The sequence below is a fragment of the Silene latifolia genome, chromosome 10 (assembly GCF_048544455.1).
Source record: "Silene latifolia isolate original U9 population chromosome 10, ASM4854445v1, whole genome shotgun sequence".
Classification (NCBI taxonomy): Eukaryota; Viridiplantae; Streptophyta; class Magnoliopsida; order Caryophyllales; family Caryophyllaceae; genus Silene; species Silene latifolia.
In genome coordinates, this window is record NC_133535.1 from 146,376,576 (window position 1) to 146,520,754 (window position 144,179).

The following is a 144,179-nucleotide window of genomic DNA, read 5'->3' on the forward strand; positions in this document are numbered from 1 at the left end:
GATTAGCACCCCTTATATAGGAAATAAGGGAGTAAACTTTGTAGAGGAATCCCAAAATGGCATCCTAAGCACACTCTTAATTTTCCTTCAATTCTTGAGTAATTGCCAAAAGGAATCCCATACAAATTCTTAATGTCTCTTTAATCACATGGTTAAATGTGATATTAGCATCCAAAGCTTCTTAGCATCCAATATTTTCCACCATAATTTGGACTTTGAATTTGGGCTTGACTTGCATATTGACTTTGCTTGCATTTTTATTTTGATCCAACACTTTCTTCATGCAAAATCCATGCACTTCCAACACTTAGTCCAATCTTGCTCTCATACTTAGCCTTGCTTCTAGTGTTGGCACATTTTATAGTACTTTAGCTCATTTAGCTCATTTTCCTACAAAACACACTTGAGCACACAATTGCACTAGAAACACAATATTAGCTTAAAAACACTTTGATAAGTGCTAAATGATATGTAAAATCAAACTAATATAAGGGGTTAAAATGTATAAAATATGCACTTATCACAAATTAACTCTTGTTTTAACTTTTTCTCCCTCTAAAACTATCTAATTGCTCCAATGACTTCGATATTAGATCCTAATAATGCATTAATTAATGAAGTAATTTTCTTGTTTATCAATTATTACCAAAATTATTTGTTGAATTTTTATTAATTTATCAATGTTTATTTGTTTGTTACATGAGTAAAATTAAATTAGGGTTTATACAGTTAAAATCTTCAATTCAAAACTTTTTAACGTAGTCCCTGCTTCATTCTGGACAAGTCACGAAATCACGGCAGCCTAAGAAATTTAATTTTTGATAAGCGTCATCAAGCATTTCATTTTGTAATTTGAAAAATTGTTGGTTGTGCCGACTTGTGGATACCAGTTGTCACCCTTGCAGGCAATTGATTTGGTCGGCCGGAGCAAGGTCAGTACTATGTCGTAGGGATGACCGTCGGTGGTGAAAGGTGAAGGGAAAGGGTGGGTAAAATCAATTGAGTGAGGGAGATGAAAAAAATAACAAGGATAAATACGTAAAAAGTAAATGTGAAAGAGGGGAAAAAAAAGTTAAAATAAGAGTTAATTTGTGAAGTTTAGGTAAGAAGGATATTAGATGAAAAATTAATGAAAAAGTGTATGTAAAAAAATTAAAAACTCGTATGTGAAAAAGTAATTCCGTAAATATAATGATCTCCTTATAATCATAAGATGAAAATAAATCATATGTATATAATGTCCAAAAGGGAGAAATCAATCAATCAATACATATATATAAAGCAAGAACTTTTCGAGCGATATTAGAAAGTCCAACTTTTTTAGAATTCCTATATATAAATTAATTTTTATATAAAATTATTATCATTATCCTAATAAGTGTAGATCTAGCTTTTTCCTTTTAATAAATTATGAGAAAATTATCCTAATCGAAGTATATCTAATAATTTATGAGAAAATAATCTTAATAGAAGTAGATATAATAATTTATGAGAAAAATAATTCTAGTAGAAATGGATCTAAAAATTTATCGATTATTCGTTACTAAAACAATAATAGAAAAATAACTTTATAGTGAATATTCATCTTAGAAATATCTATAACGCAAAAAAAGTCATATAATAAACGTATAAAAGTGTTAAAATTGTATATTTTATACATACAATTACTCTTTGTGAGAAAAAAATGAAAATAGATTCTACCTTATTACAAATATAGTGAAACTCTTGTAGTAACAAAGATAGTTTTATTTTAAAACCTTTTTGAATATTTAGAAGATTTAAAAACAAAAGATTCGAGTTGTTAATTATAACCAAACCCGTAATTATCTTACAAAATCTTAGGAAAAAGCCGATTTATTATTTAAAAAAAATACTTCAAAAATAAAATAAAATTAACATGTCATAATAGGAAAAAGAAGCGCGAAGTAAATCATGACATTTACTTAGCATTTAGCTCTTACAATGGCAGTAGAAGGTGAAAACTTTCTACAATGACAATAATAGAAATAAACAACTTCAACGATGACATGAAATAGTTTTAACTCTGACTTTCTATAACGTATCAAATGTGTATGATCGAGTTACCAATAAAATAAATAAAAAGTCTAACTATGTTAAAAATTGGAACAATCAAAACTTTGGAGTTGATTTAAGAGTAGTAGCCTACCATCCTATCTCTTAGAAATAAAATATTTTTTTAGCTATAATTCAAGAATAAACATACAGCTATTTACATACTTTAAATAAAGTTTTAATGAGCCATATGGTTATATATAGTCTATCAGATATCTTTGTATTACCTTTGTTAAAAGAAGTCTCTCATTAGTTTTACATAGATGCGTAATATTACTCCGTATTAGTTTAATCTTGTTCTTCAGGTGGCTGGAGCAGATTCTTGGGATGCATCTATTAGCTTAATTATTCAAGAAAATAAGTCTATAGTGTCTATTTTTTATTGTTGTTCTCTTAGTAATGTCGTAAGGTATTCTATTTAATTTGTTGCTGTCAAAAAAAAAAATAGTTACCATTATAAATTACTATTGAAGTAAACTTAACTTGATCAATACATATGCCAAACATGGCACAATTCAAACTGACATAAACAAAGGCACACGCCACACACAACACAAGGATGGATTACACACACAAACAAGCTAAAGGTCAATAATTAAGATGAGATTCATAAGAAATAGTAGGAATAGCAAGCAAGGGATTCTTCCTCTTCATAGTCAACCCAAATGACTCATCCATATCCAGTTCTTCTGGGACCATCCCATGGGGTAACTTCCAGTCGAAGTGGTAGAGTAACATCGCCAATGGTAGCTCAACATTGGCAATACCTAATGATATGCCAGGGCACTTTCTCCTCCCTGCACCAAAAGGGAGAAGCTCAAAGTGACTTCCTTTGAAATCAATTGACGAATCTTGGAATCTCTCTGGGTTAAATACTTCCGGCTCCTCCCAATATTTTGGGTCTCGACCAGTAGCCCACGCGTTGATAATGACACGGGTTTTGTTGGGAATGTCGTAAGGTGGGATTTTGCAACTTTCCATTGATTCTCTAGGAGCCAAGAGAGGTACAGGTGGATGAAGCCTTAATGTTTCTTTTATTACAAGTTTTAAGCACTTGAGATCATTGAATCTTGTCTCATTGACCTCTCCGTTTAACTCCTTGTATATTTCCCTTACTTCGGCTTGGGCCTTCTTCATTTTTGTCGGGTTCTTTAGCAATTCCGACATTGCCCATTCTACTACCGATGATGAATTCTCACTTCCTCCTCCTAGAAGCTCCTACAAGAAGAATACACCATGACATCACACACATTATTACTACATTTTTTTCAAAATACTTATTAGAATAATCACAATGTAACTTTTAAGCAAAAGTTAGGGGATGAATAATGGCTAACACTCTTTGTAATTGTAGGTTTGTGGCTTGTCCCATGATAACAATGAATCTTAATTAGATTCTACATCTAAAGTTGGAATGAACTATTTAACCAATTTAGTAGTATGGAAGAAAGAGCTTGTGAGTATGCTGATGACAGGAGCCTACACTGAAGACTTGCTTACATTCGTCCTGATCTAGAAGCTTCTTTGTACAGTCAACATTGTAGATTGACAGCTGGCACAGTTGACCACTGTAACTAACTATTGACCAAGTTTGTTAGAGAAGTAGTTAGAGTTAGTTTGTATATAAATCAGTCCTTGTAACAGATTCATTAAGTTAATGCATTTACAGATTTTATTTACTCTTCTCTCTACATTCTTTCTCTCACTAAACCGTTAGAGATATTTTGTTTCACCAAGCTTTAAGCTCATCATCAATGGCGTCCTTAAGCTCCATTAATGGAGGTTTCTTAGCTCATATTGCACATTTTCACATGGTATCAGAGCAGAAATAGCCTGTCTATGCATATCTTTAGTTTTTCTTTTCAATTCTTTCCATTTCATCTTCATTTTAAGCTTTTAGTGCGTTTTTCTTCGATTTACGCTTCCGGTTTCTCTAAATCACATCAATTACTTCATCAATTCTTCGTTTTTCTTTACTCAAATTTCTTCAAATTTCAAGATGACAACTGCTACAATTGCTACTGATGCTTCATACAGTAATCCTTACGACGATCCTACTTTCTTAGCGAATTCTGATTCGCCTGCAATGGAGCTTGGAAATACAAAGTTTTCTGGTAAAAACTTCATGTCCTGGAGCAGGTGTGTGATCATGGCGTTAGAGATGAAGAATAAGCAAGGATTCTTGACTGGAGCTGTGGCCATGCCTGCTTTGACTTCTCCAAAGTATTCTCAGTGGATACGCAGTGATTATATGGTGCGTTGCTGGTTGTTGAATTCTATTGTTCCTGATCTCAAGGAGAATTTTATTACTTGCAAATCTGCTAAAGCTCTCTGGACAGATCTATGTGAAAGGTACGGCAATCAAAAGCGCCTTTATTGTTTCAATTGAAGAAGGAATTAAGGAATATTTCTCAAGGAAATGACACTGTTGTTGAATATTTCACAAAATTAAAGCGTAATTGGGATGATATTGATGAATTAGAGGTCATACCTGAATGTGAGTGCGGTGATGTGGATAAATGTACATGTAATTTGTACTGAAAAATGCTTGATATGTCTTTAAGGGAAAAGGTTCTCAATTTTCTTATGGGATTGAGTGATGTGTATGAGCATCCTGGGTCAAATATATTAGCCATGGATCCTCTACCTCCTCTTAATAAGGTCTATTCTATCATTCAACAAATAGAGAGTCAGAAGATGATCTCTAGCATAGTCAGTCCTTCACAAGATGTCAGTGCAATGAATGCATCTAAGCAAGGTACTGGTAAAGGTCCCTGGAATGTGTGGAAGAGGGAGGATAAGAAGGAAGAAAAGAAGTCCAAAGTTGATGATAGGTGGTGTTATCACTGCAACAAGAGAGGACATCTTCCTGAAGCATGTTTTATCAAATTTCCTGAGCTAAAGGCAAAGTTTCTGGCTAGGTTTTCTGGTAATGCTGCTGCTGGTACTTCTATGAATGGACAGCAGAATCAGGATTTCCAGTATAATACTTCTACATCACAGTATGTTCCACAGTTTCATCAGGGAGCATCTTCTCAATATCACAGTCAACCAAGTTTTCCTGCTGCTTCACAACATCAGCAAGGTTTTCAGCAAGGTTTTACATCACAGCCTGGTTCTCAGCAGGCATCTCCAGTATAATTTGATCCTGTTTTGTTAACTGCTTTATACAATCAGATGATGCAAGTCCAGCAGGCTAAGAATGATTCACCTGTGGATTTTTCTGATGCTTCTGTGAATTTTGCAGGTATCACTCTTGCTCACCCTAAGGCTTGTGATACTTGTCAAAATGCTTGGATAATTGACTCAGGTGCAACAGATCATATGACTGGTCATAAACATTACTTTGATAAGTTACAACTCTTAAACAAACCAATCTTAATAGGTCTACCTGATGGTTCTTCTCAATTAGTTACTCATGGAGGTCACATCACTCTTGAATCTGGAATCAAATTGTTTGACACTCTATATGTTCCTGCTTTTAAGCATAATCTGCTATCTGTTTGCAAGCTGTTGTCCACTACTAGTCTGCTGATTCACTTTTCTGTGGACAAATGTTTGATCCAGGACCATGCTTCTAGCAATCCTGTTGGTGTTGGTTTTCAAGAAAGAGGCTTATACAAGCTCAAGCATAGAGTTGGCAAGTTGTCAGTTGTTAGTAATGCAGTACTGAATAATTCTAGCTGTTTCTGTTCTAAATCTGACAGTTGTAATAAGTATAATAATGTGCATCTGTTGCATGCCAGACTAGGGCACACTTCATTGTCTAAAATGCAGCATATTGCTGGTATTCCTTGTAAAAACATGAAGCATTATGATTGTGAAACTTGCTTGCAAGCTAAAATACATAGTTTGCCTTTTAATAGAAGTAGTAATAGAGCAGCCTGTAAATTTGATCTTATACATGTTGATCTTTGGGGTCCTTATAAGATTGTTTCAATTACTGGTGCTCACTATTTCTTTACCATCGTAGATGATCATACTAGGGTCACTTGGACCTTCTTACTTAAGTATAAAACTCAAGTTGTTTCTATTTTAGAGAACTTCTTTGCTCAAGTAGAGAATTTTTATAAATGTACTGTCAAGATGCTTAGGAGTGACAATGGGACTGAGGTTATTCAAGATACTTGTTTAGGTCTCCTGGCTAGTAAGGGTATACTACAACAAAAAAGTGTACCAGGGGTACCCCAACAAAATGGTAGGGTAGAAAGAAAGCATCGGCATTTGGTTGAGACTGCTAGAGCCATGATGCTATTTGCTAAGTTGCCAAAGAGGTTTTGGGGTGAGAGTATCTTAGCTGCTACCCACCTTATCAATAAGCTTCCATCATCTGTCCTGGAATGGAAGACTCCTTATGAGGTTTTAATGGGCAAAATGCCCACTTATGAGGAGCTTAGGATTTTTGGGTGCTTGTGTTATGCTCCCACAAACTCTTTAACCAAGGACAAGTTTGCCTCCAAAGGGAGAAGATGCATGTTTATTGGATATCCTTTTGGACAAAAGGCTTACAAGCTGTTTGACCTTGACAATCACAAGATAATTGTAAGTAGAGATGTCATTTTCTTGGAGAATAAGTTCCCCTTTCATGATCAGTTGGATAGTTCTGGCATTGATCCCTATAAGTATCCTGTTCATTCTGATATTGATAATGAACCAAGTTTTTCTCCTCCTTCTCTTGAAAATGTACAAAGAAATAATACTACTACTTCATTTACACATTTAGAATTTCCAAATAACACTACAATACCCAATAATATCACAAATACTATTTCTGTATCTAGTACTAATACCAGCATACCAACTGTGTCTAGACAATTAGTCATACATAAAACACTTTCTTCTAGACTAACAGGGTTTGTAGTTCCTAATAATATTCAGAATATGCTGCACAAGGAATCTACAAATGATTTTTCTGTTCTTACAGCATCTCTTAATGCAGTTATTCAGACTTTTGAACCCTCTTCTTACAGTCAAGCCAAAAATGACCCTAATTGGGTCTCAGCTATGACCAAAGAGTTGCAAGCCTTGGAATCCAATGGCATGCGGGATCTTGTACCTCTTCCTGCTGGTTTTAAAGCCATAGGATCAAAATGGGTGTATAAAGTGAAGTTTAGACCAGATGGCAGTGTTGAAAGGCACAAAGCCAGACTTGTGGCTAAGGGTTATAGTCAGGTAGAGGGCAAGGATTATAAGCACACTTTTTCCCCTGTTGCTAAATTTGTGACTGTTAGAATATTCTTGGCAGTAGCAGCAGCTAGACAATGGCCTATTCATCAGTTAGACATTAATAATGCCTTCCTTCATGGCTTCCTTGATGAAGAGGTATACATGCTTCCACCTGAAGGATACACTAAAGCTTCCTCAGGGAAAGTGTGCAAATTAAAGAGATCCCTATATGGTCTCAAACAGGCTTCTAGGCAGTGGAACATTGAACTCACCAGACTTCTTTTATCACTTAGCTTTGTCCAATCCAAAAGTGATTATTCATTGTTCATCAGGAAAGAGAATGATCTTGTTACCATTGTGCCTGTTTATGTTGATGATCTTCTCATCACTGGCAATCACACAACATTTATACCTACTCTCAAACGAGCTTTGGACAAAGCATTCACTATTAAAGACCTTGGGCTCATCAGATATTTCCTAGGGTTAGAGGTTTTGCAGTCCCCTGAAGGGATTCTCTTAAACCAGAGGAAGTATGTACTGGACATACTGAAGGATATAGGAATGCAGGATGCCAAATCTGCTGATTTTCCTCTTCCTAGAGGACCGCATCTTTCCACTGAAGATGGTCTCCCACTTTCTGATCCAGAATCTTACAGACGGTTGGTAGGCAGGTTGTTGTACTTAAATTTGACTAGGCCTGATCTGTCCTATGCCATTTAACATCTTAGCCAATTTTTAAGTGTTCCCAGGGAACCACATTTCCAGGCTGCACTCCATCTGGTAAGGTATCTCAAAGGCACTGTGGATGCATCACTTTTTTACCCTGCTAATAATGCTCTAAACTTGAAGGCATATTGTGATGCAGATTGGGGCTCTTGAACTTTTAGTTGCAGATCCTTAACTGGTCACTGTGTGTTTCTTGGAGAGTCACTTATTGTAACACCCCCATACTCCAAGTGCCTTACCAGGACCACTCAGGTATAAGGATGCTACCATCTCGGTTACCCGAGGCAATGATATTCATAAGACAATAAAGAAACATATTTAAAAGTAATAGTTTAAGTGATTACATGATCAAAACCAAAACTGATAAACTGAAATACAACATTCTCAGACGGTCTACTGCTAAAACTATCAAAGCTATAAAACACCGTCTGACACAACGGAAGACTTCTAACTGCCACGTGATGACTCATCCCAGCTATTCCATACGCGTCATATCATACCTGCTCAATAACTGCTCACCACCCCCGAATGGATCACCACAGTTTTTAAAACATTTAAACGGGGTCAGTACTAATCACACAATTTATATAACCAACAACACAGTAAACACTGCTCAATCAGTCACACACACAATCACCCACTCCAATCAATCTCCGTCACCGACTGTCCACTGGACCACCACGCGATGGGGGACCGTAGCCGTACCCACCAAATCCCCGCTCATCATACCGAGCGATAACCCTGTCCCATTAATGTGCACATCCCCTCCCATGGCGGGTTCCACGGAGGGCGAAACTAGGGCGTGAAGCCACTCCCGCAAGTGACTCCACTCAGCCGAGAACGCATCTCGAGAACCAGAGACAAACAATCACAACCATCAACAATAATCAATCATCAACCTTCATAAAGCCAATACGATAATAATCAACAATTACACAACACAAACAATGCATTATGGGACTAATACTGAGTAGGGAAACCCTACCTGGAAAGCACAACACAATCAGACAATCTCACAGCTGATATCAAATCGCTTCCTCTACGAACCCTCCTCCTAACATACAAACATATAATCACTACCAATCATAAAACACAACAAAACCCCCAAATCCCAATATTAGGGTTTGACCAACTTTAACAAAATACTATAAAAACGGTACATAGATCTTACCCTCGACGCAAGGATCACAACGGTATAAAGAAAGGTAAAATCCGACCTTCCAAGCTCCGGGATTTGCCAACAATGTGATTAAAGCGAATGACGTAGTTTGATTTCTCTTTTCACAGTGATTAGGTTTTAAAAAGTGTTTAAAGAATAGTGACGGAAGTAATATATACTTAATCGCATTATTAACAAAACCCGAGAAATCATCACCCCGTAAACCGGCTACTCGATCGAGTAGCTTAGGTACTCGATCGAGTGCCCCCTTACTCGATCGAGTATCAACGTTACTCGATCGAGTACCCAACAGGTCAGAAACTATTTTAAAAACACAACACACCCTTACTCGACAGAGTAAGGCCTACTCGATAGAGTACCCAGAGACTCATAAAACCGTAGTATTACAGTCTTCCCTCCTTAAAAAGAACTTCGTCCCCGAAGTTCAACCCATACCTAAAAACAACCCTACTAACCCGACCAAGACACAACAACATAGCTAAGAACTCAAGAACTCAACCAAACATAAAACATGAACTCTTAACATCCACTCCACCAACTATGTTTACTTCCACAACATGACTCACGATATCGTATCTACCACATATATATCTCTCACGACACCAACTCCATACATAACCAACTACCATCCTCTAACGCTGCTAGCTCCATAATATCATCCACTATCAAATCCAATATCAAGACACTCATAGACATCAAACGGAATGTTACATTTTACCACCCCTAAAAGGAACTTCGTCCTCGAAGTTTACTCACACTCATAACCTCATCATCCAACTGTCAACACTAGCTACTACAAGCACGACCATGACCTTTAATAAAACAGTCCTTTATGCTACACCAACACTCCACTTCCAAACATACTACCATATGTACAACCATCAAAATCTCTTTTATCGCATCTTACTCCTCTTAAGATAAATGTTACGTCCTCGTAACTCACTAATACTAAATCCTAGCTATATCGTCTCATAATCCTCATTACTATCGCATGTCAAAGATAACCAACTATAATCTAAACACTCACCATGCATATATCCAAGGTCCAATGCTCTCTTACTTAAACCTTTCTCATACCTCAACCCATTCGGCACACCACCTAACCTATACCATGCAACTCGTAGCAAAATCACCATACTAACTCTCCATTATTACTGAAAAACATACCTCTCTACGTAAAGCACCTATCTCCCAAAAGCATGACTCACGATCCACACTCGTTACGTATACTCCCACTAGATCCTCAAGTTCTTTTCTTTCATTACCGCAAAACTCATACACAACTTAACATGACACTAATTCCCAACACCCTGCACTCACTATCTCAACACAAGATTATGAACCACCTGCCGCTTTCCGATCATTACAGCACATGTTCCACGAATCACTTGCCATGACTATGACTACTGATGCCTTATCTTAAAACAAGATCAAAATTACTGTAACAACTTCTCACAACTATGTCCCATCAACAGAATATCACTATATCATGACAACAACTAAAACATATACAACTCTCTTTCCTACCATACTCTACCCTCATTCCCAAACTGAAACTGGTAAGAAACATCAACAAACAAAACAACAGTCTACATGTTCAACCAAAACTCACAAGGAACAGCAGCAAACAAAACAACAATCTATGTTTAACTGGTATGTACTTTCGAAAACTCGCATCATAATCATCTCGCCTACTCCACCACAACCGGTGACGGCATCGCAACACCGCCACCAACAGCCACACCTTAGTGCGAAAATACCCGCATCACAACACTAAATACCGTGCCCGGATCACCACCCGAGGCACCACAACCACATCGATAGTCATCACAACTTACACAATCCCATAAGCACTGACTTAACATAACTTCTTGGACAAGAAAACTTACTCAAATCCACTTTACTAAATCACAAAGCAACATACTATATGAATTAAACATATAATAACCTCATGAATATCATCCCCTTACCACATCACGGAATAACATATATCATGAATACATACAAGTATAACCAGTCATGCCAGATCAATCAAATTATTACCTCTTTGAATATCATTCCATTACGCTATCGTATCCAACATGTATTACATAACATTCAGATAACAACTTTATAATTATCACACCATACCACTTCTTGTGAGGTCAGAACCTCATACAAACATTTACACATATCATAGACCCGTAATCACATCCACCTAGTCAATCCTGATCACGTAAGTTACCACCTGATATAAGTTACCTCTCACTCGAGCTTAACTCGTATACTCCTTATAACATATTCTCCCATTCGCATATCCATCACCCCCTGCCAAATGTAACCATACCATTAATACTCAACTACTAACAACCGCCTTATATAACCACATCTTATGCTCTCTCACAACCATACATATCAATCTGGTCTCTACAAAATCAACCTCTTTAGAATTGCTACCTTTCTAATATACCATCATCCTTAACCACGAGTCACAAACCATAACACTACTACTGCCCGGACATCAAACCTGTTACACTCATCTCTAAACATCACGATTTCTTTCCTATCTTTGGTTAACATCCCAAATAACGAACATCAAATCCATCAACAAGATTACCTCAACATTCTTCCCAATACTATCCTTAATTGTATCATTATCTAACTCTCCACCAAAATCTCATATCATGCAGATATTCTACCAACTTCTTACTTTCCTTAATTCCTCAAAACTCAAGACTAATCATGTTGTCCCGAAACTCCTATATAACCATTAACTAACATCCTCATGATTGGTATCACACATCTCGACGACTCCTTACCTCTATATCACATAACTCCGGCCAACATTTTCCTAGTTTTACTCCCCTTTCTTTTCTTTTACACTCGACAAAATCAACTAACCATTCAACTCTTTAACACTTCTACCTAACTCTTTAGTGTTCCAGTTACTTTCTCATTGCTCCAAAACTCACATCTCATTATTTCATATCGATATCATCTCACTCTTTCTTACCATAAATATTCTCTTATTACGCCATCAATCACGCTTGCAACTAACCCATCCATAGAATCAACGTTTACTTGTTCAAACAATTGCATCTCCTTTGTACATCTCTAGAAATCAAAATTCCTTTCATACCGTTAATTGCCCAAGGAAATCCCACAGTAGTTTTATCTCTTAATAAACCAAATCTCCCAAACTCACTCACTGTGTACAAATCCACCTCGCGACATGTCTCCACAAAGTTGACTATATATCACTCTTCTCAACCCCTCTAAAACGAACTTTCACTATGTATATTCTTAACTCACACGACTCCTAACCATCTCCCTCGATAATTCTTTACACATCTCAAGCTGCCACTATCCACATCCTTACTTTCAATCTTTTCATTTTCACGTTCTTTAGACCCACATCATCCCTTGCCCATATTCACTTATTTTTACGTTACTCAACACAAAGTCATATCACTCATCTCATCTCATCTCAGAAAACATGCCCTATGTCTCAATTAAGCTACAACGATCTTTTTTTTTCCAATATCTATCACAACCACATATAACTTATGTCCTCCCTACCAAACTCATACTCACCACAAGAGTCACTTCTTACATCATAAGATTGGGTAACTTACGCTTCAGGACCAACATACATGTAAAACAATGCATAAAGAAGCAAAATGACACCTTTGAATTAAACATAATATGCAACGAATTCAAAAGATAAGCATATGACCCGAATCATGGGTCACTAGATCGAGTAGGTGAAGATCAGAAGCACGTAAAACAATTCACCAGGGCTACTCGATCGAGTAACTAACGTACTCGATCGAGTGCCGCCTACTCGATCGAGTACCAATGCTACTCGATCGAGTACCTTACGCAATTCTCAGCATCGTCCAGTTTTCGTAAAACAGTCATAACTCACTCATTTCTTGGTCGTTTTGGGCGTGTGACCTATCGTTAGAATCATAAAAGAACAAGCTATCACCTCCAATTGGAATCACATTAAAATAATTTATACATCTCAAGTTATAACAGTTTAAAGACAACCTCTTTATAATCGAAAATACAACTACTTGGTTTTACTTCCCAACAACTTAAACGACAACATGGTAAACAAAACAACTCGATGTTCATAAAACCAGTATCCCTAACCACATGTTACTAACTTCAAAAGCCAAGCAACAAATAACTCGATGCACACTTATCATTCAACTTACCAATCACATATTACCCACATGTTTTTATTATATAACTTTACGTAAACAAAATCACAATTATATGACATCAAGTATCATATTCACATGTTACTAGCATAACAACCTTATAAAATCTCTTCTATCATACAACATGCTAAAAAAAAATATATCATATTATCATGCAACAATTATCATCTTTTTCCACCAATTATTCATGCGCTTACTCAAACTTTAAGCTATATAAACTCGTACAACACTACCAACAACATATATGTATACATAACTCTATGTATAACTCAAATCAAACCAATTTTCTTTCCGTATTTCTATAATGCCATATTACAAAACAACTATCATGCTTTCAATCAATAACTTACGAAATCACATCATCACCATCTTTTCTACACATTCCCCATTCTCCACATACATACATCCACGGATTCATGCCACACATAGCTCCATAGGTACACAAAGCACAAGGTAAACACATAGCGATCCCGACTCATATCCCATGTGACCGGTTCAAAATTGTAGGGCGAGTTCGCGACTTTAGGACGTCTCCCAAGCCCTTGCATTAGCTCCTACAACTTTTACCCCGGGTTCATTTTAATTGACTCCCTATGTTCATTAGATTCATTAGTTACAGGTTTCAGGATCGTCGCTCTGATACCATTTGTAACACCCCCATACTCCAAGTGCCTTACCAGGACCACTCAGGTATAAGGATGCTACCATCTCGGTTACCCGAGGCAATGATATTCATAAGACAATAAAGAAACATATTTAAAAGTAATAGTTTAAGTGATTACATGATTGATGGTATCAAGCTATACCTCGCAAGTGCACGATTCTATCGTTGTACACTATTAAGGGTCGATCCCACAAGGAGTTGAAAAGATTACTAATTGTTCTAATCCGATCGTTTAGCTAAGTCGAAAATAAGAGATGATGGTTGTTATACTAATGCTACCTAAAATAAAGAGAAATGCAAACTTAACAAAAGCAAGGAAATTAAGCAAACACGAAGGGTAGATTGTAATTCAAATAATTTAAAGGCCTAAGACTCGGTTCTTCCCAAACAATTCGCAATTCCACATGGTTAAATTTCTAGGCTAATCACAAAGGTAGTTAGGTGAGGAGGTGACGGCTCTAATTCGCCTAAGACCCCCCTCTCGGGTTCGAAATAGGACACTAGCACTACCCACCAACCCCCCTCTCGGGTTCGAAGGTCGGAATCCCTAACTCAATACCCCACTACCCCAAAAACATGCATTTTCCCGAGGTAGTCCGATATTCGCTAAGGTCATTAAGCCCCATCAATACCCGGGTCATCCCACTCCCTCTCTCGAGGGTCGATTTCAAACACTAATTTAGAGGTGTCCTACCCCGGTTCTCCCTTTCGGTCTCAACCGAGGTCAACAATAGGGTCAAGTCTCGGGTACCCAAATCACAACCTAACCAACTCTCGTTGGTGGTCAAGGGTCGTAAGTCAACACTACCCAAGAGTCAACCCATAACCCAAGTCATCCCTCTAAACTACCCTCACCAATTTCCCCAAATAATTAGCCTTTATGAAATTCAATTAGTGAAATTACTCATGTTGGGTCAAACCGAGCCCTAGTGGAAGACTACTCACTAATCATGGTCCTAATTGCGAAATAAACAACAAAGATGGAAACTTTGGTCACAAACATGGTGAGAAGATGAAATTCACTACTAAACATGCAACAATCTAACAATGGGTGGAAGGAAAGATGGTTTAATCTAATAATGAGAGAGATTTAAACCTAAAGACACAATCTTTAACCAAATCAACTCAAAGATTAAGTCTTTGAGGACAACTACCCAAGGATGAACAAAAGAAAGAGAAACAAAGGAAAGATGAACAATGATAAGAGAAGCAATGATGAAATTAACAACAACAAACAAACAACAACAACAATTTTAACATAAACAATCAAACAAACATAAAAGATGAACAAAATGTAAACAATTGAAAATAGGGAGAGAAATAATACCAACAAAATAGTGAAAGAGGAATTTGGATAGAAATAATAAAGAAGGAAATCCTTCAATCTTCTTACAAACCCAAATTCAATCACTAATTGATTGAATAACTTCTCTAATTAAAGAAAGATTAACAAGGAGATTAAGAAAGTTTAAAGCTTGAAAGGGTAAAATTTCTGGATCTAGGGTTGTGTGTACAAAGGGGTTTAAGAGGGGGTATATATAGGTTATACAAGGATTAGGACCGAAATTGGAAATGGGCTTTGAAACTCGTAAATGCACTCCGGCCGGTCAATCGGCCACGGCCATTCACCGGTGGGAGATCTCTGGAAGTTTTGAACAATTTTTGAGGTCATCAGTGTGCACGGCGGTCGACCGGCCGCCGGTCCCTGACCGGCTGGGACAGCTTGACTTTGAAGCTTGACTTTTGCCTTGGAGGAACTCCCAGCCGGCTAGCCGCCACGGCCATTTGACCTACTGGGAGTTTCTGTAACATTCTTCCAATTTCTTTGTTTCCTAAGCTCAAATGTCCTCCCAGCTGGCCAGCCACGGCCACCGCCCCCACCTACCGGGAGTGCTTCTTCACAATTCTTCCTCCATTCTCCTTGTAGATGTACTCCCGGTAGCTGCTAGCCATTTACCACCTACCGAGGGTACTCCTCAAAGATAATTCCCTTCTTCTTTCATGCAAGGCTTAGAAATCCCGTCTATCTAGCTTCGTTTCGCCCGTTCCCGCCTCAATTTCTGCAAGGGGGCCAAAGTGTCATAGTAAAGGGAATCGGGACTAGAAACGAGAGTAAAGGGGGTACAAAACCGCCTTAAATGGGGTCGAATATGCATGAAAATAGAGGGAAAAAGAGTGCAAAATGGTCCTATATCAATGATCAAAACCAAAACTGATAAACTGAAATACAGCATTCTCAGACGGTCTACTGCTAAAACTATCAAAGCTATAAAACACCGTCTCGACACAATGACGACTTCTAATCGCCACGTGATGACTCATCCCACTATCCCATACGCGTCATATCATACTGCTCAATAATCGCTCACCACCCCGAATGGATCACCACGCTTTTAAAACATTTAAACGGGGTCGATTAATCACACAATTTATATAACCAACAACACAAGAAACACACTCAATCAGTCACACACACAATCACCCACTCCAATCAATCTCCGTCACCGACTGTCCACTGGACCAGCCCTGCCAGTGGGGGACCGTAGCCGTACCCACCAAATCCCCGCTCATCATACCGAGCGATAACCCTGTCCCATTAATGTGCACATCCCCTCCCGTGGCGGGTTCCACGGAGGGCGAAACTAGGGCGTGAAGCCACTCTCGCAAGTGACTCCACTCAGCCGAGAACGCATCTCGAGAACCAGAGACAAACAATCACAACCATCAACAACAATCAATCAGCATCCTTCATAAAGCCAATACGATAATAATCAACAATTACACAACACCAACAATGCATTATGGGACTAATACTGAGTAGGGAAACCCTACCTGGAAAGCACAACACAATCAGACGATTTCACAGCTGATATCAAATCGCTTCCTCTACGAACCCTCCTCCTAACATACAAACATATAATCACTACCAATCATAAAACACAACAAAACCCCCAAATCCCAATATTAGGGTTTGACCAACTTTAACAAAATACTATAAAAACGGTACATAGATAATACCCTCGACGCAAGGATCACAACGGTATAAAGAAAGGTAAAATCCGACCTTCCAAGCTCCGGGATTTGTCAACAATGCGATTAAAGCGAATGACGTAGTTTGATTTCTCTTTTCACAGTGATTAGGTTTTAAAAAGTGTTTAAAGAATAGTGACGGAAGTAATATATACTTAATCGCATTATTAACAAAACCCGAGAAATCATCACCCCGTAAACCGGCTACTCGATCGAGTAGTTTAGGTACTCGATCGAGTGCCACCTTACTCGATCGAGTATCAACGTTACTCGATCGAGTACCCAACAGGTCAGAAACTATTTTAAAAACGCAACACACCCTTACTCGACAGAGTAAGGCCTACTCGACAGAGTACCCAGAGACTCATAAAACCGTAGTATTACAGTCTTCCCTCCTTAAAAAGAACTTCGTCCGCGAAGTTCAACCCATACCTAAAAACAACCTTACTAACCCGAGCAAGACACAACAAAATAGCTAAGAACTCAAGAACTCGACCAAACATAAAACATGAACTCTTAACATCCACTCCACCAACTATGTTTACTTCCACAACATGACTCACGATATCGTATCTACCACATATATATCTCTCACGACACCAACTCCATACATAACCAACTACCATCCTCTAACGCTGCTAGCTCCATAATATCATCCACTATCAAATCCAATATCAAGACACTCATAGACATCAAACGGAATGTTACACTTATATCCTGGAAAACAAAAAAGCAAAAAACCATTTCAAAAAGCTCTGCAGAATCAGAGTTTAGGGCCATGTCGTATACAGCTTCTGAAATTGTGTGGGTACAAGCCTTGCTACAGGATTTTGGGGTCACAATAGCTTTACCAATTCAGTTAAACTGCGACAATAAAGCAGCTCAACACATTGCTGCCAATCATGTCTTCCATGAGCGCACCAAACACATCAACATAGACTGTCATTACATTCGTGAAAGGATTCAAGAAGGCCTGATTTGTACCAATCATGTGAAATCAAGCTTACAGTTGGCAGATCTCATGACCAAGCCCCTAGGTGCTCAACAACATCATTTCTTAGCTTTCAAGTTAGGCTTGCAATTCACATCTGTTCATGAGCATCCAACTTGAGGGGGGGCTATGGAAGCAAGAGCTTGTGAGTATGCTGATGACAGGAGCCTACACTGAAGACTTGCTTACATTCGTCCTGATCTAGAAGCTTCTTTGTACAGTCAACATTGTAGATTGACAGCTGGCACAGTTGACCACTGTAACTAACTATTGACCAAGTTTGTTAGAGAAGTAGTTAGAGTTAGTTTGTATATAAATCAGTCCTTGTAACAGATTCATTAAGTTAATTCATTTACATATTTTATTTACTCTTCTCTCTACATTCTTTCTCTCACTAAACCGTTAGAGATATTTTGTTTCACCAAGCTTTAAGCTCATCATCAATGGCGTCCTTAAGCTCCATTAATGGAGGTTTCTTAGCTCATATTGCACATTTTCACAAGTAGGCTTGTCCCAAGATAGCAATTAGCAAGTAAAAGCAAAATTAGCAACCAATCTTAAGTTCTACATGTGTTTCGGTAACGACTTTTCCGTCAGTTGATAACGTGCACTCATTGGTGTTTGGTGACCATTTTTTTTTTGATGACGAGGGGATTGAATCCCCACGGGCCATGCATTCCCGCACCACTACATGGACCATGTAAGCCACCCCTTTCGGGGGCTGCTGTGGCCAAGTGATCATCGCCCCAACTGGTAGTCGAATCCGGGACCTCTCAACTCCTATACTTCTGCAAGTTTCAAGGTTTAACCCGGTTACCACTGAATTTTGGTGACCATTATTATTAAAGGACTTTTAATACGATAAATAATTTGATAAATAACATTATAAAAACAAACAAAAATCATCTTAGGGTTTGAATTAATGTTCAGCACTATAGGTCTAATGTCACTAGACTAGAGTCAAACTCATTTAATATTATTCCTGAAATTTTACGAGGACTTTATATTTCTAAGTTATTGAAAAATCATTTTTTTAGTATTTATTTCATGTTCTTCATAACCAGTTTATCATCTGTTACAGGGGCGTTTATAGAGGGCTGCAGGGGATACACCTAGACCTGGCAAAACGGGTCACTCGGGTCGGGTACGGGTCGGGTCAGTTTGGGTCGGGTCATTTCGGGTCTGTCACATATTTCGGGTCGGGTTGGGTCGGGTCGGGTCACTTTCGGATTTCGGGTCAATTTCGGGTGACCTGTTGTCGGGTCATTTCGGGTCGGGTCATTTTCGGGTATAAGTCATTTTAGGTCGGGTTGCTTTTGAGTTAATGGTTAAGCACTTAAGTTAATATATTTTGATTAAGAAATACTATTTTGCAAATTTAACTATTTATTAGGGATTATTGTAACCGATGAAACTATATTTTGATATATATAGTATTAATATGAGTTAGTACTTGTCGTTTCGGGTCATTTTGGGTCACTTCAAGTCATTTGGGATCAGTTCAGTCATGAGTTGGGTCTTTTCGGATTGGGTTACCTCGGGTCGGGTCAACATTGGGTCAGACAATGTTCGGGTCGGGTCTGGGTCGGGTCGGGTCAATTCGGGTTTCGGGTCATATTCGGGTCAAGCAAGTTCGGGTCCTTTTCGGGTCTCGGGTCAGCCTATTCGGGTCGGGTCATTCGGGTCTGACCCATTTTGCCAGGTCTAGATACACCCGCTCCCCCTCTGTTAAACAATAATTATAATTTTGTGTAATTAAGAAACATGTTAATTATGTTGGTCTAGTGGTGTGTGTAGTTTTTCCTTGTACAAGGTCACGGGTTCAATACTTCTTGTGAATATTTTTTATTCAATGTTTTTTTACCATTTGTGTTATGTATATTTTGCCAAATCACATAACAAATTATTATCTTAGAACCATATTTCTCATTATAAAAACATAAATCCGCAACTTTTGTAATTTCGTTAATTTTTCGCATCCCCGTCCACCAAATCCAGGAATCGCCCTTGATCTGTCATTGCTCGAAATGACTTTTTATGAGCATTTTCATAATAAGCGATTTTTATGATGTTTATTATAGAGTAGTATACTTTATTATACCATAGGTATCTGTTTTATTATTTTTTTATACTTTTTTACCTCAAATTATAAAATAGTTCGATACTCAATATTATTGGGACACAAGGAATACTAGCTAACAGACACATACGAAGTTTTTAGGTAAAACGAACAATATACTACGGAGTATATAATAGGGTAACAAAAATTATTACCATGATAACACCCTTAATGTTATCGGTCGTCAAAGTAAATTGGGCAGAGTTGGTAACATTATCCTTGTGATGCTTCAAAAGAACATCTACCAAATCTTCCACAGAATCATCAGGATTATTATTCATGTGTTCATGGATTATAGGCTCAAAGATCCTATCAGTTTCCTTCATTAACTTACGAAATTTAGATTTCATTCCACTTAATGTGTGAAGGAATTTGATAGATGGGAATAGATCTGCAGCACAGAAACCTGTGCATGTTTCTGTTACACCTGTTAAAAGTGCCCTAAATGGTCCTTGCTCGTCTCGTTTGGTACTGAAAGCTGCCCTGCAATAGGCAAAAAAAAAAAGGACAAAAAAAATGAATATTATGATAATACAAATTCTTATTTAAGACGGTTTTAAGGTTGAGACTGATCAATTAGTATAAATAACACAAAAGCAAACAAAATGTATGTATAGAGAAAAATAAGATTTTGTCTTATATATGAACATACAAATGGGTCTGGGCCTTTCCCGAACGGAGGAGACGGACTACTCAACAAACATAAAGGAGGTTCTATCCTAAAATCAATTGCTATAGGAGTATATTAGTCACCTTGGTTATAAAGCGATATAATCTCGCTTACTCCAACAATGTGGACATTCACATATAGGATTATATTCCTCTGTATACTTAAGGCCCTGTTCTTTTGAACTGAAACAGATCTGATCTGAACTGAACTAAACTTATAGGATCTGAACTGAACTGAACTGAACTTATAGGATCTGAATTGAACTTATAGGATCTGAATTGAATTGAACTGAACTTATTGGATCTGAACTGAACTTATAGGATCGACCTGAACTGAACTTATAAGATCTGAACTGAACTGAACTTTTAGGATCTGAACTGAACTTACACGATCCGGATTTAAATTAACTTAAATTAATTTCACTTAAATATTATTATTATTATTATTATTATTATTATTGTCATTGTTCTTGTTGTTATTTTTATTTTTATTTTTATTATTTATTTTATTTTATTTTATTTTTTATAAAACCGCAACTTTTATTATTATTATTATTATTATTATTATTATTATTATAAAAATAAACGCAGACTTTTATTGAGATTAAAGAAATCTTTTACAAGACTTTAAGTCCAAAAGAACAAGGCCAAAGTAGGATGATATCTTACCCGTTTTGATGTTAAGATGGATAACTTTGTAGGGAACTAATTGTTGTGATTGAGTATTGTTATTTAACTCTATCTGTTCTGGTAATTCATTTTCTTCTTTGGCTTTCTTTGGTACTTAGCAGATTATTATTAGGAGAAGCAGATTGGTTAAGCAGATTATAAATGTAGATCGGATTGATATGTTTGATTAGTACTCCCTCCTAGTCGCTCATTTCTTCCTTCTCTCCTTATTCATGCTAATCGGATTTTCTTCCCTCTTTTCTTTTTTGGAAGCTTTTTTGTGGTCCAAATTTAATTACATGTGGAGTGGGTGCTTTGTGTGGTGCAAAATCATTTCCTTGTTTCTTATGCAAAATAGAAGAGGGAAGAAATGAGTGACTAAGGGGGATATATTTTAATTAGCGGATGTAGTAGAAGTGCAAATATGTGTAACACAAAATCTCATTATAGACAGCACATATCCGTCTATAACTAAAGACGGGCCAAATACAATACCACATTCCTAATAGGACAAGCAACAAGTGGGGGTGGTGGGGGCAAAAAATGTCACCACTTTCAAGCTATTTGACCCGTCTTTAGCTATAGACGGATATATCCGTCTATAGCAAGACTAGCTGTATGTGTAAATGGTTGACAGATTCATTTTTTACAAGCTATTATAGTGAATGTGCTAGGGAGCAACATATTGTAACAAGGATTTTTCTAAAATGTACCCTAAGAGCACATGTTAATAATCCTTAAAAGAAAAGCTTCAATAAATATCATGACAAATTGAAATAATAAACTAATTTTTCAGATTTTAATGATATATTTATTGTTAATCTTTTTTTTTTAAATATTATTAACATGTGCCCTAAGGACACATTTTAGAAAAATGGAAGTAAAAATAAGTAAAATAATACCTTGACATAATGTCGCAAGCAAGGAAGAAAAAATTCTGGCAAAAGCTGACCCGACCCGATGAACCCGACCCGACCCGCCCGAAACCCGACCCGATACAACCCGAAAATTGGGTGAACCGAAACCGAACCGACCCGAACCGAACCGACCCGATAACCGATAACAGCCTTATTTTCTCCAACCCGAACCCGACCTGAACCGACCCGACCCGACCCGTGACCCGATATTTTCTCAACCCGATAGATGACCCGATAATGAACTAGCTTAATAATGGTTTAAATAACACCAAATTGACATTTATCTTAATTATTTTCACTTAAAACTACAATTAATACACCTACCTATTATTTAAACATAAAATTACCATCTAAAACGAAATATATAAGATAAAATATATGTTGATAACCTGACCCGACACTGACCCGCTAATGACCCGACCCGACTTGCCACCCGTTGATGACCCGACCCGAAGACGACCCGACATGAACCGAGCCGACCCGAACCCGTCACTGACCCGACATAACCCGAACCCGATATGACCCGACCCGCTTTGACCCGACCCGTAACCGACCCGAGTGACCTGATTGCCACCTCTAGTTTTAGGGTATGAGATGAGTGTCATTCCTATTTGGTTAGTCTTTATATATGGAATGGATGGAGTGGTGACTCTTTAATAGTCAAGTAAATTTCTTGTAAGACAGTCTTATATTAAAAGTATTGTAAAATCATTTATGGAATACACTAATAACTAATAAAAAAAAATAGAAAAAGTAACCACCTTTATTTAAGGCACTAGTTTTATACCCGTACAAAAAATGTACGGATTATAACAGGCGCTATCATTAGATACATGAGCATATAATTGAGCGTGATTAAGTGTTCAATACCGTAACAATATAAATAGGCATATTTGGAGATTCGAATATTTGATAAATATTAGATGAATATCAGATAATATACAACCGTATTTTATTAGAATTATATTAAAGGTATTTGACATATTAGACCCGTTGAAGGTATGTAAATTGCAACATTTTATGTAAATTTTGACATTTTAACTTATGTTTTAACATAGGTAATTAAAATAGGAATATGAAATAAAAATAAGAATTGGGTTGAGGAGAGAGGGTAATTAAATACGTAGAATAAACATGGGGGGACCCACATATAAAAATCCATCAACCAATAAAAAGTCTTTAAAAAACCCAGCTTTTATACTATGTAGATGTGAGTATTATAAAACCGTCTCTCATAGCAAAATTAATACTAGTGGCTTTACTTTAAGGCATGTGAGCATTGCACTAATTGAATCAACCCCGACCAAATAACCAACTCTAAATAGGCCGATGTGACAAATGTGGTGATAAATAATTGCAATCGAAGATTTTGACAATTTTAATAACTAAGAATATTTTAGTGCAATGGAAGAACTCTATATAATTAATATGCTATTTTTACAATTTTTTGTTTTTTGGGGGAGAACTTGATTCTTTTCAAACTTAGTTTGTTCATTTAAGAACAAGCTTTATTTTGTAATGGGACAAACTTTTTCTAAAAGTTCTTATTTACAAACACAAGACAAAAACCTCTCGTTGCAATTGATCTTATACTCCCTCAAATCCGCTATTTTCTTCCCTTTTGATGTGGGCACAATGATTAAGGGTGGGAGTATTATATTGATAAAGGGCGTAGATGGGGTTTGGTGATAGGAGAGATGAATGAATAATTCGAAGTTAAATAATGAATTGTGGACCACAAACATGAAAGTAATGAATAAAATATAAGTAACAGAGTTGGGTGGGGTTTGGTGATAGGGGAGAACGGATTTTTGCTACCCCAAATATTGTTGAATAGTAGATAAGTAAATAATAACCCACAAAATGAGTAATAGATATCTTGTGGTTCAATGGTAAAAACTTTGTTTTTTCACCTATTAGCCCGGGTTCAAATCCCATTACATGCATATTTTCCTTTTTTTTTTACTCGTCATACATTTGTGAATTAAATTTAACAATTATATATATATATATATATATATATATATATTTTCGATTCAAAAATTTATTGATATTTACACGCTAATTTTTTTTTGCTACCCCATACATTAATTCCTGGATACGCCCCTAGGGAGAAGGGTGAATAAAATAAAAATAAAAGTAAACAATATAAAAAGGGGAATAAAACCTGAATAAGTCATTTTAAAAAGATACTCCGTATTGAAGAATATAGAGAATCAGAGAGTACATATTTGTTGGGTTCCTTATGTTGATGATAACATGCCCATTTGATTTGTGTCTTCTTAGTTTACCTTTTCAGGATTAATGATGTAATCAAGCTTGGATTAAGAAGTGTTGAAGTTGTTAATCATCCATTGTAATAAGTCAAGTGTCATCTAATGTACAAGTGAGAAAGTAGAGTATATTAGAGTAATAGAAACAGTCCAGACGACTGTTGCTTTCACGAGTAAACAGCTGCTTGGATTATTGCCACAACTCGTAAAACTTGAAGTTTCATTTTTATCTTTCAAAAGCTTTCACGTGACTCTTAATTTTCAAAGATAAAAATCAGATTTTTATTAAGGAGATGGTATTCAATAAAGAGTGGTTTGAATTATTATTTTCAAAATGTTTCCTCTTTATGCAAATTCAACCCTTTGGTTCTTTAAGAAAACAAAGAATGTTTTTTGCCATTTTAGTGTTAACTTGTCATCATGTGACTTGTCTTTTCTCTCTTTGTTTTCTGAATTTGCAAGAGCTTTTAAGGTTATTTTTCAAACCATCTTTCCCCATTCTTACCTTTGCAAAAGAGCCCTTTTTGGTGCAAGTTTTGGGTGGTTGCAAATGCCCTTCACATGTGTGGTCTTTGACCCTTCAAAACCCTAGCAACCCCTTCACTCACCTCCTCTATATAAACCGTGCCTCACCTTCATAAATCCTTAAGACTTTTCTGAATTAATTCTTCCATCTTTGCAAATTATTTTTAAAGCTTAAAATCGTGTTTATTTGCAAAATCCTTTAAAAGTCTTCAAGTGTCTTCAAGTTGTTACAGTCGTGGCTACTGTTGCTTTTCTATACTAAACTCTCTTGCTTAAAAATTGTTGATCTTGTAAAAGTTGTCCATCTCTATTCTTTGTTAAGAATATGTTAGTGGAAACTTGATCCTATAACATTCTAAGTGTGTTAGTAGAGTTTAGGACGGAGTAGTCTAAACTCTTGGCAACCGGAGTAGGTTGTGAGTTGGCAACCGTAGTAGGTTGTGAGTTGGCAACCGGAGTAGGTTGCGAGTTAGCTTGTCATAAGAACGGAGTAGTTCCTGTACTAGCTTTACACCCGGAGTAGGTTGGTGTCTTTTATTACAAGGGTCTTTTAGTTGTCGGAGTAGATCACTAAAGGAAAGTAATAAAATGGTAGATTGGACGTAGGCACTTGAGTTTCTTGCCGAACCAATTCAAAAATCTCGTGTTCAAGTGTTTACTTTATTTCCGCTGCAATTTACTTTGTTTGTTTGTTTTTGATTTGCTTAACCGTAGAAGTAACAGTTCATCATACTGTCGCATTTGGTCTGCAGTCATATTTCACAAACTGAGACAAATAGATACAGTCAGAACGTTTGTTACTTTCATACTTCAGCAAACATTCATCGTGATACTTGTTCAATCTTTCTATATTATCCAAAGTATCGTCTCATCTCTTTTGTCCTCGTAACTCACTTTAATTCAATAAAGTTGAAGTTATAAAATTTTAAAATAGTACCTAATTCACCCCCTCCCCCTCTTAGGTACTTGAATCCATAAACTCAACAATTGGTATCAGAGCCTCGTGCTCTTGATCGAGGCTAACCGCTTTAGAGTTTGATTCGTGGGTAATGGATTCCGAGAAACACTCCAAGATCCCGGTCTTTACCGGTTCGAATTTTGGATGGTGGAAACTCAAAATGGAACATTACATCAAAAGTATCGATTATCAATGTTGGAACATCATCCAAAATGGACCTCTTGCCATTGAGGAAACCGATATTCTTAACGGTTTCACCAAGACAAAAGAGGAAAGAAATTACAATGAGAACGACTTCAAGCTTGCCGAAAAGAATTCCAAAGCAATGTCGATTCTTCAACGTTGTGTTGGTGAGGGGGAAGTTAGTCGAATCTCCGGGTGTCCTACGGCAAAATCTATTTGGGATTCCCTTGTACTTGCATATGAAGGGACGTCCCAAGTAAGAAAACACCGCATTGACCTTCTCATGCAACAATATGAGATGTTTAGAATGTCAAAGGACGAGTCTTTAAATAGTTTCTCTTCTCGTTTTTCTTGTATTATTAATGAGCTTAAAAGTCTAGGAAGGAATTTCGAGTCCGAGGACATCATTCGAAAAATCCTTCGTAGTCTAACTCCTAAATGGCAACCTAAAGTCACCGCCATAGAGGAAGCTAAAGACTTGTCAACCCTATCTCTTCATGAACTAATAGGATCACTAATGGCTCACGAGTTTAACCTCGATAAGCATTCTAGTGAGTCATCAAAGGGAAAGAGTCTCGCCCTCACATCTTCTCCAAGTGATGAAGAAGATGAGGAGGAAGACGAGTTTGATATGTTCACAAGGAACTTAGCCGGGTTGGTCAATGGACAAGGTAACAAAAGGTTCACTAATAATTACTCGAAAAAACGCTTTCCTAAGAAACGACCTAACTCCACCGTGGGATGCTTTAAATGTGGTGATAAAACTCACCAAATTAAAGAATGTCCCAAGTGGGAAGAAATCAAATCAAAGGAAAGAAGAGAAAAAGTTAAAAAGGACTATAAACATTGAGTCATGAGTGCTATTTGGGGAATGTCCGACTCCGAGGAAGATGAGGAACTCATCGAGGAGGAACTTGAGGCTAAAATGTGTCTTGCAAATCATGATAAAGAAAAAGTCTCAAAAACCTCAAAATTTGAACACTTAAGATGCCTCATGGCTAATCCCGACGATTCCGACTCCGATTCCGACAACGAGGTAAACCATCTAAAGGCCAAGGCTAGAACTTACTCCAAAGAGAAAGTATGTAAGCTTCTTGACCAACTTTTTGATAAGTGTCGGTTTCAAAATGATAAGCTTGAGGTAATGCAAAATGAGATTGAGGAAATTGCTCAAGAGAATTTTAATCTGAAAAATGAACTAAAAGCAACAGACTGTGTCACTGTCACCTCTGAGGCATATAATGAAATTAAAAGAGTCAACAAGTTAAACAAACATTTGACTAAAGAACTAGAGCGTCTTAGGTCGACACCCACGGACGTCTCTGACCTTGAGAATGTCAACACTACCTTGGTGATGCAAGTTTCCTCACTAACCAAGGAACGTGATGATATTTTGAAGGTCAAAGATGATCTTGAAAATGAGATCTATGACCTTGTAGTTGAAGTTGTAGACTTAAGAGAAACAGTGTCTAAGACTGTTGCTTCTGACCACGATTTAGACAAATTTAAAAGAAAGAGTGAATGGTTGGAAAATGAAAACGAGTGTCTTAAGAGTGAGGTTGTTTGTCTCAAGAATGATATAGAAGATCTCCATGATAGGCTTACCTACTTTCAAAAAGGTATGCCCGAATGTAGCTCTTCTAGGTCTTCTCCTCATCATAGATCCGATGAAGTCGTTGATCTAAACAAAAGACTTGACGAGATGACATCTAAATATGAAGAGTCCAAAGAAAGAATCATATATCTCGTGTCTAAACTCAACAACCACACCCATGACTTCATTGTTGAGAAAAGATTGTCCATTGAAAGTGTCAACAATGATGAACTCAAAAGAGAAAAAGAAAAGAATTTGCATCTCCTCTCACGTGTCAAAGACTTGACCAATGAACTTGTTAATGCTAAGAACATCACTGAAAAGTGGGAAGGAAGTCAAACCGTATTAAATTTCCTCACGAATCAAACCGAGAAATGTGATAAAACTGCCGGTTTGGGCTTCAAATGGAACGGTCAAACTGACTGTTGCATCCAGAAGCCTAAAACTGATTTTAGAGGAAGGAAATACGTGGGTCTTCCCGAATACATCATTTGCAATTATTGTGGTGACAATGGTCATGTTTTTAATGGATGTACAAAACGATTTGATGACATCGACAAGAATACCAAAGCGTTAAAAGAAATGAGCATTAAGAAAGACACCACAAGTTATGTTGATCACAAAAAGGGACCCAAATTCATTTGGGTTCCTAAACTCAAAAACTAATCTTGTGTAGGGCTTGGTGAGAGGCAGCCGCAATTGGTACTTGGATAGTGGATGCTCTCGTCACATGACGGGTGATAGAAGTCAATTCCTCTCACTTAAAGCGTATGATGGTGGCACGGTAAGGTTTGGTGACAACAAGAAAGGTGAAGTAATTGGCATTGGAAAAGTTGGTAAGTCATCCTTACTTTGTGTCGACAATGTGCGGCTTGTCAAAGGTTTGAAGCATAATCTCCTTAGCATTTCTCAACTTTGTGATAAGGGTAATTTTGTTGAATTTCGTGCCAATATGTGTCGAATTTTTGATGCCACTACTAATGAACTAATACTCGAAGGAAGACGTGTCAAAGATGTGTACTTAACTAATTTGAACACTCTATCCGGTCACACCATGTCTTGCATGAGTGTAATGAACAATGATCCTTGGTTATGGCATAAAAGGTTTGGTCATGTTAGTACAAAAACTCTTAATACCCTTAAAAGACTTGACTTAGTTGAAGGCATTCCTAATATAAAATTTGATTTTGATAAAGTATGTGATGAATGTGCTAGAGGTAAACTTGTTAAAAGTTCCTTTAAATCCAAAAGAATTATGAGTACATCTCAACCTTTGCAACTTTTACATATCGACTTATGTGGACCAATGAGAACTAGAAGTAGAGGTGGTAGTCGTTATGTGTGTGTCATTGTTGATGATTACTCTAGGTTAGTTTGGGCACTCTTCCTAAGCTCTAAGGATGAGACATTTGATGAGTTTCTAATTTGGTTAAGAAAGATTCAAAATAAACTTGGTTTAAAACTTGTTTCAATGAGAACCGATCATGGAACCGAATTCGAAAACTCATCATTTGGTGCTTATTGTGATGACAATGGTGTAGACCATAACTTCTCGGCTCCTAGAACACCACAACAAAATGGTGTGGTTGAAAGGATGAATAGAACCCTTGAAGGAATGGCTAGAACAATGTTATTATCTAGTAAGTTGCCTAAGAACTTTTGGGCCGAAGCGGTAAATACCGCTTGCTACATTCATAATCGTGTCATGATAAGGAGTATTTTAAATAAAACTCCCTATGAATCGTTACGTGGAAGAAAACCCAACATTTCATATTTTAGATGTTTTGGAAGCAAATGTTTTGTTCATAACAATGGTAAAAACAACTTGGGTAAGTTCGATCCACGTAGTGATGAAGGAGTATTTATTGGGTACTCCGATCATAGCAAGGCCTATAAAGTTTACAATAAACGAACATTGTTAATTGAAGAAAGCATCCATGTCATTTTTGATGAATCTAGTGTGCTTGGACAGGTACAAAACGTGGATGATGAAGATGATGAGGATGATGAGTTTGAGATTGGTCTCGTTCGAAAAGACTTCGTGTTCACGGATGAAGAAGCTCCCAAAGATCAATTGCAATGATACGAGACTGTCACCTTCAAAGGAGATCAGCAACTCAGGGGGAACACGTAGCACCTCTGTTTCTTCTCTGGAAGCAACAGACCCAACGACTGTTGCTTCTACCTCCAGAACTGAAGAAAACCAAAACAGTGAGGATAAAGAACCTTCCAGGCCAATAGAAACAATCCATCGTGGATCGATGTCTTTGCTGAGGGGAACAAGAAACCATTGTTCCAAAGAAGTGGAAACATCAAAGCTCTCATCCACTCACTAATCTCACAAGTGATCTCAACTCGGGAATTCGAACAAGATCATCCCTTAACAATCTCGCTCATCTCAATGAGTATTGTGCCCACAATGCGTTCCTTTCTCAAATTGAACCTTCAAATGTAACAGATCGCCTTGACGATGCAGACTCAAGTTGCCTGCCATGCAAGAAGAACTTAATCAATTCAAAAGGAATGAGGTATGGCACTTAGTCCCTAGACCGCCTAATCGTACCGTCATTGGTACTAGGTGGGTCTTTCGCAATAAGCTTGATGACTCGGGAGAAATTGTAAGGAACAAGGCTAGACTAGTGGTGCAAGGTTATAACCAACAAGAGGGTATTGATTACGATGAAACCTATGCACCGGTAGCTAGACTTGAGGCTATACGATTGCTTATAGCTTTTGCGGCTTACAAAGGCATTAAACTCTTCCAAATGGATGTCAAAACCGCCTTCTTAAATGGATATTTGGAAGAAGATGTCTTTGTAGAGCAACCACCGGGTTTTGAGAACAATGACTTGCCTAACCATGTTTTCAAATTAGACAAAGCTCTTTATGGTTTAAAACAAGCACCAAGATGTTGGTATGATAGATTGTCTAAATTTCTTATTGAAAATGGTTTTAAAAGAGGCTCCGTTGACAAAACATTGTTCTTGAAGCAACAAATCCGAGAACTGTTGGTTGTACAAGTATATGTTGATGACATTATATTTGGTGCAACAAATGAACTTCTTTACTTATATTTTTCGTAACTAATGAAATCGGAGTTTGAAATGAGCATGATGGGTGAGCTAGGATTCTTCCTTGGGCTCCAAATTAAGCAATCAAAGGATGGAATCATGATCCATCAACAAAAGTATATTAAGGAAATGCTTAAGAAATTTGGGATGACTAATGGTAAGCCTCATGATACACCTATGGTAGCCGGGTCCAAATTGGAAAAAGATGAACTCGGTAAGAATGTTAGTGATAAGGTGTATAGAGGTATGATAGGCTCACTTCTTTACTTGACCGCAAGTCGTCCCGACATTCTCTTTAGCATTTGTTTATGTGCTAGGTTCCAAGCAAATCCGAAAGAATCACATTTCAAAGCCGTTAAACGAATTCTTCGTTATTTGATTGGAACACAAAATCTTTACCTATGGTACCCTTTACATTGTCCTTTTGATCTTATAGGCTTTTCGGACGCGGACTATGCGGGGTGCACGGTAGATAGAAAGAGCACCTCCGGAATTGCAACGTTCTTGGGTCCTTGCTTGACTTCTTGGGCCTCAAAGAAACAAAACACGGTAGCTCTTTCTACGGCCGAAAGTGAGTACGTTAGTGCGGCACATTGTTGTTCTCAACTCCTTTGGGTAAAACAACAACTCTTGGATTTTGGTATTATTTTTGACTCCATTCCTTTAATGTATGATAATACGAGTGCAATAAATATCTCCAAAAATCCTATTCAACACTCTAAAACCAAACATATTGATATTCGTCACCATTTTATTCGAGATCATGTGGAAAAAGGACATATTAAACTTATCTTTTGCAAAACCGAAAATCAAATTGCCGATATTTTCACTAAGCCACTTGCAAGAGAACATTTTGTGAAATTTAGGCTAGAAATTGGGTTAATTAATAGCTCGTGATTTTTAGTGTGAGTTTTACAAAATTCCTTAATTGATTAAATTAAAATTGGATATATGTTATTAAGTGTTCTAAGTGCATTGACATCATGTTTAGACCAAAAATTGACACCGTATTTGTGAGTCGGTAATCACTCAACCTCATATCTAAATTTACGTTTATTATATGCTACCTTGCGTTTTTATTTCGAGTGATTAAATTTGTCTAGTTGGGCCAACCACCTCACTTACCACATTTAATGGGCCATTAACTACCTCAACCCAAAACCTATGCCTACCCGTCCCAAGCATCCTAATCCACTAACCTTTCTTCTCCAAATCCACAAAACTTCCTCATCTCACCTACCTATTAACCCACCATGGTCAAGACATCTTTCAATACCCACATACCCATCAAACCAATAAACTTGACCTCACCACCTGTCACATCACACCCACCGACATCAACAACACCAACAATGACCTCAACCAAAACCTCCTACGCAACCTCATACCTCAAACACGACTCCTTCAACAAACCCAGATCCACCAAACCCTCAGCCATCACCGAACCCCACTGACCCTCCATCATCCGACGACATCCCCATCTCCACTATGGTAGGACGGCGCACACGTGGTGGTCGGAAGAAAAGCACCACTGTTCCAAGTTCGTCCTCTGAACCCGTTACCGTGGTTGTTGAAGATATTGAAGAAGAAACCGAGTTTGATTTGAATGAGAATCCCACTAAGTCCGGCGAGTCTGACCCGACTCCGGCGAAAAAGAACCTCAAAAGAAAAGAAAAAGCCTCTTCATCCCAATTACCCTCAATTTCAGAAAATATCGAGCAGAGTAATGTCGATAACCCCATTGTTGATACTCCAACTGAAAATCCTAGTGAACCTCCCCAGAAAAAATCGAAACCTTTGAAGAAAAAGCTTGTATACCTTTCTCCCTCTGATCCGGTCTCCCTAACCTCGAAATGGGACTTGGCCATTGTTTGGGATCACCTTGAGAGTATAGACCTCCCTACTTCCATTTACAAAAACTGTGAGAGGTTGATGAATATCAAAGCAATCCATTCTCCTCGGGTTTACAACCAAACATGGTTCGAGCCGCCTGCTTTTCACTCAGTCCGTGACATGGTCTTAGCTCAAGGTTGGGAAAAATTATTGGAAATGCGTGAACCGGTCTTTGTGAGCGAGGTGATTCAGTTCTTTGCAACTGTTCGTGTTGATAAGTCGGGTGAAACTCTTACGGCTAAGGTAAACGGTAAGCCTCTTAAACTGTCTCAATCTGATTTCGCTACCGTCCTTGTTATTCCTGTCGGAGGATATGACAAACTCCCCTCCGAAACATGGGTCGCCTTACCTTATGCCTCACCACTTAATGTCGCCCAAGTTGTGTGTCCCAAAACTGTCTCTCTCGGTCCAGTAAGCAACACCCAAATACCCCCTCCTCTTCGAATCATTTTCAACATGCTTTGTAGGTCTATTTATCCCTCGGGTGATAGGGGAAAACTCACCATAGCCCAAAAATACCTTATTTATCACATTGCTACCCATAAAAAGGTGAACCTAGTCGGGTTAATGTTTAAACGTTTTCAACTCATTTCGACCAAGCTTCGTCGACCTTCTTCTAGCATGATTCACTTACCCTATGGAATGTGGTTATCGGTTGTGCTCAAGGCACGAGGGGTTTTAGTGAATACTAGCTTGGGTTCATTGGATATGTGTGATGTTATGAGTGATGGGCAAATGGGGAAGATGCTTATTAAAATTGAAAATGATGAATTAATTTCGGTGAAAATTAAGAAGGATCCGGAGGTTGGGTCATCAAGTCAAGTGAATACGGGTGGTATGCGGGAAGTGCTTAATGCCGTGGCTGAGCTAAGTGCGTGGCTTAAGGAAGATGCTCGTCAAAAGGACTTGGCAATCTCGGCCCTTGCTTCTACTATGGACCTCATCCGTGGTGAGGTGGATATCATTTCCACCCTTGTGTCAACAAAAGAAGTTGGTGATGATGCTCATGTGGATGATGACCCTTTGGGTAGTGGCTCGGATGGTGAACAAGCCTCCTCCCCTTAGCCTTTCCCCTCCCTCTCGGCCTATTAACCTTTTACCCGTACCCTTTCATTTTGTCCCACCGGTTGTGCCTCTCTAAAACAATATTTTCTTTGCTTGTTATTTTGACATTTGGTGGTGTATTTTAAACTATCTTTAGCCATGTTGAACTTTGATTAACTTATGTTTAATCTTTGTTTATGTTGACCTTGTTACCTTGTTACAATTACATGTGTCTTTTTGTGTTTTCTTGTGAATTATCTGCACTCTAATGCTTTTGACATCCCTATCCGTTTGATGATGTCAAGAGGGGGAAAAGGTAAACTCATGCTTTGAATCTCTTTGCTTATTGATTAAACTAATGGCTTGTCTAACCTTCTTAGCTTGATTCTTGTTTTGGGGCAATGTAAAATTGTCATGGTAATTTGATTCTAACTTTTGCCTTAGGTAAGGTAATATTGTCCCTTCTCTATCATTTGATCTTGCTTGCTTAAAATCTTGAATTAAGGTGTTTACATTGCTTATACATTCGTTTGGGGCTTGTCATCATCAAAGGGGGAATTTGTTGGGTTCCTTATGTTGATGATAATATGCCCATTTGATTTGTGTCTTCTTAGTTTACCTTTTCAGGATTAATGATGTAATCAAGCTTGGATTAAGAAGTGTTGAAGTTGTTAATCATCCATTGTAATAAGTCAAGTGTCATCTAATGTACAAGTGAGAAAGTAGAGTATATTAGAGTAATAGAAACAGTCCAGACGACTGTTGCTTTCACGAGTAAACAACTGCTTGGATTATTGCCACAACTCGTAAAACTTGAAGTTTCATTTTTATCTTTCAAAAGCTTTCACGTGACTCTTAATTTTCAAAGATAAAAATCAGATTTTTATTAAGGAGATGGTATTCAATAAAGAGTGGTTTGAATTATTATTTTCAAAATGTTTCCTCTTTATGCAAATTCAACCCTTTGGTTCTTTAAGAAAACAAAGAATGCTTTTTGCCATTTTAGTGTTAACTTGTCATCATGTGACTTGTCTTTTCTCTCTTTGTTTTCTGAATTTGCAAGAGCTTTTAAGGTTATTTTTCAAACAATCTTTCCCCATTCTTACCTTTGCAAAAGAGCCCTTTTTGGTGCAAGTTTTGGGTGGTTGCAAATGCCCTTCACATGTGTGGTCTTTGACCCTTCAAAACCCTAGCAACCCCTTCACTCACCTCCTCTATATAAACCGTGCCTCACCTTCATAAATCCTTAAGACTTTTCTGAATTAATTCTTCCATCTTTGCAAATTATTTTTAAAGCTTAAAATCGTGTTTATTTGCAAAATCCTTTAAAAGTCTTCAAGTGTCTTCAAGTTGTTATAGTCGTGGCTACTGTTGCTTTTCTATACTAAACTCTCTTGCTTAAGAATTGTTGATCTTGTAAAAGTTGTCCATCTCTATTCTTTGTTAAGAATATGTTAGTGGAAACTTGATCCTATAACATTCTAAGTGTGTTAGTAGAGTTTAGGACGGAGTAGTCTTAACTCTTGGCAACCGGAGTAGGGTGTGAGTTGGCAACCGGAGTAGGTTGCGAGTTAGCTTGTCATAAGAACGGAGTAGTTCTTGTACTAGCTTTACAACCGGAGTAGGTTGGTGTCTTTTATTACAAGGGTCTTTTAGTTGTCGGAGTAGATCACTAAAGGAAAGTAATAAAATGGTAGATTCGACGTAGGCACTTGAGTTTCTTGCCGAACCAATTCAAAAATCTCGTGTTCAAGTGTTTACTTTATTTCCGCTGCAATTTACTTTGTTTGTTTGTTTTTGCTTTGCTTAACCGTAGAAGTAACAGTTCATCATACTGTCGCATTTGGTCTGCAGTCATATTCCACAAACTGAGACAAATAGATACAGTCAGAACGATTGTTATTTTCATACTTCAGCAAACATTCATCGTGATACTTGTTCAATCTTTCTATATTATCCAAAGTATCGTCTCATCTCTTTTGTCCTCGTAACTCACTTTAATTCAATAAAGTTGAAGTTATAAAATTTTAAAATAGTACCTAATTCACCCCCTCCCCCTCTTAGGTACTTGAATCCATAAACTCAACAATTTTTCAAAGTTCTATAATTTTTTTTTGACAGTTCAAAGTTCTATAATTGAACTATATAAAATGTTATACTTTCTCCCAACTTATGAAAATGAATTTGGTATTTATAGATACAATTATTGGACTTCAATCATCATTTACTGTGGACAATCTTTTCATAATACTCTCTCCGTCCTGATTATTTGTTGTCTTATTCCATTTTAGGGTGTTTCAGTTAATTGTTGTCCTTTTAATTTTAGGATTGCATTTGATGAGCAATTTTATCTTTCACATTTAATTTGGTCAACTTGTCATCTTATAATTGACCTCCTCTTTTCTTGATTTTTGTGCGAAAACCAAAAGACAATAATTGACCTAAACGAAGGGAGTTTAGAGCAACTCCAATGGTATAGTGGAGGGACTTGCTTGTAATTTATGTAAATTGTCAAGCTACATGCTTATTATTGGAGCAACGAAAAAATAACCCGCTTACGAGCAACACTTGCTCCAACAAGCTACATGCTTGAAATTAAATAGCTTGTTTTCTATTGGATAATTAGGTTAATGTGGGACCATTCATGAATTTCAAGCTACAAGATGGTTGTAGCTTACCATTGGAGAAGTATGTAGTTTTGAAGCAATATGGTTAGAAATTTTAACATGGCAAGTTAATTGTGGCTTACCACTGTAGATGCTCTTATTTCTTTTATTTTCATTTCATTTACCGAATCGCATGATGATTTTGTTAATTGACGATATTTAATTAAGCAAATGACATATTTCATGAAACAACACCTCAAAAACACATTTCCTACCTAAGAAACCAACTCCTTTCCCCACCGTATGACTCTACCTAGGAGGGCGGGGCTATTCTCAATTGGTTGGCGGTGGTTTTGGGGTGATTGGAAGATAATGGTGAGGTTTAATGAGGGGGTTTGGGTGAAAGAGGTTGTCCTTATTTGAAAAAGTGGAGCAAATATATTAACGTAAATAATATTATAACAATATACAATTATAAAAAGATATAAATAAAGTAACAATAATATAAAAGAGAGTAGAGTAGAAAGATGTAGCCTGGGTCGAATCGCGTTAAGCGCTTTCCTAAGAGAGATAACGCACGCCTCCACGCACTGCACTGGTTACCAAATAGTGCGTTCCTCTCCCAAGATACGACAACCCGTTGAACTCCTTCGGTAGCAGTAAGAGGAGCCCCCGAACCGACGACCACCTGATGCTCAATAATATTTTTAATAATATTTCTAAAGATAAAAGAAAATCGTGGTGATACAAAACTCAATAATAATATTATGGTTGGTTGCTTGTCTCTTATATATTTTTACGTAAAAGTGTCTCACCACACTCATCATGAGGGACATTATATATTAACCATGATTATAAACATCAACACTCTTTTTTTTTTTTTTTTTTTTTTTGACAGCAGGTGAATAACTTACATTATTGTAAATAATACATAGTAAGCTACTCGACTAGGTAGCACCAGACATTTCACAACTAAATATAGCACTACAAAGCCATACACTAAGATAACATAATCTTTGTTTAAAATTAACACTACCACATTAAGGTAAGCAGCATAAACGATGGTAGAATGGCAAAAGGCGGCAGCTTGGTCACGAACGTTGATATCATCTTCATTAATACGAAAGATCTCCAAAAACCGTCGATACATACGAACGCCGGAGTGACAATAACCAGGTGTACTTACGCTCTTGCGAAAAGAACGTAGAAAGAAAAGATGAAAGGCAAAACGAAGTCTGCCCTCGACGGAGATAAATCTCCTACACCTTAGAAACCGCACCCATTGATCATAGGACAAACGGACCGAGAACTCTAAATGACTAGACAAGCAACAAATGACCACAATTAAATTAGTCAAATATTTAAACACACATTGATTGATAGTTAATGGTGAGAGCATCCCAAGTAGTACCAATGCTCCACCAAATCAAACGTTGCATGTCAATCAATTAATCTCACTAAAATACATAATAACATATGGTATAAACCAAGCAATAAATCATTATAAACAATGGTGTGAAAATAACTTAATTACACAATTTATTCACCAAATTTAATAGCCATAAATCACCCTTTTAAATTACATTGACCAAGAATAAAAACTCCTCATAAGTCATAACTCACCAAGATATGGAGTAAAATAGTTATTAAATTAAATATGAATTACTTGGTCAAATAATAAAACTTATAAAATAATATAATTCTTAAATCACTAAATATTTTCCAACAATCCCCCACATGATTTAAGAATCGAAAACTTTTTTAAAAAAAAATAAAAAAATCAAATAAGATTTAATAATCCGAAAAATAAAATAATTTTTTTATATGAAAATAATAATAGTGAGCATACAATACCGCGTACTAGGTGTAGGTACCTTTCGGGTTTGAACCAACACTTAGTGTAAGTGAGCTTGCACTCGAAAGAACCATAGTAATATAAATACTTTGAACTAGGTCCCTTAGATCAAGCTTGGACTCACCACACACACGGTATGGGCAATCGATCAGGTTCTATCAGTGGTGCACGTTAATGGTCATGCGAAGGTATCTTGTATCATGAGTGAATCTAGGGAGTTGCCCACGTCCCATAGTAGCGACCACACTACGAACACTCACTAGGTGAATCCTCCAAGGGTAGGTGTGACATCTACCCCGCAAAAAATTATGCCTTCGGATTCATTAAGAGTCAATGCTCAACCTCAAACCGTCACAACCAAAATCATTGAGAGCACCTCATAAAACACAAATATCACACTTCGCCATAGGAATGAGACACAGACCAAAATAAAATATCCGCCAAATAAATGGTGCTCTCCTTAATTTGCCCACCCACAGCTTTGCTATTACCCGTTGAACTTCTTTCATGGGATCTCCAATCTGTGAAGACGGGTTTCAACTGCGATGGCTACCACATGGGCCTGGGCAATAAGTCTCATTCCCCTCGACGATTCAATTCTCATAATAATTCGAGTACGTACTTGCTGGCCAGCTTTTTCATAAACGGACCCGTGATATCACTTTCTGAATATTCAAATAAAGAACACCATCATGATGGAAAATCACGTCTCTCAAAGACCACGTCTCAAATATCATAATATCTCACTTTCGATCGATCTCATCAAATTTTGTGATTTTAGCTTTTAGCTAAAAATGCTAAAAATCTTCCACCACATAATAATGGAATAGGAAAGATAGGCGGCTCGAATAATATAAGTATATAGAATATATCTCGATAACTTTTTGATCATTTCGTTTCCATGCTCGTGGTATCCAACATAATATAATAATAATCCACAACGGAAATCTCCATGATACCGCATCTCCATAAATATAAATATAGCCATGATAACGGGACTTCCACCATATAAAAATAAATAGTCATTTTGGTCTTTGATCTCACAAATAATTATTCAACTCCTTCAAAGGCTTCAATATGCCCTTCAAATAAAGAAGAAAAAACATACAACAACAACAACATCAGAGCCTTAATTCCAAAATGATTTGGGGTCGGCTGACATGAATCATCCTTTTGAACCGTCTATGGGTGAACGCACGCCTCAAAATGCGAATAAAAAAAGGGAAAATGAAAAACAAAAAGGAAGAACGAAAATATAATGGAAAGTCAAGGTAAACTTAGGGGTTTTAAAATCGAATTCCGGATTTCTTTAATAAAAACTTAAAATTTAAATCGAGAGAAAAGATTAAAACGATTTTTAAAAACCGAAATAGAATTAAGGATCCGGAATGAACCAAGTAAAATCTATAAGAAAGTGGTTGGTAAAAAAGTGTAATAAAGGAGAGAAGAATAAATAATTTAATTTCTTTAAATTAAATAAAAAAATACTAAATATGTCAAAAAAAACATCAAAAAAAAGAAGGAAAAACTTAATTAGTGAGAAATATAAAATAAACAACCATATATAAATAAATTATATATTTGGATGCTACACTTGCACCACATTTTTATAACTAGTAAATATGATAGTCTCATGTCACTACGTCATTAGTAACCAAAAAACACACGCGCTAACCCAAAACTCTTATAGCAAATTTTCTCAATGCACACATAAAGTGTAGCCAAAATAACTATGGTGATAACATCAAATATTAACATTAATCTAACGCAAATGTTACAATCTCCTTAATCAAATTCAATATCTCACACACATATTAAGAATAAATATCTAGCAACAAATTAAGAAACAAATAAGTTAATGTCGAATCCTGCATGGTCACCTTGCTATCTAATTTACAAATAGTTCTCTTGAAATCAGCAATGCTAACAAATAAATTACCTTGGGGAAACCGCAAATATAAGCACCATTGTCAACAATAAGTCAATAACCATACCAAATTTAGCTCAACAACAACTCTACTTGTAAACATATACTCCGTACTTTCAAACGGACATAAAAATAAATATGTGAATAGTCATCAAGTTTGTAAAGTATATCATCTATTTGACAAACATAAATACTCCATAATATAATTCTCATCACCCAAAAAAAAAAAAAAAAAATATTTTCTTACAAACATGAATATATGCTCCCAAATTAATCTGCTAACCACTAAAATCATGGATCATAGAAACTTATAGGTCGTAAACAACCCCCACATTTATCAAGTCTATATTAATCAACAAAATAATAGGACTACAACATGATATCACAAATTCACAATACAAGTTAAACAACCACCAAGCAATAGATTCTCTTAAATTAAGCAAATTACTTGTCTAAGGCCGGGTTAAGAAAAAAACTTGTAACAGAAAATTGATAAAGCTAATAGCCATGTACATTATCAAATCCTTGAACCCATCCGGCTAAAAAGTTTTAGAGGTCAACAAATTTCATAAACTCAAGACAAAGGTCGACAAGCATTAACAAATAACTAAGGTTAAAGATTTAATCAACAAAAATGAATCCTTACTGTTAGGCAAAGATATTATTTGGATAATTAGGAATAATTTAGTCAATATTGTTCCTTTATTTAGGGGAACTTATCCCTATTTTACTGTGTGGTGTTGCTACCCTTATGAAACTCTTGTAGCTATATAACTGATTACTCTATGATGAATCAATACAGAATTCCAAAACGATCTCATATGTCTCTTAGTTTATTCACGTAACATGGTATCGAGCAAGGTTTCTTTCAAAACCTAATTTTTTTTTGTTTTCTTCTCTAAATTAAATCCTTCGCCATGTCTGGTGAAACTCTGCACAATGAAACTGAAACCCCATTTAAAATCGATCCCCTTTCTCCGTTCTACCTCGGGTCTCACGATATTCCCGGAATTAAAATTTCTAGTATCTCTCTAACTTATTCTAATTATGAGGATTGGAGCCGCGATATTCGTATGTCGCTCAAGTCTCGTCGCAAATATGGTTTCTGTGACGGGTCTATTACGAAACCTACTGACAAAAATTTACTTGATCAATGGGAGGTTGTTAACTGTACGGTGGTTCGCTGGATCCGTAACATGATCGATCCTTCGGTAATTTCCACCGTTCCATTTGTTGAGGATGCATCTATTTTGTGGCGCGACTTGTCGGAACGCTTTGCGGTGGTTGATAGCACTTCTATTCATTCTCTCAAGACGGATCTTGCTGAATGTAAACAACTCAAAGGTATGTCTATTACTGAATACTACGGTAAATTAAAGACTCTTTGGGATGCTTTAGCGGTACACGAGCCTCCGTTTGCTTGCAAGTGTGGCCGTTGTATTTGTGACATCGTCTCAGGCTATTAAGCGCCTTGACAACGAGAGACTTCATCAATTTTTTATGGGTCTCGATCGTAGTTTATATAGCACTCTCCGTCATCAACAGTTTCAATTAGAGACTCTGCCTACTCTTACTCGAGGGTATCATGCTGCTTTGCAATCTGAACGCCTTATTCAAAATGATGCACCTCCGCCGGAGGCCACTACTGTTATGGCGTTTGCGACTCCCGGGACCTCACGCACTCCAACTGACTGGAAGGCGATGCGCGAGAAAGCAAAATTAGAAAGGCGTAAATTGTTTTGTACTCATTGTGAGGTACATGGCCATGATATCAAAAATTGTTTTATTAAGGCTGGTAAATTTCCGGATTGGTGGGGCAGTCGACCTCGCACCTTAGAAGAGCTCCGACGCAGCAAGGCTGGTGGGGCGGGTCCTGACCCGGTCGTTCATGCAAATGTGGCTTTTACGCCGTCATCTGATCGGTTGTCTGGTACGTGTATCTCTTGGATTATTGACATTGGTGCCTCTAATCATGTCACATGTGATATTTCTCTGTTTTCCGACTCCATGGTAGTTCCTCCTAGGCCGGTTGGGTTACCAAATGGGAAACAAATACTTGCTTCCAAGATGGGTACTGTTTGTATCAACAACTCCATTACTCTTCGCCGCGTCTTATATGTTCCCCATTTAACTTGCAATTTAATTTCCGTTTCCCAATTGACGGCTGATTATGACTATTTATTACAATTTACTAAGGATTGTTGTCTTATTCAGGACCGGTCTACGAGGACGACGATTGGAGCTGGTGAACTTAATGATGGACTGTTTCTGCTTTCTTCAAATTTGTCCTCTACGGTGAACACAGTGGGCTCGGCTGGAGACTACAATTTGTGGCATAGTCGACTTGGTCATCCGGGGGATAATGCGGTTAAATTTACTTCTTTAGCTCGAACAATTTCCTTTAATAATAAGTTGGTGTGCGATGTATGTCATTTTGCCAAACAGTCTCGATCTAGTTTTCATTCTAGTGACAATATTGCTCCTGAAATTTTCCAATTAATTCATTGCGACCTTTGGGGTCCTTATCGTATTCCATCTACTTGCGGTGCAAAGTATTTTTTGACTATAGTTGACGATTGTTCCCGCTCTGTTTGGGTATATTTACTGCTTGCTAAGACTGAAGTAACGAGTTTCTTTATGCATTTTTTGGCCATGGTCAATACTCGTTTTTCAAAAAAGGTGCAAACTGTTCGTAGCGATAACGGGAATGAGTTTAATCATATGGCTAATTATTTCTTGGAAAATGGAATTCAATTTCAAACCTCGTGTGTTGGCACGCCCCAACAAAATGGGCGCGTCGAGCGTAAACATCGTCACATACTCAATGTGGCTCGAGCTTTACTTTTTCAAGGTCGTCTCCCTAAGCAATTTTGGGGTGAGTGTGTCCTTACAGCTGCCCATTTGATCAACCGTCTTCCCTCGCCTCTGTTGCAAAACAAAACCCCGTATGAAAAATTGTTTGGTGCTCCGCCGTCTTATACCAATTTACGGGTCTTTGGCTGTCTTTGTTTCGTCCATAATCAAAAAACAGGAGGGGATAAGTTGGAATCCCGCAGTCGAAAGTGTATATTTTTAGGGTACCCTCACAATGTGAAAGGATGGCGGGTATATGACCTTGACACGAAAAAGATATTTAATTCTCGTGATGTGGTCTTTTATGAAGATAAATTCCCGTTCTCTGAGCCGGATACTGAAATTGATTCGGGTACACCTATTATTTGTCCTGACCCATCATGTGATCCGCCATCTTCCTCTGCCGAAAACAGGTCTGCTTCGACCCCTGCCAATGCTCCTGATATGGATACAGTTTTGGATGCAGCCCCTTCTGCTACTGTCGACAATACCGTCGACTCTGCTGTCTCTACTGTCGACCCTGCTGTCTCTGCCGTCGACAATACAGACGCTAGTGCTGCGGCTGGTCTTGGTCGTGGGCACAGGTTAAAGTTCCCTAATTCCAGATTGACCGGCTATGTTCTTGATACGACAAACAGTCCATCTTCCCCAAGTTCACCAGTCTCTCCGTCTTCGTCCGAAGGTACACCTTATTCCTTAGCTAATTTTGTTAATTGTAATAAATTTTCTGGTCCACATCGGTCTTTCTTAGCAGCCATTACAGCGGGGGTTGAACCTCTGTCATTTCGAATTGCGGTCCAAGATGACGGGTGGTGCCGTGCTATGCAAGAAGAGATTGATTCATTAGAAACAAATGGGACATGGGAGTTAGCTGATTTGCCTCCCGGTAAGAAAGCTCTTGGTTGCCGTTGGGTTTACAAAAAAAAAGTATAAATCTGATGGGGCCGTTGAACGATTAAAAGCTCGGCTTGTGGTATTCGGTAATCACCAAGTTGAAGGTCTTGATTATGGGGAAACTTTCGCTCCTGTAGTTAAGATGGTCACCGTTCGTACTTTACTTGCGGTTGCTTCTATTCGACATTGGGAGTTACATCAAATGAATGTACACAATGCCTTTTTGCACGGGGATTTAGACGAGGAAGTTTATATGAAACTCCCTCCCGGTTTTAGTCATGGCCGTGACGGAAAAGTTTGTCGTCTTAAAAAGTCACTCTATGGGCTTCGTCAAGCATCGAGATGCTGGTTTGCTAAATTAGCAGGGGCACTCCGTAAATATGGATTTCTTCAGTCTTATTCCGATTATTCTTTATTTAGTTATTCCAAGGACAAGGTTCGTTTACATGTCTTAATTTATGTGGATGATCTTGTTATTGCGGGTAACGATAATTCGGCAATAGGTGATTTTAAAAGCTATTTGAATCAATGTTTTAAGATGAAAGATTTGGGTCCGTTAAAATATTTCCTTGGTATTGAGGTGGCGCGAAGTCGTGACGGAATTTGCCTTAGCCAAAGAAAATATACATTGGATATTATTAGTGAAGTTGGCCTGTTGGGCGCCAAACCGAGCTCCACACCTATGGACCCGGACCATACGCTTGTTTCCAACGTCAGCCCTCTTCTAAGTGACCCCGAGCGATACCGCCGCCTTGTTGGTCGTCTTGTCTACCTAGCTGTAACCCGGTCTGACTTGTCTTTTTCAGTTCATATTCTCTCCCAATTTCTGAAGGAACCACGTGAAGACCATTTGGCTGCTGCTATGCGAGTTGTACGTTATTTAAAAGGTAGTCCAGGACAAGGTGTTTTTCTCCGCTCCGATAGTGCTCTTACTGTGTCCGGTTGGTGTGACTCCGACTGGGGTAAATGTCCTCTTTCCCGTCGGTCAGTGTCCGGCTGGTTTGTTTATTTGGGTGACTCACCTGTGTCCTGGAAAACGAAGAAACAACATACGGTTTCATTATCATCGGCCGAGGCCGAATACCGTTCCATGGCTGCTCTTGTTTGCGAGCTGAAATGGCTCAAGGGTCTTCTTGCTAGTTTGGATGTCGACCTTCCTTCGATGCGACTGTTTTCTGACAGTAAATCCGCCATTGATCTCGCTCAAAATCCGGTGTTTCACGAACGCACTAAGCATATTGAGATCGATTGTCATTTTATCCGTGACGCTATCGCGGAAGGCCTTGTCGCACCATTCCATGTCCCAACGAAAGAACAAGTCGCTGACATGTTTACGAAGCCTCTTGGTGCTGGTTCATTCCACTACTTACTCCGCAAACTGGGCATTATCGACCTCCATGCTCCAGTTTGAGGGGGGGTGTTAGGCAAAGATATTATTTGGATAATTAGGAATAATTTAGTTAATATTGTTCCTTTATTTAGGGGAACTTATCCCTATTTTACTGTGTGGTGTTGCTACCCTTATGAAACTCTTGTAGCTATATAACTGATTACTCTATGATGAATCAATACAGAATTCCAAAACGATCTCATATGTCTCTTAGTTTATTCACGTAACACTTACCTCTTTAAAAGAGAGAACTTGGCTGCACTGTAGCAATGAATAGTACACAGCCAAGTCTCTTCTTTGCCGTTGGATTTTCTATTTTGATCCCCTCCCTCCATTTCTCCTTTAATTCACAACCTTACCTTTATGTAGTTCTCTGAATTAAATATGAACATATGAACACTATTGTTTATCCTTGATCACACATACAAAACATATACGGAGTAATGGAGTATATCACAAAAGTCATTGAGCTTATCAAATAGCTAAAACTTGTCTGATTTTTATATTCGTAGCAATACGGATGTCTACTACGCAAATTAACAACACCATAGAGGCCCTGTTCTTTTTGGCTTATTTTCAGCCCATTTCGTCAAATCGCTCCATTCGATTCGATTCGGCTCGATTCGATTCACTTCATTCATTCAGATTCAGACTCCATTCAATTGATTCAGCTTTTTCCATTCTCCATTCGATTCGATTCGATTCGATTCGATTCACTCCATTAAGTTCAGCTCATTTCAGTTTTACTCATCTTAAAAATAATAGTTATTATTAATTTTGTTATCAATAATACTATTTTTTTAATATTATTATTCTTTATTATTATTATTATTATTATTATTATTATAATATTTAATAATATTGTTAATAATAATGTTAATAATAATTTATTTATTATAATTACTATTATTATTATTATTATGAATATTATTATTAAAATGAATAATAATGTTATTAATATTAATGTTGTTGCTGTTGTTGTTGTTGTTGTTGTTAGAATGAATAATAATGTTATTAATGTTAATATTATTATTATTGTTATTATTATTGTTGTTGTTGTTGTTGTTGTTATAATTATTATTGGTATTATTATTTAAATTAATAACATTTATTATTAATATTATTGATGGGGCACGCGGAACCGACTTGAGCTACTAGCCAATACGGTGTCATACAAGTCAACACGCTTGCCAACATGGTTACGGATTTGCTTGGTACCCTACGAATTACGAATCGTTAAAAGCGAATTCTATCAAATTGATTACTGAAAATACATATAACACATTTTCTATAAGCGAATCACGAATCGGTAAAACGTACTCATAGCGAATATGGTAACCATGCTTGCCAAGACATCATTTGAGGTACACATAGAAACCTATAAATACCTCATTATTCACCAATCAATGGTAAAATACTTCTGACCAACAACTCCCTCTCTCTAGAAGTAAGACTACTCGAGCTACTATGAGAGGGCATAGAGACCTTAGCTTCAAGCAAGGACCCAATTATCAACCAGTACCGTAAGGCATCAGAGAAGGACCTATTGCGACCCCTCCGAGGCCCTATTTGTTACTCGTGAAAGATCCATCCGGAGAGAGCAAGCATAGGTTCGAGGTGTCATTGTCTGAGAGGAGCGGGTTGACTCGACCCGATTCGAGCAACGCTTACTTGAGTGTTTTTATTCGAAACAATTATTTTTACTAATATCATTATTAATATTGACATTATTATTTATGATTGTTATTAAGAATATTATTAGTAAGAAAATTACAATTTTTTGATTATTATAATTTATGATTATTCATATACTCCCTCCTATTCACAATAAACCTCTCATTTCATTTTGGCACAAATATTAAGGAAACACACTACCCCACCATATAATTAAATTTGGACCACACAAATACACTACCCCACCATACAATTAAATTTGGACCACACAAACACTTACCAAAAAAGGAAATAGGGAAGTTATTGTGAATAGACGGAAAAAGAAATAGGGAAGTTTATTGTGAATAGGAGGGAGTATAATATTATAATTTTTTTCTTAAAAATATTAATATTAGTATAAATAGTATTATACTATGAATATTAGTATTATTATAGTTGATAATAGCAAATAATAATAATAATAATAATAATAATAATAATTATTATTATTAATATAATTATTTCGATTCATTCGACTCAATTGACTTTATTCATTTATTCATTCAGCTTCTCTCTATTGATTTATTCATCGAGTTCACTCCATTCATTCAATTCATTCGATTCAGACTCCATTCATTCAGATTCATTCGATTTGATTCAGCTCCATTGATTCGATTCGATTGATTCACTTGACTCTAAAAACCAGAAAGAACAGGGCCTAATACACTACCAGATATGACTTATAAGTACACAAAATTCAGATTTACTATTTATTTCATAAACAACCGTGGGCAAGCAAGCTTATGAGTAATAAAAATATCAGACAAATTATTGGGGACGCTATATTTCAATACAAGTCAATCATGTTATAATAATATTTACGATAATGCGTTATCTCTCTTAGATTGTTAGAAAAAGTGGAGCAAATATATTACCGTAAATAATATTATAACAATATACAATAATAAAAAGATATAAATAAAGTAACAATAATATAAAAGAGAGTATAGTAGAAAGATGTAACCTAGGTCGAATCGCGCTAGGCGCTTTCCTAAGAGAGATAATGTTTCCACTGCACTGGTTACCAAATAGTGCGTTCCTCTCCCAAGATACGACAACCCGTTAAACTCCTTCGGTAGCAGCAAGAGGAGCCCCCGAACCGACGACCACCCGATGCTCAAAATAGTAGTCTTAAGGCTCCGACCCAACTCATCTCCTAAATGCATGCATAGGACATGTATTAAGCTTGATTTAACTTCTCCTTGGTTCATTCTTGCAAATAAGACAAGAGAAACCAAAGTAGACAATTCGGGGGACATTTGTAGCTAAACACTACACAAAATGCATAGAAATGCGTGCAAATGAAGTACAAAATGCCTATATAAAATGCACGCATCACATACCTATTATTATATTTGTGTATGTTAAATAATTAACATCTTTATACTCATTATAAGTGTCACATGTTTATTTTAAGGAAAATTACCATATTTTGATATTTTCTAAATTTATACTTCAACCAAAACTATATAATATTTACATTGAAGTCCTTTGGTCGGGTCCATCACACACTGCTATCGATTTATTTAATTACATTGAAGTCCTTTGGTTTCTGAAATATATATATATACTAGTATTGGTGCCCGACTTCGCCTGGGCTACCTCTACTTACCATTAATATTTTTTCATTAAATAAAATTACTTAAAGTTGTATAACCCATAAATTTATCATTAATATATTTTTCTATGATATATCCATTACAGAAATAAATTTTGAGACAATTCAATACTCCCGCTATTAATATTTTACTCTTATTAATGAAACAATAGTAATAACATTTCACTACTTGCCCGTAATCATTGTTACTTTCACTGCTCCCGCCGTAATTATTGTTACTTTCACTACTGCCGCATTAATATTGATAATTTCACCACTCTCGCCGTAATTATTGTTACTTTCACTATTGCCGCATTAATATTGATTATTTCACTACTCCCGTTGTTGTTTCTACCACTTTCACTAATCTTGCTGATAATATTGTTACTTTTACTATTCAAATGAGTGATTACTATCATATAACTATCTCCAATGTTACTACAATGCTTTTCTTTACTGACAAAATTACTTTTACTACTTAGGCATGCAATTTTAAGAGGATTATACATTAAATCAAATCAAAAGAATTATGCTTATGGAATTTATCTTGAATTATTTATAACCTACTTATTATATTTTTGTATGATAAACTATAAAGTTTAATAAAACTGCATAGATTTTAAATTTAATACATAATTTTATGATGATAATAATTAATACCATAAGTGTGCATGTTTATACAAATTAATTTTTTTATTTTAAGAAAATTGACCATTTTCTAGTCTTCTATAAATATTTAGGAAAATTACCAAGCATCTTCTTTCTTTTAGTCTCCTTGAAATTGACCATCTTAATTAATTATTTTATTTTAAAGAAATTGACCTTAATTAATTATTTTATTTTAAGGAAATTGACCATGTTTTAGTCTCTTACAATTGTTTAGGAAAATTACCAAGCTTCTATATAATTTAATTTTAACCCAAACTATATAAGATTTGCATTGAGATCCCTTAATCAGGTCCATCACATGGTGCTATTGATTTAAAACTATATAGTATAATTAACTTGTATAACTTTCTTTAATTATATTGAAGTCTCTTAGTTTCTGGATTTAGTATATAGTATTGATTGATTTTTAAAAACATAAGGGTATTAGCTACTCATGCTTTTGAGATTATTGATAATAACAATAAACATAGAGATGCTAAAGAAAGACATAATAAAGAGACAATAAAGATCCAGCATAAACAATTGAAAGATGATAAAGTGGAAGAACAATAATTAAGAGCAAAGAAATTGAGATTAAAGGGAGAGAATGATTACAAAGTATGAATCCGGAGTCAAGGAAAGAGTAGCAGTAATTAAGGAGCAAAGCAGAATTTTAGAGTAATTAAAGTAACAGTTTATGAAACGTAATTATGACCTAATCCCGACTTCCTTTATATAGGGAAGTCATTATTAACATAAAATAAACCTAACACGGAAGAAAAATCCCGAGTATATAAGCTAGTCACTCGATCGAGCAACTTTATATCACTCGATCGAAAAAATCCAAGCTAAAACCTCTCGATCGAGGACTTTAGGTACTCGATCGAGCACTATCAAAAAAGCCCCATTCGATCGAGTAGAAAAAGGACTCGATCGAACAATATAGTACTCGATCGAGTACTTTCCAGCGCACAATTCCTACTTCGTGCACTGAACTTCAAACGGCCGCCATTTCTTCGTTACTTGGGAAAACAGAGCGTTTCCGGTGGCGTTGGAAAGCTAAGAGGACAAGCTTTTATCTCCAATTGGCATCACCTGAAAATCAATCGTAAAACTCGAGATGTGGCTCTTCAAAATAGGCATTAGTAATTTGAAGTTCTTCATTTGCTCGCCTAGCTATCTTACTTCTTTGCGCATCTCAAAATAGTAGTCTTAAGGCTCCGACTCAACTCATCTCCTAAATGCATGCATAGGACATGTATTAAGCTTGATTTAGCTTCTCCTTGGTTCATTCCTGCAAATAAGACAAGACAAACCAAAGTAGACAATTCTGGGACATTTGTAGCTAAACACTACACAAAATGCATAGAAATGCGTGCAAATGAAGTACAAAATGCCTTTATAAAATGCACGCATCATATACCTATTATTATATTTGTGTATATTAAATAATTAACATCTTTATACTCATTATAAGTGGGACATGTTTATTTTAAGGAAAATCACCATATTTTGATATTTTCTATATTTATACTTCAACCAAAACTATATAATATTTACATTGAAGTCCTTTGGTCTGGTCCATCACACACTGCTATTGATTTATTTAATTACATTGAAGTCCCTTGGTTTCTGAAATATATATACTAGTATTGGTGCCCGACTTTGCCCGGGCTACCTCTACTTACCATTAATTTTTTTCATTAAATAAAATTACTTAAAGCTGTATAACCCATAAATTTATCATTAATATATTTTTCTATGATATATCCATTATAGAAATAAATTTTGAGACAATTCAATACTCCCGCTATTAATATTTTACTCTTATTAATGAAACAATAGTAATAACATTTCACTACTTGCCCGTAATCATTGTTACTTTCACTACTCTCGCCGTAATTATTGTTACTTTCACTACTGCCGCATTAATATTAATAATTTCACCACTCTCGCCGTAATTATTGTTACTTTCACTATTTCCGCATTAATATAGATTATTTCACTACTCCCGTTGTTGTTTCTACCACTTTCACTAATCTCGCTGATAATATTGTTACTTTTACTATTCAAATGAGTGATTACTATCATATAACTATATCCAATGTTACTACAATTCTTTTCTTTACTGACAAAATTATTTTTACTACTTAGGCATGCAATTTTAAGAGGATTATGCATTAAATCAAATCAAAAGAATTATGCATTATTATATATTATGGAATCTATCTTGAATTATTTATAACCTACTTATTATATTTTTGTATGATAAACTATAAATTTTAATAAAATTACATAGATTTTAAATTTAATACATAATTTTATGATGATAATAATTAATACCATAAGTGTGCATGTTTATACAAATTAATTTTTTTATTTTAAGGAAATTGACCATTTTCTAGTCTTCTATAAATATTTAGGAAAATGACCAAGCATCTTCTTTCTTTTAGTCTCCTTGAAATTGACCATCTTAATTAATTATTTTATTTTAAAGAAATTGACCTTAATTAATTATTTTATTTTAAGGAAATTGACCATCTTTTAGTCTCTTACAATTGTTTAGGAAAATTACCAAGCTTCTATATAATTTAATTTTAACCCAAACAATATAATATTTGCATTGCATCCCTTAATCAGGTACATCACATGGTGTTATTGATTTAAAACTATATAGTATAATTAACTTGTATAACTTTATTTAATTACATTGAAGTCCCTTAGTTTCTAGATTTAGTGTATAGTATTGATTGATAGTATTGATTGATTTTTAAAAACAATTAGTCTCACTATAGACGGATATATCCGTCTAAAGTGAAAGACGGGTCAAATATGCTTAAAGTGGTGATATGTTTTGGTCTCACCATGCAGCTTGTTGCTTGTCTTATGCTTAAAGTGGGTGGATATTTGGCCCGTGTATAACTATAGACGGATATCTCCCGTCTATAATGAGAATGTGTGTTTTAAAAAATTGTTTATCAATTGGCCGATGAAACATACCCTTTTTTATATAAAAAAATCGGAATTACTTTTTCACATACGAGAGTTTTACTTTTTCACATACAATTTTTCATTAATTTTCCATTTAATACCCTTCTTACCTAAACTTGGCAAATTAACTCTTGTTTTAACTTTTTCTCCCTCTAAAACTATCGAATTGCTCCAATGACTTCGATATTAGATCCTAATAATGCATTAATTAATGAAGTAATTTTATTGTTTATCAATTATTACCAAAATTATTTGTTGAATTTTTATTAATTTATCAATGTTTATTTGTTTGTTACATGAGTAAAATTAAATTAGGGTTTATACAGTTAAAATCTTCAATTCAAAACTTTTTCACGTAGTCCCTACTTCATTCTGGACAAGTCACGAAATCACGACAGTCTAAGAAATTTAATTTTTGATAAGCGTCATCAAGCATTTCATTTTGTAATTTGAACAATTGTTGGTTGTGTCGACTTGTGGATACCAGTTGTCACCCTTGCAGGCAATTGATTTGGTCGGCCGGAGCAAGGTCAGTACTATGTCGTAGGAATGACCGTCGGTGGTGAAAGGTGAAGGGAAAGGGTGGGTAAAATCAATTGAGTGAGGGAGATGAGAAAAATAACAAGGATAAATACGTAAAAAGTATATGTGAAAGAGGGAAAAAAAAAGTTAAAATAAGAGTTAATTTGTGAAGTTTAGGTAAGAAGGATATTAGATGAAAAATTAATGAAAAAATGTATGTAAAAAAGTAAAAACTTGTATGTGAAAAAGTAATTCCGTAAATATAATGATCTCCTTATAATCATATATAAGATGAAAATAAATCATATGTATATAATGTCCAAAAGGGAGAAATCAATCAATCAATACATATATATAAAGCAAGAACTTTTCGAGCGATATTAGAAAGTCCAACTTTTTTAGAATTCCTATATATAAATTAATTTTTATATAAAATTATTATCATTATCCTAATAAGTGTAGATCTAGCTTTTTCCTTTTAATAAATTATGAGAAAATTATCCTAATCGAAGTATATCTAATAATTTATGAGAAAATAATCTTAATAGAAGTAGATATAATAATTTATGAGAAAAATAATACTAATAGAAATGGATCTAAAAATTTATCGATTATTCGTTACTAAAACAATAATAGAAAAATAACTTTATAGTGAATATTTATCTTAGAAATATCTATAACGCAAAAAAATTCATATAATAAACGTATAAAAGTGTTAAAATTGTATATTTTATACATACACTTACTCTTTGTGAGAAAAAAATGAAAATAGATTCTACCTTATTACAAATATAGTGAAACTCTTGTAGTAACAAAGATAGTTTTATTTTAAAACCTTTTTGAATATTTAGAAGATTTAAAAACAAAAGATTCGAGTTGTTAATTATAACCAAACCCGTAATTATCTTACAAAATCTTAGGAAAAAGCCGATTTATTATTTAAAAAAAATACTTCAAAAATAAAATAAAATTAACATGTCATAATAGGAAAAAGAAGTAAACCATGACATTTACTTAGCATTTAGCTCTTACAATGGCAGTAGAAGGTGAAAACTTTCTACAATGACAATAATAGAAATAAACAACTTCAACGATGACATGAAATAGTTTTAACTCTGACTTTCTATAACGTATCAAATGTGTATGATCGAGTTACCAATAAAAAAATAAAAAGTCTAACTATGTTAAAAATTGGAACAAGCAAAACTTTGGAGTTGATTTAAGAGTAGTAGCCTACCATCCTATCTCTTAGAAATAAAATATTTTTTTAGCTATAATTCAAGAATAAACATACAGCTATTTATATACTTTAAATAAAGTTTTAATGAGCCATATGGTTATATATAGTCTATCAGATATCTTTGTATTACCTTTGTTAAAAGAAGTCTCTCATTAGTTTTACATAGATGCGTAATATTACTCCGTATTAGTTTAATCTTGTTCTTCAGGTGGATGGAGCAGATTCTAGAGATGCATCTATTAGCTTAATTATTCAAGAAATTAAGTCTATAGTGTCTATTTTTCATTGTTGTTCTCTTAGTAATGTCGTAAGGTATTCTATTTAATTTGTTGCTGTCAAAAAAAAAAAAAATAGTTACCATTATAAATTACTATTGAAGTAAACTTAACTTGATCAATACATATGTCAAACATGGCACAATTCAAACTGACATAAACAAAGGCACACGCCACACACAACACAAGGATAGATTACACACACAAACAAGCTAAAAGTCAATAATTAAGATGAGATTCATAAGAAATAGTAGGAATAGCCAGCAAGGGATTCTTCCTCTTCATAGTCAACCCAAATGACTCATCCATATCCAGCTCTTCTGGGACCATCCCATGGGGTAACTTCCAGTCGAAGTGGTAGAGTAACATCGCCAATGGTAGCTCAACATTGGCAATACCTAATGATATGCCAGGGCACTTTCTCCTCCCTGCACCAAAAGGGAGAAGCTCAAAGTGACTTCCTTTGAAATCAATTGACGAATCTTGGAATCTCTCTGGGTTAAATACTTCCGGCTCCTCCCAATATTTTGGGTCTCGACCAATAGCCCACGCGTTGATAATGACACGGGTTTTGTTGGGAATGTCGTAAGGTGGGATTTTGCAACTTTCCATTGATTCTCTAGGAGCCAAGAGAGGTACAGGTGGATGAAGCCTTAAGGTTTCTTTTATTACAAGTTTTAAGTACTTGAGATCATTGAATCTTGTCTCATTGACCTCTCCGTTTAACTCCTTGTATATTTCCCTTACTTCGGCTTGGGCCTTCTTCATTTTTGTCGGGTTCTTTAGCAATTCCGACATTGCCCATTCTACTACCGATGATGAATTCTCACTTCCTCCTCCTAGAAGCTCCTACAAAAAGAATACACCATGGCATCACACACATTATTACTACATTTTTTTCAAAATACACTTATTAGAATAATCACATTGTAACTTTTAATGACTGATTGTTATTGCATCTAGAATAGAATACTTAATTGAATAATCACATTGTAACTTTTAACCAAAACTTAGTAGGGAATGAATAATGACTAATTGTTAGGGATGAATAATGGCCATTATAAAATACTTAATAGAATAATCACAAGTATATTATACTTCGAGGCTTGTATTGAATTTCATTGATAAAAGCTCGTAATACGATGACCAAAAGCGGAGGCCCGGTTCCCACGCCCGTGGTTGCCCGTGGCCTTAGACACCCCTAGCAGTGACCAAGTGATCATCGCCCCAACTGGTAGTCGAACCCGGGACCTCTCAACTCTTACACTACTTGATTTAACGTTATAAAAACAAACAAAAATCATCTTAGGGTTAGAATTAGTCCATCAATAATATAGGTCTAATGTCACAAGACTAGAGTCAAACTCATTTAATATTATTCCTGAAATTTTACGAGGACTATATATTTCTAAGTTATTAAAAAACCATTTTTTTAGTATTTATTTCATATGTTCTTCATAACCAGTTTATCATCTGTTTAGGGGCGGTTATAGCCCTCTGTTAAAAAAATAAGTATAATTTTGTGTAATTAAGAAATATGTTAATTATGTTGGTCTAGTGGTATGTGTAGTTTTTCTTTGTATAAAGTCGCGGGTTCAATACTTCTTGTGAACATTAACATAAATCCGCAACTTTTGTAATTTCGTTAGTTTTTCGGATCCCCGTCCACCGAATTCAGGAATCGCCCTTGATCTGTCATTGCTCGAAATGACTTTTTATGAGCATTTTCATAATAAGCGATTTTTATCATGTTTATTATAGAGTAGTATACTTTATTATACCATAGGTATCTGTTTTATTATTTTTTTATACTTTTTGTCCTCAAATTATAAAATAGTTCTGATACTCAATATTATTGGGACACAAGCAATACTAGCTAACAGACACATACGAAGTTTTTAGGTAAAACGAACAATATATAATAGGGTAACAAAAATTATTACCATGATAACACCCTTAATGTTATCGGTCGTCAAAGTAAATTGGGCAGAGTTGGTAACATTATCCTTGTGATGCTTCAAAAGAACATCTACCAAATCTTCCACAGAATCATCAGGATTATTATTCATGTGTTCATGGATTATAGGCTCAAAGATCCTATCAGTTTCCTTCATTAACTTACGAAATTTAGATTTCATTCCACTTAATGTGTGAAGGAATTTGATAGATGGGAATAGATCTGCAGCACAGAAACCTGTGCATGTTTCTGTTACACCTGTTAAAAGTGCCCTAAATGGTCCTTGCTCGTCTCGTTTGGTACTGAAAGCTGCCCTGCAATAGGCAAAAAAAAAAAGGACAAAAAAAATGAATATTATGATAATACAAATTCTTATTTAAGACGGTTTTAAGGTTGAGACTGATCAATTAGTATAAATAACACAAAAGCAAACAAAATGTATGTATAGAGAAAAATAAGATTTTGTCTTATATATGAACATACAAATGGGTCTGGGCCTTTCCCGAACGGAGGAGACGGACTACTCAACAAACATAAAGGAGGTTCTATCCTAAAATCAATTGCTATAGGAGTATATTAGTCACCTTGGTTATAAAGCGATATAATCTCGCTTACTCCAACAATGTGGACATTCACATATAGGATTATATTCCTCTGTATACTTAAGGCCCTGTTCTTTTGGTCAAACAGATCTGATCTCGAATCGAACTAAACTTATAGGATCTCGAATCGAATCGAATCAACTTATAGGATCTCGAATTGAACTTATAGGATCTGAATTGAATTGAATCGAACTTATTGGATCTCAATCAACTTATAGGATCGACTTCAATCGAACTTGAACTTATTGGATCTCGAATCAACTTATAGGATCTCGAATCGAATCGAACTTATAAGATCTCGATCGAATCGAATCGAACTTTTAGGATCTGAACTAAACTTACATGATACGAATTTAAATTAACTTAAATTAATTTAACTTACATATTATTATTATTATTATTATTATTATTATTATTATTATTATTATTATTATTATTATTGTCATTGTTCTTGTTCTTGTTCTTGTTGTTATTTTTATTTTTATTATTTATTTTATTTTATTTTTTATAAAACCGCAACTTTTATTATTATTATTATTATTATTATTATTATTATTATTATTATTATTATTATTATTATTATTATTATTACTATAAAAATAAATGCAGACTTTTATTGAGATTAAACAAATTTCTTACAAGAAATTAGTGTGCAGTCAAGAGAGAACACTGATAAGAAGATATAGTCTAAAATACAAGGTAAGATAATAACATTTATCCGCTTTATATACATTGGTTTGTTCATACATTACATTACGATAAAAAATAATGAGTCTTGTGATAATTTTGTTTAAAAAATAATAATGTGTATATATATCGAATAATTAATAATGTCAAATGTTTTTGCGTCAGTTTTAAAAATAATAGTCTGTATATTTTTTCTAAACTGAATTTATAAGATCTGAATTTATAGGATCTGAACTGGACTGAACTTATAGGATCTGAACTGAACTTATAGGATTTGAACTGAACTGAACTTATAGGATCTGAACTGAACTGAACTTATAGAATCTGAGCTAAACTGAACTTATAGGATCTGAACTGAACTTATAGGATCTGATCTGAACCGAACTGAACTTATAGGATCTGAAGTGAACTTAAATTAAGTGACTTTAAGTCCAAAAGAACAGGGCCTAAGTAGGATGATATCTTACCCATTTTGATGTTAAGATGGATAACTTTGTAGGGAACTAATTGTTGTGATTGAATATTGTTATTTAACTCTATCTGTTCTGGTAATTCATTTTCTTCTTTGGCTTTATTTGGTACTTATCGGATTATTATTAGGAGAAGCAGATTATAAATGTAGATCGGATTGATAGGTTTGAATCGTTTGATTAGTACTCTCTCCTAGTCGCTCATTTCTTCCTTCTCTCCTTATTCATGCTAATCGGATTTTCTTCCCTCTTTTCTTTTTTTGGAAGCTTTTGTGTGGTCTAAATTTAATTACATGTGGAGTGGGTGCTTTGTGTGGTGCAAAATCATTTACTTGTTTCTTATGCAAAATAGAAGGGGGAAGAAATGAGTGACTATGAGGGATATAACCACTACAAGAAAAAAGCCGTTCAGCGACCAACTGGAGCAACCATTTATTAATTAGTTGCTAATGAGCAACCAACCCAATATTGGTTGCGAATCAGCGACCAAAATGAATTTAGTTGCAGATTTTAGTTGCAAATTAGCAACTAACCATTATTTGGTCACTGCTTTGCAATCAAATTTTCGCCAGTTGCTAAAATTGGTAGCAAAATGTACTTCACTGTACATGTGTACTAACTAATACACAAGTCACAAGAGTAATAAACTACTAATAATAAGCTAGTTGGGCGGGATAAATTTTGTTTCGAAATTCGTTTTCCGCCAAAGCAGGAAACATCTCCAATTACTCCATATACCATTATAAACCAAAAATCAAGATCTAGGGTTTTTATACTTTCATCAATGTTCTAGCCGCACCCTTTTTTTCCCTTTTCTATCTTTCTTCACATTGTAAACAGATCTCACCAACTAAGCTCATCCTCTCTCCTTTACACCAACTCTTGATTTGTTCATCCTTTCTATCATCTTAATCATGTCTCCTTCCAGTAACATCAAAGAAGAATTTAGCTGTCTTACAGAAATGGTTGAGAGATTGTGTTTATTACTTTACCTTTAAAAGTCAGAATCAAGCCTTGATATGATTCTGGGTTTGTCATTCAAAAGGTAAGAACATACTTTTCTTCATAACTGTTGATTATAGCTCTGGGTTTGATTTTCAGCAATTTTAGTTTGATATTTGTGTTTCACTTTTGCATTTTAGGGACATAAATGGATGTCGGTGAAGAATTCAAAGTTCAAAATAATCTTGTTGAAGAGCTTTAGGCCGAGACTTTTCTGAAGACATTGGGCGGCTAGATTTGCACTTTTCATGTTTCAAATTGAACAAATCTTGTAAATTCCAAGAGTATAATTGTTTTGGGCAAGAATAAAAAACATTATAGGAGTATCTATGTTTATATGAATTCCGGGCTTCAATATACATAAGAATCAATATACTTATGAACTATAATTAAGTATAATTTGTGGGTTAATTAAATACATTTCTCTCAACCTAAAATGGTTTGGGAGTATGTATTTTTTTTTATAATACAAAATACATTTAGCGACCAACTGATGCTAACTCAGTTTCTAACTTGCTACGACTTAAAATGGTTGCTAATCAGAAACCAATTTTTAGTTGGTCGCTAATTAGAAACCAATTTTAAGTTGGTCGCTAATTAGCAACCAAAATAGCGACTAACTAAAATTAGCGACTGAGCCTACTGCAACAACAGAAATTTAGTCGCTAATTAGTCGCTAAATGGCATTAGCGACCAAATTATGGCCTTTAGCGACCAATTCAGTTGGTTGCTAAGTGCCTTTTTTCTTGTAGTGAACTTTTACTTTCTAGAATGAGTTTTTTCATAAACTACTTTTTGAAAAAGTTGTGGTTGTTTGACCTAACTTTTGTAAAAGTAGTTTCTTAACAAATTGATGTGTTTGGCCTACTACTGCTTTTTAGTTTTTTTTTTTTTTAGTTTATTCCATAATCCTAAGAGTTTTTGGAAGAAGTAGAAGCAGAAGCATCAATTTGGTGCTTCTGTTTCTAGTTACTTTTTATTATTAACTTCTGACTTTTCAAAAGTAGTTTTTTATCTCCCTAAATTATAGTGTTTAGCGCAGCTTCTACTTTTACAATTAGAAAAGCACTTAGAAAGCTTTGCCAAACACCCCCTTAATTAGCGGATGTAGTACAAGTGTATATATGTGTAAATGGTTGACAGATTCATTTTTTACCAGCTATTAAAGTGAGTGTGCTAGGGAGCAACATATTGTAAAAAGGATTTTTTTAAAATGTGCCTTAAGGGCACATATTAATAATCCTTAAAAGAAAAGTTTTAATAAATATCATGACAAATTGAAATAATAAACTAATTTTTCAGATTTCAATGCCATATTTATTGTTAATCTTTTCTTTTAGAAAAATGGAAGTAAAAATAAGTAAAATAATACCTTGACATAATGTCGCAAGCAAGGAAGAAAAATTTCTGGCTAAGATTAACAAGATTCCCAGCATCCTGAGCTAACATAGTAATAAGATGGGTGACCTCCTCAACTCTAATCGGACGAAACTCCTCTACACGTTTGGCAGTGAAGAGTTCGAGCATCGAAATCTTACGTATATTCCTCCAGTACTCTCCATAAGGAGCTAGCCCTATGTCAGTACACTCATAGAACACTTCTTTTGCCACCATGAGAATTGGTCTATTGCAAAAGATAGCATCATGTGTCTTCATTACTTCCCTTGCCATGTCGGGCGACCCGACTATGATCATGGGAATTTCGCCTAGTTGGAGCTGCATGACCCGTCCATAGGTCTTTGCCAGCTGTGCGAGCCGTTGGTGGGGAAGGGTGTTTTTTGAGGCCATTTGGTGGAGATTACCTATCAAGGGTAACTTTGGAGGTCCTGGGGGGTAGTTTTGGGGTGGTTTTTTTAGTAATAGTGTTATTATTATGTAAGTGATCAATATAGTGCTTAGAGTTATGAACAAGAAGAGTTGCCCTAAAACTTCCATTTTTAGATGAAGTTTAGGTTAAAGTATGGTTTTAGGGTATGAGATGAGTGTCATTCCTATTTTGGTTAGTCTTTATATAAGGAATGGATGGAGTGGTGACTCTTTAATAGTCAAGTAAATCTATTGTAAGATTATTTATGGGATACACTAATAACTAATAGAAAAAATATAGAAAAAGTAACCACCATTATTTAAGGCATGGATGGACTGATGTGAGTATTATAAAAGGGTAATGTTAACGCCACTACCATTTTTGTTAATGCCACGCAATTACAAGTCAATTATATGAATATCTTACTATTCATTCTCACAATTTAAGTGGCATTAATAAAAATGGTAGTGGCATTATCATCGCCCATTATAAAACTGTCCCTCATAGCAAAATTAATACTAGTGGCTTTACTTTAAGGCATGTGAGTATTGCACTAATTGAATCAACACCGACCAAATAACCAACTCTAAATAGGCCGATGTGACAAATGTGGTGATAAATAATTGCAATCGAAAGAATTTTTTTAGTGTAGTGGAAGAACTTTGTGTATATAAAGTTTTTTTAATGGAGGTCATAATTAATTTGCTATTTCTACAATTTTTTGTTTTTTTGGGGAGAATTTGGTTCTTTTTAAACCTAGTTTGTTCATTTAAGAACAACTTTTATTTTGTAATGGGACAAACTTTTTCTAAAAGTTCTTATTTACAAACACAAGACAAAGACCTCTCATTGCAATTGCTCTTATACTCCCTCCAATCCGCTATTTTCTTCCCTTTTGATGTGCGCACAGTGATTAAGGGTGGGAGTATTATATTGATAAAGGACTTAGATGGGGTTTGGTGATAGGAGAGATTTATGAATAATTCGAAGTTAAATAATGAATTGTGGACCACAAACATTAAAGTAATGAATAAAATAAGAGTAGAAGAGTTGGGTGGAGTTTGGTGATAGGAGAGATGAATGAATAAAATAAGAATAAAAGTAAACAAGAATAAAAAGGGAAATAAAACATGAATAATTCATTTTAAAAAAATACTCCGTATTGAAGAATATAGAGAACTAGTATTGGTGCCCGGCTTCGCCCGGGCTACCTTTACTTACCATTAATTTTTTTTCATTATATAAAATTCTTAAAGTTGCATAACCCATAATTTTATCACTAATATATTTTTCTATGGCATATCTTAAAATTACGATTAAATAAATTTTGAGACAAATTCACTACTCCCGCTATTAATATTGTACTCTTATTAATGAAACAATAGTAATAACATTTCACTACTTGCCCGTAATCATTGTTACTTTCACTACTCCCGCCGTAGTTATTGTTATTGTCACTATTGTCACGTTAATATTGATAATTTCACTACTTCGGCCGTAATAATTGTTACTTTTACTATTGCCGCATTAATATTGATTATTTCACTACTCCCGTTGTTTCTACCACTTTTACTAATCTCGCTGATAATATTGTTACTTTTACTATTCAAATAAGTGATTACTATCATATAACTATATCTAATGTTACTACAATTCTTTTATTTACTGACGAAATTACTTTTACTACTTAGGCATGCAATTTTAAGAGGATTATATATTTATAAAAATATATAACATATATGCATTAAATCAAATCGAAAGAATCGTGCAATATTATATATTATGGAATCTAACTTGAATTATTTATAACCTACTTATATTATATTTTTGTACTTATTTTAAGGAAATTGACCATCTTAATTAATTATTTTATTTTAAGGAAATTGACCATCTTAATCAATTATTTTATTTTAAGGAAATTGACCATGTTTAGGAAAATTACCAAGCTTCTATATAATTTAATTTTAACCCAAACTATATAATATTTGCATTGAGATCCCTTAATCGGGTCCATCACACGATGCTAATGATTTAAAACTATATAGTATAATTAATTTGTATAACTTCCTTTAATTACATTGAAGTCCCTTGGTTTCTGGAATTAATATATAGTATTGATTAGAGAGAGTACATATTTTTAAGTTCTATAATTGAACTATATAAAATGTTATACTTTCTCCCAACTTATGAAAATGAATTTGGTATTTATAGATACAATTATTGGACTTCAATCATCATTTACTGTGGACAGTCTTTCATAGTATTCTCTTCGTCCGGATTATTTGTTGTCTTATTCCATTAATTGTTGTCCTTTTAATATTAGGATTGCATTTGATGAGCAATTTTATCTTTTACATTTAATTTGGTCAACTTGTCATCTTATAATTGACCTCCTCTTCTTTTCTTGATTTTTGTGCGAAAACCAAAAGACAATAATTGACCTAAACGGAGTGAGTTTATTTCTTTTATTTTCATTTCATTTACCGAATTGCATGATGATTTTGTTAATTGACGATATTTAATTAAGCAAATGACATATTTCATGAAACAACACCTCAAAAACACATTTTCTACCTAAGAAACCAACTCCTTTCCCCACCGTATGACTCTACCTAAGAGGGCGGGGGCTATTCTCGATTGGTTGGCGGTGGTTTTGGGGTGTTTGGAAGATAATAGTGAGGTTTAATGAGGGGGTTGGGGGGAAAGAGGTTGTCCCTAATAGAAAAAGTGGAGCAAATATATTACCTAAATAATATTATAACAATATACAATAATAAAAAAGATATAAATAAAGTAACAATAATATAAAAGAGAGTAGAGTAGAAAGATGTAGCTTGGGTCGAATCGCGCTAGGCGCTTTTCTAAGAGAGATAACGCCTCCACTGCACTGATTATCAAATAGTGTGTTCCTCTCCCAAGATACGACAACCCGTTGAACTCCTTCGGTAGCAGCAAGAGGAGCCCCCAAACTGACGACCACCCGATGCTCAATAATAATTTTAAGAGTATTTCTAAAGATAAAAGAAAGTCGTGGTGATACAAAACTCAATAATAATATTATGGTTGGTTGCTTGTCTCTTATATATTTTTACGTAAAAGTGTCTCACCACACCCATCATGAGGGACATTATATATTAGTTAACCATGATCATAAACATCAACACTCATAAATGACTAGACAAGCAACAAATGGCCACAATTAAATTAGTCAAATATTTAAACACACATTGATTGATAGTTAATGGTGAGAGCATCCAAAGTAGTACCAATGCTCCACCAAATAAAACGTTGCATGTCAATCAATTAATCTCATTAAAATACATAATAACATATGGTATAAACCAAGCAATAAATCATTATAAACAATGGTGTGAAAATAACTTAATTACACAATTTATTCACCAAATTTAATAGCCATAAATCACCCATTTAAATTACATTGACCAAGAATAAAATCTCCTCATAACTCACCAAGATATGGAGTAAAATAGTTATTAAATTAAATATGAATTACTCGGTCAAATAATAAAACTTATAAAATTATATAATTCTTAAATCACTAAATATTTTCCAACAATCCCCCACATGATTTAAGAATTGAAAACTTTTTAAAATAAAAAAGAAAAAAAGATTTAATAATCCGAAAAATAAAATAAATTTTTTTATGAAAATAATAATAGTGAGCATACAATACCGCGTAATAGGTGTAGGTACCTTTCGGATTTGAACCAACACTTAGTCTAAGTGAGCTTGCACTCGAAAGAACCATAGTAGTATAAATACTTTGAATTAGGTCTCTTAGATCAAGCTTGGACTCACCACACACACGGTATGGGCAATCGATCAGGTTTTATCAGTGGTGCACGTTAAACGTCATGCGCAGGTATCTTGTATCATGAGTGTCTCTAGGGAGTTTCCCACGTCCCATAAGAGCGACCACACTACGAACACTCACTAGGTGAATCCTCCAAGGGTAGGTGTGACATCTACCCCGCAAAAAAACCTCAAACGGTCTGTAATACTACGGTTTTATGAGTTTATGGGTACTCTATCGAGTGGGGCTTACTCTGTCGAGTAAGTAGTTTTTGACGCAAAACAGTAGTCTGCATGTTGGGTACTCGATCGAGTAAGTTGGGTACTCGATCGAGTAGGGGGCACTCGATCGAGTAAGTGCCTTACTCGATCGAGTAAGTGTGTTTTACGGGTTTGTTTTGACGGGTTTTGCTAATAACGCGAGATTAATATAAAAGGCTTCCGTCATTTTCTTTAATCACTTTTCATCTCTCTAAACCTTTCAAAAGAAAAAGAAGTTACGTAGTTCTCTCTCGTCGCGTTATTGGCAAATCCTAATGGTTAGAGTCGTCGGATCGTTAAGTTCTTTACGTCGTTGAGACCGTCGTATTGTGGGTAAGCTCCTAGTATGATTTTTATATTGTTTCATTGAGTTTGGTTGAAACCCTAATTGGGTAGATTTGGGGATTTGGGGGTTTTTATGATTATATGATTAAGGTAGTATTTGTATGAATGTATGTATAGGAGAAGGGTTCGTAGAAGAGAGGTTTTGAGACAGCTGCTAGATCGTCTGATTCTGTGATTGTTGTTCTAGGTAAGGTTTCCCTACTCGGTATTAGTTACATTATGTGTGTGGTGATTGTGCTGTAGTTAGTGATTGTTGATTGATTCAGACGGTTTTGATTTCATATTGTTGATTGTTTCAGACGGTTGTTGATGTTGCATTGTGGTTACTGTTTAACTGTCTGTGTTCTTCGGGGTGCGTCCCTGGCTGAGTGGAGTCACTTGCGGAAGTGGTTTCACGCCCTTGATTCGCCTCCTGTGGAACCCACCACAAGAGGGATGTGCACATTAATGAACATGGGTTTATCGTTCGATGGAGATGAACGGGGCTTGGGTGGGAACGGCTGCGGTCCCCCACTAGCGGCGAGGAGTATCTGTTGCGATGGGTACTCTGGCAGGGCTACACACTTTAGTGTGTAGTCAGTTATTAGGTGATTGGAGATGGAGACTGGGATTGTGTGTGAGCTGTTTGTATGATTGTTTCAGTGTGACTTTGATTGTGTAATTAGTACTGACTCCGTTTAATATTTTAAAAACTGTGGTGATCCATTCGGGGGTGGTGAGCAGTTATTGAGCAGGTATGATATGACGCGTATGAGATAGCTGGGATGAGTCATCACGTGAAAGTTAGAAGTCTTTCGTTGTGTCAGACGATGTTTTATAGTTTGACAGTTTTATCAGTAGACCGTCTGAGAACCTTGTATTTCAGTTTAACAGTTTTGGTTTTGATCATGTAATCACTTTAAACTATATTGTTATTTAAATTATGTTTCTTCATTGTCATTTGATTATCATTGCCTCGGGTAACCGAGATGGTGACGTTCTTATACCTTAATTGGTCCTGGTAAGGCACTTGGAGTATGGGGGTGTCACAAAGTGGTATCAGAGCGACGATCCTGAAACCTGTAACCAATGAACCTAATGAACATAGGAAATCAAATTAAAATGAACCCGGGGTAGAAGTTGTAGGAGCTAATGCAAAGGCTTGGGAGACGTCCTAAAGTCGCGAACTCGCCCTACAATTTTGAACCGGTCACATGGGATATGAGTCGAGATCGCTATGTGTTTACCTTGTGTGTCGTGTATCTATATTGTAAGGTGTTGTATGAATCGATGGATGCATACATGTGGAGGATGTGAGATGTGTAGTGAAGAATAATGATGATATGATTATATTTGTCGTTGATTGAATGCATGAATTGCATGATAGTTGATTTACAATGTGTTTTGAATTGTTGGAAAAGTACATGAGAATGATGAATGATGTGGTGGAAAAAGGAAGTAGTTCATATATGATAATATATGATGAATAATGACGTTGCAAGATGAATGATTTATAATGTGTCTATACTAGTAACATGTGATTAGGGGATTTGATATGTTTTTACATAATTTTGTTTGCGTAAAGTTATATAATAAGTTCATATAATTGTCTACTGTGGTATCATATGCACTTGTTAGATGGAGAATGTGATTGAACTAGGTGAATTGATTGGAAAAGATGAAGTAGCAATTGCATGAGAATATGAATTTCGTGATTATGAATACACGTTTAGGTGACAAAGTGGATTTGTAATATATAGTAACACGGAAATAGGATTTGTAAGGTATGAGTATGTTTTATTTTACGAAAAGTTATAAAGTTAAAGTATGTGGTAGTACATGATTGATAAGTTGAGTGTTATATAAGCATGATAGATGTCAATGTCTGGCTTTTGGTAGGTAGTAACATGTGGTTGGGGATAGTGATTTTACAAGTATTAAGTCGCTTTTGTTCACCTTGTTGATGTTTAAGTTGTTTGAAAGAAAAAAAATCAAATAGTTATGTCGTCTGATTACAACAAAGTTGTCTTTAAACTGCTATACCTTGAGATGCCTAAATGATTTTAATGTGATTCCAATTGGAGATGATAGCTTGTTCTAATACGATTCTAACGATAGGTCACACGCCCAAAACGACCAAGAAACTAGTGAGTTATGACCGTTTTACGAAAACTGGACAGTGCTGAGAAATGTGTAGGGTGCTCGATCGAGTGGACCTCACTCGATCGAGTGCACCTCTTGGTACTCGATCGAGTATCCCTTACTCGATCGAGTACCCTGTTAATTTGTTTTACGTGCTTCTGACCTTCACCTACTCGATCGAGTAAGTCACTTACTCGATCGAGTGGCCTGTACTCGATCTAGTGACCCCTGTTTTGGGTCATACGCTTATCTTTTGAGTTCGTTGCATATTATGTTTAATTCAAATGTGTTATTTTACTTCGTTATGCATTGTTTTACGTATGTAATGGTCCTAATGCATAAGTTACTCAATCTTATGATGTAAAGAGTGGCACTTGCACTACTACAAATCCAGGCAACTACAACGCCCCTTTAACAACATTTATGCATGAAAATCACAATAGACGTTGTAGAATGTATGGCGCGATTTTTACTAAACTTAATTACAACGGGTATGGTTATATAACCGTTGTTATAAGTTTTAACAACGGGTCAAATTTGCACAATCGTTGTTAATAATTTGGCGCAAAGTTAGCGAAAAGTAATCACAACGGGTATTTTTAAACCCGTTGTTAAAACTTATTTAATAACGGTTGTTGTTTTATAACCGTTGTTAAAACTTATTTAACAACGGTTGTTGTTTAACAACCGTTGTCAATACTTTCCATACTATAAACCACACAAACACAGATCAGATCAGCTACAGCCACAAAACACATACATAACCTATCACAAACACAAACACAGACAAACACAAACACAAACACAGCAAACACACTTTCTCATCGTCTCTTTCTCTCTTTCTCATCGTCGCTTTATCATCTCGCCGTCACTGTTGGTTTCATCGTCTCTTACTTTCTCTAATTATCGGTAAATCTACTGTCACTTTGTTGGTTTCATCGTCTTTCATCGTCATTATTTTATTTTTTTAATTATTTCATTTGCATGTATGATGGGTTTTTATCGATCATTATTATGTTATTATTCGCTTAATTAGCTCGTAAAACAAATTAAATAAAATAAAACAAAGAAGAAGCAAGATGATAGAGAGGAATGCATGATAAACTTAATTAATAATTAATTAATATATATATATATATATATATATATATATATATATATATATATATATATATATATATATATATATATACATAAATTAAAAAAAGAATTACATTTCTAAAAATGCAATTCCTATATTTTCATAGAGAGTCTTATTCTCTTCTATGATATCCCTCCTCTCCTCCTTAGCTATTTGGAGGTTTCGTTCAAAGATTGCTTTATATCGTCATATAGCTGCAACAAACTAATCTCTGTCAAAGCCATTTCTTTTGGTGTCCTTGAGTGCGGCTTGAGCATCCACAAGATAGCTCCTAAAACTGTCCTCGATGTGGAGCAACCGGCGGATGAAGCTGTTGTTGTCCTCGGTCATAGTAAGAGTTTTAAGGATGTAATCGTTCATTTTGTTGATGAACTTTGGAGTTGTTTGAAAGATTAATTAGGGTTTGGAGATTGTTTTAGCAGTTAGGGTTTGAAGATAGTGAGATAATGGAATGGTGGTTGAGATAATGTATGTATTTATACTAAGTAATGTGTCCTTTGAGTTGTTTTTTAATTAATATAATATATGCATGTTTAGGAAGTTGTGCCATAATCATCATATCTCCCTGCTTCAAATCTTATATAAACCCTTCTCATTCCATATATTGTCCATTCATATGCAGGGATGACAGTAATAATGCATGCATCGGAATTATAACGGGCCCCGTAATTATGCATGCATCTAGTAATATTTAATTTATTTATTTTTTATTTTGTAAAAACAAACAACAACGGTTATGTAGAAACAACCCGTTGTCTTAGTTATAACAACGGTTCTTTGTAAAGTAACCGTTGTTATAACTTTCCCACCAAAATTGAGTCACACTTTCCACAACGGGTTTTTATACTTAAAACCGTTGTTAATAGTTTTAACAACGGGTTGCTTAAGAAACCAACCGTTGTTAAAACCTTTTACAACGGACGCTTTAATAACGTCCGCTATTTTATATAACAACGGTTTTTAACCGTTGTTATAGCCTGTATCTGTAGTAGTGTTGTGGTGAGTGTGAGTTCGGTGGGGAGGACATGAGTGATATGCGGTTTTGATAGGCAGTGGAAAAGAAAAGAAGGATTGGTAAGGCTTATTAAGGCATGGAGCATGTTTTGTGAGAAGAGATGAGTGATATGATTTTGTGTTGAGTAATGTAAAAGTAAGTAAATATGGGCAAGGGATGATGGGAGTCTAAGGAACGTGAGAATGAAAAGATTGAAAGGAAGGATGTGGATGGTGGCAACTTGAGATGTGTAAGGAATAATGGAGGGAGATGGTTAAGAAATTGTGTGAGTTAAGAATATATGTAGTGAAAGGTCGTTTTAGAGGAATTGAGAAGAGTTGTATATAGTGAACTTAATGGAGACATGTCGCGTCGTGGATTTCCAGATAGTGAGTGAGTTTGGGAATTTGTGTTATCAAGAGGTGAAACTAATGTGTGATTTCCTTGGGCAATTAACGGTATAAAATGAATTTTGATTTCTAGAGATGTAAAAAGGGAGATACAATTGTTTGAACAAGTAAAACGTTGATTCTATGGATGGATTAGTGGCAAGGGTGAGTGATAGCATAATAAGAGAATATCTATGGTAAGAAAGAGTGAGATAATATCGATATGAAATAATAAGATGTGAGTTTTGAAGCAATGAGAAGGTAATAGGAGCATTAAAGAGTTAGGTAGAAGTGATAAGGAGTTGAATGGTTAATTGCTTTTGTCGAGTGTAAAAAAGAAAAGAATGAGGCGAGTAAAATTAGAAAAATGTTCACCGGAGTTATGTGATATAAAAGTAAGGAATCGTCGAGATGTATGATACTATCATGAGGATTTGAGTTAACAGTTATATAGGAGTTCCAGGACGACATGATAATTATCATGAGTTTCGAAGAATTAAGTAAAGTAAAATTTGGGTAAAGAATTTGCACGATATGAGATCTTGGTGGTGAGTCGGGTGACGATACAATTAAGGATGGAATTGGAAATAGTGTTGAGGTGATTTTTGTTGATGTATTTGATGTTCGTTATTTGGGATGATAACCAAAGATAGGAAAGAAACTGTGATGCTTAGAGATGAGTGTAAGAAGTTCGATGTACGAACGGTGGTAGTGTGGAGGTGTTATCACTAGTGGTTAAGGGTGATGATAAATAGGAAAGATGGCAATTCTAAAGAGGTTGATTTTGTAGAGACTGAATTGATATGTATGGTTGTGAGGAAGTATAAGACGTATTCATAGGAGGCAGTTTCTCGTAATGAGTGTTAGCTGTATGGTTATGTATGGCAGAAGGTGCTGGTTATGCAAATGGAAGAATGTGTTATGAGGGGCATACGAGTTAAGCTCAGGCGAGAGGTAACCTTTATCAGATGGTAACTTATGTGATCAGGATTGACTAGTTGGTTGTGATTACGGGTCTATGATGTGTATAAATGTTTGTGTGAGGTTTTGACCTCACAAGAAGTAGTATGGTGTGATAATTATAAAGTTGTTATCTGAATTTTCTATATGTTGAATACGGTAACCTAATTGAATGATATTAAAAAAAAAAGGAAAAAAAAATGGTAATAATTTGATTGATCTGGCATGGTTAGTTATAATTGTATATGTATTTATAATACATGTGTATTTCATGAAATGGTAGGGATGATGTTCATGAGGTGCTTATCCATTTATTCATATAATATGTTGCGTTGTGATTTAGTAAAGTGGATTTGAGTAAGTTTTCTTGTCCAAGAAGTTATTTCTGAGTCAGTGTTTATGGGATTGTGTATGTTGCGATGTCTATCGGTGTGGTTGTGGTGCCTCTGGTTGTGATCCGGTCACGGTACTTAGTATTGTGATGCAGGTATTTTCGCACTGCGGTGTGGCTATTGGTGGCGGTGTTGCGATGCCGTCACCAGTTGTGGTGGAGTAGGCGAGATGATTATGATACGAGTTTTCGAAAGTACATACCTATTAAACATATATTGTTGTTTTGTTTGCTGCTGTTCTTTGTGAGTTTTGGTTGAACATGTAGACTGTTGTTTTGTTTGTTGATGAGGTATTGGTGCACATAGTCATGGCAAGTGATTCGTAGAACATATGTGGTAATGATCTGAAAGCTGCAGGTGGTTCATAATCTTTCGTTGAGACAGTGAGTGTAGGGTGTTGGGAATTAGTGTTATGTTAAGTTATGTATGGGTTTTGCGGTAATGAAAGAAAAGAACTTGAGGATCTAGTGTGAGTGTATGTAATAATTGTGGATCGTGAGTTATGAGTATGGAGATGGGTGCAGGTATAGAGGATTATGTCGTTTTGGCAGTAATAGGGAACAATTGAAGTTTTGGTTAACCTAAAGATTTTGAGGTATAGGTTAGGTGGTGTGACGAGTGAATGGAAGTACGAGAATTGTTTAAGTAAGAGAGCCTTAGATATATGCATGGCGAGTGTTTAGATTATAGGTGGTTATCTTTGACATGCGGTAGTGATGGGGATAGTGAGAAGAAATAGCTAGGATTTAGTATTAGTGAGTTACGAGGACGTAACATTTATTTTAAGAGGAGTAGGATGCGATAAAAGAGATTTTGATGGTTGTGCATATGGTAGTATAATTGGAAGTAGAGTGTTGGTGTAGCATAAAGGACGAATATTTGTTTTGATTGATTTTATTAAAGGTCATGACCGTGCTTGTAGTAATTCTATATTTAGGAATGGGAGAATATTTCAATAGTGTTGACAGTTGGATGTTGATGTTATGATTGTGAGTAAACTTCGAGGACGAAGTTCCTTTTTAAGAGTAGTAGAATGTAACATTCCGTTTGATGTTATGAGTATCTTGATATTGAATTTTCTAGTGGATGATATGTTACGGAGCTAGCAGCGTTTGTGTTGGTAGTGTATGGAGTTAGTGTCGAGAGAGATATAATGTAGTTGATACGATATCGTGAGACATGTTATGGAGGTAGGCGTAGTTGGTGGAGTTGGTGTTAAGAGTTCATGTTTATAGGGTGAGGTTTTGTTTTGAGTTCTTAGTTGCGTTGTTGTGTCTTAATCGAGTTGGTAGGTTTGTTTTTATGTATGGGTTGAACTTCGGGGACGAAATTCTTTTTAAGGAGGGAAGACTGTAATACTACGGTTTTATGAGTCTATGAGTACTCTATCGAGTGGGGCTTACTCTGTCGAGTAAGTAGTTTTTGACGCAAAATAGTAGTCTGCCTGTAGGGTACTCGATCGAGTAAGTTGGATACTCGATCGAGTAGGGGGCACTCGATTGAGTAAGTGCCTTACTCGATCGAGTAGTGTGTTTTACGGGTTTATTTTGACGGGTTTTGCTAATAACGCGAGATTAATATAAAAGGCTTCCGTCATTTTCTTTAATCACTTTTCACCTCTCTAAACCTTTCAAAAGAAAAAGAAGTTATTTAGTTCTCTCTCGTCGCGTTGTTGGCAAATCCTAATGGTTAGAGTCGTCGGATCGTTAAGTTCTTTACGCCGTTGAGACCGTCGTATTATGGGTAAGCTCCTAGTATGATTTTTATATTGTTTCATTGAGTTTGGTTGAAACCCTAATTGGGTAGATTTCGGGATTTGGGGGTTTTATGATTGTATGATTAAGGTAGTATTTGTATGAATGTATGTGTAGGAGGAGGGTTCGTAGAAGAGAGGTTTTGAGACAGCTGCTAGATCGTCTGATTATGTGATTGTTGTTCCAGGTAGGGTTTCCCTACTCAGTATTAGTTACATGATGTGTGTGGTGATTGTGCTGTAGTTAGTGATTGTTGATTGATTCAGACGGTTGTGATTTCATATTGTTGATTGTTTCAGACGGTTGTTGATGTTGTATTGTGGTTACTGTTTAACTGTCTGTGTTCTTCGGGGTGCGTCCCTGGCTGAGTGGAGTCACTTGCGGGAGTGGCTTCACGCGCGCCCTTGATTCGCCTCATGTGGAACCCGCCACAGGAGGGATGTGCACATTAATGAACATGTGTTTATCGCTCGATGGAGATGAGTGGGGCTTAGGTGGGAACGGCTGCGGTCCCCAACTGGCGGCGAGGAGTATCTGTTGCGATGGGTACTCTGGCAGGGCTAAACACTTTAGTGTGTAGTCAGTTATGAGGTGATTGGAGATGGAGACTGGGATTGTGTGTGAGCTGTTTGTATGATTGTTTCAGTGTAACTTTGATTGTGTAATTAGTACTGACCCCATTTAATGTTTTAAAAACTGTGGTGATCCATTTAGGGGTGGTGAGCAGTTATTGAGCAGGTATGATATGACGCGTATGGGATAGCTGGGATGAGTCATCACGTGGCAGTTAGAAGTCTTCCGCTGTGTCAGATGATGTTTTATAGTTTTGACAGTTTTATCAGTAAACCGTCTGAGAACCTTGTATTTCAGTTTAACAGTTTTGGTTTTGATCATTTAATCACTTTAAACTATATTGTTATTTAAATTATGTTTCTGCATTGTCATTTGATTATCATTGACTCGGGTAACCGAGATGGTGACGTTCTTATACCTTAAGTGGTCCTGGTAAGGCACTTGGAGTATGAGGGTGTCACACCGTCACAACCAAAATCATTGAGAGCACCTCATAAAACACAAATATCACACTTCGCCATAGGAATGAGACGCAGACCAAAATAAAATATCCACCAAATAAATGGTGCTCTCCTTAATTAGCCCACCCACAACTTCGTTATTACCCGTTGAACTTCTTTCATGGGATCTCCAATCTGTGAAGGCGGGTTCCATTGCGATGGTTACCACATGGGCAATAAGTCTCATTCCTCTCGACGATTCAATTCTCGTAATAATTCAAGTACGTACTTGCTAGCCAGCTTTTTCATAAACGGATCCGTGATATCACTTTCTGAATATTCAAATAAAGAACACCATCATGATGGAAATTCACGTGTCTCAAAGACCACGTCTCAAATATCATAATATCTCACTTTCGATCGATCTCATCAAATTTTGTGATTTTAGCTTTTAGCTAAAAATGCTAAAAATCTTCCACCACATAATAATGGAATAGGAAGGACAGGCGGCTCGAATAATATAAGTATATAGAATATATTTTGCATGATAACTTTTTGATCATTTCGCTTCCATGCTCGTAGTATCCAACATAATATAATAATAATCCACAACGGAAATCTCCATGATACCGCATCTCCATAAAAATAAATATAGCCATGATAACGGGACTTCCACCATATAAAATTAAATAGTCATTTTGATCTTTGATCTCACAAATAATTATTCAACTCGTTCAATATGCCCTTTAAATAAAAAAGGAAAAACATAATTAGTGAGAAATATAAAATAAACAACCATATATAAATAAATTATATATTTGGATGCTACACTTGCACCACATTTTTATAACTAGTAAATATGATAGTCTCATGTCACTACATCATTAGTAACCAAAAAACACACGCGCTAACCCAAAACTCTTATAGCAAACTAGTTTTAAACCCGTGCAAAAAATGCACGGGTCGTAATTAATAACATGCGTTATCAATTTATCATTGTATATAAGAGCACTTAAATGAGTATGATTATCCTTAACTTTGTTTATTGACATCGCAAAACAAACAGCGATGAGAATATATTCAAGCAAAATATAAGTTTTTTTTTGCCAACGGTAAAGATAAAAGCAAAATATAAGTATATGTTTTTAAATAAATTTTAAATTCATGATCAATTAAATTGATTAAAAGTATCTAGTGAATATAACATGATTTTAATACATTTAAACTGATATAAAGAACAAAGAAAAACCTTATATGGAGGGCCGACGGAAGTGAAAATAACTATATAAAATCTCGACATGTTAAAATAAATTAAATGTACATCTATAAATTATACTCCTATAATATTTAGATCAACAATCCTGATGTATCTAAATTGTAATTAGGTCGACATTTTCAGTTATTTAAATGGACATGTGACTAAAATATGAGTTCAAAACTATTATTCCCTCCGGCCGAATTGTAATCTGTTTTTATTTTAAGTATATTATTCATTCGTTATCTATTTCTATATCAGGTAAATAACTTTTCACAAAATGACAAATATGCCCTTACACAAATTATAGAATAGTATGACATCATAGTGTAAAACGGTCTATTTTTATTAGAAAACTTTTTATTTTATGCTAATAAATAATTTGTATTTTTAGACAATAAAATCGTCTTATCGGCAAAACCGCTTCACAAAAACTACCATATCCCATATTATTCACTACTATCGTACGCTCTATTATTCACTACAAACTACCATAAAACGGTAAGTCTATATTACCTACCTATAAATTCTGATTTTGACATATAAACGGATAAACCTACCAAAACTTAAAAGCTAAACAAATTATACATAACCAAAAATATGTTTTAAGTAATTAACCATACCCACCACCTCCTCACTCATTTTACCCCCTCGTCCCATTCATGTGGCTCTCTACCCCTATCTTAAAGTTCCATTTGCACTCCTCATCATCACCTCTTATATTTTTAAGCTCATTTAAACCAATCTTTGTTCATCATCATCTTTCTCCTTTTGTGATCCTACCCATTCTCAGGTATCACCTTCACACTTTTCACCTCTTATTCTGATCTCTACCGGGTCTCCACCCTAACAGAAAAAATAAAGATAAATTTTCCTCTAATTTTCTGCCTATCGACAATTTACATCAATATACATATTCTTTAATCTTTAATGCCTTTTAGATTCAAATTTAATAAATTTAATGTCAATATTGGAGTTAATTGAGAGTATAAGTAGAAGAAATTCATGTAAGTATGATCCAAAAATTATACTCTGGGTTCTTTTATTCGCTTGGTCCATTTCAAAGTACATATTTTTTTTCGATTTTTAAAATTTTGTCAATATGTTTTTTCCAAGATTTTTTCAGATCTAATATGCTTCTTATTTGACTATTTCTTATTTATTATATATTAATATATTCATTAAAGTGTTTTTTTATGTTTCTTTTAGAGGATTATTTGTAAATAATTTTTTTTTTTGCTTTTTTTCTCCGAAAATCTCCACTTCTACATTAATTGTTACTCGTATTTTTTTCATTTTAAAAGATTTATCAATATTTTTTTTTGAAAACCTTCAAATATACAGTTTTAAAAGATTCAGTAGTATAATTATAATTATTATGGTGATTTAATTTTTTTAAATAGGTCGATGTATTCCCAATGATTAGATTTATTTCCGCAAAACAATTATACACATAATATTTTTAGATAACTTGTATTTTTTTATTAAGATATTATTTTTTAAGGAATTTATATTTATTTACTATACTCCGTAGTTTTTTTTAAACATCATTTTCTTTAAACATGAAACTATTTTTTTTTTATGTAACAGTTGACTTGTTGAAATTAAAAGTCAAGATGATTATTTAAAGTGGGTTGGAGAGTGATAACTGGTTTACAATTATTATCACTAATTATTGAATTTGAGTAATTAAGAATTGACAATTGAATAAGAATAGAGTAGAAATTTATTAGAGAGGATAGAGGGTAATTAAATGAGAGGTAAAACATGGGGGACCCATACAAATTCAATTTTATGAATTTTATTGACCAATCAGAAGCCTTTAAAGAACCTAACTTTTATACTAGCTAGATTTTGTCAATGCACACATGAAGTGTAGCCAAAATAACTATGGTGAATTGGTGATAACATCAAATATTAACATTAATCTAACGCAAATGTTACAATCTGCTTAATCAAATTCAATATCTCACACACATATTAAGAATAAATATCTAGCAACAAATTAAGTAAGAACCAAATAAGTTAATGTCGAATCCTGCATGGTCACCTTGCTATCTAATTTACAAATAGTTCTCTTGAAATCAGCAATGCTAGCAAATAACTTAAATTATTTACAAATAAGTTAATGTCGAATCCTGCTGTGAAGATGTTAGGGTTTATGTTTTAATTTGGGGACTTTGTCGATTGAACGAGTTTTTATTTTTTATTTTTTTTGGTGCAAATTGAAGGAGTTTACTGAATGAATGGGTTTAATTAGTTGGGTGTGTAGTTTTATGAGTAAGGTAAGGGTAGTTTAGGTATATTGTACAAGTTTAAGTCGTAATATCATATATAGATCGGGATTTGTAGAAAACGTTAGCGGAATTAACATTAGGTGGTAATTTTTAGGATTAAGTGATATTTAAGGTGGTAATTAGCAAAAATAGACATAAAAGGGGTTTATTTGTAAAAAACTGTACATAAAAGAGGATTATATACAAAAAAAACACTTTTACAAAATATAAAAAGTTAACCAAATAAAAACGACGGTTCGATTAAAGACTTGCTTTAATGCTCTCTTACAAGATTTCTATTTTTGAGAAGTCTTTTGGATTGAACCTTGAATATTATTGATTTGCAAAAATGATCCATTCACCAACTTGTAAGTTGTAACAATAACTAAGTTGTAACAATAACATTTGCTCATTTATTGAAATCCATTACAAGTTTGTAACGTGAGATAAAGAGGCAAGTGGGAGGGGCAGATGGGAGAGGGTTGTAAGAGATCAGAAGCTTATGGCTGTCACAAGCGAGACTCGCTGATAACTCTTCAAATACACTCAAACTAACATAGAACATCAACCAAATTAAACAAGACCAGAGAGTACAATTTTCATCACATCACAATTACTACATGGTAATTGGGCGGAGGTAAGTTGTGATTATGTCTTCTTTGATAAGTTTTGCTGAATAAGTGTAACCATCTATAACCTTATATAGCGCGTCTACAACACGCGAAAGCTCAAGGATTCGTTGAAGCACAACCTTTGGAAGATGGTCTTCATTAGGATTAGCCTTGACAAGGAATAACTCCTCATTGATCTCCTTCCATGCATCTTCTAACATTCTATTAATCATAGCCACTGCTTCGTCCCTACTCGCATTATGTTCCTTCATGTAGCATTCCACTCCCGAAGCAACGTGCCCTCTTGCTTGCTCCTCCTGTTACATACAAACGGTTAATAATCGTAGAATTTTTAATCCAATCACCGGAGTATTAAATAAAAGTCTCACACTGTAACACGATCTTAGACAACTGTGTTATTTACCTGATGACTAACAATGTCATCCATAAGCCGACCAATGACCTGGCCGGCTCTGATAGCCTTGGGAGCTTGTGAAATCAACTGAAATGGTTTTTCATCAACAATTTCATCCATTCCGATTATAGACGAGGTCACAATGATTTGACAAACCCCTGTTATTCTCGCATTCACCATGAATTCCTCAAATGTTGGCACATGTTTTGCTTTATACCACTCTGCCTCAGTATGGTAGGCTCTTATAAGATCCATCACCTGAATTATTCAAAATTCGTATTAGCTTATAATCAAAAAAAAAAAAATGACAACATACTCAGTTCACAAGCGAGTGAATTTGGGCATCACGTAACATGAAACATTAAGACCTTGTTCTTTTGGACTGAAATCGTCTGAATTGAACTGCTGAACTGAGTTGAAATTAAGTCCAAAAGAACAGGGCCTTGTACTTTTGTAGCTAAGAACGCCATAGATTACTAAACAATGAGAAGCGAGCGGTACGCAATCTTTAGCATACTGGGCAGCATATGGTGTTCCTTTCTTGGACATCTCCTTGGAAATATGTTCATAAACGTCATACACAAATTGGAACACTATTTTCATATATTCCTCCGGAAACTCATTCATTGCATTCAAATCCATCCTGTTTTAAAAAACGGAATTTATTAATGTAAACCAAACAAGAAAATCATGTGGTGGTAATTTATATTAAACGATCATGTGTCACGAGGAGAATATAACGAGACAGTACATTTATTTGCGAGACTAAAAGTCGAGTAAAAATGATCTCATTCATAATTTTGTACAAGTATGTACCTTTCAAATGCTTGGGTGAGTTGCTGAATTTCCTCAAAGGTTGCATAGGCATCATATGTATCATCTAATATAGATATGGCAAGAAGAACTCTTACTAAGAGCTTTCTAGCAGCAGAGTATTGAGGCTCAAAGTACATCGCTATAGCCCAGAAATGACACTCAACACATCTTTGTCTCGCATAAGGAAGCTTCGTCTTTAAGTCTAAGTCGTGCCACCATCTATTCAGTAATACAACTTTTCATAAGACGGTTTAATATAAGCCGAGAGAAAAAAGATTGTCCATTTGTGAACGACAATGGTGGAACTGGGACCAGTACCACCCGCTCACATGTTTTCTGTAGGGTCCATCATCTTAATGGTCCCTACATGAAGAATGGGAGAGGATGGTACATATACTCAATATCACCTGCTGATGCTATCTCATTTTCCTAATTAAAAAAATTTAAAGAAACTAACCTGAGAATCGAGGTCAATTCTTGGCGATACAGAAGTTGTAACCGATTGAAGTCTAGCTTTGCAAGTGTGAGAAGTGTTTCATTGCGAAACTCATCATCTTCATAGAAGGAAAATCGTATAAGGAAGCTTCTGCTTTCCCTGAATGGCAAGATGCTATCAAAGCAGAATTTCAGGCACTGGATGCTAACCATACATGGTCACTTGTTCCCTTGCCCAAGGGAAAGAAAACTATTTCCTGCAAGTGGGTATTCAAAGTTAAACACAAATCAGACGGCTCAATTGAGAGATACAAAGCAAGGTTGGTTGTTAAGGGATACACACAAAAAGAGGGAATAGATTACACGGAGACATTCTCACCGTGGTTAAGATGACAACCATCGAAGTTTGGTGGCGATTGCGAAAAGAAGAAATGGCAGATGACTCAACTAGATGTCAATAATGCTTTCCTACATGGCGAGTTAGATGAGGAGGTATACATGGCTATCCCTCCTGGCATGACTGTGACTGACAAGAGTTTGGTTTGTAAGCTAGAAAAGTCACTCTATGGCCTCAAGCAAGCATCCAGACAGTGGAATGCCAAACTCACTACAGCACTCAAGTCTAGAGGTTATCAACAATCACTCAATGACTACTCCTTGTTCCATAAGAAGAACAATGGGAAGGTGGTTTTCTTGGCAGTATATGTAGATGACATCCTCATGGTGGGTGATAATTTAGAAGAAATGCACGGCTTGAAGAATTTTTTGAATGATATTTTCAAAATCAAGGACCTTGGGCAGCTCAATTATTTTTTAGGAATGGAGTTTATTCCAACTGCAGTTGGTATGGCAGTCACTCAAAAGAAATTTACAAAGGAATTATTGGAGGATTTCAACTGTACTAATTGTAGAAGGGTCTCCTCACCTTTGGATTGCACAATAAGGTTGGACAAGGAATCGAGCAACTTGATTAACAATCCTACGACTACGAGGAGGTTGGTAGGTAAACTAAACTACTTAACTCATACAAGACCCGATATAGCTTTTTCTTTGTTCAACTCCTAAGTCGATTCATGGCATTCCCAAGGAGCAACACATGACAAATGCAATTCATGTCCCAAGTATCTTGCTAATGACATTTCCCAAGGTATCCTACTCAACAACAAAGATACTTTTCTACTTGAAGGCTTCTGCGATGCTGATTGGGCAGCCTGTCCAAATACAAGAAGATCAGTTAGTGGCTTCCTTGTCTTCATGGGAGGGAGTCTACTATCCTGGAAATCCAAAAAGCAGCAGACAGTTTCATTATCTTCCGCAGAGGCAGAGTACAGATCTTTAAGAAGACTCACAGCTGAACTATCTTGGCTAAGTAGGCTGCTACAAGAGTTAGAAGTTCCCAATATACAGGCTATACCAGTAAAATGCGACAGTCAAGCTGCTATACATATAGCCAAAAACCCCGTCTTTCATGAACGGACAAAGCACATAGATCTAGACTGTCACTTTGTCCGAGAGAAATTACTGGAAGGCCTCATCTCCTTATCCTACATCCCAACAAAGCATCAACCTGCTGACTTGTTCACAAAAGCCCTTAGTGGCCCTCAACATCAGCATCTTCAGTCCAAGTTGGGGTTGTATTTTACACCCTCCAACTTGAGGGGGGGTGTTAGAATAACAGAAAATTAGTTATATTTCATAAGTTTGTTACGTCTTTGTAAAGGTTGTTAGAAAGTTAGTTAGACCTAAACTAAGTCGGTTGAGGCGGTTTAGGTAGTTGATCTTCCTATATAAAGGAAAGATTGGCATTGGTTGTAAATTACTTTTCAGAATATCAATTGAATAATTCTCTCAAATTCTCTCTCAATAATCTGTTAATCTTTCTTCTTCTTTCCTTCTTCCATTTTCCATATCATGAAGATGTTCATCTTCTTTCAAAATGTAATGTCGGCTTTCGACTCTTTGAATGCCAAAATGAGAAACTTGCTTTAATGCATGGCGTGCTTGTTCTGAGACCGAAACAATTGATTCGAGAAATTTAGTAGTACAAGCAAGTGTATCATCTAGAATAGTTTCGCCATGACCTCTTAAGTGGCAAGCTTCATACAAGCTCACCATTCCTTTTATGTCATTCTTCGGGCTTTCTTTCATCTTCCCTTCATCGTCAAAGAGCTTCTTGAACACATCTGTATATTATTGAAGGAAAATGAGAAACAAATGAGCGAGACACTTAAAAAATAGAATAGGTAAACAAATGACGGGTCAACAGAAGGGGTAATATGGTACCACAAGGAATATTATGCCCATGTTGTCTGAATATGCGAAACTGCGACGCAGTACTATGTAAATCATAATCAATGTTGAAGTTAATTTCCGAAATTTCTTCAAAAATCTGGCTTACTGATTCATCAATTTCCTTCTCATAAAAATAGTGGATTCCGAGTCTTTCTACCGCGTCAACCATCTTCATCTTCTTTTCTAACTCTATGTTTTTATTTGTTAGCATTTTCCTCACTTCCTCCTTCAATGGTTCCATTTCTTGTTGGTATTTTTCCATCATCTACATTTCATTACAAAAATTACTCCTATAATATTAAGAAATTGTGAATATTTTAATAACCCTAACTATATATGTCGCCAAATGGAAAATAAGCCCTTATTTAGCAGACAATGATAGGAAGTTATCGAGTAGTATTGAGTTTCAATACAACTAAATCACAAGTTCACAACCCCACGCTATGGAAGTGTAAGATGCACATTCTACATGTGAGAGTGATACTGAAACTGAATGTCATGCATCAGATAACGCTATATCATCATTTTATCTAGTTACTTGGACTATATATGTATCAATATGTAATACTCCCTCTTATTCAGCCTATAGTTCCCCTTTCATTATAATACTCCTCACATATATTAGAGAAATGAGAACTATAGGCTGAATATGATTAAGTAATTTCTATTATCTGTGACTGGTTTAAATTAAGGTGAGATAACGTAACTAAGACGGAAAAGAGGAGGAAGAAATCATACAAAAGTGTGTTGTGGAGTGAAGTTGACAAAGTTCTCACCCCAAATGTCCTGTGGGAAATGAGCCAAGGGTCTCTTGACATTAACCTCTTGAGCTTCAAGACATTTCACTAGTACAGGGGCCATCTAATGATATTTGTTTACAAACTTTAATTTCTTTTACTAACTTAAGTGTTTGAGTATGTAGAAAAGACTTGCTTGTTTTGGAATGAGCTCAAACAAACCGTAATATTTATAGGCTATAGAAGGTGGACTGTGAGAACTACCTAGTCAGGATTTTATGTCAGTGGGGGCAAAAATTTTCAGCGGGGGGCGAAAGTGTAATATTATAAGGGAGTCTCGAAAAAATTCGAAAATTTTAACTAAAATTTTCGAAATTTTCAAACGCTAGCGGGGGCGACCGCCCTTGCTAGCCCCCCCTCGCTCCACCACTTCCTAGTACCTAGGACATTGCATTTTTTTTTTGACAAGGCATCTAAGATTGGACCAACATATATCATTCTTTCGGATGAGCAATGGAAGTTAAAGTCATCGACTTTCAAACCGCCTCGAAAGTGTTGGACATGAGTATGACAATCCGACCTGTCACCGTTGTAACACAACCCAAATAAGATGGAATGTTCACCTTTGGGCCCATTTTATCCTCACTTAAGTCCAAAAACACAAGGCCTTGTAAGTTAGTAAGTGATGAGTGAAATACTTTATAAACACATCACAAACCTCCTATTTCCCAATGTGGACAACTTAGGGGGTGTTTGGTTGGGGGAGTTGGAATGGAATAGATTTAATCCATTCTAGTGTTTGTTTGATCTATTTTGGAATGAAGTTAGAATCCGGATGGATTCTAAATCCATTCCAACCCCCTCTAATCTTATATCCAATCTTTAACCCAAGATTCTAACTCCATTCCATAATGTTTAGCATTTCATTTTATTCCAAGGTTCAACCAAACAATATAAACCAAGTATGGGGTTTAAAATTCATACCACAATGGTATGAGATTCCAATCCATTTCATTCCTTCCCTTCAAGCCAAATGCCCCCTTAATCTCATAATCTCATGGGTGTTACAATGAGTGCATGTCCAATATAGGCCTTTTTTTTTTGATAAAGAAAGGAAACTAGATTGAATGAATCAACCTATAACATCTTGGGTCTTGGCGGATGAAGAGAACTTGTGTTTTTGGACTTAAGTGAGAACTTGTGTTTTTGGACTTAAGTGGGAAAAATGTGTTTTTGGACTTAAGAGAATTTTTGGAAGTCTTAATATCATCAAAGCGTCTTGCTTGTGACGGACTAATCTTGTCACAAGCTTGTGACCTCTCACAAAAAGGAAGAGGAGATAAGGTGGGGCACCCCCCAATTCCCTATGTCATTTATGTTTTATTGGGACTACTGTATGTTGGAATTAGGGAATAAAAGGGGGATGCTTCATTATGTAATTGTGTTATGTGATTATTGTATAGGAGAAGACTTCGTAGAGGGGCCTTTCTGATTGTCTGATCTTCATTCTACTGTTGATTGCTAAGGTAGGGTTTCCTACTCAGTTTTTACCGTTAATTGTTATGGCATGATTGTTTCGTGATTATTGTTAACTGCTGATCATCGGAGTATGGGCGTTGTTGTGACAGTGTTGGTGTGGAGAGGTTGTGACAGCTATGATGCTGTGTGTTGTGATTGTGGTGAAGTCACTTGCGGGAGTGGCTTCACACCCTAGTTCGCCCTCCGTGGAACCCGCCACGGGAGGGGATGTGCACATTAAGGGACAGGGATTTGTTTTAGTCGCTCGTTGATGAGCTGGACTTGGTGGGATCGTGCGGTCACCCATCGCGGCGGCGTGGATTACCTGTTGCGATGGGTAATCTGGCGGGGCTACACACTTCGGTGTGTAGTCGATTCTTGTGTGAGATCGGAGACCGAGGAGTGTGGATGATCGGCAGTTCCGTGTTGTTTGCCTTACATTGATTGAGTAATACTGACCCCGTGTTGTTGTTTGTAAAACCTGCGGTGATCCATTCGGGGATGGTGAACAGACTTGACAGGTATTGCTATTGGTGAGCTTGGGACAGTCATGGAGGAATTGTCATCATCAGTCGTAGTATCACTGTTCGAGTCGTAGTTATGATTTTCAGTTGTTAGACATTTATTTATATTTCGTTGGATCAGTTTGGGATTTGGTTTTGATGTAAACATTATTTTATTGGTACTTTAATAAATGTGCTCAGTTCAGACGCTTTTGATATTTACTAACCTCGGATAACCGAGATGGTAGCACATTTTCATGGTAGGGTGGTCCTGATAAGGCACCTTGTTATGAGGGGGTGTTACAGTATCAATGTCATCAAATTATCAGAGTATTGTGTAAGACCGTTTAAAGTGTGAGACACACCATTTATATATATAAAGATAAAGATGCTCATGTATATCTTAGTCTAATGGTTAAGGATTAAAGGAAGTATAATGAGTAATAGATCTCAGTTTCAAATTCCCCACATCCGTTATTGTAATGCCTTGTGGCTCATTTGACACCGACTAACCAAACATACTCAATTACTCACAATAATCTCACTATTCACGAGATCTCGCATCAAGAAGAATGTAGGTGGTAAGGTTGGCAAATGGCAATGATCTAAGCTAACTCGTAGCCCTCATAATCAGTTCGTTGAAAGTCCATCTTGAAATCGATTAAAGTTGATTCCGAGTTGATTTTGAGCCAAGTTACAACAAATCCCAATCAATTCAAACGTTAATAACACTCAAAACAAAAGCACGTTTAATCGAACTTGAGCTTTTTTCAAGCCAACTCGTACCTCAACTTTTTAAACCTCCCAAGTTTCAAGCGAACTTCATGCTCGAGCTCAAATGTTTGATCAGATCCCAACCCCGCCTAAATTTGAGCTCAAATCGGCTCGAACACTTGATTACATTTATATTTTACATCCCTAGCCACTAGCCAGAGGACTCGAATCGTAAGAAAACCAAGCTTGTCATCGAACAATTAATCATAGACTCATCAAATCTAGTTCTTCATCAAATTAAAGACCTCCCATCACCAAACCTTCAAAACAATCCAACAATGGCGTCAACAACGACAACAACAGCTACAACAAATCCCAACCCTAAAATCTGCAAAGACATCCCAAATCTCCTCTCTACATTCGTCGATACCTTCGTTGATTTCACCGTCAGCGGCGGCATTTTCCTCCCTAACTCTAAGAACCCTAATTCCCCAATTCAAACTTACTATCCACCACAAGACCATCTAATCGCCATTGGAGATATCCATGGCGACCTCGAGAAATGCAAGCAATCCTTCCGTCTCGCAGGCGTCATCGACGCCGCCGACAATTGGTCCGGTAAAACCTCCGCTATCGTACAAGTAGGCGACATCCTCGATCGCGGAAATGACGAAATCAAGATTCTATATTTTCTGGAAAAACTCAAGAGACAAGCGGAAAAATCGGGTGGGAAATTGATTACAATGAATGGTAATCATGAGACTATGAATATCGATGGCGATTTTCGATACGTTACGATGCGGGGATGTCAGGAGTTTATAGATTGGGCGTTTTGGTATAGGATTGGTATTTCAATGAAGAAATTGTGTAATGGTGTTTCCGATGTTGCGAAAGATCCGTTTATCGGTGTTCCGAACGAGTTTAGTGGAACTATGGAGAAATTTCATGAAGGATTTAGGGCTAGATTAGCGGCATTGCGGCCGGGTGGGCCGATTAGTACTCGGTTTTTAGCGGAAAATGCGACTGTCGTCGTTGTAGGGGAGAATGTGTTTGTTCATGGAGGGTTGTTAGCTAGTCATGTGAAGTACGGGTTAGAGAGAATTAATAATGAGGTTAGGGAGTGGATTAGGGGCGAAAGGCGGAGTTTGTGGAAGGATATTGATAGAGGGAGGAATTCACTTGTTTGGTTAAGGAAGTTTTCGCATGTGGTAGCGGAGAATTGTGATTGTGAGGCGTTAGAGCGTGTTCTTGGGATGATTCCGGGGAGTAAGAGGATGATTATGGGGCATACGATACAGCAGGATGGGGTTAATGGTGCGTGTGGGGATAAGGCAATTAGGATTGATGTAGGAATGTCGAAAGGGTGTGGGAATGGTTTTGCTGAGGTTTTGGAGTTTGAGAAAGGAGGTGGGTTGAGGGTGTTGACCTCAAATCCGGTGTTTAATGGGAGTAGGGGTGTTGGTAGTAGGGGACGGGATGGGCTTGCTGTGGTGCTTGAGGAGGATAGACGGAAACAGGTTCAAGTTAGAGCTTGAATCAACTAGTGGTGTGATCACTGTCTTTGATGGAGAAATATATTAATTGGCAATTCGGAACTGGTTGATGAAAGAAGGACAGTAGGGAGGTTATAGCATTTGACAGTGTTGGAAGAAATACACTTGTCATTTGATTTAGGTTAAGGTTTCTCGAGTTTGTGGGGTATTATCTCACATCGGTAGAGGTAGAGTAGTGAGACAGAGAGACGACTATGAAATTATTGCCTTACTAGAGAATTTCAGATAGGGAAAAGTGGATTCTGATTTCAGATAAGGAGAACTGGCTTCTTTACTTGAATTTGAAGCTAACTGTTGTATAAAGTCGATCTTTACCAATTGGGCTGAGAATCTATCTGTAAAAGTTGCATTCTTTGTTTCTGAATTAAGCATCTCTCCCCTTTTTTCTTACTTTCTTGCTGAAATTCTTTCCCTGGCATAAATTCGTTGCAGCGGTGTTTGCAAAAGTAGGTGATAATGGCTCCATCAAATGATTGTATATGAGAACTGTTTATTGGTGGAAATGTTACTTCTGCATATCTTGCTTGATTTTGGTATGATTTGAAACTTTCACATGGGTAATTAAAGTCATGTCTTGTTTGCGTTTTCGTTGCTACGGATTATTCTTTCGCCATTTTGAGGTAGGTTGGACATGTTTTAGATCCGATTTTTAGCTATCATGTTTGTCTATAGCTTTGCCTTTTTGTCTTAGTTTAGTACTGTCTGTTAGACAAGTTTATCTATGGCTTTCTCTCGTGGATGAGAAAATGTTGTGGTACTTGCTGCGATTTTCTCTGATTAGAATAGAAGCTCTAAAAGCCCGACTTTTGAACACATCGGTGACTGTGTGATCAGTTGCTAGTGTGTCCGATCACATGTAGGTAGAACTTATTGTTCTCTTACAGTCAATAAGTTTTCAGGAGTGGGTGAAGCACAAAGCATCCTGATTTGAGCTAAAATTAGGCATGCTACCTTGCGCAGCGCCCATTCATAATTTTTTAATTTTTATTCCAAGTGTCGAAACTAGTCGAGAAGTTTTTGACAATGTTTTGTGATTCCTCCTTTAAGCTTACAACATTACCTTAATGTCTTAAGGATTCTCGCAACAGCTAATGGTGCTGGCTGAGCATTATTTTCTCCCCTGTAGGCTATTTGCTTACATGAAAGCTTGTCATCTCTTCTCTCGACTGCTGTTTTATCTCAACATTACATTCTTCATCAGTAGGCTATTTGCTTCACCGTCAGTTGTCAGCCTGTGACTATCACAAATTCGCAACCAAATCTTTTTTGGGTTCTGCTGTGTTCTGTAACAGATTTCTGGCTTACGGGAATGTTGAACCGCAATTCCGGTAATAAAGAGCAACTTTAGGATGGAAATTCTCTCTCCATAACTTGCACCATTTAGGGTTATTTTTTACCATCAATTTGGATCATTCAATTTAGTCATACACTCATACTCAGCTCAGATGCTTGCTTTTGGATCGGGTCTAGCAAATAGTTGGTTGAATTTGGGTTTACTGTCATACTCGGGGCGTCTTATACCTTAGTTTTTGTATAGACTTGTTGGAGTTCGTCGGCCAAATGGCCCACACCCAACCTCTTCCGCAACCATCCCCATTTCTCCATCGAATGCCACCGGCCCAGCACCACAACCCTCCTTAACTTCCCGAGGATTCCACACCGACATTACCACCCATCCACGACAACCCCACCCCACTCCCTCATTTAAATGACAAGATCCAATCACCGCGAACATCTTTCTCTATTAAACCCACCCATGTCTCCCCTTCAACCGTCTTTCAAATTTCTTCCCATTGTACTTAAAACTTAGCTTGCCAACTCAAACCCGGCAAACAGGTTGGGTCGTATCGTGTTCATTTCTATGTCAATTTTAAATGAGTCATCATTAGTTCATTACCTCAACTCAAACCCCGCTCAATTACATGAACATGTCATTTGTCTCAACCGTAACTCGACCAACATAATTTCAACAATTCAACCCGTCCTCTTTAATCATTTATTCTTTATGCAGTTCATTTTCAACCCATTTAAGCCGTTAAATCTTAACCCAAAACGTTGAATAACAATTCTTACTTTTTTTTTTATCAAGTGTTAGATTATCAAGTTAACAAAACGAAATTATGACTAATTGTGTTTAAATAAATGGGTCACTCATGTTATATTTGTGTCCAAAAACGTCAATTCTAACCTAACCCACAAAATTTTGTGTCGTGTTTGTGTCAACCTAACAACTTAACCCTCACCGACTAACTTCTTCTTGATTTTTTGCCGTATTTTCGGGTTGGGTCAATGATTGTCACCGCTACGAGTGACGAACGCTAATCTGTGTTGGAAAATGCCGACGACGAACGGAGAAGTCATCAATCTTGAACTAGTCAGGTTGAGTTCTAAAAAGCCCAAGAAAAACACAACCCATAAAAATAACTAGGGTTTACATAATTATTGCCGCCTTCAATCTACTATTTATACTTGATCCCACTTTTATCAATATCTCAGTATCTCCTCCATCGATAATGTCTTCTGTAGTGTCATTATTATATTTTTCTCCTCTGTTTTCTTCCATGTCTACTGTCTTCTATTTATAGTTTTAACAATTTTTTTTTTCCTCTTTTTATTATTTTTATGTGATGCAATATTGAAAAAAAGAGTGGGGTAATTAAAAAAAGAAGCCAATTTGCAGAGCAAAATCGTCGAAAAAATTGGCGTAATTTTGCATTGAAGGTTGGCAATAATAAACTGCGATTCTCCGTGCCTTTCATATCTTTTCATATTGATTATGGCCTCGAACAAATCGCTACATTTCTATTTTTCACTCTATATTACTCAAATCTTTTTTCCATTAATTTTTAGATTAAGACCCTGTTCTTTTGGACTGAAATTGCCTGAACTGAACTGAACTTAATGGGGCTGAACTGAACTTAACTTAATAGAGCTGAACTGAACTGAACTGAAACAAAAATAAAAAGATAATAATAACAATAATAATAATAATAATATTAATATTAATATATTAATATAATCTAATAATAATCTAATATGTAATATAAAAAATAAAATAGTAATATAATAATAAATATAGTAATAATAATAATATATTAGTAATGTAAATGATAATATTATTAATATATATTAATAATAACTAAAAAACAAATATGATAAGTATAATATAAATATTATAAATAATAATAATTAATATAAATAATAATAATAATAATAATAGATGTAATATAATAATTTATTAATATAATAATAATAATAAATATGTTATTAATAATATTAATATAAATGAATATATTAATAAAATAATAAATATAATATAACAAAATAATAATAATAATAATAATAATAATAATAATAAATATTAATACACTAATATTTCCATGAATCATAATAATATAATAATAAATAAATATAATAAATATAAATAAAATAATAAGAATAAGAATAACTATAATAGTAATATAATAAATATTAAAAATAAATTTTAATATGATAATAACAGTAGAAAATAAATTAATATAATATTAATGATAATAATAAGAATATAAAATAAGAATAATAATATTAATCTTGAAATAAACTAATCTGAACTGAACTGAATGGAGCTGAACTGAACTGAACTTATTAGAACTGAAATTAAGTCCAAAAAAACAGGGCCTAAGTCTTTGTTAAATCGTTTTGCAATAAAACATTGTATAACATATCGTTTTACAATAAAACCGTTTTACCCATCATTTTTTTGTTGTATGGAGAAGAAGGATGATTTAAGACCTTTTTTTAAGGATTAAAGCAAGTTAGGAGCAACTATACACTCAGTTTGAAGAAACGATGATTTAAGACCTATTTTTTAAAATTCAACACTCCATTTTAATCTTCGGATAGGTTATCAAATATATCAGCATCTGACCCGAATTTATCGGATACCCGAACACCCATTTCGGATCGGATATCCAATCCGTGCTCTCCCTACTTTATGTTACTTCTGATCATCTTGGACTCTTTAGCTGCCACACCTGAAATGTTTTTGTTGTATGGAGAAGAAGGGCAACATATGTAGCTCTAACAAACATTGTCACCAATCTACAGTTCTCATATACTAGCCGACCCCAAATCATTTTGGGATTAAGGCTCTGATGTTGTTGTACAGTTCTCATATGCCATCAATTGATGGAGCCATTATCGCCTGCTTCTGCACACACCAGGTGACACCACTACACCAGTGTGACAAATTTAAGCCAGGGAAAGATTCCAGTTACAAAGAAAGCACTTTTATAGATCCATTCTCAGCCCAAGTGTAAAGATCAACTTTTATACAAACAGTTCAACAGTTACTACAAATTCAGGTAAAGAAGCCAGGGGTTGTTTCCAATGGCATTATACCTCACAATTTAGCATCTTATTAATCACCTTCACTACCTTATAAACTACACAAATAATCAATCCACTGTTCTCTATCCGAAATTCCGAGTAACACAATATTTTTGTAGTAGTCTCACACTCATAGTGTCTCATTCCTCAATTTCTACCAATGGTATAACCCTCCTACTTTCTTTGTTACGACAACCAGTACCGAAAATGCCAAGTGCTACCAACCATGATCAAAAATTCAAAACTATAAATTCTTACATAATATATCGTCACATACAATATTTTGACTAACTCCATTTAGTCATAGAAGACGAGGATAAAACCACTAGTCAATTCAGTTCAGTTCAGTTCAGGTTCATTAATTTCAGTTCAACTCTATTAAATTTAATTCAGTTTAGACAAATTCAGTAAAAGAAAACAGGGCCTAAACCTCTTGATGATCAGCTAGTCTTGCTTGTGACGGCTAATCCCGTCACAAGCTTGTGACCTCTCACAAAAAGGGAGAGTGGACAAGTGTGACACCCCCATGTGCTTTCCACTCACCTCTCAATGGGCATTTTGTGAGAGAAAACGATATCCGTCACAAGCTTGTGACGAATATCGCCCGTCTTCAATGAGATTTTGTGCTTGATGATAGTATCTTGGAATGATAACGTGCTAATGAACCCTTGACTCTCTTGTAGTATTGTTTCGGGTCACAATATCGCCCGTCTTCAATTACGAAGCTTGGTTCCTAAATTTCTCCGCCCACTCTCTTCAACTCTTCACCTTTCTTATAACAACTTAACTAATCATCTCCTCCTCCCAAAAATTTGCTTAATATCATACAGACTACCTATCATTTATATTTATATATTATTATTATTATTATTATTATTATTACTGCATTCATCTCTCAATTTGTTTACTATAATGGCTGCCACAATTCAATCACTTGGAGCTCCTTCTTTTTCTGCAATCAACCCCGTCTTCTATGTCCATAAAAGACAGTGATCACACCACTAGTTGATTCAAGCTCTCACTTGAACCTGCTTCCGTCTATCCTCCTCAAGAACACGGTCCAACGCCTCACAATCACAATTCTCCGCTTAGTCCGCTACCTCATTGGTACAATTTCTACAACACAATCAATCTAACCACAATGATGAACCAATCAATCAATTTAAACCCAGCAGCAATCTCAATGCAAATCCCAAAACGGGCACCCAATTCCAACAATCTCCCGCAACCCAAATTCACCATGGTTGTTGCATCACTACAAAGCTCTAAAGAACCCACATCAATGAAAAAGGAGGTGGGCCCACCATACCCAGGTGGTGGCATGGGGATGGGGATGGGGCAACATACAAATGTGAAGAAACCTGAATGGTTGAGACAGAGAGCTCCTCAGGGTAAAAGGTTTGATGAGGTTAAGGATTCTCTTTCAAGCTTAAATCTTCATACTGTTTGTGAAGAAGCTCAGTGTCCTAATATTGGTGAGGTCAGATTAGATTAGATTTCCGTCCTTGTTCTTGTTGCTATTGTTGTAATGTTTGATTACTGTAAGTAATGAAGCATAGGTTGCCATAATTAATTTCAGTGTTGGAATGGAGGTGGGGATGGAATAGCAACTGCCACAATCATGGTGCTTGGTGATACTTGCACCCGTGGTTGCAGATTTTGTGCCGTTAAAACAAGTAGGAATCCTGCGCCGCCTGACCCAATGGAACCCGAAAACATTGCCAAAGCTGTTGTCACTTGGGAGTGCGTATCACTAACCCCTTTCAACTCGATATACCTCTTCTTCCTCTTTCTTCTTATTTACTACTCACTACTACGTATTTCTTTCTCATTTACTAAAGTATAATGCGAAAATACTATTCAATTGTGATGACATTTAGGGATATGCCTCTTTTTATTTCTGGCGTCGTCTCTAGTATTTTGAGACATGATCAGAAAGTTTCCGAAATAATACAGAGCACCTTGTAATTTCTTAGGTAAAACCAGGATTCGTGCAATATTGAGGTTATAGTTTTGTAGATTGTTTCTGCTTCATAGTAACTTATTACACTTTGTGTACCACAATGTTGCATTGACATTGTGGGTTGTCTGTGGTTTTATCATTAAACTGACATTTATCTGTCCTTGAAAGATTTGTCCATCAGGATATGTCACTTCCTTTTCACTGGAAACGCGATCTCTTGAGTCCACTTTAGTGTTGTCATAGCATTGAATATTTGCCAGAATTTCTGTTAATTGCATTAGGTCTGGTTGACATGGTTGAGGATTAATAAAAATCTAGACTTCACAGGTTGTTCATTTAGGTTGTTCATTTGTCCTGATACTCATGTTGGAGACTTGACACTTGTGAGTTTGCTGTTAGCCTAATAGTTTGTTAGTAGAACCCTTCCATCTCTAGATGCCAAATGGCCGTGAAACTCTCACCACATTCTCTAAACGGGCTCTGTTAATAAGTCGAGCTTATCATTCAACGAGTCTGTGGTTGGTGCTAGTACTCTAACAACCCTGTCTTGGTGCCCCTACATCAGTAGGCTGTTATTGGCATAACTTGCTGGTGAAGAGACGATGTTCTATTTAAGTACCCCTATCTTTTATTCTGTTTTATGAGAGTATTATTGTGAATGTTGCAGGGTTGATTACATTGTATTAACAAGTGTTGATCGGGACGATTTGCCTGATGGTGGAAGTGATCATTTTGTCCAGACAGTCAAAGCCATGAAGGTACATCAAAGTGTTGACTGCGGTGCCTTAAATATTATTTGCTTTATGTGATGGCTTTCCAGGGCTTCGTTCTAGTTATCTTCTATTCTAGCCATGCTATCTTACAGAAAAAAAAAATTGACAATGCAGAGACTCAAGCCTGATATCATGGTCGAGTGTTTGACCTCTGATTTTAGGGGAGACTTGAAGGCAGTGGATGCTCTAGTTCACTCAGGTTTAGATGTTTTCGCTCACAATGTCGAGACAGTTAAGCGTCTTCAGCGAATTGTTAGAGATCCTCGGGCAGGGTAAGTTCCATGTTTCATTTCTGATGTCAACCTGTTAGCCCATGTCTAAAGGGTCTGTTTTTCAGCCTGTATTATGCCATGTCAATGGTCATTTGAAGCCAAACTTGGCCTGATGACATAACAGCACTACTTGCATATTAATCGCCGGACTTTCATTACGTGTACAATGGATCTGTAGGGACCATTATCCGAAATCTACAGATTGCCTACTCAAGTACTTGCAAGTTATTAGAATTTAGAACTAGAACTGTTTGAAACTTTAACTTCACAGGTAGTTGATTTTTTTGATTGTGCACTACTACTTGGCTACTAACCTCTCTTTAAAAAAGATGGAAATTTATAACCAGACACTATTCTACGTTTCAGAGTAATCATATTCTCATCCGTTTGCATGGATTAATGGTGGTTATTTTCATGCCCTTGTCAGAACTGAGAAACAAGATTTGAATTTTCCATTGACATGCTAAAATCTTTTTTCTTGCCTTGTAATCCTACTATCCATCCAATGAGATTAGACATTTTATTCCGTCAAAACTGAGTCATGGTCCTAAATTGAGCCTCTCCAGAAAGAGGGTCTTTTTCACTTACGACATCACTTGACAATTCTTATTTACTGATTATAATGTAATGCAGGTATGAACAGAGTTTGTCTGTGCTAAGGAATGCCAAAATCAGCAAGGAAGGAATGATAACAAAAACTTCTATAATGTTGGGACTCGGGGAAACCGACGATGAGTTAAAGGAAGCTATGGCTGATCTACGAGCAATCGATGTTGATATTCTAACACTCGGACAATATTTACAGGTGAGCAACCTTCAATCCTTCATGTTAACTATGATGGTTCCACCCTGGATGGTAATGCTAGTGAACATTATTTTATATTGTCTTTTCCCCTTATTTGCTTTTTTATTTCTCTTCTACGTTTTAAGATTTATGTAAAATTTCACGTAAAATAAGGATGGGCCACACCTACAATGAGAAGATAAAGTCCACTTCGGAAGCCTAAAGGAGGTTTCATCCTAAAACCAATATAATTGGCAAGACTAATTCATTGATTTATGGTGATTTACTTTCTCCTGCTTTATCATGTGGGACAAACATATTCAGTAGGAACTCTCAACATCATCCATCATGAGTTTTTTTTGTTTGTTTTTGCAAAGAATTGTGTGCTGTATGCCTGTACCTTGGAACTATTTTGCAAAGAACTGAGGAGTGAAATTCTGTATTCATCAGTGTTTTCGTATTTTGTTCTTCTACATTTTACATTTTTTTATATCTTGGAACTATTTTGGGACTAAGGATGATTCATGTTAGCCGACCCCAAATCATTTTGGGACCAAGGCTTTGTTGTTGTGGTTGCGATAAATGGTGTATATACTTATTTATTGAGGATTTAATTTATATTTTTCCCTTGCAGCCAACACCTCTACACCTCACAGTCAAAGAATATGTGACCCCTGAGAAATTTGCTTTCTGGAAGGAGTATGGAGAAGCTATAGGTTTCCGCTATGTTGCCAGTGGTCCTCTGGTAATTGATTTCCCCCTCATTTAAAATCTGCATGATATATGTCTGCTTTGACTGAAAATTTAGATAGATCATAAGTTCGAGTGGCCTAGAGAAGCTGTAAAAGTGTAAATTACGGTTCTCAAGCTGGCCAGCTGCATGTTGCTACAAACCTAGAAGATTCATTTGATCTGTACTTCAATCCCTACTTGATCACGACTTGCAAAATTACGTGACTACAAAAAAAATTGCATAGCTATCATTGTCAGATTTCTATCCTGATCTTGGAATCAATTGTTGATGTCTAATACTCTAATCGCGGTAGTAATTTACAAGTGCGGCATGCAGACTCATCAAAATGTTGTCATGAACAGTCATGATACTGCACGACCCCATATGTAATACCTCAAGTGTGTCACCCATTTGCTAACGTATTCGTTTTTGGTCCGTCTCAACTCTCAGCCATATCTTTAGTCATATTAACTGTTAAGGTGGTGATTGGTATATTCCTATAGTTAATTCTAGTCACTGCCTGAATGAATGCCAGTGAGTATTACCAACTCTTAGTAATTTATTCCGTGATCTGTAGGTACGGTCATCATACAGAGCTGGAGAGCTTTTTGTGCAAACAATGGTGAAAGAAAAAGCCAAGACTTCCTTCAACTCTACCCTCCAAGTTACTGTATAGATTAATATACATTTCTAGGCTATTATTAGGTATTGCCATACAAAAATTTACTCCTATATTTTTTCATAGATTTACACCCTTACGTTCCAAAATATTGTATTGCTCGATGCTGATAGCCTAATGTTTCAATGGTATCTTGTTACGGACTTAGGGAATAGTTTTTAGTATCTCTGTTTTAGTATTTCTTTTCCTTTTCTTTTTTCACGGCAAGTTATATACTCCCTCCCAGTCGCTATAATGTTCCCTCTTTCCCAAAACGGATTATTCAAGTAATGTTCCCCTTTCTATTTTTAGAAACTTTTACTCTTATTTTATTCATTTCTCTCTCCTATCACCAAACCCCACACAACTCCTTTACTCCTATTTTATTACTTTCCTTTATGTTTTGGCCCCACAATTCTTATTTAACTACTAATAATTCATCCCCCTCTCCTACCACCAACCCCACACAACTCTTTTACTAATATTTTAATACTTTTCCTTAAGTATCGTGCCCATATCAAAGGGGAACATTATAACGACTGGGAGGGAGTATTTTTTTTAGCTGTAGCCTGTAAGAACTTGTTTCATTATATTCTTTTACACTGGATGCTATACTTATTTTATGGCACATAATTTGTGCTCAAATTATCGGCCGGGTCATGTTTGTTGCGCACAAAATTCTGCGGAATAACTTCCATTTTGCCATCCTGAGTTTTGAGCACAAAATTAAGCATCTCTCCCCCTTTTCTTACTTTCTTGCTGAAAGTTCTTTCCCTGGCATAAATTCGTTGTAGTGGTGTTTGCAAAAGCAGGTGATAATGTTCTAATCAAATGATTGTATATGAGAACTGTCGATTGGTGGAAATGTTACTTCTGCATATCTTGCTTGATTTTGGTATGATCTGAACCTTAATGTGGGCAATTAAGGTTGTGTCTTGTTTGTGTTTTGGTTGCTACGGATTATTCCTTCGCCATTTAGCTATCATGTTTATCTATGTCTTTGCTTTTTGTCTTAGTTTATTACTATCTCTTAGACGAGTTTATCTATGGCTTTCTCTTGTGGATGAGAAAATGCTGTGGCACTTGCTGATTTTCTCTGATTATAAGCTCTAAAATCCCGACTTTTAAACAAATCGGTGACTCTGTGTGATCAGTTGCTACTTACTAGTGTTTCCGATCATATGTACAACTTAGTGTTCTTTTACCGTCAATAAGTTTACATGAGTGGGTTGTGCACAAAGCATCCTGATTTGAACTAAAATTTGGCATGTTACCTTGTTGCAGCGCCCATTCATCTCAAATCTATGTTTAGTGTTGGACTGTTTTCCAAGTTTGATGTCCTCTGTACTTGCTTCTGGTGCATTTTGATGTTGCCCTTCTGTTCATGGCAATTTAGCCTGGCATTAAAAGCGGAACTGTGTCTGTGTGTCAGCATTGCAAAGGGAGAGGGGCGAATGAGGGTCTATTCAAGAAGTTCGTTGGTTGCCGTTGCTAGATTTTTGACAATGTTCCGTAGTTCCTCTGTCAAGCTTACAACAATATCCCAATGTCAGGGATCTTGCAACAGCGAAGGTGCTGGCGCTCTGGCAGTGCATTATTTTTCCCCCCCATTAGGTATGAGACAGTTTCATGAAAGCTTGCGATCTCTTTTCTCGACTGTTCTTTAAAGTTTGCTTCACTGTCAGTTGTCAGCCTGTGACTATCACAAATCTTCAGTTGTATCAAAATAGTTTAGAAAAACTCGTATCATGAATAATTTATTTTGATCTTTTTGGGTTCTGCTGTGTTCTGTTTCTGATTTCTGATTTGCATCAATGTTGAACCGCAATTCTGGTAATAAAGAGTGGTTCAGATTTCTGATTTGGATCATTCAAACTCAATCATACTCAGTGCAGGTGGTTCTGGATCGGGTCTAGCAAAGAGTTGGTTGAATTTGGGTTTGCTGTCATACTCGTCGGCCGCACGGCCCACACCCAATCTCTTTCACAACCATTTCCGGTTCAACAAATGCCAACTCCGCAACCCTCCTTAACTTCCCCGAGGATTCCACATCAACATTACCACCCATCCACGGTGACCCCACTCCCTCACTTAAACGACAAGATCCCACCACCGCCAACATCTTTCACTATTAATTCCACCAACCAAGTTTCTTCCCATTGTACTTAACTTAGCTTCTCAACTCAAACATGGCAAACCGGTCGGGTCGTATCGTATTCGTTTATGTGGCAATTTTAAATGGTTCATCATTACCTCAACTCAAACCAAACTTAATTACATAAACATGTCATTTGTCTCAACTATACCTCGACCCATATAATTTTTTAACAATCCAAGCCGACCTCTTTAACCATTTATTGTTATTCACTTTAAACTCACCTAATCCATTTATTAGTGAATAACAATTCTTACTTTTGAGCAGGTTGGTTAGATTAACACGTTAACAAAATGAAATTATGATTAATTTAAATAAATGGGTTAATCATGTTAGGTTTGTGTAGAAAGACGTCAAGTCCAACCCGAACCGCATAAATTTCGTGTCATGCTGTGTCAACCAATTCCATAAATGAATTGCAACGTCTTAACCCTCAACCACTAACTTCATGTCGATTTCCTTACGTATTTTCAGGTCGTGTCAATGATTATCACCTCTACGAGTGACAAACGATAATCTGTGTTGGAAAATGCCGACGATGAACGGAGAAGCCATCAATCTTGAACTAGCCAGGTTGAGTTCTAAAAAGCCCAAGAAAAACACAACCCATAAAATAACTAGGGTTTACATAATTCTTGCCGCCTTCAATCTACTATTTATACTTGATCCCACTCTAATCAACATCTCAGTATCTCCTCCATCGATAATATCTTCTGAAGTGTCATTATTATATTTTTCTCCTCTGTTTTCTTCCATGTCTACTGTCTTCTATTTATAGTTTTAACAATCTTTTTTTCCACTTTTTATTATTTTTCTGTGATGCAATATTGAAAAAAAGAATGAGGTAATTAGAAAAGCCAATTTGCAGAGCAAAATCGTCGAAAAAATTGGCGTAATTTTGCATTGAAGGTTGGCAATAATAAACTGCGATTCTCCGTGCCTTTCATATCTTTTCATATTGATTACGGCCTCGAACAAATCGCTACATTTCTATTTATCACTCTATATTACTCAAAATTTTTTTGCATTAATTTGTAGATTTAAGTCTTCGTTAAATCGTTTTGCAATAAAACATTGTATAACATATCGTTTTACAATAAAACCGTTTTACCCAACATTTTTTTTAAACTTTTAATACATTGAGCGGCTAGTCATATTAATACGGACTAAATACTTATAGTTTGGATTATAATATAATCTTATATTGCTATAAATCTATTAGTAATAGATTTGCATGCGGGATATTGTACGAATTAGAGAAGGCAAATTTAAAGCTACGGACTATATCAATTAGCTTAATGATTTTGCTTAAAGCCAATTTGCAGAGCAAAATCGTCGAACAAATTGGCGTAAGTTTGCATTGAAGGTTGGCGATAAAAAAATTCACTGCGATTCTCCGTGCCTTTCATATTCTTTTCATATTGATTATGGCCTCGAACAAATCGCTACATTTCTATACTTGTCACCCTATCTTAGAAGAAATCTCTTATAAAATCGCTCTATAATCACATTTTAAAACTATCGACAAGATAACATCTGATTCTATATTTATATGTCAATTATGTTAAACCGTTTTATATAAATCATGTTAGATATACTTCTAGTATGGACTACTTAAATATGGAGTATTAACATTTCTATAAATCTACGTATAAGTTATAAATTTGAATGGAGAATATTGTTGCAATGATTTTGCATAAAGCACCAGAACATTAATTGCTTAGTCGATTATTATTTTAACCAAAGATAAATAAATGATAAAGCCAGGACAAGTAACAAATAGCGTAGAAGTGTTATCAAATTAACTTGGTTTATTACGTATTCCTATGTCCCGGTCAATTGTTATAATTTGAAATGAAATTAACAATTAACTGAGGACATAGTGAGTATAATTTTGATAGCACTGAGTATTGGTTGAAGTCCATAACAAAATAACAATTCGATGGTTAGATCCAAACTCAGATCAGAAACACCCCGATGGCTCAGCCGCGCAAACATGAAATTTTAAGGCATGATTTAAGGATCATTAAAGTTGGAGGTGATGGATTATTTCGTTACAGTTATAACAGCATGTCACACGTCCCGAATGAGCGGAAAACTGATGGATATGGTTGTTATGAATCGATTGTGTTGCGTTGTGTTGGAAAATTGTCTCGTTCCACCGAGATTGTGGTTTTAAGCGATGTCGAGTACTATTTTGTCCTCGCTCAGCGAACGAAAGGTCTTTTTTCTTCTTCTCTTTTGGGACAGCCAATTCCCTGTTCAAAAATGACCCCTGAAACATGATATAGGGTACAAACAACACCACGACAGCGGACAGCGGACACTTCATGCAATCACCGTATCACTTCTAAACATAACCACATAACCAATCAATTGATGGAGCCATTATCGCCTGCTTCTGCACACTGCACACAACACAACACCAGTGCGACAAATTTAAGCCAGGGAAAGATTCCAATTACAAAGAAAGCACTTTTATAGATCGATTCTCAGCCCAAGTGTAAAGATCAACTTTTATACAACAGTTACTACAAATTCAGGTAAAGAAGCCGGTGTTTCCAATGGCATTAGATACCTCACAATTTAGCATCTTATTTAATCACCTTCACTACCTTTTAAACTACACAAATAATCCACTGTTCTCTATCCGAAATTCCAAGTAACGCAATAATTATTACATAATATGGTCACATACAATATCTTGACAACTCCATTTAGTCATAGAAGACGGGGATAAAACCACTAGTCGATTCAAGCTCTAACTTGAACCTGTTTCCGTCTATCTTCCTCAAGCACCACCGCAAGCCCATCTCGTCCCCTACTCCTCACACTCCTACTCCCATTAAACACCGGATTTGAAGTCAACACCCTCAACCCACCTCCTTTCTCAAACTCCAAAACCTCAGCGAAACCATTCCCACACCCTTTCGACATTCCTACATCAATCCTAATTGCTTTACCCCCACACGCACTATTAACCCCTTCCTGCTGTATCGTATGCCCCATAATCATCCTCTTACACCCCGGAATCATCCCAAGAACACGGTCCAACGCCTCACAATCACAATTCTCCGCTACCTCATGCGAAAACTTCCTCAACCACACCACTGAGTCCGTCGCTCTCTCAACCTCCTTCCACAAACTCCGTCTTTCGCCCCTAATCCACTCCCTAACCTCATTATTAATCCTCTCTAACCCGTACTTCACATGATTAGCTAACAAACCTCCATGAACAAATACATTCTCCCCAACAACAACCACAGTCGCATTTTCCGCTAAAAATCGAGTACTAATCGGTCCTCCAGGCCGCAATGCCGCTAATCTAGCCCTAAATCCTTCATGGAATTCCGCCCTAGTCCCACTAAACTCCTTCGGAACACCAATAAACGGATCTTTCGCAATATCCGAAACACCATGACACAATTTCTTCATTGAAATACCAATCCTATACCAAAACGCCCAATCCAAAAACTCCTTTACTCCCCGCTCCATAGCGAATCGAAAATCGCCATTGATATTCATAATCTCGTGATTACCATTCATAGTTATCAATTTCCCACCCGAATTTTCCGCTTGTCGCTTGAGTTTCTCCAGAAAGTATAGAATTTTTATTTCCTCGTTGCCGCGATCGAGGATGTCGCCGACTTGTACGACGGTGGAGGTTTTCCCGGACCAATTGTCGGCAGCGTCGATGATGTTGGCGAGGCGGAAGGATTGCTTGCATTTCTCGAGGTCGCCATGGATGTCTCCAATGGCGATTAGACGGTCTTGTGGTGGATAATGAGTTTGAATTGGGGGATTAGGGTTAGGGTTTTTAAGGTTAGGGAGGAAGATGCCGCCGCTGACGGTGAAATCGACGAAGGTGTCGACGAACGTAGAGAGGAGATTAGGGATGTTTTTGCAGATTTGAGGGTCGGGATTTGTTGTTGTTGACGCCATTGCTGGGTTGTTGAGGAAGGTTTGATTAATGGTGGAACCGTGGAGGGTAGAGTTGAATTTGATGATTTTTTTTTTATTTTTTTGGGAAAGAAAAGAATAATTCATTTGTAGAACGTCATAGGACATTTACAAAAAATAATTATAATCGAAAACAAATCAATCAATATCAATACTATATATTAATTCCAGAAACCAAGGGATTTTAATGTAATTAAAGAAATCTATACAAATTAATTATACTATATAGTTTTAAATCGATAAAGACGTAGTGTGATGGGCTAATAAAGGGACCTCAATGTAAATATTATATAGTTTTGGTTAAAAGTATAATATAAAGATGCCTTGATGAAGAATATTTATGGAAATTACATTAAACTAAAGTAACTAAATTTAGAAACACAAGAATATAGTGATTTTCCTTAATTAAAGAAATCTATACAATTTCATTATACTATATAGTTTTAAATCGATAGCACCGTGTGATGGACCTAATAAAGGGACCTCAATGTAAATATTATATGGTTTTGGTTAAAAGTATAATATAAAGATGCCTTGATGAAGAATATTTATGGAAATTACATTAAACTAAAGTAACTAAATTTAGAAACACAAGAATATAGTGATTTTCTTTAAAATTAGCATGCCCCACTTATGGAATTAATTAGTATCGTCATAGAATTATACATTAAATTAAAGGGTTATTTCACAGGAATAATCCAACCTAAGCTCCATCTTCTCATATTAATCTCAACTAATGTTTAACCGAGAATAATCCTAACTAGTACATCATTTAACTTGCACTAAACCCACCCCGTAATTAACCTGATATAACCGGTTTCTCAACAAGTGACAATGTGGGTCCACCTCTTTTCTATTTTTTTTTTCATTTTTCTTCTTCTTCTCCTTCATTTCTTCAATCTGTCCTTCCAATTTCTTCATTTCTTCTACTTCCTCTTCTATTTTTCTTCTTTCATTCTCCATATTTTCACCTTTTTATTTCCTTAATTTATTATTACTCCCATTAAATCTAACACAAAATTAGATTGACATGATGACATCCAAAATTCCAATAACCATTAAAATATCCTAAAAAACTCAGATTAGTGACACATCTTAACAACTCAGCTAAGCCAATTTGGATTTTTTTTAAACCATAGACCCCTTTTTTTCCGGAAAGACAAAGCTATACAAAAATGAACATAATTTCCTACATATAGATCTACGGAATCCATATCCTACCATTTTCTATATACACATTTCCTACCCTTCAAAAGGTCCACCTGTAAAGCTTTATAACAAGGGACAAGTTACATGTGACTGAAGACTACCAAGGGTATTGAAGTTCATTTCATTTCAGGTGTAAACCATAGGCATCGAATAAAGATTCCAGAATAATTAAGGGTAGTGTTTTTATGTTCATAAACAGCCTCCTCAGATTCTCCTTGGTCAAAGTCGTCATATCAACCACGTCTCCACCGTTTATCCCAAGATTTGCTATTGTTGTTGGGTTTGTGGCGGAGATGCGGCGAGGAGCAAGGAAGAGAAGATTGGGGGATTGGTGATGGACGGTGGTGCAGGAGTTTTGTTTTGTTTTGTTTGTGTTTGGTGATTGATGGTGGAGCAGATTAAAGGGGATGAAGATAAAGAGGATGAAATATGAAGTTCAAGTTAATTAATTAGGATTATAGTCAAGAGAAACCGGCTCTTCAGGTTTCCCTTCCACGAGTTTAGTGGAAGTTAAATGATGAATTTGATAGGATTATTCTCAGTTAAACATTAGTTGGGATTAATATGAGAAGAGGGGGCTTAGGTTGGATTATTCATATGAAATAACCCTAAATTAAATGTAGTAAAAGTAATAGTAGCAGCAACGAGATTAATAAAATTAACGTATTAATGTGGGAGTAGTGACAGTTATAATAATGATAGTGGGAGTAGTGAAAGTAACTACGAATATAGTGAAAGTAATAGTGGTAACAATGAGAAAAAGTATGAACAATTAAATAACCAATCGACTGAAGGAAATATTTTATTTATTTAAATATAGGCCGGATAAAATTAACGGGAATAATGAATTTAACAGAAAAAAAATTAGAGGAATTAGTAAAAGAAACAATAGTAACCACGGGAGTAGTGAACGTAATAATATTAAAAAAGAATGTTGTGAAAGTAATAATATTATGATATTTCTAAAATGTGCCTCATGGGCACATGATAAGCCTTATCTAAATTCAACTTAATGTCTTTAATTAATTTATTTTCACTAATAGAATATTTTCTCACCCAATTGTGAGTGGAGAAAAATATGGAAATGGTGATTGTAGTTGAGAAAATTTAGGAAAATTGGATAAATTAAAGACGGAATAAAACTTAACCTATGCCTAAAACATTTATTAACATGTGCCTATTGGGCACATTTTAAAAAAAAACCCATAATATTAATAGCGGGGTAGTGAACGTGTCTCAAAATTTGAAAATAAATTTTACATTTCATTATAATTACAAGATATGCCGTAGAAAAATATATTACAAATAGTAAACGTGTGAGTTAGACAACTCCAACATACGTAATTCATTGAAAATAAAATTTAACGGTAAATAGAGGTAGCCCGGGCGAAGCCGGGCACCAAACCTAGTCTAATGGAAATTGGAAACCAAACAAAAATAATTTTCTTATAAACTAGGTATCTCAAAACAGCATCTGACAATTCGGCTCTCGTCCTATTATCGTTATCTTTATGTAGCTTTTGAGGGGAATCCTTCGTTTGATTTATGAGATAAAATTTATCTCTGACTGGTTCCAAATATCGTTGACAAATTACTTCTACCCTTTGAAAGAACACCCTGAACTATTCTTGACTATATTACGGATGAAACTAACCCCACGAATAAATGGAAAAACCCCCGAAATAAGGGGCGGAAAAACGATTTTCACAAAAGGGAGACTTTTATTGAATAGAAAATAGATATGCATACTATTGATTGAAATTTGAAATAATTTTGGGACTTACCATCAATCGATTGATGGTTGAATTTAGATTCATGTAAGATCGGGTTTATAAGGGAAATACACAATAAAACCAAAGTCACTATCATCAATAGTGGTCAATTATGAAAATATTTGTTGAATTCAGATTCATGTAAGATCGGGTTTAAAAAGTGAAACTCGAAAAAAAACCATCATGCCGCTTGACAACTCTTTAAAAGAGTCACATAGACCATAATGGATGGTGGTTTGGACTAAAATAAACTTAAGTGCCCAAAACTCTTTAAAAGAGTCACATAAACCATAATGGATGGTAGTTTGGACTAAAACAAACTTAAGTACCCAAACTAGTACCCATAATTTTGATGTTAAATTCAGAAAAATTGTTAACTTAAGCCTAATATAGGGTGAATCGAACCACCTAATTTTTCAGTTATTTAACCACAAGAATAAATGACGGTATATTTAAGACTTTTCTATTGTACAGTCGACATTTGCCATGACGGCTTTAACATAAAATCACTACAGAGCTGGTGACTTTCCACATCTGACTTCAGGCGAATCTTATTTTGACCATAAAGTTTTATTCCGGCCCAAGATGACTTACTATACATTATTTTAATATAACATTCGCATTTTTCGTTTTCATTTCAAAACCATTTCAGTGTGGTTCATTTTTTTGGTTTGAGTCATTTTTGGGTCGAGTTATTCCCGAATCGGTCAATTTTGACATTTTAAGTCAATCATTGTTTAAACGGAAAATTCACGTGATACCCTCGAACTTTGTCATTTTGCACGTGGTATCCAACTTTTTAAGTTTGTGTACATGATACCCTCCATGTTTGATTTTCATACACAACATGCCCTTTTTGTCACTATAAAAAAATCAATTGCGCATAATTCCTAGACAAAAAATTCAGAATCAGCAAATTTTTCTTCCTAAAATGATTATCTCGTCATAATTCCTCGACGAAAAATTCAAAATTGGCTAGCCACGGGAAAATATATATCTTGTCACGCTATTCTACTGTATTTATAAAGGCGTTAGCCACCGGAAATGAATGTCTTGCCACGGGAACAATACTTTTTTTTTAAAAAATATTTAGCCACGGGAATTTTTCTCATTGCCACGGTAAAATTATGTGGCTATTAAAATTTTAGCCACGGGAAAAAAAATAGCCACGATTCTTAGCCATGTAAAAACACGGCGAATTATACAAATATTTGTCACGTCTTAATTTTTCCCGTAGCTACTTAGTAGTCGCGGCCACTTGGGCCACGAAAGATCTGCCCTAGCCAACTCGTATAGCCACGAAAATTTGGCATTTGCGCCACGAATTAAAGCGTGGTGCAAGTGCTAAATTGTTGTAGTGTCAAGAAAACAAAAGTAGAAGCGGGGGTAATTGTAATCTAGTAGGCGTTGATATCAATGGCGTCATAGAGAGCAAAAAAGAGTCTTGGATTGGTTCATGGGATTGGGAAAAATGGGGAAGAGATCGGGGGATATCGAACAAAGGCTCAATTCTTCGATTTCAAATTTTTACCGCATGATTCGATATTTTTCCGTCTTTTACGTTTAGCGTTTTTCGATTCGTCGATCAAATCTAAGGTTTTTCATTTCTTTGTTATTCCATATTAGTTGTTAGTTTGGATTTGTCTATTAAATTGTTTATCGATAGTTTGATTTCAATTTCCGTAACAGGTTTGGAGGGCAAATTAGGATATTAATTACATAACATGCCCGGCATCTGATATAACAGGCGCACAGTGTCCCCTGTGACGGGAGGTAACCTCCTCAAGTCCTCGGCGGTGTAATGGAGAGCCGCCATGGAATCTCTTATCTTGGCGTCTAAGTCAGTCAACGACATACGTGTGTTGTTTCAAGGCAAGAATTCCATAATATGACAAAACAAATAACACAGCACAGCCACTTCTTTGAATCTGTTAAACAACACAGATCTTAATTTTGCAACTCCATCATTATTACTATTACTGATAATCTCGACGACATCATCCTCCACTTCATTTTTTGTGTAGAAGAGGTATCGAGTTTTGCTCTATCTCTAGACCGATCAAGATTGAGAATACTATCATCATCGGCATCCTCCGGAATGGTCTTCAGTCGACTGCGGTCTCCAGAATTATCTCCCGACTTTCTTTCCTGTGTAGACGAGGGATCACATTTTGCACTATCTCGAAACGAATCAAGATCGGGAATATCATCATCATACGAATCCTCTTGATTTTTCTCCTGTCGACCGACCTCTCTAGAATTATCTATCAACTTTCTTTTCTGGGTCTTTCTCATGCCGACCGACCTCTCTAGGATTATATCAGAATAGGAAAGTATATAGAGGATTATCTAAATAGAGAATGTGTTTTAATGAGGATTTGGAAAAAGGTTCATTAAAATTAGTTTTATGTTAAAAAACTTTCTCCTCCTTTTTCTCTCAAAAAAACTATAGCCTCCATCAAACAAATCTGAGGATTTAATCGATCATTGATTGATGGTAAGCCTCTCAAATAGTTTTATTTATCAATTACTAGTATGAAATATTATGAATTAATCAATAAACGTCTCCTTTTGGTGAGATCTGTTTTCATGTCTCTATTTTCAGAGTTTTTCCAGCCCTGTCTTTCCAGGATTTAGTATTATTATTGGAATTATAGATAAGAGCGGTTTTTTGATGATTCATCATACGACTCTACAATGGATATGCGTTATTCGTCAGCGATCTATAGTGCTAGTAGCAGGTAAATTTTCTCCATAAATGAATCAAACGAAGGATCCCCTTAAAAGCTACATGAAGAGAGCGATACAAGGACGAGCCGAATTGTCATATCATGTTTTGAGATCTGTAGTTTTACAGGAGAAATTTGTCATTTGGTTTTGTAATACTACGGTTTTCCTAAGCGAGTACTCGGCCGAGTATGACCTACTCGGTCGAGTAAGGGATGTCGTGTATCCTGTAATGGCTACTGCCCAGGAATACTCGGCCGAGTACCCTCTACTCGGTCAAGTATTCCACATACTCGGCCGAATATACTCTGTACTCGACCGAGTATCCGGTCTGATGGGTGTTATTTCCGCGGTTCGATTTGGAAATGATTAGAGTTATATAATCACATTAATCAGTTTCTAATTACACTTTTACAAAATCTAAACACTCAATGACGCTCTAATCCTCTCCAAATCTCTCCCTAGTGTGTGTGATCGTTAGCAAGGTCTTTCATCTTTTGTTCTATCGTTGGTAAGTTCTTGTTTTTCCCTGAATTCTTTGGTTAATCTTTAGGGTTTGGCTTTAATTGTGATTTGGGGAAAATGAGGTTTTTGCATATGGTGATTGTTGTTTATATGATTGTGTTTGGTGGAGACTTCATAGAGGAGCCCTTGTAGATTGCCTTTTTGTATCTCTTGCAGTTGCTGTTTAATTAAATTGAGATTTATGTGGTAATTGTTGTACGATTGATATTGTGATCATCTGTTGGTGTTGTGCGGTGTTGGTGTTGGTGTTGGTGTTGGTGTTGGTGTTGGTGTTGGTGTTGGTGTTGGTGTTGGTGTTGGTGTTGGTGTTGTGATGATTGTGGTGGAGTCACTTGCGGGAGTGGTTTCACACCTTAGTTTGCTCTCCGTGGAACTGGTCACGGGAGAGGATGTGCACATTAAGGGACATGGATATCGCTAGTTGATGAGCGGGGCTTAGGTGGGGATTGGCTGCGGTCCCCCACTGGCGGCGATGATTACCTGTTGCGATGGGTAATCTGGCAGGGCTACACACTTCGGTGTGTAGTCGGTTACTGTGTGAGATCGGGAGACCGGAGGAGGTTGATGATCAACTGGTTGTCTTTTGTACTTGTCTTACTTTGATTATTCACTAACTGACCCCGTTGTTGTTTTGTAAAATCTATAGTGATTCATTCGGGGATGATGAACAGATTGTGACAGGTGATGCAGATCTTTAGCTATGGGACAGTCATGGGGAGTCATTACTCGAGTTTAGCTTCCGCCGTCAAGAGACTCAGTTTTCATTTGTAGTTGTTAGACATTTCACAGTGGTACGTTGGATTGTTTTTGGAATCATGTAATCATTAAATTCAGTTGCACTTTAATAAATGTGTTTTGGATTGTTAACTTTGATATACTAACCTCGAGCAACCGAGATGGTAACAGTCTTTCATGTTAGGGTAGTCCTTGGTAAGGTACCTTGTTATGAAGGGGTGTTACATGTTTCTATTAAAATTGTTTTCGATTATACCTATCTTTTGTAAGTGTCGTTTGACGTTTTATTAATGAATTGATCTTTTTTTTCAAAAAATAAAAAATAGAGAATGTGTTTTAGGCGAAAAAAATTGGACTTTTTTTTTTCTTTTAGTATATAGGAGATGCTTATACAGTTATACCTATGAATTCAACCTTTGAAAATAAAACATAGCGATATGGCCTTAGTCCATGTTTTATATAATTTGAGCCTGTCAATCTCGGGTGGCTTACCTGGTATACATGGTTTACAGGTTATCACATATACCCGAGAGTTTACCTAGTGCGCACCGAAGGTAGCTATTGCGGGTCACCAAAAAAAGAAAAAAAAAATTGGAGTGAAGGAATGAAATAGTGTAATTAAATCAGTAAAAAAAAGTCATATCACTTGGTACCCTCAAATAGGAATCCGGCTCTTCTCCAGTACTCTTAAAAACTGGAGGTCCAGTACTTTGTATTGATTACTGACATCTGTATGAGTATAGAAAGGACGGCCATGATCTGTTTTAACTTTAACAATAAAATAACACAAGTTGCTGTAATTTTCTTAGAAAAAGAGGAGAGAGATAAGTGGGGTCCTTAATTTTACAGTGACATATAATTGTTGTCTTAGTGCAATTAAATAATACATCTATACTAAAAATTTTGGCGGCAAACAGAAACGAACTATTTGGTGGGATCAAAATTTACTTCTACTTTTCTTCTATCCATGTAAAAGTATATATAGATAATAATTTTAGTTTCCTTTTCTGGAAAAAAAAAACACATTAATGGCATGGTGTCATCATCGACATTTTGCTTCAGCAACTTAAGGTATCATCGACGTCCCTACATCATCATCGTCGTCATCATCATCATCATCCTCAGTTCATCAACATCATTTGCCATCATCAAATTAAGGTATCCTGTAAATATAATGCATAAGTTTGGTAGTCTTTATTTCATTTGCAAAATCTAATAGTTGGAATATAATATAAGCTATGTCATCCCCATTTTAAATGCATATGCACTCTTTTTAATAGAAAAGAAAATGGATATATCAACAAGCCTAGATGTAACTAGTTGGATAAATAATATTCAAGATCAATCTATTTACAATCCCAACGATGCTGATCATGATAATACCCCAAACATGGAAATGCAATTTGAAAACGAAGATGATGCGTACAACTTTTACAATGCGTATGCAAGGAGAATAGGCTTTGGGATACGCAAAGAGTATCGAAATTTAAGTAAGAAAGACGGAGTATTGACATCAAGGAAATTTTCTTGTCACAAGGAGGGTGAACGAGGCAAAGATAAGAGAGATTACTTAACAAGAGATGAAAGGGCTGAAACAAGAACAAGCTGTCACGCGCATATGACTATTTCTCTTAACCGAAAAATTAGCAAATATAAGATAGTTGATTTTGTTGCAGAACACAACCATCTTCTACAACCACCAAGTTATGTTCACATAATTCGTTCTCAACGACGAATAACTGAATCTCAAGGAGCTGAAATTGAGATGGCAAATCAATGTGGATTAAGTATAAGAGATTTCCACGAATTTATGGCAAGGAAAGCTGGTAGCAGAGACAGCCTAGGATTTATGAGAGAAGATCAAAAAAATTATCTTTGAACAAAACGAAACCATACTTTCAAGTTCGGAGAAGTAAGTGCCTTATTAAAATATTTCAAACAACAAGCAAAAGAAGATCCTTCATTTTTTTACGAGTTTCAAATGAACGTGGAAGATAAGATAACAAACATATTTTGGGCTGACGCATAAATGATAAATGATTATAGGTATTTTGGTGATGTTAACGCTTTTGATACAACATATAGAACCAATAAAGATTATTGTCCTCTTGGAGTATTTGTTGGATACAACAATCACAGAGAGACTATAATTTTTGGGGCAACACTATTATATGATGAATCGATTCCTTCTTTTGAATGGTTATTTGAAACATTTCTGAAAGCTATGGGTGGGACAAGGCCAAAAACCATAATGACAGATCAAAGTGCAGCAATGTTAAACGCTATTTCTACCGTTATGCCACAGACATTCCATGGATTATGCATGTGGCATATAAGACAGAACGCCTTGAGGCATGTTAACCATTTATATCATAACAATCCAGAGTTTTCTCGAGATTTTGAAGCTTGCATTGATGCATATGAAAAGGAGGAAGATTTTCTAAGAGCCTGGGATAAGCTACTCGTGGAATATGATATACCTAGTACATCTTGGCTGCACACTATATATAAAGAGAAAGAAAAGTGGGCATGGGCTTATGTTAACAAAACATTTACTACAGGTATGCGTTCCACCCAACTGAGTGAGAGTCTCAATTCTGATTTGAAAAGTCATCTAAAATCAGATATCAACATCGTAGAGTTTTTCACTCACTTTGAGAGAGTTGTTAATAGCAAGCGGTATAATGAATCAAAAGTTGAACATGACTCAATACATAAGCTTCCGAGATTGAAAATGAAAAAAGCGCCAATGCTAGCACAAGCTGCAAATATTTATACACCAAAAATATTTGAAGAATTTCAAGAAGACTATGAGGAATATCTAGGTGCTTACATTCAAGATCACAAAGAAGATCAATTAATGCATGTTTATACTATCGGTAATGTCAATGAAACTAAGGAACGAATGGTGACTATCAATGCTTCAGAGGTGATAAGTGCTATAGAGGGAATCAATGCTTCACAAGGAGTTGTTTTTTGTGAATGTCGGAAGTTTGAGACTCATGGAATCCTTTGTAGTCATGCTTTGAAAGTGCTAAGACACTATAAATATCAAGCTAATACCAGAGGGTTACATTCTTAAGAGATGGACAAGAGACGCAAGACGAGGGCGCAAAGATGATTTGAATGATCAACATAAAGAATTAGATAGAAAAACTCATTTTACAAGCAGGTATAGAGAACTGTGTCCTCGTTTTGGAAATTTGGTGAATCGGGCATGTGAATCCCATGAAACGCACAACTTTATGTCCAAGGTGTGTGAAGAGTCCGCAAAAATTGTTGAGCAAATGCTAGCTAACAAACATTGTGCGGGTGAAGAACATTCTAATACATGTAATATATCAATATGTATAACAAGTGAAGGACCCCAAAATAATGGAGATGAAATAGATTACAGCAATGTGAAGGGAATAAAAAAGAGGCAAAATCCTTATAAAGGAAGGGGTCGCCCAAAAAGTTGGTTAGAGAAAACCAATCAGAAAGCCTTAAAACAGAGGAAAAAAAAGACTTCTGCCACTAAGGTATCCTTGTATCAGTATTTGAATATTTCTTAACTATGTTTTAGTTATCATGCCTAATAAATGCTATGAAAAAACTAATTCAGTTAATTATTTTATCCCAATTTCAGGAAAATCCAATGATAGATTCTACCACAAAATCAAAGGCAAAAACAGTGGATACGCAAAAACAATTCCGAGAAATATCGGTACTTTTCTTCCAATTTTCTTTTGCATAATCACTAAGACACAAAATTCACCTCTTTATTTCTCCATGGTGTAGATTCTAACACCTAAACAACCAAAATATTATCAACAAACAAGCTATGGGGAGATTGATGCACCTGATAATCTCACATTCACACAATTGTTACCTGTAAGCATTTTACTACTTACTCACCCGATATAGTCAAGTAAATTGTAATTTAGATTAACATGCAAACTAAAAACTTGATTATGCAGGGCTCACAAGTTGACAATCCAGGTTTAATTTCTATCGACAATATCATAGCCCATTATAGTCAAGTAAGTTACAAATTAAACTAAAATCATTTTCTACCCATCATCTTGGTTTTATATGATTCTGATTCTAATTTTTCAGATAAATTAGGCAAACAAAAGAGTGGAATGAAAAATTGAAAACAATTGAAGTTTAATTACCTTGAGAAATTTATTTTGTTCGAAAGACAGCCAAATCGACCGCCAGTTGATCTTCGCTCACGATTCTATTATCCTTTCTTCAACCGGAATGATGACATTGTAGAATTTTTATTTTTTGGATATGGCTGTGAAGAAGTATAAGATGTAAAAATCGTAATTAATTATTTTGGGTAAAAATATGTTGAAATAATTGTATAAGATTTAATGATTTTAATGTTGATTGAATTTTTGGGTGAAGAAAAGTGATGTTTGATTGAAGGTAGAAGGAATTTGAGGAGGAGGAGAAAATGATTTGCTAAGCAACGACAATTCCATTAAATAAATTGACTAATATGAATATATGATGACCCCCCTTCTCTCTCCTCTTTTTTTCTAATAAACATACACTAAAGGGTGAACAAATCATGGCCTTTTATTTTATACGAGAACAGATGTCAGTAATCTATACAAAGTACTGGACCTCCAGTTTTTAAGGGTACTGGAGAAGAGCCGGATTCCTGAAATAGTGTAATTAAATCAGTAAAAAAAAGTCATATCACTTGGTACCCCATAACATTAGAAGACATATGCAGCAAAATCTATAAGATGCCAATCCTTGAAAAAAAAATAACATTCTAAACGATTAAAATTATTAGAGGCGGCAGAGAAAAATGCATAATTCTTATGGAGCGAAGATGAATACTCATGAAAGACAATATAAAAGCAACTAGTTTTTAACCCGTGCAAAATTGCACGGTATATTTTTAAGAACATTGATATAATGATTAACATTTAAAAAATGTTAACCAAAATATATGAATATTTTATACTCTATTTCTTTTAGTTTTATTTTTTTAGCGGTATTGATGAAATTTATTCTTTTTCCTTCTAGCGTTTAAAGTAATTTTTTGAGATTTTTTATTATTTTTCATTATTCATAAGAAAAATATTATGTTATTTTTTTTGGTAATAACTATACTTCATGAGAATCAAATGGTACTTTTTTATTTTTAGAATTAGAAAATATGTAAATCTGGTAATTGTATGCTTAAAAAATTATTTAAGATTGATGTAACTACTCCATAAATTTTTATAGCTATCAATTTTAAACCCTTATTCTATCAATTTTTGGGAACATTGTATTGATATTTCATATTATATTATTTACTTAATATTCTTTAAGTTGTAAAATTATAAAATTAAAAAAATAAGAATCATTATATAAACATATTAACTTGTCAGATTTTTTTTGGGTGCGTATAACTTATCAGATTATAAACACGATAAATCTGTAACAAAAAATAATTGAATTCAACTAAATGGCAAATGGGGCCCACGATTTATTTTATAGGAAAAACAAAAAGGAAAAAGAAAACTACATAAGGTGACGTGGATCAATGTGGATGCATGAAATGTTTATGTATTTATTAAGATAAGATAAGTCTTGGTATAGACGGGTGGGGCGAACAGACGGGTAAAGACCTCTAATAAAATGGGTAGGGGGGACAAGATGGGACACCCTCATGTGCTTCCCACTTTATGGCAAATGGGTATTTTGTGAGGGAAAATGGTATCCGTCTATATGTATAGACGGATAGTGTCCGTCTATGAGAATTTGTGATATAAAAGTATCAAGTACCTACATGGCTGCCTTTCTCTACATTAATATGGATGACTATACATGTTTGAGTATAAAGCCATCATTTTAATGAATCTTATTGATAAAAAGCATGCACACTAAAAACAAAAGCACAATCACCTCAATACAACATCAAAGAAATAGCTATTATAGATGAATATCTAGTTGAACTCATAACAAAACAAAACACCAATTATGCATTTTTAATGACTCGTGGGTAAATACTTGAGAGAGTAACCGGACCAAAGAAGTTTTCTCTCAAATGATATGCACTGAGTGGGCAGTCTTTTCGGTTATCAAAATCAAAATCCTTGTTTTAGTGATCATAGACCCAATATTTTGAAAATGTTGGTAGAGATGGAACTTCAAACCCAATTGAAGTATTTCTTTGAAAGATTTATAGCTAGTAAATAATGTAGAGAGATGAACATCGAATTACAACGTTAAAGCATAAGATTACCATGACAACATGATGAATAGAACTAACGGGCAGAAATCTAGGGGGGTAGAGTTTTTGGGAAATTATGAGAAGTAAATGTACATATGACGACTCAAAAGTAAGATTAAACCTGCCGCATCAGTTTAGCATTAGTCGCTTACATTAGAATCTAGAATATATGCATCTTGTTAGATCGCACACGGGCCTGGGCCGCACCCGTCGAGAAGGAGAGAGTGTCCAGTTTACAAGTCCAAGGAAGTTCCATCCCAAAACCAATTGGCAATGGGAGGAGTAGCCCCTTGGGTTATAAGCTGGATCACTCTTCTCTATTTCTCTGATGTGGGAGACCTACATGTGATTCTTTACACGCCCCCTCACCTCTAAGGTCTCCTTTCGATTAATAGACAGGAACGCCGCAATTTTTCGAACCTGTTTCGTCGGGCGGGAACGTCGTTGCTTTTCGGACCCGCTAAATAGTGGCCCAGTTTTTCGTCGAACGGGAACGTCGTCGCTTTTCGGACCCGTCTTCGCCTCACAACCCAGGACTAAGCCTTGGGCTCTGATACCATGTTAGATCGCACACGGGTCTGGGCCGCACCCGTCGAGAAGGAGAGAGTGTCCAGTTTACAAGTCCAAGGAGGTTCCATCCCAAAACCAATTGGCAATGGGAAGAGTAGCCCCTTGGGTTATAAGCTGGATCACTCTTCTCTATTTCTCCGATGTGGGAGACCTACATGTGATTCTTCACACATCTCAATTCTCAATATTAGAGAATATATTATAATACTTGAGCTTCAACCATCACCTTAAGGTTTTGGTTGGGATGGTTCATCTATCATGGTATAGGAGACCGTCTTAATTATTATTAATGAGATCGGTTACAATATATAGGAGACCGTCTTAGAGGATACTCCAAACATATTTCTAAATAATATTCTATAGGATATTATTATGATACCCATAATAATATCTTTCCTAATATATAATATATTCTCTAATACTCAAATTAAGAAAAAAATAGCACAAAAGCAAAATGACAACTAAATTTGTTGTAACCTTCCGTCTTAGATACGTAACTAAAGCAACTAAAACCCAAACTGGTTATTGTCAAATGGAAGAATTAAATCATAATAAGTGAGCATAGACCAAATTTCATCCTCTGTTCCTCGTATATAAACATAATTTTGAAGAAAGCCATCATGTTAAGATGTTTTAGAGAATATATTATATATTAGGAAAGATATTATTATGATACCCATAATAATATCTTTCCTAATATATAATATATTCTCTAATAAGATGATATATATGAGGGGAAGGTTATGTTTATTGATTAGCCAAACTATGACATATATAGTTACATGAATGGCCGTCTATGGGCCAATATAGTTTAGTCGATCAATACATTGTAATAATCCTAACACCCCTCTTAAGCTGGAGCAGGAGATCAAGAATGTTGATAGGTAGAAATTTGTCGTGGTTTCCCTCTATCAAAACTACTTATAAAACCCAATTAAATGTAGTATTTAGTCGGGGTCGAACACGAAGACGGCGGGGGTTTCTACTAGGTCCAACTTAGAGTCAAGTTTAATCAACAATGAAAGAAGGGGTTTTGGTTTTAACTACTAGAGCAATTAAACAAACAATTGAATGAAGATAAATACGATTGATTAAGATACTAGGGTCTTCGGGGTCACCTAAACGAATTAAGGGTGACGAGTCGATAAAACAATCTATGGTGAGGGTTCGTCCTAGAGGCGGTTACCAACTTTCGTTGAGCAACAACTAATTCGAAACATGCAACAAGACTACCCACAAATTTTCATTCAAAGGAAGAATTAAGCAATTAAGACAAAAAGACACAAGCTTTCACTTATACAATTCGTCAAACACCTTGTATGCATTGTTAAGAAAGACAAATTCCTACACCAAAGATTCAAAACTTATCAACTAATCATGCCCACTAATCCTATTTAGGCTCCCCCTAAACCCTAGAAGGGTAACTACTCACTCATGTTCAATTTAGCAAGACAAGCAATAAAGGTGGATACTTTAACAATAAACATGGTGATATTATGAATTTTATGATAGAACATGTAAAGGTGATAAGAGATGATGTAAATCAACTAGTAAGGCTAAGAGTAAATGAATCAACTCAAAAAGACCCAAGCTTTATCAAATCTATCAAAGTCTCAAGCTTTATGTGAACAACTCCAATCAAAAGCATGAACAACAAACAAGAGAGAGAGATTTTGACTTAACTATCAACAAACAACAAGTTTCAACAAATTCCAACAAAAAGAAATCTAACAACAACAATGGAAAACAATTGAAGAGCAAGGGAGAAAAGAGAAAAAGGAAAGAAACAATACCAACTATTGAAAGGATGAACAATAAGGAAGAACAATAATAATAATCTTTGATTGATGAAGAATGATTGCCAAGTTACAAAGGATTTGAGTTTCCTCTCTTAACCTTACAAATTTCTTCCCCAAACTAGGATTAGATACCTAATTTTCTGGGAAATTAAGTATTTATCTTAAGTACAAAAAGTTAGGTGAGAATACAAGAGAGAAACGAAATCTGCAGCCGAGGGGTATAATTATGCCCGGTCCGGGCAAAGTTTTACCCGGTCCAGGCAAAGTTTTACCCGGTCGGGTGAAACTGCTTTTAGGCATTTTTTGAAGTTTTTTCTGTCCTCCGAGAGGTATAATTATGCCCGTCACAGGTATAATTTCGCCCCTTGGCTGTAATTCCTCCTAGTTACTTCCATTCTTCAAGCGAATCACGTTCCAACTCCGTTCTTCTTATATTTTGGAGCACGGTACCTACAAAAAGGGTTCATAAGTACGAGAAAAATGCTCAAAACATGTCCTATGCTAAGAGTGAAGGGAAGGAACTCGGGTAAAGCTAATACTAACTAAATGAGTTCATAATGCTTGATTTATTATGACAAAAATGGGTCCGGGACATCAAAATATGGGGGTTAAAATGGTGTTATCAAATCTCCCCACACTTGACCCTTACTCGTTCCCGAGTAAGTCCAAAACCTAAGCACAATAGACTACTATAATATCCATCAAGAGTGTGTGCACAATATAAGCATCACTCAATTATTCTAAACTAATAGCCGATTGAGTATTAGCGCACTCAACGCCCCTTCAACTCGCAATTTGACACCCTTGAGGGGAGAGTGCCCTATTGCAAGACAAGTTGGGTCTTGCTACAAAATTTTTGACACATCCAACAATTAAGCATGAATCAACATATAAGATGCATCACAAAAAGTCAAGCCGCTTTCCTCATCTAAGCGGCCGTTTTACTTTGAACAATTAAAGGTTTTGGTCGGGAGATACCGTCTCATAGTCTTGGCGGGGTGTCGATGCCCTAGTGGTGGCTCAAGCAACCTCGATGTGACAACCAAATGCCTAAGAAACAAATTCAAAGGCGGGAAAGGGGGAAGCAAAGCCTAACCTTCGAGAATCACATGACACACTCAAGATTCAACCAAATTGACCCATGACTAAGGGGACCAAGACTACCGACTTCCTCACGGTTTTCACTAATCTCTCATTCTGTTTTTAGAACGGGTGATTTTTGTGCAAAAAGTAACCAAAATCACTCAACTACTCGACTCGTGAGACATGCCCGCAATATAACATGGAATCCTCTCCTACAAGACCATTTATGAGATGCAAAAAAGGAAAAATATGCATAAAAGAAACATGGGTTGTAACGGGGCTAGGTGACGGGACGAAACGGGATTGGTGCAAGCACCATTTTGGGAAAAATGTGGAGGTACACATCAAGAAGTTGCCAAAATTCCATTTCTTCCACTTTTATTACAACAAATGAGTAACGTCTACACCCTAACAAAAATTGGTTTCCCGAATTAATGCAAACATTGTGCAAACCCGACTCACTTTGGAAAAACACGAAAATTATCACCTTATTGCAACCAATGAGTAACGTCTACACCCTAACAAGAAATTGGCTTGCCAAAATCAAGCAAAAATTGTGTAAACCCGACTCACCTAGGAAAAACATCAAATGCCCTTTTTATTCATGCAACGCCTTTTTCTACTCCATTAATGAAGGAGTGTTGCTTGGCTTTTTCTCATCAAACAAAGTAATTGTGCAAATATTTTTCTTTTTCATTACATTTTTCTCCTTTTCTATTTTCTTTTCTTTTTCAAAACCTCTTTATTCAAAGCAAACCAAACTAAACCATCATTCCGTCTCAAGTGGATCGTGCACATCCACTAAACCAAGATTCAAATCCCCTTGCTTCATACTACCAAAACTCATAGACAACTTTCTTGATCAAGGTCGGTTGTTTTTGGGTTGTAGTTAGTATCGTAGGTATCCAATGAAAGGTCAAGGCTCAAAAGGGGTAAACAAAATCGGTCCTAGTCTAAAGGGTCGAAAAATTAGGCTTGTTTGGCAATGTGAGGCTCAAAAAAAGAAATGCAACTTGCTGTTTCAAAATATGCATATAAATAAACATCTCATGGTTTAAAAGGAAAGGACGCCATGCTTGTGCGTCGTGATGTGACATGCCACGCAAGGAGCCTACTCACACCTAAAGGGGGACCGGGTATGGATGTACCGGTCCCAAGATGGCTCTAAATCTCACATTTGAGTAGCTATGTCGAAATCTAGGCCTAGTCTACGGTCTTGGTCTCACATGGTGGTCAAAACTCTCCGGTCTAGCCTCATTTCCCGGGTATTTGCAAGCAAACACCCTAACACGGAGGTCACAAGGTGCAAGCCACTAAGAGGGGAAAGACACGACCTAGACAATATCTGTAATACTCCGTATTTATAAGTCTTGGGGTACTCTATCGAGTAGCCCTTACTCTGTCGAGTAAGGGTAAGTTGCGAAATAAAATAGTTTCTGACCTGTTGGGTACTCGATCGAGTAGCTGGGGTACTCGATCGAGTAAGGGGGTACTCGATCGAGTACCTTGGGTACTCGATCGAGTGTCCGGTTTTACGGGGAGTTTTCTCGGGTTTTGTTAATTATGCGATTAAGGTATTTAAACATAGTCGTCATTGTTTTAAATCACTTTTACAAAACCTAAAACCCTGTTTAAGAGAGAAAGCAACCAGTTCATCTTCCTAATCGCATCCTTAGCAATTCCCGGAGTTCAGACGGTCGGTTCTTGTCGTTTTTCGTGTCGTTGAGTTCCTTGCGTCGAGGGTAAGCTTTTAATATAATTTTTATAGTGTTTTGTTAAGTTTGGTTAAATCCTAATTTAGAGATTGGGGGTTTTGTGTGTAGTATGTGATGTGTAGCCTCTATGTGTTATATGATAGGAGGAGGGTTCGTAGAAGAGGCTTTTTGACTCACTTTGTTGATACCGTCTGATCATGTTGTGCTTTCCGGGTAGGATTTCTGCTCGTATTAGTCCCATAATGGGATATTGGTGATGTGTTGTATGTGGTTGTTTGATATAATGATTGTCTTGTGTTTGTGGTTGTAATTCTTTGTGATGGTTCTCGAGATGCGTTCTCGGGTGAGTGGGGTCACTTGCGGGAGTGACTTCACGCCCTAGTTTCGCCCTTCGTGGAACCCGCCACGGAAGGGGATGTGCACATTAATGGGACAGGGGTTATCGCTCGGTATGATGAGCGGGGCTTAGATGGGAACAGGCTGCGGTCCCCCATCGCGTGGTGGTCCAAAGGGGACGATCGATTGAGATGATGGGAATTGGTGTGTGCGTGTGTGTGTGTGATTTCAATTTGTCTGTTTATCTTATTATTGTTATCTATATTGATTGTGTGATTAGTATCGACCCGGTGTTATTTTGTAAACTGCGGTGATCCATTCGGGGATGGTGAGCGAGATATTGAGCGGTATTGAGATGAGTCTTGGGATAGCCGGATGCCACGACATGATGATAGGAGTCTTCCGCTGTAGCCTTTAGTTTATTTACTTTTCAGTTAGACAGTCAGTTTGGAATAATGTATCGTACTTTTAGTTGGTTTCATGGATTGTAACTATTCGTTAAACTATTTATAATAAATGTTGTTTCTTTATTGTTGTTTGATTATCATTGCCTCGGGTAACCGAGATGGTAATGTCTTCATACCTGAGTGGTCCTGGTAAGGCACTTGGAGTATGGGGGTGTTACAATATCATCATAGAGGGTATCATACTCCCTTCCTAGACCAAATTTTGTTCAAAAATTTATACACATACTCAATGCAACAAGAAGGAAACACAACACATATAAACATGTGAGACAAATGCATGCAAGAAATTGAAATGAACATAAGGTAGACATGCAGCAATTATCTAAACCTAGCAGCACGTAAGCAACACTCACCAGGTTCCAAAATGGAACATCCTCATCAACATAGCCCATCCTCCTCCATCTATCCAACAATACAAAGGAAAAGAATAGTAAAGGAGAAAGAGATAGGAAAGATTTAACCGAGCGGTCCTCTAGTCTCCTGATGCCTCAAATGTCCCGTATGTGCATGCGCCACTTGTTAGACAAACATATATATACAATGCAATATTTTTGTAATTTTTGAATTTTTTCGATTTTTAGGCATTTTTTGAATTTTTATCAAATTTAAAGGTATATACAAATATAAACAAATATTCACAAAGTGGATATTTCCCTCCCCATACTTAAAATTTACATTGTCCTCAATGGAACAAAGTATAGGGAGAGAATATTAAAAAGAAAAAGAACATATTTTTGCATTTTTGATTTTTTTTTGGAAATTAAAAGACATATTTTTGGAATTTTTGTTTTTGAAAAATTAAAATGACATGTTTTTGGATTTTTGAAAATGAATGTCCTCCCCACACTTATTTAATTACATTACTTCCAAAAGGAAATAAATGTGAGGAGGAAATTATAATGAAAAGACATGTTTTTGGGTTTTTCTCATTTTTTTTTTTTTTTTTTTTTGTGATTTTTAGAATAAGAATGCAATGCACGCTCTATTCTACATGCGATATTTAAATTACAATGCAATTTATGCTAAGTGAATGTAATTACTAAATGTAACAATATATTACAAATTTGAAATCTAATGCAATCCTATATGAATGCAACTAAATGAATTACCAACTAAATGCATGCGAATAATTTAAATATGAATTAGAGAATTTGGATTAAGGGAAGAGGCATACTCGTCATTTTGGATTGAAAGGGAGGGAGTGGAGCCCTCATTACTAGGCTCTACTCATACTCTTCATCACCATCACCGTCTCCATCTCCATCATCCGTCCAAAATTCCTCATTTCCTACCTAGAATGCACGCTATATACAAATGGTGGTTCTTGAGGAACTCCACCAAACCGAGTTTCTTTCAAGAGTTTCAATTTGTACTCTCCTCGGGGAGGGGTTCCCCGAGATAGAGCACTTCAATGGGACCTTTGTTATCACCGTCATAGTAGTGCTTGATTCTTTGACCATTGACCTTAAACGTTCCCCCTTCTTCACTCCAAAGCTCGAAAGCACCATAAGGAAATATTTTCATCACTTTAAAGGGTCCCGACCATCTTGATTTGAGCTTGCCCGGAAACACTTTGATCTTGGAGTTAAAAAGGAGAACAAGGTCCCCAACACTTATCTCTTTCTTCATGATTTTCCCATCATGCCATTTTTTCGTTTGGTCCTTGTAAATTTTGGAGCTCTCATAAGCCTCCAATCTCAATTCCTCAAGCTCATTCATTTGGAGAAAACGTACTTCTCCGGCGGCATCAAAGTCAAAATTCATTTCTTTAAGAGTCCACCAAGCTCTGTGCTCCAACTCCACCGGCAAATGGCAAGCTTTCCCGTACACAAGCTTATACGGGGTGGTGCCAAGGGGTGTCTTGAAGGCGGTTCTCAATGCGCATAAGACATCCGGGAGCTTTTGGGACCAATCTTTCCGGCTCTTGTTGGTGACTTTCTCCAAGATGGCTTTAATTTGGCGGTTAGAAACCTCCACTTGCCCACTAGTTTGAGGGTGGTAGGCAAGGGCGGTTTTATGCCGCACTCCATGTGATTCAAGTAGAGCTTTGAAAGTACTTTTGCGAAAATGAGATCCGCCATCACTTATGACTACTCTTGGTCTTCCGAACCTTGGGAAAATTGTGCCTTTGAAAAGCTTCATCACAACCTTGCTATCATTGGTGGGGGCGGCAACCGCTTCAATCCATTTGGATACATAATCCACCGCGACCAAGATGTATTCATTTCCACAAGAGTTGGGAAAGGGTCCCATGAAGTCTATGCCCCAACAATCAAAAAGCTCAATCTCCAATATATTAGTCAAGGGCATTTCACTTCTCTTCCCAATTTTCCCAACCCTTTGGCAAGCATCACAAGATTTAACCAAGTAGTGGATGTCTTTGAACATGGAGGGCCAATAAAACCCACCTTGGAGGATCTTGGCAATGGTTCTAGAGGTGGCCAAGTGTCCCCCATAGGCGGAATTGTGAACTCGGTCGACAATCTCCAAGCCCTCCTCTCTTGAAACACATCTCCGGAACATTCCATCCCCACACTTGCGGAACAAATGTGGGTCATTCCAAAAGTATCTCCTAGCATCATTTCTCAACTTTCGCCTTTCTCTTTGTTCCATTTCATCCGGCAAGAAACCACTTACAATGTAGTTTGCAAGATCCGCAAACCAAGGGGTTTTAACGGTAACTTCCATGAGTCCATCATCCCGTAACCACTCATTGATGGGTCCACTCTTGTCTTGTATCCCATGATCTTCAACGGTCAATCTTGATAGGTGGTCGGCTACAACATTTTCCGACCCGGCCTTATCCTTAATCTCTAAATCAAATTCTTGGAGAAGTAGGACCCATCTCAAGAGTCGGGGCTTTGCATCTTTCTTCACCATCAATTGTCTCAAGGCGGTGTGATCGGAGTAAACCACCACCTTAGACCCAACAAGGTATTGTCGAAATTTCTCCACGGCATGAACAATTGCCAACATTTCCTTTTCGGTCGTAGCATATCCACATTGTGTTTGGTCGAGAGTCTTGCTTGTGTAATAAATCACATGATGCTTCTTATCCACAACTTGCCCAAGTACCGCACCAACCGCGAAGTCCGAAGCATCACACATTATCTCAAAAGGGAGGTTCCAATCCGGAGACCGGATTATTGGTGCCGTGACCAATGCCCTCTTCAACCTATTAAAAGCTTCAAGACAAGAATCATCAAACACAAAGGGGGAATCCTTAAGGAGTAATGAGGTTAAGGGCTTTTCTATTTTTGAAAAATCCTTGATAAAACGCCGATAAAACCCGGCATGGCCTAGAAAACTTCTCACTCCCTTAACATTGGAAGGGGGTGACAAGTTCTCTATGACCGCAACTTTGGCCCCATCGACCTCAATACCCCTACTTGAAACGATGTGACCGAGTACAACCCCTTCCTCTACCATGAAATGACACTTTTCCCAATTAAGGACGAGGTTGTGCTCATCACACCGCTTCAACACACTAGTCAAGTTCTCAAGACCATGCTCAAACGAATCTCCATGGACACTAAAGTCGTCCATAAAGACTTCCATGCTTTTTTCAAGGAAATCAGAAAATATTGCCATCATGCACCTTTGAAAGGTGCCGGGCGCATTACAAAGCCCGAATGGCATCCTACGGTAGGCATAGACCCCTATTGGACAAGTGAAGGTCGTCTTCTCTTGGTCATCCGGGTGGATGGGAATTTGGAAAAACCCGGAATAACCGTCTAAGAAGCAATAGTATGCATGGCCCGCGAGCCTTTCTAGCATTTGGTCAATGAAGGGAATTGGGAAGTGGTCTTTGAGGGTGGCGGCATTGAGCTTGCGGTAGTCAATACACATGCGCCACCCGGTCATGGGTCTAGTAGGTAGGGTGGTGCCATCCTCTTGTTCAACCATTTGTATCCCCCCTTTCTTTGGTACCACGTGAACCGGACTAACTCATTTGCTATCGGTAATTTGGTATATAATACCAGCCTCTAGGAGTTTCAACACTTCATTTTTCACCACCTCGGCCATCTTTGGGTTAATCCGCCTAAGACCGTCAACCTTGGGTTGACTCCCCTCTTCCAAAACTATTCTATGCATGCACAAACTCGGACTTAGGCCCTTGATGTCATCAATGCTATACCCAAGTGCCCCTCTATGAGTTTTCAAAATTTCCAAAAGCTTCTTTTCTTGGGACTCACTTAGGTTAGCGTTAACGATCACCGGGTAGGCCTCTCCCTCATCAAGGAAAGCATACTTGAGTGAGGGAGGCAAGGGTTTGAGTTGTACCTTTGGAGGGAGAAAGCCCTCCACTTTCTTCAATAGTTCCTCATCAACTTCATGATCCTCTTTCATTGCCTCATCATACAAAGAGATTTGAAAAACCTCTTCCATCTCCGCTTCTTCACGGGCTACCTCGTGCACTACTTCATCAATTACCTCAATTGTGCTCAACCTTTCTACTCTTGGACCTTTCATCAAATTTGGGAGGTTAAACTCGACATTGTTGCCCTCAATTTGGAAGGTTAGCCGCCCATTCTTCACATCAATGAGAACTCCCCCGGTAGCCAAGAACGGCCTACCGAGGATGATGGGAGTGTGGTTATCCTCCGGAATATCGAGGACAACAAAATCGGCGGGAATTAAAAGCTTTCCAACTTTGACGGGTACGTCTTCAAGCACCCCCATGGGGTGCTTGACGGACCTATCCGCCAATTGGAGAGTCATTGAGGTGGGAGCAAGGTTTTGAATGCCGATTCTCTTGGCAACCTTCAAAGGAATAACACTTACACTTGCTCCCAAATCACAAAGAGCTCTAGATATGGGCACACCACCTACTACACATGGGATTGAAAAGCTCCCCGGGTCACCAAGCTTAGTGGGCATTTTATTAAGGATATGAGCACTACATGCCTCTTCCATAGCCACTATTTCTTGGCCACCCAAGACTCTTTTCTTTGTCAAAATATCTTTTAAAAATTTTGAGTAGGTTGGCATGTTCATTATCACCTCCGTAAAGGGTAGGGTAACCTCAAGTTTCTCAAGCATGTCACAAAACTTGGCATACTAGAGGTTTTTCCTACTCTTTATGGCTCTTGAAGGGTAAGGAATTTTAGGAACAAGTTGGGAATTTGAAGATACCTTAGGAGGAGCCGAATTCCTTGTTACCTTTTTAGATTGTTGCAAAGATACCTCTTCAATAGCTTCCTCCTCATAAGGGAGGTCTTCAACATACCCATCAACATCCTTGCCCTCTTGAATTACCTTTCTAGCCAAATCTTCACACGCTTTTTTTCCGTTCTTTTCTTCTCTAGCTTTACCCAATTGTTCAACGGGTGAGCTTTCCTCTTCATCATTTACTTCCAACTTATCCCTCATGGGATCTTCATCCATTTCTACCACAAGGTCCTTGTAGGGGTCCTCAAGCTCTACACCACTCCTTAGCACTACCGCATGAGCATGGTGGCTATTTGAGGCATCCTTGGAGCTTTGTCCTTGAGCCAACAAACCACCGGGCGGCCGTTGAGGGTTAGCCATAGCATGAGAAGCCATCATAGATTCCATTTCCCTCATGTCCTTAAGGAAGGTAGCCCTCAAATTTGCTTGTTCTTGTTGAGTAGCTTTAGCAAAATTAGCTATCTCTTGGCTATGTTGAAGTTGCATGTTCTTCATCATCTTCAAAAGCTCAACTTGAGAGAGCTCACCTTGGGGTTCTTAATGAGGTTGGTTGGCTATGGGTAAAGGGAACCCATAGTCATACCGAGCATTGGGACCTTGGTTGTTGTTTTGCCCCCCTTGAAAGTTAGCTCTAGGACCATTGTTGTTGAAGTTTGATCCTTGACTTTGTTCTTGAAACCCTTGAACATACCCTTGCCCAAATCCTTGGTTCGCTTGATTCACTTGATTCCCTTGGTAAAACCCTTGGTTGACTTGATTTCCACCAAAATCTTGGTATCCTTGTGCTTGGTTCCCATAATTTTGGTTTTGATTGTTGTTTTGCCATTGGTTTTGATTCCCGGGATTAGGTCTTGGGTTGGGGAATATTCCCCTTTGTTGAGCAAAACCGGGTGGGTTGGTTGGGGCTTGTGGTTGAAGGTGTTGTGGGTTTTGAACATTGGTGCTTTTGTAACTAAAGTTGGGGTGGTTCCTCAAACCGGGGTGGTAGAAATTGGTATTTGGATTGTAGACGTTTGGGTTGTTGTAAGGTGGTCTTGTGGGTCTTGAATTGTTGTTAAAGGCTTGAAAAGCGTTAACCTCTTGAACATTCTCTTCATAGACCCCATTGTAATTGTTGCCACACAAGTCATAAGTATGACCACTTCCTCCATAAAGTTCACAACTTGAGACTTGAGCCACTTCTTCCATGGGTGCCCCATATGAGGTTGCGGCTTGATTTCTTGAAAACTTCTCAAATTGTTTTGTGAGTAAGTCAAGCTTGGCATTTATCTCGGAGTTGGAGGCATTTTCCTTAGGAAACTTCCCATTCCTTCTTAGCATGTTCCCTCTAGAACCATAGTTTGCCTCCGAGTCTACCATTTTCTTGATCAATGTCGTGCCTTCTTCATCACTCAAGTGATCAAATCCTCCCCCCGCGGAGGCATTTACCATATCCTTAGTCCTTGGTAGCAAAGTTTGGAAGAATGTTTGAGTGATGTACCATTCCGGTATTCCATGGTGGGGGCAACTCGCTATCAAGTCTTGATAACGGTCCCAAGCTTCACCCAAGGACTCCCCATCCTCTTGTTGGAACGTATGGATCTCGTTATGGAGCATCGCGGTCTTGGAGGAAGGGTAATACTTGGCCATGAATGCTTTAGCCAAAGCATCCCAAGTAGTGAAAGTGTCCGGTGGGTGGATGTTCAACCATCGGTCCGCTTTGCCCGTCAATGAAAACGGAAACAACATCATTCTCAAGGTGTCTTCGGATACCCCATTCTTCTTCATCATTGAAACTTTCCTCTTAAATTTCCGGAGATGAGCATGGGCATCCTCTTCAATATGCCCCCCGAACAAGTCCTTCTCGATTAACCCGACTTGGGCGGGATGCATTTCAAAGTTGTTTGCGGCCAAGGTGCCAAAATTGATAGGGTTACATGATTCATTATGGTTAGGCCGGTTATGATCTCTAAGAGCCATTTGTGGTGGTGGGTTTGGTTCTTGATGTGGTGGTGTTTGAGGTGGGCTATTATAATTAGGGAAGTTATGAAAGGGGTTCTCTACTAAAGTCTCAATTGTGATATTTGGTTGAATCGTAGTTGTTGTATCAAAATTTTGTGGGATGTGTGAGTTTGGTTGGTCAATGTTTGCTTGTGTGGAATTATTCCTTACTCTTTCAAGAGTCCTAGTCCTCAAGGTTCTAAAAAGCCTTTCGGGGTCGGAGTTGAATAGAAGAGCTTGGTGATTCCTTCTAGGCATACACTTGACAAATCGTAAGTCTCCTAGTGTTTTTACACACTAGGGAAAGGCAAAAATCACACACACTCTACAAACAACACTCAACTACTAAAGCCAACTAACAATTGAGATAAGACTAAAGCAAAGACTCTAAATAAAACTAAGCATAACCTAACGCCATCCCCGGCAACGGCGCCATTTGATAGGTAGAAATTTGTCGTGGTTTCCCTCTATCAAAACTACTTATAAAACTCAATTAAATGTAGTATTTAGTCGGGGTCGAACACGAAAACGGCGGGGGTTTCTACTAGGTCCAACTTAGAGTCAAGTTTAATCAACAATGAAAGAAGGGGTTTTGGTTTTAACTACTAGAGCAATTAAACAAACAATTGAATGAAGATAAATACGATTGATTAAGATACTAGGGTCTTCGGGGTCACCTAAACGAATTAAGGGCGACGAGTCGATAAAACAATCTATGGTGAGGGTTCGTCCTAGAGGCGGTTACCAACTTTCGTTGAGCAACAACTAATTCGAAACATGCAACAAGACTACCCACAAATTTTCATTCAAAGGAAGAATTAAGCAATTAAGACAAAAAGACACAAGCTTTCACTTATACAATTCGTCAAACACATTGTATGCATTGTTAAGAAAGACAAATTCCTACACCAAAGATTCAAAACTTATCAACTAATCATGCCCACTAATCCTATTTAGGCTCCCCCTAAACCCTAGAAGGGTAACTACGCACTCATGTTCAATTTAGCAAGACAAGCAATAAAGGTGGATACTTTAACAATAAACATGGTGATATTATGAATTTTATGATAGAACATGTAAAGGTGATAAGAGATGATGGAAATCAACTAGTAAGGCTAAGAGTAAATGAATCAACTCAAAAAGACCCAAGCTTTATCAAATCTATCAAAGTCTCAAGCTTTATGTGAACAACTCCAATCAAAAGCATGAACAACAAACAAGAGAGAGATATTTTGACTTAACTATCAACAAACAACAAGTTTCAACAAATTCCAACAAAAAGAAATCTAACAACAACAAACAACAATGGAAAACAATTGAAGAGCAAGGGAGAAAAGAGAAAAAGGAAAGAAACAATACCAACTATTGAAAGGATGAACAATAAGGAAGAACAAGGTAAGAACAATAATAATAATCTTTGATTGATGAAGAATGATTGCCAAGTTACAAAGGATTTGAGTTTCCTCTCTTAACCTTACAAATTTCTTCCCCAAACTAGGATTAGATACCTAATTTTCTGGGAAATTAAGTATTTATCTTAAGTACAAAAAGTTAGGTGAGAATACAAGAGAGAAACGAAATCTGCAGCCGGGGGGTATAATTATGCCCGGTCCGGGCAAAGTTTTACCCGGCCGGGTATAATTATGCCCGGTCCAGGCAAAGTTTTACCCGGTCCAGGCAAAGTTTTACCCGGTCGGGTGAAACTGCTTTTAGGCACTTTTTGAAGTTTTTTCTGTCCTCCGAGAGGTATAATTATGCCCGTCACAGGTATAATTTCGCCCCTTGGCCTAGTTACTTCCATTCTTCAAGCGAATCACGTTCCAACTCCGTTCTTCTTATATTTTGGGGCACGGTACCTACAAAAAGGGTTCATAAGTACGGGAAAAATGCTCAAAACATGTCCTATGCTAAGAGTGAAGAGAAGGAACTCGGGTAAAGCTAATACTAACTAAATGAGTTCATAATGCTTGATTTATTATGACAAAAATGGGTCCGGGACATCAAAATATGGGGGTTAAAATGGTGTTATCAAATGCCCAGTTTGCGGAGAAGGTAAGAAAAATGGTTCACACCCAAAGCCTCGGTGAAAATATCGGCCAGCTGCTCGGTCGTATACACATGTGCCGTGGAAATCAACCCCTCCGTTATCGCATCACGAACAAAATGACAATCTATCTCAATGTGTTTAGTACGTTCGTGAAAGACCGGATTCTGGGCAAGATGGATGGCAGACTCACTGTCACAAAATAGCTTCATGGGCAATGGCAAATTCACATCCAAACTGACTAAGAGACCACGTATCCATTTGAGCTCACAAACAACAGCAGCCATGGGCCGGTACTCAACTTCAGTGGAAGAAAGAGAAACATTTGTTTGTTTCTTGGTTTTCCAAGAAATCGGTGAACTGCCAAGAAACACAAACCACCCAGTAGTCGAACGCCGAGATAAAGGGCAACCAGCCCAATCAGAATCACACCAACCAGAAATAGTAAAATCAATATCATACCGTAAAAGTATTCCTTGACCCGGATAACCTTTTAGGTAATGAACCACGCGCAAAGCTGCTGCCATATGCTCTTGTCGTGGTTGATGCAGAAAACGGAAAATAATATGAACCGCATATGTAAATCCGGACGAGTCACCGCAAGATAGACTAACCGTCCAACAAGACGACGGTACGGCTCAACGTCGTCCAAGAGCGCACCAACTCCTAAACCGAGTTGATGATTTTGTTCAAGTGGTGTCACAGCTGATTTACCCCCCAGCAAACCCGTTTCAGAAATAATATTAAGGGCATATTTCCGCTGACTGAGATATATACCTTCGGCACTACGTGCCACTTCGAGGCCAAGAAAATACTTAAGAGGACCCAAATCTTTTATGTGAAAACAGTTCCCCAAATATGTCTTGAAATTAGCAATAGCGGAAGCAGATTGCCCGCAATGACAAGGTCATCAACATAAATAAGGACAAACAAACGTACCTCGTCTTGCGAGTAAGAGAATAAAGAGTAATCAGAATAAGACTGGCGAAAACCATAACCCTTGAGTGCCGTAGCAAGCTTAGCAAACCAACAACAAGGAGCCTGTCGAAGGCCATATAAAGACTTCTTCAAACGGCAGACCTTGCCCTCCTTGCCATGACCGAAACCGGGCGAAAGTCTCATGTATACTTCATAGCTCAAGTCACCATACAGGAAAGCATTATGGACGTCCATTTGGTGCAATTACCACTTCTTTATAGCAGCAATAGACAAGAAAGCTCGCATTGTAACCATCTTGACTACAGGAGCAAAAGTCTCCGTAGTCAAGGCCTTCCACCTGATGATTACCAAAAACAACAAGTCGTGCTTTAAAACGTTCAATAGTACCATCAGATTTATACTTAATATTATATACCCAACGACAGCCAAGAGCTTTCTTATCATACGGAAGATCGGTTAGCTCCCACGTTTCATTGCGTTCAAGAGCATCAATCTCGTCTTTCATAGCCGCACACCATTTACTATCCCGAATAGCCTCTTTAAAGGTGGGTGGTTCATCATTTGAAGTAACAGCTGTGAGAAAGTGACGATGTCTCTCCGAAAAAGAATGACAATCGACATAGTTTGCTAAAGAACAAGGCATACCTGAGGGCGACGAAGGTGGATTTGGTGAGCTAGAGCACGAGGATGGATTTTGTGCGGTGCCAAGAACATAACCACGCAACATGGAATTAAGAAATTTTTATCGTCGTCCACGACCGAGCTTAGGCTCACCCGCGGGCTCAGTCTCGGCATTAGATCCACTCACACCACCCGAAACAGCCCCCTCCACGGACGTATCCCCTTTCGCGGCAGCCCCTCCCGTGGTAGCCATAGCTGCTCCTATTGCCCCCTTCCCCTCGATGGAAGCCCCATCCGTGTCCGGGGTTCCATTAAACGGCACATTCAAAGAGACCAAAGAATCCGAGGAGGGTGACGAGGAAACAGGAGAGGCAAAGGGAAACAGAGATTCATGAAACACAACATCACGCGAGACAAAATAAGATTCCGTCTCAAGATCTTATAATTTCCAACCTTTCTTATTATGTGGGTAACCAATAAAGACACACTTCCGGCCGCGTTTTTCAAACTTATCACCTTGTGTGTACTGGTTATGAGCAAAACAAAGGCAGCCAAAGACAAGCAAGTTTTTGTAAGACGGAGAAACACCATAAAGGCACTCATATGGTATCTTGTTATCAAGCAAAACAGTAGGGGTACGATAATCAAATAAGCAGCTGTAAGTATACACTCACCCCAAAAAGACTTGGGTAAATTGGCTTGAAAGAGGAGGGCCATGGCTACATTTAAAATATGACGATGATTGCGTTCGACACAGCCATTTTGTTGAGGCGTTCCGACACAAGATGTCTGAAAGTGTATCCCATGACTAAAAAAATAACCTAACATACAATTAAACTCATTTCCATTGTCACTCTGAACACACTTCACAGTCTTATAAAATTGCGTGGAGACCATAGAAAGGAAATTCATAAACATATCAATAACCTCCGTCTTATCAAGTAGTAAATGAACCCAAGTAGCACGAGAATAGTCATCAACAATTGTGAAAAAATATTTTGCGCCACGGGAAGAGACAATACGATGAGGCCTCCAAAGATCACAATGAATTAACTCAAACATGTCCGAAGCACGCTTATCATTCAAAGTAAAATTACTACGATGCTGTTTGGCAAAATGACATGTATCACACACCGAATGTTTATTAAAATTAAAACTGCTAGCAAAAGGAATGGCCTTGAAAACTTTATTAGACGGATGTCCCATTCGTTGATACCAATGAACCAGAGAGCCCGTGTCACTCACTATATGCACCACTGAAGTACGAGCACCCGCACAAATCCAATAGAGTCCATCTCGCAGCTCACCTACTCCAATCGTCGTTCTCAAAGAACGGTCCTGAATAAGACAAGAATTTTTAGCAAACTCAAAAACATAGTCACGGTCAGAAGTAAGCTGAGAGAAGGAAATGAGATTGCAAGTCAAACTGGGTACGTATAAAACATTATGCAAAGAAGTGAATCATTTACAAAAACCGAACCCATGACCAAGGATGCAACCTGTTGGCCATTGGGAAGACCAACATTACGAGATTGAATCACACACTGTGCCTCCAAACATGATAAATAGTCAGTGACATGATTGGAAGAACCGGTGTCTAAAATCCAACAAGACATACCACTCAAACGATCAAAGGCAAGGATGTGATTTGTAGAAGCACCAGAAGTCACCAAATTCGCCTGAACCGAGGGACCCGAGCCAGATGACCCACGATCTGCTACACCTGAACCCGCAGATGCACCCTAACTCGAATGTGTTGAACCACGAGATGACCCGGCCCTGGCGCGACAAAGATCGGCCAAAGTACGAGGCATATCTCCCTACCAGTCGGGAAATTTCTGACTCTTAATATAGCAGTTCTTAATATCATGACCCTGAGTCTCACAAATCGAGCAATAAAATTGGCGTCTTTAACCTAGTTCCTTATCCCGTAAAGCTCGCCAATCAACCGGAGCATGAGCCGACATTGGCGTGGCAAAAGGCACCACATCAGACGCATCAAGAGAGGTGTCAACAGGGGCACGTTATCGTTCCTCTTGAAGGACGACATGATATGCCCTACAAAGACTGGGTAACGGGTCAAGTTGGAATTAAACATTAGCGTAGAAAGACGCATCGACTCCCATAAAGAAATGATGCAGCCGCTCATTATCAAGATGCTTAACGGCATCAGGTCCAATTCCACATTCACATTTACCGCACTTACAAGCAAACGACAGTTCATGTAGAACAAGAGAGTCCCACAGTGATTTAAGTTTATCGTAATAGGTGGTTACATCCATACCTTTTGTTTGGCGGCAGTCATGTAACTGAGTCTTCAAACTGTGAATTTTGGACCCATCAAAATTGATACCGTCGTTTCAGTACCAAAAATAAATACCTAAGTACTACTAACAGAAGTCAGCGGTATGTGGGATCGATCTCCACAGGGAGGCGGTCACCATCTACTAGTTAATTCTAGTCTGTCTACGGTCACAATTGGGGGTTTGAGTTGTTTAAATTAAACTAAATAATGAGATTAAAGCAAGAGAAAAGAATAAGAGAGATTAACAATAAGAAATAGAGAACTAGGATTGTCGGGTCATCAATGAATGTCAGTTAATTGCAGCTAAGGTTACAGATCGATCTTAGCTTTCGCCCTCATTAAAGCATCCTAATGTTCACTGCAGGTTTCACCCCTTCCAACCTTCCGGTCTAGGTCAATGCTTACCAAGATTAATTAGCTAAGTGCATCGATTCAAGCAGCTAGTTACAGTTAATTACAGTGATTAACAACAAAGACATGATAGCAACGAAAGATCTGTAAACCTAATTAGCAACTAACAATAATTCATTGAATCCCCTAAATCCTAGCAGGAGATTTAGCTAGACATAAATAGGAATAGAGCAAGAACAAGGGATGAGGAAATAATAACCATTGTAAATTAAAGAGAGTAAAGAGAGAATTACAAGTTAAGAACAGAAAGAGGAAGCAAAGTAATGTTTGACAGTAAGGAAGGGAAATTAAAGTATGAAGTCCCCCATAGACCTAATTACCTCTTTCCTATTTATAGAAGAGGGATTTTATTCGACCTAAAACATAATAATTAGACAAAAGCCCGCGTCCGTCAGCTAATCACTCGATCGAGTAGATTAGAAACACTCGATCGAGAAAACTCCTACAAAAACCACTCGATCGAGTAACAAAAGGGCTCGATCGAGGAACCCCTAAATAGCAAATTTCGATCGAAAACCGATTTCATTCGATCGAGGTCTTCTCCTCTCCAAAATACTCGATCGAGCAATAAAAGCTTTCGATCGAGGGACTTTAACTTGGCCAGCTCATTAGTCGTTAGTTCCAGCTATGATTTGTTGTTTTAGCTTCCTAAATGACTTTACACTCCCCATAACAGCAGTATTTCCGCTCTAAATCCACTCATCTTCTAAATGCAAGCTAATAGGATAGTAAAAGGCTTAATTCCGCTACTTCTGGGTCCATTCCTGCAAATAAAACAAAACAAACCAAAGTACAATATTAGGGGGCATTTCGTAGCATAGAACCACGAGAATCACATAGAAATAAGTGGATAAGAGACTTATAAAAACTATATAAAATGCACGTATCATACAACCAAAACTGAGCCTCCAAGTCAGACCAAAGGACCGCGGCATCTTCAACATACGGATGGTGTCAAGAAGCAAAGGATCAATGGTGTTGCGAATCCATTGAAAGAGTGTGCAATAAACAACCTCCCAATTTTCGAGGTTAAATTTGTCGGTTGTTTTTTAATTAAACCATCAATAAAGCCGTATTTGCGACGGTATTTCAAGGACATCTTCATAGAATATTTCCAGTCGTCGTAATTATCGCGACGAAGAATAACGTTAGAAATTTTTACAATTGGAACATCGTGGGATCCAAGATAATAGAGGTTTGAGAAATCGAGCTTCGGTGGCTCGGAAATGGCGTCGTCGTCGCCAGGCATGGAGGCGGAGTGTAAGATTTTTGTTTTTGTTTTTTTAGGTTAGGGTTTTATTTGTGGTGGAAAGAGGAATCCCTGATACCATGTTAAGACGATATGAGGGGGAGGTTATGTTTATTGATTAGCCAAACGATGACATATATAGTTACATGAATGGGCTTTTATGGGCCAATATAGTTTAGTCGATCAATACATATTAATAATCCTAACACATCAAAAGCTCGATCAAAATGAGAGTAATCGGATATACCATCATAAAAAAATAACTTTATGGAATATATATATTGGACTATCAAAAGATGGCTACTAGCCATTGCACAAAGATTGCATAATATCACAACTACTAGCCGTTGTCATATGAACACATCAAGTAAATCAGCAGCACATACTTCATTCAAGGAATGAAATTGTTTCCAAGTTTACCTTCCACATATTGTATCCGTAATTAGATTATTCATTTCCGTAATTATCTCTTGCATATTTAGTATATATAGCTAGCTTGTAAGTTCTACCAATTCACGATTCAATAATAAGAAAATTCAATTTACCAATTCTCGAATATCTCTCGTCTGGTTTTCTAACATGGTATCTAAGAGCTAGGCTTTTCTTCCATTCGACAATCGTTTCTTTTAATTTTGTTTTTTTTCTTTCTCGCTCGATGACGAATAACATTAATCAGATCGTTGATACTACCAAACCTCCATCCTATTCTCTTGTTCACATCGAAAAGACGGGAACAAACATCACCAATATCTCCCTCGACGGGACCAATTACGATGAATGGTTCCGATCCTTTCATTTAGCTCTCGTTGCGAAAGGCAAAGAAGGGTATATCAACGGAACAATTAAACAACCTCTTGGTACTGATGAAAAATTTACTTCCTGGCGTGCCACCAATGCCCTTGTGACGGGATGGATTTTCAACTCCATCCTACCAGCTGTTCGTCGACAAATTTCGACCTGACCCGAAGCCTCTCATATCTGGAAAGATATGCACAATCAAGGAAACGACCCTCAGATTTATCAGTTGGAGGCAGACCTGTTCGATTTTTGTCAAGGGCCAACGGAAATATTGATGGTGTACTATGGTCGACTAATCACTTTATGGGACGATCTTATCCATTACGACCCTCTCCCTCCTTGTTCGTGTAACCCATGTCACTGTGACTGGGTTACAATCATGGATACTCGGAGGCAGAATAAAAGAGATCGAAACTTCCTTCCCGGTCTTGATGCACGGTTTGATAACACTCTATCTCAAATACTCAGTATCACCCCTCTTCCTGATCTTAATATTATTTATAACCGTTTATTACAAGAGGAAGGTATTAGGAATTTGACTCGAATTGTTAATAAATCCACTCCTGATGTTTTGCCATTTGCATCTTGCGGTTATACTCAGCCTCGACCACCAGCAGGGGGGGCGGGACAATCAGAACAGGGAAGGGCGGGATCCACAAACCCAGAATGGCTCTGTCCCTCCGACTGAAAATCGACCCTTTTGCATCGCTTGTAAACGGTCGGGTCATCATTTTAAAGTCTGTTTATGGGTCACCGGGAATTTTCCTGACTAGTGGGGAAATCGTCCTCGTGACCGCATCTATATTAATCCCAATGATACAGATCTTAGCAATGCAACTTTCGTTCCGGACGTCCAAGGGCGAGAACTATATAAAGAACTTCGACAGAACATTAATGGTAATACTTCTACTCCTCGCATATACATGGTTGCTGGGCAATTAAATCTGGCGGCTGGACAACCGTTTACGACTACACCCATTGCCCCTTCATCCTCCACGCTACCGACAATGGATAATGTGGATTTCAACAATCTTAATCCCACTGATCTTGCTGAAATCACTCGACTCTGGCACTCGCACAAAGCAAGCTCGTCCAATTGTTTACACGGTAATGCCTCTAATTCTTCTTTATCTTGGATAATTGATACGGGAGCGTCTCACCATATGTCAGGTTATTTACCGCATTTTTCGAATCTTATAAATATTACTCCGCTATCTGTCGGCCTCCCAAATGGCGATTTAACAATTGCAACTCAATGTGGCGATATATTCTTATCTCACCGATTAATTTTAGAAGATTTTTTATATGCCGCCAAATTAACCTGTCATTTAATTTCAGTTTCCAGCTTCCTATCGGATAATACACTCACTATACAATTCTCTCACAAACTTTGTCTCATATAGGACCGTTCCTCAAACACGGTGACTGGTGCGGGTGAGCAAAGTGAGAGACTCTACTATTTGACGGGTGTTCGAAATAATAAAGCAAAGGTGTGTATGGTTGGAACTGCTGACTCGGCTGAACTTTGGCACCGGAGATTGGGACACCCCTCTTCACAGATTTTTCATTTTATGCCTTTTATTTCCAAACAATCTCGTAATAAATTTCATAGTCGAACGTGTGAAATTTCCCTTCGTGCAAAACAAACACGTGAACAATTTCATTTGAGTTCGAATAAAGCAAACTCTAGTTTTGATCTCGTACATTGTGATCTTTGGGGTCAATATTCCGAAAACGGGTCATGCGGGTCTCGATATTTTTTAAGTCTAGTAGACGATTTTTTCCGATCAACTTGGGTTTATCTTTTACGTAATAAAAGTGACGCTCACCAAACTTTATTAAATTTTTTCGCTATGACAGAGCGTCAATTTCATAAGAAAATTAAAATTTTACGTAGTGATAATGGCTCGGAACTTACCAGTCTTATACGTTTTTTTAATACCAACGACATTATTTTCCAAACTTCAAATGTCGATACCCCCAAACAAAATGCGCGGATAGAGTGCAAACATCGACACATACTTAATGTGGCCCGCGCTCTTCTTTTTCAAGCCAACTTACCTATTTTCTTTTGGGGCGAGTACGTCCTAAGTGCCGTTCATTTAATTAATCGAACCCCGACTCCTCTTCTTCACGACAAAACCCCTTATGAAATGCTTTTAACAAACCGCCACCGATGGATAATCTTCGTGTTTTTGATTGCCTTTGTTATGCAAAAAAACATAAATCGTACCGTGACAAATTTGCATCCCGTAGTATAAAATGCATTTTCATTGGATATCCGTTTGCCAAAAAGGGTTGGCGGGCCAACGATTTAGACATCGGGTCCTATTTATCGATAACGACTTCCCTTATAAAAATTTAGACCTCCACGATAATAATGATCAAACCACTTTCCTCCGTGACACCCTTACCCCCGTGGAGCAGCTGATTCTCATTCAGCCACCACCTGACCAGACCACTACTGGCACGACCACCACTCCTGCCACTTCGAACACAGACATCCCCTCAACCTCGGACACCGCGCCCTCGACCTCGTCCTCACCATCTCAGCACAACACAGGCTCTGACCAGCTCACGTCTACTGCTTCTACCGACCCATCAATATTGGGTCGTGGCCACCATTTGAAAATACCGAATTCGAACCTAAAAGATTTCGTCCAACCCAAGCCACGTCCCTCATCTCACTTTCTCACCGCCTCATCGTCGTCTGCAGGTACGAAGTTTCCAATCACTCATTTCTTTAGTAATTCAAAGTTTTCTCCTAACCATCAAATCTTCTTGACGGCCGTGACTAACCACCACGAGCCTAGATCGTTTAGTGAAGCAATGCAGGTACCCGAATAGAGGGAAGCTATGAGACTAGAAATTGACGCCCTCGAACAAAAAAAACCTGGTCCTTTGAGTCCCTCCCTCACGGTAAAAAGACGATCGGTTCCAAATGGGTATACAAGATCAGATACAATGCCGACGATACGATTGAACGGTATAAAGGTCATTTGGTAATCATGGGGAACCGCCAAGTCGAAAGAGTTGATTATAACGAAACATTTGCCCCAACCGTCAAACTTGCGACGATCCGCACTCTGATTGTTATCGTTGCCGCTAAAGGGTGGACTCTTCATCAAATGGATGTTCATAACGCCTTCCTTCATGGCAATTTACATGAAGAATTTTATATGCCCCCCCCCCCCCCAGTTTTCAATTCGGCAACTAACGGACAAGTGTGTCGTCTACAAAAATCTCTTTATGACTTAAAACAGGCTCCTCGGTGTTGGTATGCGAAATTAGCTTCCACATTACTCAAATATGGCTTCCGACACTACCCGTATGATAATTCTTTATTCTCTATGCATACCGCCACCACCTAAGTCCACATCTTAATATACGTCGACGATCTTGTTATTTGTGAAAATAATTCCACCATGATCAATGACTTCAAGGGATATTTAAGTTCTTGTTTTAAAATGAAGGATCTCGGGTTGCTCAAATATTTCCTTGGACTCGAAATTGCAAGAAATCAAGCCGGGATATTTGTATCTCAACGGAAATACTCTCTTGATATCCTACAAGAAGCAGGTTTACTAGGCTCTAAACCAGTCTCCGTCCCAGTAGAGCCCAATCACAAATTGGCCTCATCCATGGCTGCTATCCTACATGATCCACAACCATACTGCCATCTTGTGGGACGATTGGTTTGTTTAACCATCACTCGGCCGGATATGATTTACTCAGTCCACATCTTGGCTCAGTTTATGCATGCTTCAACAAAGGATCGTTGGAATGCCGCTCTTCAAGTAGTCAAGTATCTCAAGAAATCTCTAGGCCAAGGCCTTCTCTTCCGGTAAGACAGTAATCTAACTCTAAATGCCTATTGCGATGCAGATTACGCAGCTTGTCCCAACACCCGACGCTCGATAACTGCCTACATCACTTACCTCAGGTCTTCTCCAATCTCGTGGAAAACTAAAAAGCAAGCTACCGTCTCTCTATCATCCACGGAATCAGAATACCGCGCTATGTCTCACACCACTTGTGAGCTTAAATGGCATAAAAGGCTATTGTATTTTATCGGCATCTCTCAATTAAAACCCATCACGTTACATTGCGACAATCAATCTGCGCTTCACCTGGCCTTGCTCGAAATCCGGTCTTCCATGAACGCACGAAGCACATTGAGATTGATTGCCATTTTATACGGGACGAAATCAAAGCAATCACCATAGTTCCCTCTTACGTCCATACCAAGCTTCAACTTGCGGGTATACTAACTAAAGCCCTCGGACGCGCTACTTTTGTGACACCCCCATACTCCAAGTGCCTTACCAGGACCACTCAGGTATAGGAACGTCACCATCTCGGTTACCCGAGGCAATGATAATCAAAAGACAATAAAGAAGCGTACTTTAAAAGTTAATATAATTTATGTGATTACATGTTCAAAGCCAAAACTGATAAATTGAAATACAAAGTACTCAAAACGGTATACTGATAAAACTATCAAAACTACTAGACATCGCCTGACACAGATGAAGACTTCTAACTGCAACATGATGACTCATCCCAGCTATCCCATACGCGTCATATCATGCCTGCTCAATAACTACTCACCATCCCCGAATGGATCACCACAGTTTTTAAAACATTTAAACGGTGTCAGTACTAATTGCACACAATCAATCCACAACGGAACAATATATAAACAGCTCAACAACACAACAATCCTCCAAACTCCATAGTCAATCTCCACACAACTGACTACACACTAAAGTGTGTAGTCCCGCCAGTACCCATCGCAACAATGTACTCCATACCGCCAGTGGGGGACCGCAGCCGTCCCCGCCTAAGCCCCGCTCATCTCCGTCGAGCGATAAACCCATGTTCATTAATGTGCACATCCCTCCAGTGGCGGGTTCCACAGAAGGCGAATCAAGGGCGTGAAGCCACTCCCGCAAGTGACTCGACTCAGCCAGGGATGCACCCCGACGGTATACTGATAAAACTATCAAAACTACTAGACATCGCCTGACACAGATGAAGACTTCTAACTGCAACATGATGACTCATCCCAGCTATCCCATACGCGTCATATCATGCCTGCTCAATAACTACTCACCATCCCCGAATGGATCACCACAGTTTTTAAAACATTTAAACGGTGTCAGTACTAATTGCACACAATCAATCCACAACGGAACAAGTATATAAACAGCTCAACAACACAACAATCCTCCAAACTCCATAGTCAATCTCCACACAACTGACTACACACTAAAGTGTGTAGTCCTGCCAGAGTACCCATCGCAACAGGTACTCCATACCGCCAGTGGGGGACCGCAGCCGTCCCCGCCTAAGCCCCGCTCATCTCCATCGAGCGATAAACCCATGTTCATTAATGTGCACATCCCTCCAGTGGCGGGTTCCACAGAAGGCGAATCAAGGGCGTGAAGCCACTCCCGCAAGTGACTCGACTCAGCCAGGGATGCACCCCGAAGATCATAGACAGATACAACAACAACAACAACAACAACAACAACAACAACAACAACAACAACAACAACAACAACAACAACAACAACAACAACAACAACAACAACAACAACAACAACAACAACAACAACAACAACAACAACAACAACAACAACAACAACAACAACAACAACAACAACAATATACTTTAACAACAATCATAACGAAACCACCAATCACATCATGTAATTAATACTGAGTAGGGAAACCCTACCTGTAAAAGCAATCACCACAGACGGTCTAGCAGCTAATCACAATCGTTCTTCAATGAAATCACCTCTTATCAAACATACAATCATACAATCACCATCTAATAAACACAATACTTCCAAAACCCCCAAATTACCCAATTAGGGTTTCAACTAAAATCAACAGATCAACATAAAAACGGTACAAGGATCTTACCCATAATATGACGGTCTCAATGGTATAAAGAACTCAGGATTATGGCGACACAAGCCTTGGGATTTGATAGCAATATGAGAGAGGAGAACTACGTAACCTTGTTTTCTCTTTTGTGAAGTTTAGAAAAAGTGTAAAAGTGAAAAGAAACTGACGGATTAAGTTTATATATCTTTCTCACGTTGCTATCAAAACCCGTCAAAACAACCCGTAAAAGTAACTTACTCGATCGAGTAAGTAACTTACTCGATCGAGTGACCCTTACTCGATCGAGTGTCACACATACTCGATCGAGTACCCATCAGGCAGACTACTGTTTCGTATACAAACATACTTACTCGACAGAGTAAGCCCCACTCGATAGAGTACCCAAAGACATAGAAAACCATAGTATTACAACTTTCTATGAATTGCTTTCCAAGTTGGGCGTTTCGAACCTCCACGCTCCAACTTGAGGGGGGTATTGGACTATCAAAAGATGGCTAGTAGTCGTTGCACAAAGATTGCATAATATCACAGCTGCTAGTCGTTGCCATATGAACACATCAAGCAAATCAGCAACACATATTTCATTCAGAGAATGAAATTGTTTCCAAGTTTATCTT

The 144,179-nt window shown here is 36.9% G+C and overlaps 8 protein-coding genes, 1 long non-coding RNA gene and 4 other non-coding genes across 15 annotated transcripts; 8 read left to right on the forward strand and 5 right to left on the reverse strand.

The window, feature by feature from the left end:
* Positions 1–2,561: 2,561 nt before the first annotated feature.
* Positions 2,562–22,434, reverse strand: LOC141606228 (cytochrome P450 71D10-like). The gene is made up of 3 exons (XM_074425280.1): positions 22,398–22,434; positions 20,313–20,640; positions 2,562–3,291 (listed from the first exon to the last, which is right to left on the reverse strand). Exons 1-3 carry the CDS (start codon positions 22,403–22,405, stop codon positions 2,662–2,664), a joined length of 966 nt encoding a protein of 321 aa, XP_074281381.1. The 5' UTR covers positions 22,406–22,434; the 3' UTR covers positions 2,562–2,661.
* Positions 22,435–41,258: 18,824 nt separating this feature from the next.
* On the forward strand, positions 41,259–41,807 carry LOC141608438 (uncharacterized). Its single transcript, XM_074427793.1, has one exon. It carries the CDS (start codon positions 41,259–41,261, stop codon positions 41,805–41,807), a length of 549 nt encoding a protein of 182 aa, XP_074283894.1.
* A 12,723-nt stretch (positions 41,808–54,530) lies between these two features.
* Positions 54,531–61,236, reverse strand: LOC141606229 (desmethyl-deoxy-podophyllotoxin synthase-like). Its single transcript, XM_074425282.1, has 3 exons — positions 60,555–61,236; positions 56,408–56,735; positions 54,531–55,313 (listed from the first exon to the last, which is right to left on the reverse strand). Exons 1-3 carry the CDS (start codon positions 61,115–61,117, stop codon positions 54,684–54,686), a joined length of 1,521 nt encoding a protein of 506 aa, XP_074281383.1. The 5' UTR covers positions 61,118–61,236; the 3' UTR covers positions 54,531–54,683.
* LOC141606230 (uncharacterized) lies at positions 58,856–59,524 on the forward strand. Its single transcript, XR_012526608.1, has 2 exons — positions 58,856–59,225; positions 59,323–59,524. It is a non-coding gene; the product is annotated as an uncharacterized LOC141606230 (long non-coding RNA).
* A 16,952-nt stretch (positions 61,237–78,188) lies between the features above and the next one.
* On the reverse strand, positions 78,189–82,525 carry LOC141608439 (valerianol synthase TPS8-like). The gene is made up of 9 exons (XM_074427795.1): positions 82,264–82,525; positions 81,873–82,163; positions 81,153–81,388; positions 80,191–80,237; positions 80,003–80,140; positions 79,546–79,764; positions 79,231–79,372; positions 78,739–78,987; positions 78,189–78,631 (listed from the first exon to the last, which is right to left on the reverse strand). Exons 1-9 carry the CDS (start codon positions 82,511–82,513, stop codon positions 78,320–78,322), a joined length of 1,884 nt encoding a protein of 627 aa, XP_074283896.1. The 5' UTR covers positions 82,514–82,525; the 3' UTR covers positions 78,189–78,319.
* Positions 82,526–85,818: 3,293 nt separating this feature from the next.
* Positions 85,819–87,830, forward strand: LOC141606231 (shewanella-like protein phosphatase 2). The gene has a single exon (XM_074425283.1). The coding sequence runs from the start codon at positions 86,083–86,085 to the stop codon at positions 87,277–87,279; it is 1,197 nt and encodes a 398-aa protein (XP_074281384.1). The 5' UTR covers positions 85,819–86,082; the 3' UTR covers positions 87,280–87,830.
* A 2,146-nt stretch (positions 87,831–89,976) lies between these two features.
* Positions 89,977–90,098, forward strand: LOC141609913 (small nucleolar RNA snoR86). Its single transcript, XR_012527816.1, has one exon. It is a non-coding gene; the product is annotated as a small nucleolar RNA snoR86 (small nucleolar RNA).
* Positions 90,099–92,362: 2,264 nt separating this feature from the next.
* On the forward strand, positions 92,363–98,635 carry LOC141606233 (lipoyl synthase, chloroplastic-like). Of its 3 annotated transcripts, none has more exons than XR_012526609.1 (8): positions 92,363–93,145; positions 93,245–93,408; positions 94,296–94,386; positions 94,516–94,673; positions 95,307–95,478; positions 96,092–96,202; positions 96,768–97,743; positions 98,133–98,635. XR_012526609.1 is itself a non-coding variant. In XM_074425285.1 (8 exons), the coding sequence occupies exons 1-7, from the start codon at positions 92,807–92,809 to the stop codon at positions 96,864–96,866; spliced, it is 1,134 nt and encodes a 377-aa protein (XP_074281386.1). In that variant the 5' UTR covers positions 92,363–92,806; the 3' UTR covers positions 96,867–96,895; positions 98,133–98,635. The 3 variants fall into 3 exon arrangements, 2 of the variants coding, with proteins under 2 accessions (XP_074281386.1, XP_074281387.1); XM_074425285.1 differs by having other exon boundaries at positions 96,768–96,895; XM_074425286.1 differs by having other exon boundaries at positions 96,768–96,895; positions 98,281–98,635.
* Positions 98,636–99,870: 1,235 nt separating this feature from the next.
* On the forward strand, positions 99,871–99,992 carry LOC141609914 (small nucleolar RNA snoR86). The gene has a single exon (XR_012527817.1). It is a non-coding gene; the product is annotated as a small nucleolar RNA snoR86 (small nucleolar RNA).
* A 335-nt stretch (positions 99,993–100,327) lies between these two features.
* LOC141609915 (small nucleolar RNA snoR86) lies at positions 100,328–100,455 on the forward strand. The gene has a single exon (XR_012527818.1). It is a non-coding gene; the product is annotated as a small nucleolar RNA snoR86 (small nucleolar RNA).
* Positions 100,456–101,441: 986 nt separating this feature from the next.
* LOC141606232 (shewanella-like protein phosphatase 2) lies at positions 101,442–103,144 on the reverse strand. Its single transcript, XM_074425284.1, has one exon. The coding sequence runs from the start codon at positions 103,069–103,071 to the stop codon at positions 101,758–101,760; it is 1,314 nt and encodes a 437-aa protein (XP_074281385.1). The 5' UTR covers positions 103,072–103,144; the 3' UTR covers positions 101,442–101,757.
* Positions 103,145–128,785: 25,641 nt separating this feature from the next.
* LOC141609567 (small nucleolar RNA R71) lies at positions 128,786–128,892 on the forward strand. The gene has a single exon (XR_012527489.1). It is a non-coding gene; the product is annotated as a small nucleolar RNA R71 (small nucleolar RNA).
* Positions 128,893–132,479: 3,587 nt separating this feature from the next.
* On the reverse strand, positions 132,480–134,847 carry LOC141608440 (uncharacterized). Its single transcript, XM_074427796.1, has 5 exons — positions 134,796–134,847; positions 134,356–134,603; positions 133,711–134,218; positions 133,034–133,318; positions 132,480–132,832 (listed from the first exon to the last, which is right to left on the reverse strand). Exons 1-5 carry the CDS (start codon positions 134,845–134,847, stop codon positions 132,480–132,482), a joined length of 1,446 nt encoding a protein of 481 aa, XP_074283897.1.
* Between the last annotated feature and the right edge of the window lie 9,332 nt (positions 134,848–144,179).

What these genes read in the sequence shown, in the direction of transcription:
- LOC141606232 (XM_074425284.1), bottom strand. Translation starts at nt 103,071, where the DNA reads ATGTCCTATGACGTTCTACAAATGAATTATTCTTTTCTTTCCCAAAAA.
- LOC141606229 (XM_074425282.1), bottom strand. Translation starts at nt 61,117, where the DNA reads ATGGAAGTTTTAGGGCAACTCTTCTTGTTCATAACTCTAAGCACTATA. An exon ending in GCTTGCGACATTATGTCAAG is followed by an intron (nt 56,736 to 60,554) that starts GTATTATTTTAC and finishes TGCCTATTGCAG; the next exon opens with GGCAGCTTTCAGTACCAAAC. An exon ending in ACATTAAGGGTGTTATCATG is followed by an intron (nt 55,314 to 56,407) that starts GTAATAATTTTT and finishes TTCTTTTTGTAG; the next exon opens with GAGCTTCTAGGAGGAGGAAG.
- LOC141606228 (XM_074425280.1), bottom strand. An exon ending in ACATTAAGGGTGTTATCATG is followed by an intron (nt 3,292 to 20,312) that starts GTAATAATTTTT and finishes TTCTTCTTGTAG; the next exon opens with GAGCTTCTAGGAGGAGGAAG.
- LOC141606231 (XM_074425283.1), top strand. Translation starts at nt 86,083, where the DNA reads ATGGCGTCAACAACGACAACAACAGCTACAACAAATCCCAACCCTAAA.
- LOC141608439 (XM_074427795.1), bottom strand. Translation starts at nt 82,513, where the DNA reads ATGGAACCATTGAAGGAGGAAGTGAGGAAAATGCTAACAAATAAAAAC. An exon ending in TGATATGGAAAATGGAAGAA is followed by an intron (nt 81,389 to 81,872) that starts GGAAAGAAGAAG and finishes TTACTGGTATAG; the next exon opens with CCTGTATATTGGGAACTTCT. An exon ending in AGAAGCCTTCAAGTAGAAAA is followed by an intron (nt 80,238 to 81,152) that starts GTATCTTTGTTG and finishes ACCCACTTGCAG; the next exon opens with GAAATAGTTTTCTTTCCCTT.
- LOC141608440 (XM_074427796.1), bottom strand. Translation starts at nt 134,847, where the DNA reads ATGTCGGCTCATGCTCCGGTTGATTGGCGAGCTTTACGGGATAAGGAA. An exon ending in TTTACGGGATAAGGAACTAG is followed by an intron (nt 134,604 to 134,795) that starts GTTAAAGACGCC and finishes CTGCGGGTTCAG; the next exon opens with GTGTAGCAGATCGTGGGTCA. An exon ending in TGCCGAGACTGAGCCCGCGG is followed by an intron (nt 132,833 to 133,033) that starts GTGAGCCTAAGC and finishes ACTTTCTCACAG; the next exon opens with CTGTTACTTCAAATGATGAA.
- LOC141608438 (XM_074427793.1), top strand. Translation starts at nt 41,259, where the DNA reads ATGTCTGGTGAAACTCTGCACAATGAAACTGAAACCCCATTTAAAATC.
- LOC141606233 (XM_074425285.1), top strand. Translation starts at nt 92,807, where the DNA reads ATGATGAACCAATCAATCAATTTAAACCCAGCAGCAATCTCAATGCAA. An exon ending in AAAGCTGTTGTCACTTGGGA is followed by an intron (nt 93,409 to 94,295) that starts GTGCGTATCACT and finishes TGAATGTTGCAG; the next exon opens with GGTTGATTACATTGTATTAA. An exon ending in CACTCGGACAATATTTACAG is followed by an intron (nt 95,479 to 96,091) that starts GTGAGCAACCTT and finishes TTTCCCTTGCAG; the next exon opens with CCAACACCTCTACACCTCAC.